Source organism: Diplotaxodon limnothrissa, linkage group LG3 (assembly GCF_057381915.1).
Source record: "Diplotaxodon limnothrissa isolate DT_005_m linkage group LG3, D_limnothrissa_male_GT1.1, whole genome shotgun sequence".
NCBI lineage: Eukaryota > Metazoa > Chordata > Actinopteri > Cichliformes > Cichlidae > Diplotaxodon > Diplotaxodon limnothrissa.
Window position 1 is genome coordinate 47686946 of NC_140598.1, and position 129255 is coordinate 47816200.

At 40.9% G+C, this 129255-nt stretch overlaps 6 protein-coding genes and 1 pseudogene across 6 annotated transcripts; 1 reads left to right on the forward strand and 6 right to left on the reverse strand.

Annotated features, from left to right (window-relative positions):
- Positions 1-12310: 12310 nt before the first annotated feature.
- LOC146636231 (Fc receptor-like protein 5) lies at positions 12311-108179 on the reverse strand. The gene is made up of 28 exons (XM_085350308.1): positions 107998-108179; positions 107517-107765; positions 107234-107341; positions 105884-105946; positions 105720-105779; positions 105305-105367; positions 105004-105086; positions 104814-104912; positions 95368-95437; positions 94986-95021; positions 94510-94776; positions 93446-93709; positions 93045-93323; positions 91568-91816; positions 67981-67996; positions 63681-63692; positions 16959-17213; positions 15397-15665; positions 14996-15274; positions 14823-14825; positions 13952-14212; positions 13399-13503; positions 13283-13298; positions 13101-13192; positions 12923-12973; positions 12782-12835; positions 12605-12667; positions 12311-12318 (listed from the first exon to the last, which is right to left on the reverse strand). The coding sequence occupies exons 1-28, from the start codon at positions 108104-108106 to the stop codon at positions 12311-12313; spliced, it is 3483 nt and encodes a 1160-aa protein (XP_085206434.1). The 5' UTR covers positions 108107-108179.
- On the reverse strand, positions 24150-28421 carry LOC146636232 (uncharacterized). Its single transcript, XM_085349483.1, has 9 exons — positions 28313-28421; positions 27826-28073; positions 25826-25946; positions 25674-25689; positions 25503-25594; positions 25061-25123; positions 24905-24964; positions 24489-24551; positions 24150-24274 (listed from the first exon to the last, which is right to left on the reverse strand). Exons 1-9 carry the CDS (start codon positions 28419-28421, stop codon positions 24150-24152), a joined length of 897 nt encoding a protein of 298 aa, XP_085205609.1.
- Positions 30248-54791, forward strand: LOC146636233 (uncharacterized). Its single transcript, XM_085349870.1, has 14 exons — positions 30248-30281; positions 33753-33782; positions 45842-46072; positions 46157-46267; positions 46497-46787; positions 48535-48825; positions 52046-52303; positions 52537-52785; positions 52960-53064; positions 53767-53829; positions 53926-53985; positions 54338-54400; positions 54592-54654; positions 54766-54791. Exons 1-14 carry the CDS (start codon positions 30248-30250, stop codon positions 54771-54773), a joined length of 1857 nt encoding a protein of 618 aa, XP_085205996.1. The 3' UTR covers positions 54774-54791.
- LOC146636234 (histone H1-like) lies at positions 62492-63285 on the reverse strand (annotated as a pseudogene).
- LOC146636235 (SLAM family member 5-like) lies at positions 77503-85346 on the reverse strand. The gene is made up of 5 exons (XM_085349871.1): positions 85310-85346; positions 81416-81646; positions 81221-81331; positions 80700-80990; positions 77503-77531 (listed from the first exon to the last, which is right to left on the reverse strand). Exons 1-5 carry the CDS (start codon positions 85344-85346, stop codon positions 77503-77505), a joined length of 699 nt encoding a protein of 232 aa, XP_085205997.1.
- A 225-nt stretch (positions 108180-108404) lies between the features above and the next one.
- On the reverse strand, positions 108405-114772 carry LOC146636236 (Fc receptor-like protein 5). The gene is made up of 7 exons (XM_085350309.1): positions 114472-114772; positions 114097-114357; positions 113042-113314; positions 109996-110343; positions 109315-109593; positions 108924-109205; positions 108405-108628 (listed from the first exon to the last, which is right to left on the reverse strand). Exons 1-7 carry the CDS (start codon positions 114770-114772, stop codon positions 108405-108407), a joined length of 1968 nt encoding a protein of 655 aa, XP_085206435.1.
- A 5125-nt stretch (positions 114773-119897) lies between these two features.
- On the reverse strand, positions 119898-123167 carry LOC146636237 (putative high affinity immunoglobulin gamma Fc receptor IC). The gene is made up of 5 exons (XM_085350310.1): positions 123131-123167; positions 122713-122745; positions 120758-121030; positions 120380-120640; positions 119898-120181 (listed from the first exon to the last, which is right to left on the reverse strand). Exons 1-5 carry the CDS (start codon positions 123165-123167, stop codon positions 119898-119900), a joined length of 888 nt encoding a protein of 295 aa, XP_085206436.1.
- Positions 123168-129255: the final 6088 nt, after the last annotated feature.

Here is a 129255-nt window from a genome sequence, read left to right on the forward strand (position 1 = left end):
ATGCAGCTGCATGCCTGCTGCTGCTAACCGAGGAGCAGAGGGGAGATTATAATGCTCTGGTTGGAGCACTTCAGAGGCGCTTCGGGCAGTATAACCAACCAGTGCTGCTGAGGTCGGAGTTCCACAACAGACGCAGATTGCCAGGTGAGCCCCTCCGCATTTTGGCCCATGAAGTCGAGTGCCTTTGCCGGAGGGCGTATGACAGCATGCCACCATCAGTGCAGGCGGAGTTAGCTCGGGACCAGTTCCTGCAGGCCCTGAGCCCTAAAGAGCTCCGTATGCAAACTCAGCTTGCTCGGCCGGCCACACTCAGTGCAGCCCTGGAGCTAGCGTTGGAGAGGGAGATGCTTGCAGGATCCTCTGGGGGCGCTGATGACGCACACGTGGTGAGGGCTGTGTCAGCACCTGTGGAACAGATGGAGATGCAAGCGGGCCTGTGCAGTTTGGTGCAGGCGGCTTCGCTGCAGTCGCCTTCCCCTCGGGCTGGCCCACACCGCCGACCGCAGAGCTGCTGGGGATGTGGACAAGTCGGACACCTCATCAGGCAGTGCCCCAAGCTTGCAGCGGTTCAGGGAAACGCCCACGGGCCCGTGTAGGCAGGAGTACACGGGCCTGGGAGAATGACATCCCCACTCCACCGCCACCTCCACCCGGTGCGGCCATCACTGTGGGCTGGACCCAGGTTGGCGGCTTTTGCCATGTTCCAGTGACGATTGCGGGGGTGTCCTGTACGGCCCTGCTGGACACGGGGTCCAATGCAACGCTGGTCCGACCCGATGTTGTCCCACCCGGAGATGCTGTGCAACCGACTAATGTGCAACTTAAGACTGTGACCGGTGATCTGGCCCCAATGAGAGGGAGGGGAGTGTTCCAGTTCAAGGTGGGGGACCTCGGTGTGTCTTATGCTGCCTGGGTGGCTGACGTGCAGGACGCCTGCATCCTTGGGCTGGATTTTTTACGAGCCATTGGTGGTGTACTGGACTTAGGCAAAGGCTTCCTTGCACTCCCTGATGGGAAGAAGGTGCCGCTTATTCCTCCCCCGGTCTGCACAGCATCTGCCGCGGCGTCCACCTCCACCGCAGAGACCCCTGTAGACCCGCCAGCAGAACAGCGAGCGGAGGAGGAGGAGGAGGAGGAGGAGAGGCTCTCAGCAGTGAGGAGTATCTGGTCAAAGAACTGTAAGGGGCTGACTCCACAGCAGCAAGAGAGTCTATGGCAGGTACTAAAAGAGTTTAGTGACATTTTTGCCCTGAAAGAAAGTGATGTTGGCTTGACACACTTGGTAGAGCACGTCATTGAGACCGGGGATGCCCAGCCTATTAAAGTGTGCCCCCGCCGCCTGCCCCTGGCTCATCAGGAGGCTGCAGACAGAGAGTTGTGTGAAATGATGAAGGCGGGCATCATAGAGCCATCTGATAGCCCGTGGGCCTCCGCGGTGGTGATGGTGCCTAAGAAAAAAAGTCCTAGGATGCGTTTCTGTGTGGACTACAGACCACTCAACAAAGTGACGAAGAAGGACTCTTACCCCCTTCCCAGGATTGATGAGTCTCTCGACTTAGTAGCCGGGTCCTCCTGGTTCTCCACCCTGGACCTGCGGAGTGGCTACTGGCAGGTGCCACTGTCCCCGGAATCCAGACCGAAGACAGCCTTCTGCACTAACAGGGGACTATGGCAGTTCAAAGTCCTGAGCTTTGGTCTTTGCAACGCTCCTGCGACCTTCGAGAGGCTTATGGACAGTGTGCTGGCTGGCGTCCCACGGCAACGGTGTCTGGTTTACCTGGATGATCTTCTAGTGCACGGGAGCTCCTTTGATGCTGCCCTGGATGCCCTGAGACAAGTGTTGGAGAGGGTGGCGGCTGCAGGCCTGAAGCTGCATCCCGACAAGTGCCACTTCATGAGGAGGGAGGTGGAGTTTCTGGGCCACAAGCTGGGTCGTGAGGGCATCAGCACTTTGGAGGAAAAAATTCACACCATTACCGAGTGGCCCACACCAGCAGACCAGAAACAGCTCAAAAGCTTCCTAGGACTGGCGTCTTATTACAGGAGGTTTGTGAAGGGCTTTTCCTCCATAGCCGCACCACTCTTCCACCTGCTGCAGAAGGACCGTGACTTCATCTGGACCCAGGACTGTCAGCAGGTGTTGTTATCAGAACTGATCATGCTGCCCTTCAGTGGCTGATGTCTTTCAGGGAGCCAGAGGGACAGGTGGCTCGCTGGCTGGAGGAGCTCCAAGCCTTCAATTTCACTGTGGAGCACAGAGCAGGGACGCACCATTCTAACGCAGACGCCCTCTCTCGCCGCCCATGTCCTGCAGCTGGCTGCCGTTACTGTGAGAAGTGAGAGGAAATAGAGCGGGAACTCACGACAATAGACGGAGCAGCACAGCTCGCCTGCAGGGCTCTTCTGGTGGTGGATGCAGCGGAGTGGAGGGCACGGCAGGAACAAGACACGGACCTGCTGCCGGTCCTGCAGTGGCTGGAGAATGGAGAGCAACCCCTTTGGGATGAGGTCACTGGGTTTTCCATCTGTACCAGGGGGCTATGGGCCAAGTTTGCAGCTCTCAGGCTGAAGGAGGGGGTGTTGGAGCGTGCCTGGAAGGATCCTGCCACGGGGGAGGAGAGGTGGCAGGTTGTGGTGCCAAGGTCGCTGAGGTCAGCTGTGCTGGAAGCCTGCCATGGGAGCACTGGCTCCGGCCACTTTGGGGTCTCTAAGACTCTCCGCCGCCTCCGCCAGGGCTATTACTGGGGTCAACAGCGGAGGGATGTGGAGGACTTTTGCCGCAGCTGTGATGCATGTTCCTCACACAAAGGGCCACAGGACCAGTCCCGGGCTCAGCTTCAGCAGCAACCAGCAGGAGCCCCAATGGAGCGAGTAGCTGTGGACGTCATGGGCCCATTTCCTCGCACAGACAGAGGAAACCGCTATGTTCTTGTGGCCATGGACTATTTTACCAAGTGGCCGGAAGCATACGCCATCCCAGATCAGGAGGCTGAGACTGTCGCTGATGTATTAGTGGAGGGGATGTTCAGCCGCTTTGGGACAGCAGAGACCCTCCACAGTGACCAGGGGCGTAACTTTGAGTCCAAGGTATTTGCTGCCATGTGTGAACGCCTTGGGATTAAGAAGACCCGCACCACCCCACTTCACCCCCAAAGCGATGGGCTGGTGGAAAGGTTTAACAGGACGCTGGCCCAGCAGCTAGCCATCCTTACCTCAGAACACCAATGGGACTGGGATTACCATCTTCCCCTTACCCTCATGGCCTACAGGTCGGCAGTGCAGGACTCCACCCAATGTACGCCTGCCCTGCTCATGTTAGGGAGAGAGCTGAGAACTCCTGCAGAGTTGGCTTTTGGGAAGCCCCCGGACGCGCCAGAGGCACCACCGGGCCGGGACTACGCAAGGAAGCTGCAGGACCGGCTGGATTCTGCACATTCCTACGCCCGAGAGCAGCTGGCGAAGGCAGGCCTGCGCCAAAAGAGGAATTACGACATCACCACTAAGGGGAGGCACTTCCATGCTGGGGAGCTGGTGTGGGTCTACAGCCCAAAGAGGAAGAAGGGACGGTGTCCTAAACTGGATAGCAGCTGGGTGGGGCCTTGCAGCGTCCTAGAGCGAGTGGGGGAGGTTGTTTACAGGGTGCAGTTGCCTCCTAGGGGGAGGATAGTAGCGCTGCACAGAGACCGGATGGCCCCCTACAGAGGACAGTCCCTCCCCTCCTTTCCAGAGGGACGTGTACAGAGCGTCCATGACCCTGCTCAGAGGGGCCCCCGACCGGGGCTGCGTTCCCCTCCCTCGGACTCTTCACCCCAAAGCCCCGAAGCTCCGCGTCCACCTCAGGGGCTCAGGAGGTCAAGGAGGGAACGTAGGCTACCACCCCGCCTCAGAGACTGTGTCGTTCCCTCGGGGACGAGGAACTTATTGCTGGGGGGCAGTGTAACGATGGTTAAGTGTTATTGTACAGTGACATGTTGGTTATCTCTGCACACTGTTGTTGTTCCTTTAAGATTCATGTTTGGTTGTGCTGCAGGAAGTAGGGAGGGTGGTGTACAGGAAGGGGAGGGGGGACCTGGTTGTTCTGTGTGTGTGTGCCAGGCTGAAGAGAGGTGTAGTACGAGGGCGCTCTCCCCTGAGTTAGCAACCCGCTTGCTTATGTGCCGAATAAACGGACAAACTGAGACCCAACCGTCTGGTTCTTGTGAATGTTACATTACTTTCTACACCAGGATCTTTTTCTACGTAGCTGACGCTGGTAACTGTGCAGGGGCGGATCTAGCAAAGTTTAGCCAGGGGGGCCGATAGGGCATTAACAGGGAAAAGGGGGCACAAAGACATACTTTTCTTTTTTTTTTTTTTTTTTCTTTCTTTTTTTTTTCTTTTTTTTTTTGTGTCCCGTTTGGATCTTTAGCCATCAGAATTGTTGTCTTAAGGCCAAGAAAGATGCCAAGCGGATTTATTTTACCAAGTGGATCATCATGGCCTTGCCATATTGGTCCATTTGATTGACCTTTATTATAATTATGAATTTATTTTATTTTCGGTTGCTACAAACGGGACAGACATGACTGGGGGATAGGACAGGGAGAAAGAATGAAAGAAAGAGAGGGAGAGAACGAAAACCAAAGGGGAGAAGAGAGAGTGAGAAGGGGGGGAAGGAAAAAAACCAAAAAAAAAAAAACAAACAAAACACCTGAGTCACCTGTATGGAGAAGAAAAACAAAAGAGAAAGCAAACAGCAAAGAGCAACATAATAAAAAAAACAGCACCATCACAATAAACTAGCTGGAAGTAGATATCAGTAGATACTAAATAATAAACGATATTTTGCAGCACGCAAGATAGACAGCGCACAATGTGCTTTGAGGCAGCAGCCAAGAAAGCTGTAGTCCGCGTCTGTGAATACCCGTGTGTACACCTGTGTGCATACCTGTGTGGATCAGCATGCTTGTATTCCAAAGGTTCCTTTATGTCATAGGTGTCAAACTCTGGCTCGCGGGCCAAATTTGGCCCGCAGCCTACTTACATTTGGCCCGCAAAGCCATACCAAATTACTATCAGAGCTGGCCTACTGGTATTATACAGCTAATATATATATTGTTTAGTATTAAGCTTTGCTTGTTCCATATTCAGTTTCTCAGCAAAACTTGTTTGAGTCCATAAGAAAAGATTCATTCTTATATCTGGAGGAATAAATATATTTCAATAAATATTAACGTTAGCCCGCGACTTTGTTCCAGTTTTGAATTTTGGCCCACTGTGTATTTGAGTTTGACACCCCTGCTTTATGTAATGATTTGCTAGAGGGTGTGGGGGGGCCATAGCCCCGTCCTCCAGGGTATGAAGCAGGTATGGAGGAGATCAAAACTCCAGACATCCAGAGGCCCCCAGAACACAAGAGACCAACGAAGACCAACAGAGGGGCAGCCGCGCCACTGTCCCAGAAAGAGCTGAGGAGAGTCCCAGATGAGGGGTCACTCAGCAGCCGCGGAGCAGAATCCAGGGGGAGTTGCAGTGACGCACCCGTGAGCTCCGCCGGCAGCCAGCTGTGCCTGAGTGACCGAGCCCCAGGCCGAGAGGCAGGGGGCACCCCACCTCCGAAGTGGCCCGAGCGAGCCCCAGGCTCCAGGCCCCGACAAGCGGCCGCCAAGGAGTGAGCCGGTGGGTACCCGGACGCCCACCCCCAGACACAAAGAACCACCAACACACCGATACCTGAGGGAGTCCGCCACTGGCAGGGGAAGTGGTGGTGGGTGGAGATAGGCCTCCAAACCTTGGAGGGCCTGAGATGTCCCCAGAGAGGTGGCGTCTGATACCCAACCTGACATATAGACACAGACATACAGGCACACACAGACACAAACATCCATTCCCACCCTCATGCTCTCATATGCACTTACTCCACACTCAACCAACGTGGAGACAGACATAAAGAGACGCTGTACACACGATCACACTCCCCAAGCGTACTCTACGAACCGGGTCTAGGTACCCCTGCCCCTGGAGGGGGGAACCGCACCCAGACCCAGGTGGTGTTACCCTTTTCCCTGCGGTGGGGAGAGGCAGACCGCCCCGACTCTGTAGCAGCAGGGAGGCCCCACACTCCAGACCGCAATCGGACGGCCAACTCCTCCTCCTAGCCTCCCTGCTCCAGCAGGTCGCAGAGAACGGGGGTGAGAGAAGACTCCAAACCTCCCTCCACCCGCTCATTGTAGTGTTGATGCATGTGTGTTCTAAGGTGCATTTAAAACCCAGGAGGGCATGGAGCTACCTGCCAGAGAGCAGCAGGTAAGCGCATAGTCCCTCCTGATAGCCCTCAATGTCTAAGTGTATTTAAAATTGAGAGGTGGGCAACGACGCCAGGGGTGAGGTGTACACCCTGATGGTAATTTGGACTCCGTGTATCGTGCCCACCCCCAAGATCCTATATGTATGTGTAATGAGAGTGTGAGTAATGTGAATGTCTAAGTTGTGGGATAAAATTGAGGCAGAGGCAGCCAGAAGGGGACAGGGGGGGGGGGGGGGGGGGGTAGCCTCCTCTGCACCCTGGTGACATACCCCTACTCCAAGGCCCTGCATGTGTGGGTGGTTGTGGTGGAGCGGGAAGAGGGAGGCAGCTGGAGATGGGGAGGGAAGGAAGGGAGGGGCAGGTGACCCCTCCCTGTGGCCAGCTCCCCCGCTCCATCCAGAGGTGGTCCACCAGATCTGGAGTCGCTTCAGAGGGGCAGAAGTTTTTTTCCCCCAGAGAATCGACACATTGCCATCTGTTCTTCTCCCTGCAGACAACTTGGTGCACTCCTCACCACAGGTTCTTCTCTGTGCCTTCCCTCCATACCCCTCCTCCAGTTATTCCTTCACCAGGTCCAGACCGAGGAGTTGATCCTGGTGACCCCTCTTTGGCCCTACATGCTAGTTTTCAGCTATCCTGCCACTCATGGCCAGGACACCCCCGGAGCTCCCTGTTCTGAGGGACCTCCTGTTCCAGGTGAGGGGTCACTGTTCCATCTTTTCCCAGTAGGGCTCAGGGTGACAGCCTGTACCCTGAGAGGGAGAGGCTCCATGCCTGGCCTGATCTAAAAGTGAGAATGCTGCAGGAGGTTTGTGCGCTATCCACCAGGACTGCCTACTGCTTCCTTCGGGGGCTGTTTGCCTCCTGGTGTGAGGCCCACCAGCTGGACCCCCACCAGACCACAGTTAACATGATTCTTTGTGAGCTGCACACTCTGTCGGTCCAAAGGCAATGATGAAGGTGACACAGGGGTTATCCTCCGGCCTAACCCTGGGTTGCTGCTGACGACCCCATCTGAATTTCACCTGTCCAAGTCAGTGGAGTTATGAATATTCCTCACAGGGGACCTGCACAAGGAGGCAGCTGGGAGCCAGGTTGCCCTGTGCCATCTCTGTGCTTTGGCACAGAACTTCTTGCTTATCCGGCCGTTCAGGAAGTCAGACCAGCCGTTTGTGAGCTTCCACTATGGAATTCTGGTCAGACCCTTGTCTAAGTCTCGATTGTCCCACAGGGTTGTGGAGGCCATTCAGCAGGTGTATGCCTCTTCGGATGTTCCCCTCCCTTCCAGAGTGCGGACCCACTGTGTCACAATATTAAAAATTTTAATCACTTTCAGCCAATAATCAATATACATATATTTTTAAATTAAATTTTTAACCTATCACAGAGAGAGCTATGTGTGCATGCAGCTAAATTTGTCCACCACTACAAACAGTCACGTGTTAGAGAGCACAGCTCATGCAGTGAAAACCTTGTGTGCTGTCCATGGTGCTGAAATTATATCAGTTTAATGAATTTAATATCACTACTTATTAGTCGTGTGCAATACTGCAAGATTTGGTATCAATCTAATACCAAGTAAATACCAGGCCTATATCGCTGATACTGATACCAGTACCAATACTTTTTAATAATTACCATCATCAGTGTTGCTAATTCTGAATGAATTTTCATGACCTTTAAGACAGCCAGGTTGCTTCTTAGATGGAACTGCAGCAGTGCGTACAGGAAAGAAACAGAAAGTAAAGTATCGAGTTCATTACACTCGTAAGGAAAAAGAACGTGTTGGTTGACCAGGAGGACTGGGAGACCATGACAGATACAATAAATTATAAATGGATTATGTCTCCCTCTATTGGCCACCAGCTGTAAACACAGTCCAGTGATTGTACTTGGAAGCTGTGTTCAGAGTCTGACATGAGAAATATGGGAGAGGAACTATATCGGTATGTCCACACTGACACTTACTCTTATTTACCATGGGCCCACCAGCGGAGAATGCGGTTTAGAAAAGAAGAGAAGCTGAGATTTACAGGGATATTTGGTGTATTACGGTACAATCACAATAGTGTAAGCATAGTTTGATTTCCAAAAATGATAACACTTCGCCCAGTCATGAAGAATTTTCTTAATACTGTTTGTTTAAAGAAAATTTTAACATATTTAACAATTAATGAATGGTGAAATAAAAAATGTGATATAGGCTTTTAGGCAAGAAGTGCAAAACAAAAAATAACTTAAAAACCTCTGGAATTAAAAAATGGTACAGAAAGAAGGCCTTATCTGTATAAGAAAAATTACCTGTACCGCGATGGTACGAGGGAAATTTCTTTTGCAGTTCGTCTGAAAAGCTGCACTTGCGCTTTGGCATCTTTTAAAGATCATCTGTTCCATCTGTGAGGCAGAACAACCACTCACAAAGCAGCAGCTCGGCGTGTGACATCACACATATGACCCATATGTGTGATGTCACACCTGTAGGCCTATAGAAAAACCCGGACATTTTCATCAGTCTCGAAAATCCCCTCGGACAGAACGTGAAAAGAGGACATGTCCGGGGAAAAGAGGACGGTTGGTTACCCTAGATCACACGCTATCGCTGTCTTAACACAGAAAAGTCAACTCCGGCTGGTTTTACCAGGGTGACTCGCACTACTGTATCTCTCGACCAGTTGGGCTAGAGAGAAACGGTTACTGAAAGATGAGAAGAAAAACATTACGAAACTTTACGGTGCATCATTAGAATGCACGGTCCAATCACAGGTAAGTAATGATGACACGTGGAGCACTTGGCTCTCCACAATAGAGAGAGATTTGCAATATAAAAAGAAGGATATACAAAAAATTGAGTGGGCTAGGCTCAAATACTTTTTTGTACTAGTGTAGCCCGTCTGGCCTTAAACTCTTATTGCCGTCAGTTCTCTGCGTTGTGTTGTGCGAATGACCAGAGGAGTCAGCTCTCACTTTGCCAGCTGGGTGGATTTATTCTCCCAGAACTGTTTAAAATAAAACAAAACAGTACAGCAACTTCACTTTACTGGACTTCTGCATGAACACCTCTCCTCAGCGGGGCCTCTACGCGACTCAGGTGCAACATTACAACAAATCAAATTACCAAATAATACTGCTAAAATGTATTTATATTCATATATAACAAACAAAAATGCACTGCATCGTGAACATATAGTGACAATTACCTCATCAACAAAATTATACTTTAGGGAGACTTCATTTACCAGTGGCAATTTTACATATTTACAGTAAGTTGAAACAGTGAACATGAATCACAAACAAACAGAAGATATAACCAGTTCACATGACACAAAAATAAAAGAGGGAGCTCACATACCTGTTTAAAATAAAACAAAACAGTACAGCAACTTCACTTTACTGGACTTCTGCATGAACACCTTCAAGGGAGAGAGAAGGATAGCGGACCACATGAGAAGCCACGTGCATGCTCCTATGCTCTCATCTGAGATTGGCTAACTAGCATGTTACAATAAAGTGCTGTACTTGGCAGAGAAACAATAATTCACACTAGAATATCTAACAGAACTGTGAGACAAAATGCACAAAGGGAATGAGCAGTGTTTGAATTACTTTTTAGTTACTTTAACTGTGTTTATTCGCTCTGTAACTGAGAACACTAGCTTACGCTCACCTCTCCTCAGCGGGGCCTCTGAGGAAAATAGCGCGCAGCTACAGGAAGTGACTTCGTGGGAAGTCAAAGGTCACACAAACAAAATAAAAGATCCCAAAATATAAATACAGAAAATAAACATATATAAATAAACACATATACATAACCAATACTGACAAAGCAAGATAACACTGCAGGATGGATCTTTGGTGAAATATAAATTATTTTTTAATACACCCGTTACACTAGTATAGTTCATATTTAAAGTTGATGTTGTATTACATTTCATTTATGTTAAATCTGTTTCCACTTCACTATAAATCTGAAAAAACAGAGTCTGTTTTTTCCCCACTGTTGTTCCACTGTCATACGAATACAATAAAGTATAACGACTGCCAGGTATTGAAAGCTGAGGATTTTCTAGGGGAAAAAGGCCAAAAGCTGTCACTTACAGTATGATTTCTGACACTTTTACAGCCAAGATTATGATACCTGGTAAAGGGTCTTTTAAAGGACCTACCTTTGAACAATGATATCTGCTGTTTTCTGTCTGTACCGTTCGGCACTGTATTTTTGTCTGATATTTTTCTAAATGAGAGTTTTCATCAGTTGTCACAGTGTGGTATTTTTCCTAGTACAGGTAGATCATATAAAATGTGCAGTCCACACAGAGAACAAGCGCAGGGGCACACCTGACACTTTTGTATCCCTTCAACTAAGGAAATACTTTATATTTATATCTGACAATATCAGCATGTAGCTGTCAAGAGAACAACACTGTGCTGTTATTGTCTGCATTTCTTGTTGCCTGTTTGCTAAAACAAGTCATTTACTTTTTCTCTTCAACCACAGGCTGCTTTTCCTCTTTTCTGGGGGCTCAGGCGGAAATCATGAGTCATTTTCAGCAGATTAATAAATAGGATATAACAGACAGTTAGAAAAGACATTTTTATCCACATATAAGCATCACGGGTCACTCAGAAGAACAAAGTCGTTTTGTCGTGATATTATTTGATTATTTTTAAAAGCACCACAATTATTTTACACACATCAAACTGTACACAGCATAAAAGACACAAACATCACCTACAGAAAACAATTTGATCACACACAAAATGTTCTCTGTCATGGCCTCAGTGATGACATGAATAACATTGTAAAATCTGAACATTGACAATAAGTTTTTGTGCATCACAATTTGGAAACATGTATATTAACATAATTCTTATTATTTATTGTTACTTATATGAAAAATATGCAATAAACATCTCCATACAGCAAGCTTTTGTTAAATTCCCCAATTCTTTGATCTTTGCGCTGAAGGAAGAACAACACTCGGTGTATAAATGCTCAATCAACAATCTCTTTAATCGATACAATTCTCTTTATTCCATACAACACTTTGAGCATTACAAACGGCCAGACGGGAGATGTGGACAGGAGGGTGTCTGGCAAAATCTCGAAGTGTCTGACCGTTTCTCACACTCTTGTAGCTTCAGCCTCCCTCTAAACTAAGCATTTACATTTTTTCTCTCTCTCAGTAAGTGTAAGTTATGACCTTGGCTTCCTGTGCAGTATGTTTTGTTCTTTCTAATCAGACAAATAAGGCTATGATTCTCTGCAAACAGCATTTCTTATAAATCAGCACTATAATGCATCATAAGACAGTGTAATATTTCATTCCTGTTTTTTCTCAGAACAAATGATCAACTAATTTTATTACATGTACATGGGGATTTTCACAGTTCAGCATCAATCATCAAAATCTGCTGGGGCAGTCCCAACAGCACACAGAGGTCAACAACCTTTGTCTTCTCAAAACTAGGCGCCTGCTAATGTCTCTCTATCTGCTGTCTCCCTTTCTCGTGTCCTTGCTGCCCATTTCTTCGCACACTGTGTTCTCCTTTCTGTCGCCTCTGCTTCTCACATACACCTCTGACTTATTCTCCCAATTCTGTGTGTCTGCTCTATGTGTGAGTGTTTAGCAGCTTGACCTATGGCCTACTTAAATGAATAACGGATATAATGCTTTACTATGGTTAATACAACTAAATCCCTAATACTAAAATAATCTATTCTTACACTTTAAAGATAACATGTAAAATTCAGCAGGAAGTGAGTGAACATCTTATAGAAATAAAACAAAGAGACTGAAACAAACTCACAGAACCAAATCATGAAATTGTGTCTTGATGGAAACAATGTCCCACACCATCCACCCTCCACTTATTACAACAGAAATAAACACAATAGGATTTTAATACAAAGATGAACCATATAATCAGTCTTCCAGTGTTGATATTAAACCAAGAGCATGTCATTGCTTACACTGACGTTGCTCATGTTGTTCGTGAGTCTTGAGTTTTGTTGAAATAATCTTTTTATGGACCTGAAACAAAATCAGAACAAATACGAGTTTGAAAGTGAAAAACAAAGAAATAATGTTGCCAAAGATGTGATGATGCTTTCTGACACGTTCATGCTTTAATCACACAGAACTGATCTCATCTATTTTATTCAGACATCACAACAGCAGCAGAACACAACTAAAGCCAATCGTATAAAAAGTGATTCAGCTCATCAGCTCCACAAACTTTAGCAATGATGTCACACATTTAACTGCACATGTAATCTGATTACTAATGATTCAGTGTGTGTAGAGTTCACATTTGTACCTGAGGCTGATTCAGGATTCACATTATTGTAGTCAGAGCTCTCCTCTGTGCCATCATGTCTGCCTGTAGTGATGATGGATTATTGTGTTTAATAACATGGAGATTGTCTTCCTCTAAAATGACACAAGTTACAAAAACATTCGACCAATTATTACATTTCATGTTTCTTGTACTCACTCCTTTTATCAAGACCTTCAAGCTGAAATCCAGATGTGACGTTGTTGTATTCATCTGCTGAAATAATGAAGTTTGATCAGTCAGAATAAATATTTACATTTCTTACAGCTCTGCTATTATCAAAGTTTATACTGTTTGTACCACTTCCAGTGTTTCCAGAGCCTCTGATTGATTCATAGACTGAAAGATCACCTGCAAGTCATTGAAAATAAGAAAGAAGGAAGAAAAATATTATTTCTTTTTGTTTTTGTCACTGTTTGCTGGAAAACTGAGTGTTGAAAACTGTATTAAAGAGAAAAGTAATAATTTCTGGTCTCACCATGAAGAAGAGAGGAGTAAACCTGAGTTTCATTCTGGTTGGATGCTTGTTGTGAAGCAGAGCTTTGATTGGTGCTCTGAGACTGAGTGAGACTGAAACAAAAAAATGTAAGTTTAATGAGGAATAATTCAAAGTTAGCTTCATTTAAAGTTATATAAATGAAACTAAACTGCTGCACCAACCTGTTACAACAGGGTTCTGTAAAAAGCACAAAGATTATTACATCAGTTTGTTTAAAAGTGTCACAGCATTAAAAAAAATATTTTTCTTGTAAATTTTCAAACAGAAAGTCTCTCACCCTTTATCTGTTTATAGCAACACATCAGCAGCAGCACGACAATAATTCCACTAACAAGTCCGATGATGAACGGAACGATAAATGAACTTCTTTCACATCCAAAACCTGAAACTAGAAAATGTCAGATTTTGGATCTGAAATCTTAATATAAAGAAACAAAAACTGATGTTTACATTGAGATTTTCTGTTTCCTGTCAGAAACTGTCAGCATGACTCTGCTCTGTGGTTTCATGTTGTGACTCCTGTTCTGCACTACTTGCAGTGTTACTTGTAGAGTTGTTACAGAACTAATTGTGAATTTATGTTGATTTGGAGATTTGCTGAAAATGATTGTTTCACATTCACAATCCCACCTAGTCTCCCCTCCTTGGATCACATTCCTGACACTGATTCTCTAGACTCCACATTTTACATGACTATTCATATTCAACCATTTCCAGTAAGAACATTTTTACAATGCCAAAGAGGTTACCATGAGATATAATGCTGTTTGACCTTCATAGTAATCCTCAATCATCAATCTATTCAATATTGTTGCTGAATCCAAACTCACCAGTTGTGTTAATCTGAACTTCTTGGCTGTCCTCTGTGTAGTAAACTGGGTTTCCTCTTCCTCCTCTGCACCTGTAGAGTCCTTCCTGTGAGACACTGATTTGTCCATTTGATGTGGGGACAACATCCACTGTGGTATCATCTCTGTACCAGTAGTATTTCCATCCAGATGATGATGATGGGTTCACAGAGCAGGTCAGGGTCACACTGCCCCCTACTGGAACAGCTGTGTTATCAGCTCTCAGTTTGGCCTTTGGTTTATCTGCAGTTCAGTTTAGAAAAAGAACAAAAGTCAATGACTGAATCGTGTACATACGGATGTTCACTGTTCATAGACACAAACTACATCTTTCTTGGCTGCTACCTCAAAGCAGATTGTGCGCTGTCAGTCCTGTGTGCTGCATGTGACTGAATCAAAACCGTTTAAATAACTAGATGTAAATGGTGAACATCAACAAATCTTGGTGATCTTGAAGAGATACAAATTGTACAATCGTTTTGATCAAAGCTGTGAAAGTTTTATATTTTCTTTGCTGTATTTAAAAAGTACTTGAAGATTGATTAATAAGCTGGTCCGTCTTTAGGACCTGGGAGTTTAAAGGGATCAATCTCAATCAGCCTCCTGCTAAAGGTGAGTGGCAGTGACTCAGAGTTATGAGACTGTTAATCATAGAAACAGTACCACTATTTTAGGTGGTATGTCTGTGTGTGTTTATTTATTTGATCAGATGATAGTTCAGAATTACTTTTATTCTTTTTATAGAAATTGTAGATCAATTGTTATTTGTTTGAATATATTATTTATTTATCCTGTTTATATCATTCTTGTCCTCAGGTGATGGAGCAGCAGGTCAGCATTGGCGTCTCTATACCAGCTGAAAGTTCGTGACACAAAGTGGTGACAAACTGTCTACAATGAGGCTACTATCAGCTGCAGCTCTTTGTCTGACTAACAATGTAACATGCTTTGTAGACCATTGAATCCATCCTGTGCTGACCATGATGACATTTGTCAAATGGAGATCACACAACAAACATGACTTACTTGATGCTGACAATGTGAAGGCTTCACTCCACTCTGTTGAAGAATATGAGTCATCTCTGCGTCGACTCTTACACATGTAGTCTCCACTGCTGGACTCAGACACTCTGAATGTCACATCATTATTGTGTGTCCACTGTGTGGGTGTCCTGGGTCGTCTCCATTCATACTCCCACTCAGTGGTTTCACCTCCTTCCTGCACCTCACATGTCAGAGTGATCGTCTCACCTCTGAATATCTGAGGCCAGTTGGGTTGTTGTTTTACAACAACTTTATTGGAAACTGTTCACACATATTAACAGTTGAGATACAAACAGAAACATGAAATCAACACAGAAAACTTCACATTGTATGTTTGATAATCATGAGTGAATGTATATTTCAAACTAAATTACTGAACTCACTGGTTTTCTCAATGGTGACATCATCACTTATATCAGTGTAGTAAACTGGGTTTCCTCTTGTTCCTCTGCAGCTGTAGATTCCTCCTTGAGATACTCTGATATCTCTGTTTTGTTGATCTCTGATTTTACCTTCAGAGGTTGTTTGGGTTTGTCTGAACCACTCATATTTCCATCCATCAGAGCTCTGCACAGAGCAGGTCAGTGTCACACTGCCCCCTACTGGTATGATTGTTGTTCCTGCTGTCAGTGTGGCCCTGGGTTTATCTGATGTTATGAAAAAGGAGGGAAATTAAATAAATATGCAGATGATTCATTAAAAATGCATAAAAACAATCAATTATACCAAAACAGATCTGAAGATTTTCAGTCAGTGACTCTGGGTAAATGGATTTGCTCTACTTATATTATTGTATTTAGCCACTTAGAGCCTTTTTGTCTGAGGTATCAAACTGTGGCATTGTTTAGACACAACATTGAAGGATGAACCAAACACTGAAGACTGGAGAATGTGATACATTAGACATAAAATATTTGTTTTCCGTCCGCCTGAGTGCTTCCTGAGAGGAAAACTTTGTAATGAGAAAGATTACTGTGGTAATGTGTCTGTAATGAACTGAGGCCATTTTCTGCTCTTTGGTTCGGCTTCTATGACCTGCATCCACATATAAGACGTGCAGAAGACATTTATTTATATTTCACAGAGAATCCATCCTCTGTTATTTGGTTTTGTCATTATTTTTCATACCCAAGTCATACATATGTATCTAGTTATTTATTTATTTATTTATTTATATTTGAAAGCTTTAATTTTCTTTGTGACCTTCCCACACGTGTCACTTCCTGTAGTTTTGAAGGAGGCCCTGCTGGGGAGAGATGAGATTATGCTAATGATCCTGTTACAGAGGTTAAGCACAGTAAAAGTGCTAAAATGGTTCAAATCTTGGTTGCTGTATTCAAAGACACTGTTTCTTTTAAAGCTGTGCATGTAGAAGCCCAATCACATAAAGTTGCTGAACTGAATTGATTTTTATTTAAACAGTGTTGGAGGATAAACTCAGCAGGCAAAGCAACAGCTGACTCATCTCCTCGTTGACACAACACAGTTTGCAGCAACAGTGTGAGGCCAGACCAGCTGCACACAGTGAAATGAAACGGCTTCTTTCTTTGGCCTTGATCCCCCAAATTTCATAAACTGTGTCCTGGTGGTTTTAATGTGACCTCACTGAAAGACAAACAGACTGAAGAACTGCTGGTATCACTGCTGTGATTGTGCTTTCTGCACTCAGTGTGACTCTGACTCTGACTGGCACCAAACACAAGGTTATAATCTCACACAGGCGATCTGTCTTAGCTCAAAACTACACAACAGACGCACCTGATTTATTATTTTTTTCTTAAAAGTTTCCTCTCTTTACATTCCCTTTTAAATAAATCATTGTAGAGTCACAATGCACTCAGTTGTGAGTCTGTTTGCACAGTGAGTTTCTTGGAGGGTCTGAATTGTTTTTTGATGTCAAGTTTAAAAAAGGAAACTTCAGTTTGATTCATAGACCAACTCACATGAAACTGTCAGTCTGAAGGCATCACTCCATCCTGTTAAGAGATAGTCACTGCTACCCCGACATCTGTAGTCTCCACTGTGGGACACTGAAACTCTGCTGATCCTGTATTCACTGGATGTTGGAGGGCTGTTTGTGTTGGGTGCTGTCCATTCATATTTCCACACCTTTCCTTCACCTCCCTGAATCTCACATCTGAGAGTGATTGTCTCACCAGTGAATATCTGAGACCAGCTGTGCTGCAGCTTCACATCGATCCTGTTGGAAACTTTCCACAGCAAAATTCCTCAGTTAGGACACAAAAGGAATTAATTAACATTTTCATAATTTCTGTAGCTGAAACTCGTCCTGCTGGATGATGGAAAAAAAAAATATTTTCTAAGAAAAGGCTGATTAACCAGAGTGAGAAGTTTGCAGTTTGAAATCCTAACAGAATAAAATCAGATGCAGAAATCTGGAACAAATGTTTTATGTTCACTTTTCTGTTCAGATCAATAATTTTAAAACAGCTGAAGTCATTTCAAGAATTTATCCTCTGATTCAAACATATAAAAGAGGATGGAGTGGTTTCAGTGAGCAAACACTGCATCATCAAAAACATCATTCACTGTTATTTCCATCTATTAATGTTGAGCTGTGTGTGCGCGTGTGGTTTGTGGATCAGCTGGGAGAGAGGAGTCTGGAGGACTGAGGATGTCACAAATTGAATGTTTGGGTCAATTATGAACACTTTTTTTTAATGTGTGTGTGTGTGTGTGTGTGTGTGTGTGTGTGTGTGTGTGTGTGTGTGTGTGTGTGTGTGTGTGTGTGTGTGTGTGTGTGTGTGTGTGTGTGTGTGTGGGTGTAAAGTTTCATTTTTTCTTATTCAGTCTGTCTCAGAGTGCATTTAGGTCCTCATTTTTCTTCACATTACAGGATGAAGAAGTTTGATGTTTTCTTTTCTGCACAGTTCAGGTCAATAACTTTAATCAGCTGTATTAGGTTTAATAATTTATCCACTAATTAAATATAAAACATAGCACTAAATTTTCAGAGACAATCAAAGGTCACAAACTCTGCATTAAGAGGTTCCACATATTTAGAAATGGAGAAACTTTGGAGAATACAAGCTGTTTTATTCCAGATTAAAATTTTAAACTCACCAGTTTCCCGAATGACGACTAAGTTACTTTCTTCTGTGACTGAATTTGTCCCTTTTATACGTCCTCTGCAGCTGTAGATGCCGGCGTCAGAGGTCACCAGTTCTCTCTTTGATTCACCAGCTACTGCGATCTTCTGGTTAGAGTTAAAACTGGGTTCTCTGAACCACACATATTCAAAGTCAGCAGAGTTCTTCACATCACAGGTCAGTGTCACACTGCCCCCTGCTGGTATAGTTAATCTGTCTGCTGTCAGAGTGGCCTTCACTCCAAGGTCTGTAATTTAGAAAAAGATCAAAAGAATAAAATTGTTGCTCTGAATGTTTGAAGCAAACTTAAATAATGTGAATCATCTTTTGCAGCCACACAATTCAACACACTGAACATCTACAGAGACTTTGGAGTGACGTGTTAAACAGCTTCTAATCAAAACACCAAATGAGGGATGAAGGTAACAAACTCTATGCTGAGCTCAGAGCAGCATTTGGTTACCATGTTCATGTTGGTTTTTCCTTTAATTTGTCATCTGTGTGGAGCTTTTGATAATTAGCATTTGTACAACTCCAAGAGGTAATCCAAAAAAATCCCACTATATCATCCAGCATACAAACCAACAGCATAACTCAGTGAGATAAACTGCACTACACACACTGTTGATGTTTTCAGATCAGATAAACATGAAAAGAAAATCCACATGTATGAAGCCACAGCTCTTCAGTAAATATACAGTTTGTATCGTGGGTGTGTGTTTGAGTGCTCACACACTTAACATGGTTATATTAACATTTTAACCAATAAATCAATGAAATGTTTGGTTTATGATACAAAATATAACACAGAGGACGTCATTTAGAGCAACACAAGAAGAAAAAAACAGTTTCTCACCTTCAGTGTTTCCATGTCTGACTGTACTGAGCACTAAAATAATGAATGAAGCATCATCAGACATTATACAACTGACAAAATCACAATAAATATATAAACTGAGGCTTTTTAAATCTTCACATGGCACAGTTATCATCAAATTTATGTTTCTATTAGCTGTGAAACCGGCTGGAAACATGAAAAAAATTCTAGTCTGCTGTGTTGAAGCTGTCAGGTAAACAGGTTAAAGCAGTGATACACTGTAATTGTCACCAGTGAGAAACATTTTCCTTCATCACTGCCATTCAAACAGTAAAGGTGTGTATTGTACTCACAGAATAACCCCAGCAAACAGAGCAAAGAGTGCCCCATCCTCACGTCCAGCCCTGCACGCTGATCTGCATCTAATCTCAAAGTGTTCGACTTTGCCTTGATAAAGAGAAGCTGCACTTCATGTAGATAAGACCAGAGTTTATATTCAGCTCCTTCTTCTATCACCTCTCTGTGCTTCCTTCCTTTTACACCAACCTCAAACAGCTCCTGTAGCTTTGACCACAGCAGTCGTGTGACGTGTTCACATTTCCTGTCCACTGCAAACATTTAAGTTTCTTTCCTGTTTAGTGTTCCTACCTTTCTCTGTGATATACAAAGGTGCTCTGTTGCTTAGTTACTGACACACTTTGCAGGTCATAGTTTTGTCTTTGTTGTCGTGTCCTGCCTCCACGCTTCAGTATCACAACTACAGACTCACTGATCTGTCTGACTGAATGTGAACAAATTTATCTTTGTCTCCTCTGACAGAAGAATATCCGACCAATATTCATCAAGTTTCTTTTCATCCTCTTTAACAAAGTTTGTTGCTTGGCCTTTTCTGCTCACGTTAAAGAACCTGATGTCTACAGACACACATGCAGTGCACAGATTAACCAGCGGGGATCAGCAACTCATGCAGAGCCCTCAGCTGAGACATCCAACATGGCTGACATCAGTCAACGAGCCTTCAACGATTCCTCAAAGACATTTTCACCAGTTTTCTAAAAGATTTTTGAACATTTTGAAAGGAAACTCAAAGTTTAATGTGTTAAAAAGAAACTTTAATGTTTCTATTTGAAGATAAACTGAGCAACAAATTGTACAAAAATGCCAGATGCAGCTAAAAAAGATTTTTTCCACCTCATGTGAAAAATATTTATTTTTTAGAAGGTTCAAAAAAACACACCAGCTTTTAAAAAGTTTTCATTTTATTTATGATTCAGGCTTTAGAGGGTTAATATCTGAGCTTCTAATAAACAAATAAACAGAGGTCTGATATCAGGACTGTAATAAAATAATTATTAGATTTCTGCCTTTTTTCATTGATGTTGCCACAGTCTGTCACAGCTCCACAGCTCTTCCTTGTCAGTGGGATGTGTTAGTCATCTTCCTCACCTGCTCCAGTCAGCTCAGGTTGGCACATTTGTTCTCCATCCTCAAATAGCTGCACATAAAAGGACCGACTGTTCATCCACTCACTGAGTTACAGCACACTGAGGAAACTAGCCTGACTGCAGAGAATCACCCTTGTAGTTTATCCACTTAATCCAGTCTTCTTCTGTCTCTGATCTTCTCCAGTGTTCAACCTGCAAACCTTCAGTTGTGCAAACACACACCTGCTGTGGAAAAACACACCTGCCTGTTCACTCTCTACTCATCTGAGCTCTGTGTGATTACATTTAGAGAAAGTTGGCCCTGTTTTAGCATCTTGTTTTAGATTTTAGATTCTTATGGTTTTCTTTTTCAGATAATAATAATAAATATTAACTATTAACAGTAAATTAGCAATCAAGGCAATTTACACACCGAGGTGTTATTTATAGTAAAATGAAGATCAGTAAACATTCTCTCACGTTTTAAGGAGTGTGAAAGACAACAAACCAGAACGTGTAAAACTCTGAGCTCTGTATTCTGCCTGTTTAACGTCTCACAGTCTCCTCATCATCTGTCTGTGCTGTCAGAGCTAAAGCATGTGATCTGGAAGGCAGCTCATATTTAGCTTCAATTGTTCTTCCTCATTTTAGTTCTGCAGGCTGATGGAAATAATGAAGTCACTGTAATGTTTAAGTGCAGAGATGGTGCAGATAAGCCTGCAGCTATGAGGTCACCAACAGTTACAGAAATATTCACACGTTAAAGAAAAAACTTTTCTTAAAGTGCAAAAAATGAACAAAAATATGAAGAAATTTCATTTTGTTTTCAGTTATTAGCTTTGAATAAATTAACTTTGGTGCAAATGATTGTTTGATTTACGGATTTATTACATTGATTAATGAAAAATGATGAAGAAGAGGCACTATTTTATAAAGATAACTGAATATTTGATGATCAGTACTGATATTCCAGTACAGGCACATCATGTAAACATGTGTCATGCACACAGGTCAAAGTGAAATTCATACTGTGCTCTTTGTCTGTGCTCCTTGTTAACTCTTTGCTGTGAGCTAATAACATAAAACTAAACATCAGCTACACTGAAGACTTGAGGCTGAAACCACAGGCTGCATTTCCTCTGTTCATGGTGACCCAACCAGAAACCATGAGGCCTGTCAGTGGATAAAAATAAGCCTGTGGCAGAAAAGATGGTGACCACCAACAGTCTTTCACACACATGTAGGCCAGTCAGAAGAGTAAAGACGTTATTCTTTGCAGTTTGATCTTGTGATACTGTTTGATATTGATTCTTGAATAAAACATAATCAATGCATTTCTTTGCAGATCTGAATTTATTTAAAATTTCTTTCAGTGTTTTAAAAGTTTTACATCCATCAGAAATATACAACATTTTTAATTTGCAAAAACTTCAAGAGATTTATTCAAAAACACAAACACAGGTCAAAAATAACCTGCACTGGTGCTCAACAGCTTTAAATGTTAGCAAATCTTTAACTGAGGTTGTTGAGTTTGACTGTACGCTGTGTATTCAGACACATGATGGCAGTGCTGAGAAGTAAAACAGAAAGACTGTAACAGCAGCACAATAATCACACACTCAGAGTAAATGCATAAAACAACAAGAACAAAAAACACTTTCAGCTGTGATTCAATCATTCAATTTATTTCAAACACATAATAAACTGAATTATTGCTGATCAAATAAACAAAAATACACTAATATAATAATCAAAAACACCGGAGCACTGAGGCCTCGATCCTGTAGGATAATATTTTAACTGGTAATTTAAAGATTAATTTAAATTAATCTATTTTAAAGGCTTAAAGAAAGATAACTTAAAAACATTCAGTCTATACCTTGAATCTCTGCTAAAGGGCAGTATGCTCACTTATATGGTGACACGATCTCCTCAGCACACTCTGTTCACACTCCAAAACTTTGCAGCATCCCAAAAACACCACAGTCCACAGCCTCACATCAGAACAAAGGAGAGAAGAAGAAGAAGAGCACCTGCTGCTACTTCCTTTTTTATACCCTCTGTTTGATCCCCTGGGTCCTAAAGCCGTTACACTACTCACAGTAATAATAATGAGCAATAACACTAATAACATTTCAAACACTTTAACGACCTGAATTATTGCTGATCAGATAAAATAAAAATACAGTAATAACAGTAAGTTATGAAGAGCTGTAAGAAGCTCACTTCTTTTTCATTAGTAGCTGAGAACCAGCATAAAGTTGTATTACTGCCACCTACACAGCTGTGATGGTAACAGCAGACTCCAAACACTGTTCGTCTTTCAGACTCAGAGTCTGTGCAGAATTTCTCTCACACCACCATTTATTAACCCTGCAATAAAACCTCTAAACTTTCTGCTTCTGCATCCTAATTCACAGATTTAATTAAATCAGGGAACACAGGACTGCATGACATTTTATTAGAAACTAAAATGACAAAAAGTCAACAAATTAGTTACAAATGGTAACAGGACAAAATGAAAAGTCACCAGTGTAGTTGTAGTTGCTCTCCCACTTTATAGGACAAAGACATGATTGATAGTGAAGAGGGAAACCCATCTACAGCACAGCTGAGCTATTAGAGTACGGTGACCACTTGTTGACTTGTAAAAGACTATATGACATTTTTTATTTCACCTTTCATTAACTGCACAGAGATGTTATTGTTTAAATATGTTTTCTTCATGTAAACAGTATTATAAAGGTTCTTCATGACTGGCACAAGTGTCCTCTTTCTTGGAAATCAAATTATGGTCACCCTGTATTAGAGGATATGATCAGCACTGTTTATCACCGTCATGCTGATTTTGCAGAAAAATGCAAACCAGGCTCAACCCAGCTGGTTAAGTTTACACCTGACTGACCTGTGCCTCCTCCTCACTGTGACTAAACAATCAGACTCTGCAGGGTCAGACAGATGTTTTGTTGCTGTCTTGTTCTTGGTTGAACCTGTCTGGATTTTTAGCTCTGATGTTTGTGTCGTATTAATGAATTATAATACTGCTACTTCTCTGAGTCGTGCTGACCGTGATTGATGCAGAGCTTTAATTCTCTGTGATGTTCTGTCTCCATGCAATCTGTCATATGAGATTTAGCCCATGTACAAGTTATCTTTTCATTTAACTATCAGCACATAGAGAGATGATCTGATTAGTTTGTGGATAATTTCATACAGGAAACAAAAATCAAAAATAAATATAAAATGTTCAAATGTAAAAAGATTTTATTTCTACCTTCTAACTAAAAGATGCAAAAAAATGATCAGAAACACAAAAATATACATGAAATACATTCAAATGTATTCACTGCCTATGATATAATTCTTATTTATATAATGTAAACAAACACAGTTAAAGTATTTGTTGGTGCCCATATCAGTATTTACACTGCAAACACTGACTGTAAATTGTGCTGTCAGATACTAAACATCACATATTTCTCACTGCTGTTGGAACATGTTAGATACAGTCAAGGTTTATTACAATTTTTTTTATAAAAGTAACCGAAGATAAAGAGCATGAATATTGAATATGAATACACCTCCATTTGGTTTATACTGAATTATTTGATATTATGATGTAATATTGTAACTGCACATAAAGCTGAGCATGTCTGATATTTGGGCAGCAGAGGAGCAAGAGTGGCTTCATAAAAAGCTTCTTCTTGGCTTTGCTGCTACAGCTCTCCTCACTGACCTGTAAGACAAGCACAAAGAGACAAAGTGATTTCCAACATGTAAAGATATTATGAGCTGAAGACATTTAATAATGTGAAGAATAAATCAGCCTGCATGGCAGCAGAATTACTGAGAGAGCTTCCTGATGTGACTTCAGAATAAACTGCTGCATCAGCTGCAGGACTTGATTTTCCTGTGAATGAAGAGAAGATCATTGAAAACAATAATATCATTAACCAGGAGGAAACTGGATGTCTCCACTGATGCAGAGATAAAAGAGAAGATTTTAAATAGCTGACAAAGTGTGAATACATAAATATAAATATTAAAACAAACAGATTTACATTGTAAGAGCAGATAAACATGATGAACAATATTCAGTGGAGATGATGGCAGACTTTGCTCACCTTTGTTTTTCTTGGCTTTTTCTTTTTTGGGCTGTTTGACCTCAGCATACATCAGACTGTCCTCTAAAAGAGACGTCAGAGCTCAGCACACATTTGTTCAGCACAGATATGATGACAAGAACATTACAGAGTAAAAAACATGAGAGAAACTATTTAGTTGGGGGACATATAGATGGACAATACCATACTGTACAATAACAATATCATTCTGTATATGAAGCAGACAAACTTACACTAAACTCTGAACGGCCCTCGATGTGTATAAGATTCAGTCTGCTGATGTGTAGTGGTCGTATGTAGTAGCTAAGCTTGGTCAGTGAATAACTAAACTCCATGTTGACCTATAATTACCTGCAATATAATGATGTGATGACACGTTCAAGTACAAACACTGAATGAGACTGTTGTGACTGTACCTGCAGCTCCCGTCTTCACCTCAGAGTAAACAGCACTCTGCTCTGCTTTATGATGCTTCTCTGTGAAGATGATCAGATTAATGAAAATAATTAAAACATTTTAAACACTTTAAAAACTTCCCAGGCTTTTTTCTACACCGTGTTTTGTGTACTCACTCTTCTTTCTAAGGTTTTGAAGTTTAATAAGAGAGTATGTGACGTCTCGCGGTTCATCTGCACCTGAAATGTAAGAATGTTTGTAAACACATCACATTCAATTTCATTAGTTGTGTTTAAGTCAAATCCAGGACTGTCAGATATTTTCAGAGCATGAACCCATCATGGTGTTACTGTTTGTGTTGCTCTGATATGAAACAATAACATTTGTGGATTCTTTCAGTCCAGTTAAAAATACAATCAGGTTGTAAAATCCTGTTTGTTTCTGATCTTTTGTGCATGTAGTCAGTTGGTTATTTGGATGTTTGTCCAACTGGATTTTGATAAATGTTCTTTGAAAAGCTGCTGAGCACAAACTGAACCTAAGAAATGTTCCTGTTAATGGAGACTGAATGAAAACTCAATATTAACAATGATAATAAAGATCGGTTTAAGTGCTGACCAGGATGAAGAGAGCTGTGTTCATGAGTTTCATTCTGGTTGACTCCATGATTTGTGGAGGAGCACGGACTGTGACTCTCAGACTGGATCGACCTGAAACAGGAAATAAACACAATAAACTCAAAAGTAACTGATGTTTGTTTAAAATAATAATAAAAAGTATTTTACCAACCTGGTGAAGCAGGAACCTGTGAAAGAGACAAATGTTATTACACATCTTTGTGATGTGAATTGTTCGATCAGAATACATGTATATGTGTGAATAATTAAAGTGTATGTAGTAAATAAACTCTGTAATACAGCATGAAAAGAAGAGGCTCTTACACTTGGACTGTCTGCAGCGATACAACAAGAGCAGGAGAATAATAATGAGAGAGACTCCACAAACCAGTCCAACAATCAACCACACAGGAGATGAAGAGCTGTCAGCTCCTGACACAGTTACAAGACACAATAATTATTCATTAACAGGGCTCTAGAGTGCGACCAATTTGGTCGCAAATGCGACCAAATTTTTCAGTGGTGCGACTAAAAATAAATATTTGGTCGCACAGGTGCGACCAACTGTTCCGGTAACGAAAAAAAAAATCTCTGCAACTCTCCGTGTGGTCAACAACAGACACACATTATGCCCCTATCGTGGACTAAACCAATCAGAGATAGTCAGGGGCGGGACTTCTCTGATTGGCCGTGGTCCAGTTGAAAGTGCAGGTGGAAGAGAGAGGTGAGTAGCTTGAATAAAGCGATATCAATTCATTAACGGATTCCACACAAAGACCTAAACACGGAGCGGACCTGACACATCAGAATCAGCTTCGTCTTTCTCGTCTTTCTCACCCGACGGCCCGAACACGGACACGCTGTCGGAGCTTAGCGATTCTTCGGGTCCGCGCTGTGTTTACGTCTTTTTGCGCTGATTCTGAGCTGCAGGTTTTGTCTCTCTCCAACCAAAATTCACCGAGCCAGCAGCAAAAGACGCAGCAAACTGCGCTTCACATTTGATCAATGTCGTCATGAATTCCCTCTGACGTTTGCTGTTTTGCTTCCACCACGATAAAAATCACACTTCCTGCACAGCTCTCTCTCTCTGTGTACTTCAGGAACAGTTTCCCGTCTCAAATCTCTGTTTTCTGCATTATTCATTCGCTTATTACCCACCAGTCTACCGTTGTTTACAGCGCTTTTTCTTTTTTCACTTAAATGACCTCGGACAAGAAAGCCTAATTTCTGCTGTTCAATACTGAAGAAATGTAAATTTCTTAAAATTATGCAAAATTGCAGAATATTGCAGAATATTTTTAAGGTTATCTGCTATAAAAAGCCAGACCAGGAAAATCTCCTTCATGTTTTCCTGTGTTTTATTCTCAGTTACTTTCACACAAAGGCATCTGCTGTGATTTTCACAATTCTGATGAAGTCTCATGTGTATCAGTACTGATAAATGATCAGAATTATAATATTTCTGACTGTCTGAGGCTAAATTGAATCAAATCAGGACTTTGAGAACCAGAATTGAATGGATTATAGAAATCAGTGATGATACTCAGCCCTAGTGAGCAGCCTAGGCCTGAGAGAAGTGGATGTAGCTGTGGGTAATAAGAAAAGATGAAAAGAACTATTGATAACTTTTTTGTTAAGTTAAGGCCTGATCTGTCTGAAATTCATAGCCAGTGCTCTGACACGGTGCCATCAATATTTGAATGCTGAAAAAGCACAGTGTATCCAGAAAACACATTATATGCTGCAATAAATGCACTGCCCAAGTGTCCCCTCTCCCCACGGCCTTTCAGCAGCAGACAGCAGCAAACAGGTCGTCAGAGGAGGCCAAGATGATGATTAAGTTTAACATTTTCTACAATATTGACAAAGCACTTTAAGCACAAGTTTCTTAGTTAATAATTTAGAAATTAATATTGTCTGTATGGACTTCCCCCCCCCCAAAGAAAGTGCACATGTAAAACTGCGGTGTTAAGCGATGCGGTTGAAAAATTTGAGTGCGCCTAACTTTTGTGCCGGTACGCCTAAATTTTTAAAGTTAGGCGTACTGGTGCGCCCATGTCAAAAAGTTAGTCTAGAGCCCTGATTAATGAATTATATGTATTTATATATATATATATATATATATATATATATATATATATATATATATATATATATATATATATATATATATATATATATATATATATATATATATATATATATATATAATTTTTCAAAATTGAGCCAGGCGACTTTGAGACTTAAATCAGACAATCTAATGTTGCCTCTCAGTCATCAAACTCATTTATAAAAATCCATCACATGTTTTGATCCTGCTCACCTTTAACTGACATCCAGCTCTGTGCTGACTCTCTTCCTGAGTACTGACACTTGTAGAAACCTTCATCAGACTTTGACACTGCAGAGATCTTCAGCTCCCCTCGGGGATCATTTTGAAGAAGTTTGTCATTGTGATAGAAAAACACATTGGAAAGTATTTTTTGTGTTCTCAAACTGCAGCTCAGACTAACAGAAGCTCCCTCAGTCACAGGATGAACAGGACTCACCAGGATAGGACCATTACCATCATCTGTGACACAATCACACACAATTGTTTCAGTCACATCAGCTGCTGCACACTTTGAGAAAAAGCTGACAAACAATAAAAAGAACAGATTGTACAAATGTTCATCATGAAGATCTGATCTTGTGTATTTAAAAACTGCTATTTCTCCAGATAAAATGACTTCACATACAGCAAAGCTGGGACAAATGTTCATGTCACGTCTAAATGATTCAAATCCAAGTAGTAAATGTATAATAACATACTCTGTACAGTGATGTTGACTGCACTGCTGAACTCTCCTGATCCAGACTCACACCAGTACACTGCAGTATCTGACTTTGATGTGTTGATGTCACATGTGGATCCAGTCATTCTCCTACAGTCAGAGAGTCGGCCGTCCTCAGAGAACTTCCTCACTCTCCACTCAGGGAAGTTTCCCTCACAGGTCAGTGAGACAGAGTCAGAGGTGAAGTGTTGCACTCTGTCAGGACTCACTGTGAGAGACGCTGCTGAATGAACATCTGCTTGAACATAATGGGAAATTCACAGAGAAACTCGCAGATTCTTCCACCGACCGCTGCGGCACACCTGCACCAGGGAAAACCTCCGCCTACCCCACTCCTGCTATACAGGTGAAAATAGAGCAACAGGACCGCGAGTCTTTGATTTTATTTATTTTCTGCTGTGTTTTACTTGCATCTATTTGGAATGTGCAGAAAACAAGTTTAAATGTTAACCTTCCTGCCTTCTTGGGACCTTTTTGTGCCACTGCTATGTGTGAAATGGCTGCCATTTCCACTGTGTTCAGTGGAATATAACCAAACTTGCCACAGGATAGTTTTTACCTGTCAGTGTTAATATTCCAGTGTGAATTCCTTAAATCAGCCTAAAATGGCTGAGCAGCAGAAATCCCCACACCCATCACCCTGGGGACTATTTTCGGCCCATTGACTTCCATTATAAACGCTATTTTTCAACCCCAAATTATCATTATATGATTTTATTTTTTCTTCTTTTCTTGGATGTCAATGAAGACTCAGGGCCTTGAAGTTTGAATTTTTAAATTGCAAAAAAAATGCAAAAAAATAATGGCAGGTCAAAATGTATGTTGGTGCCAATCTTTGGTCCATCTAAAGGCCTACTTATAATGACAATCACATATTACTTCAACTGGTTATTTGTGGAAATATTTAGTTTCGTTTTTTGTTTTTTGGGGCTAATAACACAGGGCGCTCATGTAATAACACTGGGATTTGAAGGGTTGAAATAACGGAAATATAATTAAAACTTTACATGAATATTTCAGGGAGAAGTAGTTTTACAAGGTTGGCTAATTTAAAGTGGAATAAAATATGGATATATGGTCTTTTTATAGCGTTTTTGGGCGTGGCTGAGAATGGTCCCTATGGTGATGGGTGTGGGTTTTTTAAAGGATGGCAGGAGGGTTAAACAAATTTCTTCCAGTCAGAGAATGTTGCATATAATGTAATTTTTGCTTGATGCATAAAGTTAAAAGATTAAAACTAGTAAAACAAGGTTTAAAAAGAGACTTTTCCATTTGATTACATTTTGTATGATGGATTATGCAGAAAAAGTAGAATTGGGCTGAAAGATCTATCGCTTTATCACCTATTCAGGTTGTAAATCATGTTTTTAAAAAGTAACTAAGTAACTAACTAAGTAATTACTTTTGAAAATAAGTAATCAGTAAAGTAACTGGATTACTTTTGGGGGGAAGTAATCAGTAATTAGTTACTGATTACTTTTTTCCAGTTACTTGACCAACACTGCTCCCAAAGCGTAACATTTTATTCTAGGTGACAAATCGTCAACATTTTACGTTTTCGGGCACCCAACACGTTCCTAAATGACGACATCGGAAAAATGAGGAACTATGAGAACCGTTTGGACTCAATCTGCACACGTTTGCTCTTTTTATTAAAATTGCTTGGGAAAACATTATTTCATGTCATTAAAGTGCTGGTTAACATCATTAAAGTCCTAAGGTCAGGAATAAGGTTATGGTCAGGGCTAGGGATAAGGTTAGGTTTAGGGCTGGAATACAGGCCTGGAACGTCTATTACCGCGGGAGCGTCATTGCACTGGATTCCAGCCATAACCCGCCGTGTACCATAAGAACACCGAAGGTCTCCTTTCGCGTTCCTCAGGAACGCCGCGGGACGTGACAAAACGTCGACATGTTACGCCTCGGAAGTGAGAACGGGCTGACAGGTCCGTTTACCCTCATGATTAATATTCACGATAAAAATATTAGCTGAACATCATGAAGTCTGTATGTGTTTCATAGTGTCGAACAACCTTTGTACAGTTAAAGCCAGCAGTTACTACATGACGGAAACACCAACGTTATCTCTTTTATGCGTTTATACACAGGTCACGCTGATTACTGAACAAAAACCCAAAGATCAGCTGTTAATCGAATTTATTTGCTTTCTCTCCTCCTTAAACATGTTTTTAATGTTAGTTATAATTCAGAACTGGCGACTGAAACACGTAGGACACATAAGAACATCAGGAAATAAAACCCCGATAAATATAACCTCAGTAAAAGAAGTCAGTGTCAGCGGGGTTATTACAGTTGTGTACCGGGGCCTGCGCTTTGTCGGTGGTAATAACAGCTCGATTGCTTGCGAGGCGAGTGGGTCAATCCCACGCTTTAGACTGGGCAGACATCTCCGAAATCATCGAAGCACTTTTGCAAAGAGGCTGTATCTTGACAAACTGGCCAGACATCTGAAGATTAAACCACTACATTCTCGGCTAAAAAAAAATTAAAACGGCATTTAGTGACACACAAACAGGGTTTTTCAAAGTTCAGTTCTGTTAGTTTCAACATGCCGGTTATTGTGTGCTAAAAACAATGGCCACCAGTAGGGCTGGGTATCGTCACTGATTTCTAGAATGATTCAATGCCGATTCACAAGGTCCTGAATCGATTTGATTCAATTCGATTCGATTCAATTCGATTTGAATCTGGGAAATTTTGCCTCAGACAGTCAAAAATATTGTAATTCAGATCAGTACATTTACATATTTTTGTATCTATAAAAAGGAAGCTGACACTTTCCAGACTTTATCAAAGGTGTGAGCATCACAGCAGATGCCTTTGTGTCAAAGTAGCTGAAGATAAAACATAGAAAAACATGGTGGTTTTCCTGGCCTGGGATTTTATAAAAATATTCTGCAGTACTTAAAAAAAAAGGGAAACCATTAATCGACTTATGAACATTACCTCTGAAGTTACAGCGGTTTTATTAGAGACACGGCTAAGCGTTTTGCATAATTTTAAAAAGTTTAAATTTGTTCAGAAGCCTATTGAACGGCAGAAATTAGGTTTTCCTTTCGGAAGTAAGTAAAAGGAAAAAAAAACATCGGCGACAGCACTGTAAATAACGGTAAACTTGTGCGTAATAAGCAGCGAATAATGCAGAAAACAGATTTCGAGGATAGACGTGAAACTGTTCTTGAAGTACACTGAGAAAGAGAGAGAGAGCTGTGCATGAAGTGTGATTTTATTGTGGTGGAAGCAAAACAGTAAAAGTAAGAGGGAGTCCATGACGATGTATATACGAAGCTTAGTTTGGATCTTCTTTTGCTGCTGGTTCGGTTAATATTGTTTGGAGAGAGATAAAACTAACAGCTTTGGACTCAGTGCAAAAAGGGCGTAAACACAAAGTGCGGACCGCCGAAACATCGGAATCAGCGAGCTGTCGGCTTTCAGCCCCGACCGTGTCCGTGCCGTCGGGTGAGAAAGGCGACATCTCACCGATTCTGATCCGCGGTCCGCGCTGTGTGTTTACGTCTTTGTGCAGAAGCCGTGTACCTGCTCTCATTTACTGTTTCAAATGTTTGGTGTCAAAATTTTGTGACGTTTCACCTGAAATTCTGGAATTTTCGGCAAAATACATTTATATAAAAAAATCGATTCAGGATTTTAATAAATTGATATCACGTTATCCAAGCCAGAATAGATTTTAATCGATGAATCGATTGTTAAAACCCACCGCTAGCCACCAGGCCAAAGCAATGGTTTTTACTCGATCAGCGTTAACCCCGCCCCCTGAGTTTGATGGGTGAGGTTGACAGATAAAATTATTTCATGGTGAGACCTGAAGGACTCAAGTGTGCCAAAATGAATTAATTAAATACACCATTAAATAATTATTTAAATGTGGCAATAATTAATTAAAATGTGAAATAAATAAATAATTAGTTAAATGTGTCAATAATTATTTAATTAAATGTGTCAAAAACATTTTTTTAATTAATTATTTCCCATTTTAATTAATTATTTAATGGTGTATTTAATTAATTCATTATGGCAGTCCTGGCGTTCCATAATTCACACCACGGCTGAATGTGGCTGAACTTCACTGCACTTTAAAACGTAGTTAATGGTGGTAAAAACCTGCATGTACAAGCGTCACAGAGCATTGTTGTTTTAAAGGAGGACATAAAAAATCCTGATTAAATCTGGGAGTTCATCCTTTGGACAAATGAGATTCAAACAAGTCTGTTCAACCGTCACAGTGAAACCTGATGCTGACTTCCAGCCATTGAGTCCAAAAACCTGGCAGCAGAGGAATATTCCCGGATGTCGATCCACAGGATACGGGAACAAAAAAATCTGATTTTCTTTAGAAGAAAGGAGTGAAAAGTATAACCTGAAGAAAACTGTTGCCCAACTTAAAGTAAGAGAGTATGTTTTATTATAGAAAAGCGAAGGAGAACAACACGAGAATCGCGGTTCTGTTTTCAGTGGGCCGGGTTTGTAAACACGTCATAGGTGCTGTTGGAGCTGCTGTTGGAGGCTGGAGTGAAAACACAGAGAGGCCAGTTCGAGGAAGAAGCTACAGACTTACATGTATTACAGCGTCTTCTTCGCTTAAAAATTAGCTCTGCATCAGAGAGCAGCAGAGCTGGATGTGAGGATGAAGCGCTCTTCGCGTGGTCGAGTTATTCTGTAAGTACATCACTGACCCATGTTACAAAGTGACTTTAGGGCGGATCCGGTTCGGACTCACTTTGCTATCGGGGACTCTTTCTGTTTGAATGTTATGGACTAAAGGAACCATTTTTAGGACAGCCGTTTCACTCAGAGCTTGAACTTGAATTGGTTTTTACGTTGCACAATCAAAACAATAAATAAATAAATAAATAAATAAATAAATAATAACATTAAAAAAAATGATCGTGTTACCAAAATTTTAGCTAGTTAGCTGACTCCTTGGATCATTTTAAAGGTTGAATATCATGTTGCACACACACTGTCACACTCTTATCTATTTAAAGAACTACACCTCTTTCTTCTGCTAAATTTTTAGTTTGAAGTAAAACAGTTAAAGATTAGCTGCATCAGAGAGCAGCAGAGCTGGATGTGAGGATGAGGCGCTCTTTGCTCTGCATTCTGGAGTTATTCTGTAAGTACATCACTGACTTTCTCTGTTTGTGTGTTGATGATTAAAGAAACTGTTTTTATTTGTGTAAATTTCATGAAGAGGTGAAAAAGTTTGTCTTAGAATTTGATTGTTTCTGACTGTCTCTTTAACATTGTGTGGGATACACTGTAGTTTTACACTTACAGTTTATAGTTTATGAGCTCAGAAACTAATTTGAGGACGAGCTTGAACAGAAAATTAACTTTTTTAAATGAGTTTGATGATGTTTCAATCTCGATTTTAGGGCTAAGTACACTCCATGGAAATGCTGAAGGTAAGATTTTGCCTTTTTTTTTTTTCGTTTATAAAATCTGAACAGTATTGATCTGTATCTGTCATGATCCTGGGTTTGGGACCAGGAGTTTTCAGTTGTGAACTCTCAGTTTCTGTTTGATATTCTCTGTTTTACTTGGTTTGTTGTAGTTTTACAGTTTTGAGTGTATCTAATATTGCACTTTGTCTTAGGTTGTGTTTTCATTCATATTCTGTGGGTATAGTTATCATTTTTTGTTATTATTCAAGGTTGTTTCCCATCCTCCTGTGTTCCCTGAGTCTAGACTGTGTTTCTGTTAGATCCAAGGACGTAGATTTGGTTTCAGCATTGGTGGGGACGGATAATTCAACCACCGAACCCTGCCCTGTTTATTTTTTTCCCCTTTTTGTCTTTGCTTCTTGATAACAAAAGGAGAAATATACTTGCCTACATATGCTATTCTACATGCTTTTAAACCATTTAAAATCACAATTCATAGTTTTATATGTGAATTATATCATGTTAAATTAATATTAAATAAATGACTGACTAAGTATTTTAGGCTTTAGTTTACTTCAGCCATATTCCATATAAATCAGGTATCATACAAAAATAAAAATAGTTTCAAATACAGTCATGACAATAAATTAATATGACCTTAAGGACTTAACAACATTACTTCAGTTATAATACACTAACATCTCTGATACATTAGTACTAAGGGGACACTGAACGACCTGGTGGTTTTTGTCCATCTAAGATTACCACAAAGTAAAAGATCTCTCAGCAAAATTATGCAGCATTTTAGGCACACTATTGCCCCGATCAAATCAGTGAGCTGGGATTTTTTATTCTAAACATGAACTACTGTTACATCAACAGACATGGACTACTGGTGTCCCACACAACAACTTATTGTCCAGTATGTTAAGGAGCCAAACACATGCCTGCTCCTCTCGTTAACTGAGATAAACTGGTGGCATATTGGTTTTACATCATATACTGTCCAGTCTGTCCTGGTGGACATGGCAACACGTTATTCATGGTTACATACAATTTTAGACAGATGTGGGCCAAAGCCTAGCACATACTTGCCATCCTTGAGACCTCAGAATTAGGGAGACATTCAAAAGGGCTGTTTGGGGGAGATATACTAAAAACCCTTGAATTTTACAATGTATCAGATAAAATAAGTTAAATGTCACCGTTATTATTGACAGAAACAGCGGGGGTGTCCAAATTCAGAGACTGCGTCCACCTGAGGACCAGGTGTTGTGACTAAAAGTGATTGTCTGCCAAAAACTGATTACTTGTATTAAAACTGCTATAAATAACTTGTTGGTCTATAATATGTGAAATATATGTCAAATGTGAATGATATCAAGTCATCTTGAGCAACAAACAACATTCCTGTAACAAGGTAGAAGCCGCAATCAGTTTTTGGCAGTGACTTTTATGTATCCTTTATTTATGCAGTTAAAAAAAATATTGTTGACTTTAAAAATGTCTCTTAAGAGAAATCTAGCCAAGAGGACAGCTGAAATTGCAACATGCAAAAATAGTTCTGTAGACATATTTTAAGTGGACAAAAGGAAGCTGATTGATTATAATGCAGGTACAAGAACACAGTTACAAAGATACTTGAGAAACGGGTAATTTTTAAATTTTATATATAACCCCTTTGTAATACCTGTTCACAGAAGTCTATTTAGCATCATATGTAATGATTTTACACATAAAAAACACACGGAAACATTGGAAATCACTTTTTGGCACAACACGGGCTCAGATATTTGAGGTTTACACAGCTACATTCTCGCATGAAAATATGCTTAAAGATTATTTTGCGACCCAGAAAGAGTAATAAGAATAATATTAAAGCTAAGTAGCAGCAGTGGTAGTAGCCGTTGTTGGAAACTGGAATTGGCTGGGCCAAGCTGGGATATGGTTTTGCAATTTTGTTGTCTAGATGGAAAATCAGGATAAATTGGGGAGAATGGTGGCTCCGGGAGATTTTCAGGAGGGAGCCATGAAACTTTAAGTGACTTACAGGTTTCTTTGAAAAATACTTTCTCAAAGCTATTCTTATTTCTGTTAATGAAGAGACAATAATGATTTGGGGCATCAAAAACACTCTGGCAGCCTCTGAGTTAGTTGGTTACCATTCATGTTTCATGTTTCAGTTCTCATATCGTGGCGCTGTCACTTGGTGTTCGCTCGCTCTGTGGTAGAGTATCACTTCCTGTTCCTGCTCAAACACAGTGGTGTTTCTGAGTAGCTTATTTGCTTAGCAATTTAATTAACAACTTTTAAATACATTCTTCTTTCATAGTATAATCTTCACGTGCTTCATCCGAAGCACACTTTCTGTGTACTCACTACCTAATTTATAGCCAAAGTATTCACTCACTGTCTCTGTACTGTCTCGCTAGCTTAGCTTAGCTTAGCTCATAGCCGACTCATTAGCACCATGGCTACTTCACCTGTCCCTCCTGCACTTTCTTGCTCATTGTGTCAGATGTTTAGTTACTCCTCGGCCTCCTTTAGCAGTAATGATATCTGTAACAAATGTAGCATATTTGCAGCGCTGGAGGCCAGGATTACTGAATTGGAGACTCGGCTTCGCACCCTTCATTCACCCGTAGCTAGCCAGACCCCTGTAGCTGGTGCAGCCGAAAATAGCGTAGGCCCCGCTAGCTGTTCCCCGGCAGGTCCCAAGCAGCTGGGGAAACAGGGAGGCTGGGTCACGGTGAGGAGGAAGCATAGTCCTAAACAGAAGCCCCAGGTTCATGTGTCTAACCGTTTTTCCCCACTCGGCGACACACCCGCCGGGGGTCAAACTCTGGTAATTGGCGATTCTGTTCTCAGACATGTGAAGCTAGAGACACCGGCAACCATAGTCAATTGTCTTCCAGGGGCCAGAGCAGGCAACATTGAAGGAAATTTAAAACTGCTGGCTAAGGGTAAACGTAAATTCAGTAAAATCATAATTCACGTCGGCAGTAATGACACCCGGTTACGCCAATCGGAGGTCACTAAAATCAATATTGAATCGGTGTGCAACTTTGCCAAAACAATGTTGGACTCTGTAGTTTTCTCTGGTCCCCTCCCCAATCAGACCAGGAGTGACATGTTTAGCCGCATGTTCTCCTTAAATTGCTGGCTGTCTGAGTGGTGTCCCAGAAACGATGTGGGCTTCATAGATAATTGGCAAACCTTCTGGAGGAAACCTGGTCTTGTTAGGAGAGACGGCATCCATCCCACTTTGGATGGAGCAGCTCTCATTTCTAGAAATATGGACAAATTTATTAAACCCCCCAAAATATGACTATCCAGAGTTGGGACCAGGAAGCAGAGTTGCAGTCTTACACGCCTCTCTGCAGCTTCTCTCCTCCTGCTACCCCCCAAAAACCCATCTCCATAGAGACTGTCAGCTTCCAAAAAGACAAAAAACAAACTAAAAACCAGCAACAAACAACTTAAACATAAACAATTACAAAGAAAGAACAATACAGTATCCACATCTGAACCAAAGAGTAAAACAGTGAAATGTGGATTATTAAATATTAGGTCTCTCTCCTCCAAGTCTCTGTTAGTACATGACTTAATAACTGATCAACAAATCGATTTACTCTGCCTTACAGAAACCTGGTTGCAGCAGGATGATTATGTTAGTTTAAATGAATCAACACCCCCGAGCCATTCTAACTACCAGAAATCTCGAAGCACAGGCCGAGGGGGCGGTGTGGCAGCAATTTTTCACACCAGCCTATTAATTAATGAAAGACCAAGACAGACTTTTAATTCATTCGAAAGCCTGATGCTTAACATTGTCCACCCCAGCTGTGAAACTCAGAAACCAGTCTTACTTGTTATCATCTATTGTCCACCTGGGCCTTACACAGAGTTTCTGTCTGATTTCTCAGACTTTATATCTAATTTAGTTCTGAGCTCAGATAAAATAATTATTGTGGGTGATTTTAACATCCATGTAGATGCTAAAAATGACAGCCTCAACATGGCATTTAATCTGTTATTAGACTCAATTGGTTTCTCTCAAAATGTAAAAGAACCCACCCACCACTTTAATCACACTCTAGATCTTGTTTTAACATATGGCATAGAAACTGAACATTTAACAGTGTTTCCTGAAAACCCTCTCCTGTCTGATCATTTCCTGATAACATTTACTTTTACAATAATTGATTACACAGCGGTGAAGAGTAGACTTTATCAAAGTAGATGTCTTTCTGAAAGCACTGTAACTAAGTTTAAGAATATAATCCACCCACTGTTATCATCTCCAATGCCCTGTACCAACACAGAGCAGAGCAGCTATCTGAACGCTACCCCAACAGAGGTCGATTTTCTTGTTAATAATTTCACCTCCTCACTACGTACGACTCTGGATACTGTAGCTCCTGTGAAAACTAAGGCCTCAAATCAGAAGTACCTGACTCCGTGGTATAATTCTCAAACACGTACCCTAAAGCAGATGACTCGTAATCTGGAGAGGAAATGGCGTGTCACAAATCTAGAGGATCATCATTTAGCCTGGAGAAATAGTTTGCTGCTTTATAAGAAAGCCCTCCGCAAAGCCAGAACATCTTACTATTCATCACTGATTGAAGAAAATAAGAACAACCCCAGGTTTCTCTTCAGCACTGTAGCCAGGCTGACAAAAAGTCAGAGCTCTTTTGAGCCAACCATCCTTTTAACGTTAACTAGTAATGACTTCATGAACTTCTTCACAAATAAAATTTTTATCATTAGAGAAAAAATTACCAATAATCATCCCACAGATGTAATATTATCTACAGTTACTCTTATTACCATCGATGTTAAGTTAGACTCTTTTTCTCCAGTTGATCTTTCTGAGTTAACTTCAATAATTACTTCCTCCAAACCATCAACGTGTCTTTTAGACCCCATTCCTACAAAACTGCTCAAAGAAGTCCTGCCATTAATTAATTCTTCGATCTTAAATATGATCAACCTATCTCTAATAATCGGCTATGTACCACAGGCCTTCAAGCTGGCTGTAGTTAAACCTTTACTCAAAAAGCCATCTCTAGACCCAGCAGTCTTAGCTAATTATAGGCCAATCTCCAACCTTCCTTTCATATCAAAAATCCTTGAAAGAGTAGTTGTCAAACAGCTAACAGATCATCTGCAGAGGAATGGTTTATTTGAAGAGTTTCAGTCAGGTTTCAGAGCTCAGCACAGCACAGAAACAGCTTTAGTGAAGGTTACAAATGATCTTCTTATGGCCTCTGACAGTGGACTCATCTCTGTGCTTGTCCTGCTAGACCTCAGTGCAGCGTTCGATACTGTTGACCATAATATCCTATTAGAGCGATTAGAACATGCTGTAGGTATTACAGGTACTGCGCTGCAGTGGTTTGTATCATATCTATCTAATAGACTCCAAGTTGTGCATGTAAATGGAGAGTCCTCTTCACACACTGAGGTTAATTATGGAGTTCCACAGGGTTCAGTGCTAGGACCAATTCTGTTTACATTATACATGCTTCCCTTAGGCAGTATCATTAGAAGACATAGCATACATTTTCACTGCTATGCAGATGACACCCAGCTCTATCTGTCCATGAAGCCAGATAACACACACCAATTAGTTAAACTGCAGGAATGTCTTAAAGACATAAAGACCTGGATGGCCGCTAACTTTCTGCTTCTTAATTCAGATAAAACTTAGGTTATTGTACTCGGCCCTGAAAATCTTAGAAATATGGTATCTAACCAGATTCTTACTCTGGATGGCATTACCTTGACCTCCAGTAACGCGGTGAGGAACCTTGGAGTCATTTTTGACCAAATATGTAAGACTGCTTTCTTCCATTTGCGCAACATCTCTAAAATTAGAAATATCCTGTCTCAGAGTGACGCTGAAAAACTAGTTCATGCATTTATTACTTCCAGGCTGGACTACTGTAATTCATTATTATCAGGATGTCCAAAAAACTCACTGAAAAGCCTTCAGCTAATCCAAAATGCTGCAGCAAGAGTCCTGACAGGGACTAGAAAGAGAGAGCATATTTCTCCTGTTTTGGCTTCCCTTCATTGGCTTCCTGTTAAATCCAGAATTGAATTCAAAATCCTGCTCCTCACATACAAGGTCTTAAATAATCAGGCCCCATCTTATCTTAATGACCTTTGTCAGGGGTTAAGACATTTGTTCACAAGTAAGAGAAATAAGACACTGCAGACCGACTCAGAGAGTTTAAGAACGTGCACACGGGTGAATGCCTCTGAGAAGACAGACACAACGAGTACAGGCTGCTTGCTTTATTTATAGGCCAAAATGGGTTACATAGTACTTCCTCTTTTAACGGAAAGGGGAGAGCTTAGGCATTGTCTCAGCTATCTAACCTCTCCACACAAACTGAAAAATAACGACACAGCAGTATATCATGCTTATCTGACATCACAGACACTGAAGTAAAGAATGCATTGTGTATCATGTCTTGTCAAACATCTCAAACACTGAAGTAAGGAATGCATTGTGTTTTGTTTAACAATAGGCTTGGTTATGTGAAAATATATGAACACTTGATTATAAGGCACACTTGATTATATTGTATTTAAATAAAAATCCTCTTACAACCTTGTAGTACCATATCACCCTATTAGAGCACTTCGCTCTCGCTCTGCAGGCCTACTTGTTGTTCCTAGAGTATTTAAAAGTAGAATGGGAGAGAGAGCCTTCAGTTTTCAGGCCCCTCTTCTGTGGAACCAGCTTCCAGTTTGGATTCGGGAGACGGACACTATCTCTACTTTTAAGATTAGGCTTAAAACTTTCCTTTTTGCTAAAGCATATAGTTAGGGCTGGACCAGGTGACCCTGGATCCTCCCTTAGTTATGCTGCAATAGATGTAGGCTGCCCGGGGATTCCCATGATGCATTGAGTTTTTCCTTTCCAGTCACCTTTCTCACTCACTATGTATTAAGTACTATGTCCATTTTACCAGACTTCGGTTTTGATTGTTTCTTATTGTTGTAATATTTAATAAGATGAGTCTCATGCAGTTTCACAATAACTCCTGGCTGCTGGCTCGCCAACTGTAACACTAATGTGTCTCTAATACTCTAGGATCAAAAGGTACTTCACCCAAATTTGATGCAAAAGAGCTCAATGATTTGGGCCAGTTGGTTTGGCTACGTACAGGAGAGGCAAACTGAATGAGACTCAGGCAACTGTGAGTTTTGAAAACGCGGGCTCTGTATTTTTCTTACCCAGAAAACAAAAGAAAAAAAAAATATGACAAACATACAAAACATTACAAATAAAAGTATCTCTTTTTGGTACCAGCATTTTCCTCAGTGACAACCCTGTGGCACAATCACAGTAATCACTTTAAAAAAAAAAAACCCTTACCTGGGTGCACCCTTCTAGATGTACAAAGTTCACATTCAAAATGAACCACAATCTCAATTGCTAAGATCCAAATGATAACATTGGTTTGTATCTTTGTAGACTTTGTTAACAAATTGCAACAACTATTAAGCTGGAAAAATAGATCCAACCGCCCACACCCACTTCCCTTCCTGTTTGTGGGATGTATAGAGTCCGTAAAAAGTCCTTAAAATAAACCGTCCGTAAGTCCAGGGGGATGTGTGTGAAGAAGGGGAACAGCAAGTTCAAAGTGGGGTGGTGTGTTTTTGTTTTGCTGCAGCTGGCCTACCACACTCTGCTGTGCAGCACAGAACAAAGTCAATTGGTCCATCAACGGGGTTGGCTCGTCATCGATTACAGGATCCATTGCAATGCATCAAAAGGAAGATGCAAAGGGAAACAAAAACAAAAAAACTGACCGATCTCAGAAAAGAAAGACGGAGCAGCGCGAGATGGCGCAGGAATGATGAAATGGTGTAGTCTCTAACTCCCGATCTCGTTTCAGTAAATCGCCGTGTCTTTTCCTTGCTAGCGTGCTCACGGAGGATTCTCGAGAGAGGAGGAAAAGCCTGTGCTCTCTTAGACGGAGATGGCAGGCGGGGCCCTGCACCACGTTTCAGCAGCTCATTGGCTTAGAGCAACTCACGTCTACTCCGGAGCAGTTAACTCTTTAACTGCTGCACCTATGGCTTATTCACTATAAACAGAGTGTAACTGCTAAGATTAATGGTCCTTTTTTTCATTTTGGCATATTTTATCCAAGCCATCCTTGAATATGGGTTACACCAACGTACAGTGAGGGTGTGCTGGGAACGTTTAGCTGAGGCCCTGGTTCGAGAGATCTTCAAATCACACCTCCGGCAGAGCTTCAACAACATTCCGAGGGAGACTGGGGACATTGAGTTCGAATGTACCATGTTCAGCACCTCCACTGGGAAAGCCGCTGCAGTGAGTTGCGGCCGCATGATAGTTGGTACCTGTCATGGTGGTACTCCCCGAACCAACTGGTGGACACCAGACATGAGGGGAGCCACCAAACTGAAGAAGGAGTCCTTCTTCAGTTTCTTCAGGGCTTGGTTAGCCTGTGGAACTCCGGAGGCAGCTGATAGGTACTGACAGGCGGTGGCGGAAGCAAAAACTCGGGTGTGGGAGGAGTTCCGAGAGGCCATGGAAAAAGACTTTTGGACTGCCTCGAAGAGATTCTGGCAAACCATCAGGTGACTCAGAAGTGGTGTTCTACCTGCACTGTGTATAGTGCAGTGCAATATTCAGTCCACTAGTCTATGTATCACTTTCATCTTACTAGTGACTTGGACAAGATGACAAACAGAATCTCATGCTTAAGATGCTGTCTGGTCTTCATAAGTGTCATTGTATGTGTATATGCATGTAGGGTTAGTATGGTTAATGCATTTTCTGTGTGTTTTAGTGTATGTCTCTCATCACGTTTTCATTATTCTCATCACTGCTTAAACAACACACATCTCTCTCTGTTTTTTTAACTCTCCTTTCTTAAAAAAATAAATAAAGTGGGATTGCAGTTGTTTCAGGCTGAGAAACACCAAACACTCTTCATGTTATCATTCATATTTCATCAACAGAAATTTTATCTCTTTTGTGTCCACGAGGCAGGTGCCCCAGCTGGAGACCGCTTCACTCACATACTTTCACACCTCTCTGTAACTCACACACACACCATGACGTTAGACACAATCACCTGCTTTTCGCCAAAACAAAAACATGATGCTGATGTTACAAAAGTCTCACACACATAAATCAGGATGCAGAAAAGCTGTTGCCCACATGAGGTGTGAGGAAGAAACTGAACTCACGGATAGATGCATGCTCGAGATATCATAGCTCTGTTTGTCTGTGAAGGTTCTCAGTCATCCAGGTCATCGTAGTCAAAGGAGCTTGCAAAGAAAAGCGTCTGGACTTCTTTAAGTTGCTTGAAAGCAACTGCAAAGCAAAGCAGCAGCAAGTTGCTTCAAGCAACTTAAAGAAGTCCAGACGCTTTTCTTTGCAAGCACCTTTGATCATAGCTCTGTTTCCCTCCCCTCTGATGCGTTCTCAAGCAGTTCCTGCTCTGATAATGTGCAACCGCACGGTCACGTAGCCATTCTCTAAGGCCTTCTGTACTCACTGTTTGTGTTGTTTTTGTCCAAGAGAAAGTCTCTGGATCCCATCAATCGCCAACCCGAGGGGAGTTCAGACGCAAACTGTCCGGCCTGGCGACAAAGTTAAGCACCAGGGCTTTCATCAGGCGTCCCAGACGCCTCGCTGCTAGCAGACTTCGGCGGCGTCATCTCACTCTCCTCGGTGGATGCGATGTGTTGGGCTCCGGCTCGGAAGGACCAAATAAATGTGGAGTCTGTGTTTCTACAAGCCCCGCTAGTTTAGACTTATTCCTCATGAAGAAAACAAGACAGTCAGCAATCGATCGATTTTACTTGCACAAGGGAGGCCCCAGTCGGTGTATCAGGAACGCACTTCGAATCCTACCACAAATGACCCCGACTTAGGCCTCCGTTCGTTGCCTTTTTATTGACAAACTGTTACAATACACATCACAGCAAAAGCACCTCCCACCGTAAAACCCCCAAATGGTTCTAAGACAAGGCACTATGTGTGTGTGTGTGTGTGTGTGTGTGTGCAAGCACGTGTGCGAGAATGCGTGTGTGTGTGTGTGTGTGTATGCATGTGCAAGAACGTGTGTGTGTGTCCTCCTGCTCACCCAAAGGATCATAAAAGCAGGAAGCAACATCAAACAGAATCTTCACAAGGGATGTGCTTGTTATAAAACACTACAGCCTCCTCCCAGAACCTCAAGAGGCTGGGGAGGGGGACAAAGGAATGCCTTTTTTCACAGTGTTTGAAACAATGTAGAGATGGTGAGCATAAAAACGACAACATTTAACAGTTCACTTTAACAGACGAGGTCCACCCCGTGTTCCTGAAGGCTCTGGATGTTGTAGGGTTGTCTTGGTTGACACGTCTCTGCAATGTTGCGTGGAGATCAGGGCCAGTACCCCTGGACTGGCAGACCGGAGTGGTGGTCTTTAAGAAAGGGGACCAGAGGGTGTGTTCCAACTACAGGGGAATCACACTCCTCAGCCACGGTCCTGGAGAGAAGAGTCAGTCCATTAGTCGAACCTCGGATACAGGAGGAACAATGTTGTTTCTGTCCTGGTCGTGGAACACTGGACCAGCTCCTTATCCTCTTGAGGATACTCGAGGGCGCATGGGAGTTTGTCCAACTCCTGTCGGGGGTCCTGTCGGGGGTGCTCCGGGAGTATGGGGTGTCTGGCCCGTTGCTATGGGCTATTCGATCCCTATACTACCGTTGTAAGAGCTTGGTCCGCATAGCCGGCAATAAGTCTGACTTGTTCCTGGTGGGTGATGAGCTCCGCCAGGACTGCCCTTTGTCACTGATTCTGTTCATCATTTTTATGGACATAATTTCTAGGTGTAGCAAAGTGGTGGAAGGCTTTCACTTCAGTGGTCTCAGGATCTCATCTCTGCTTTTTGCAGATTATGTGGTCCTGTTGCCTTCATCAGGTGATGGCCTCCAGCTCGCTTTGGAACGATCGCAGCCGAGTGTGAAACAGTGAAATTGAAAATCAGCAGCTCCAAATCTGAGGCCATGGTCCTTAGCCGGAAAAGGGTGGAGTGCCCAGTCCGGTATCAGGGACGCGATCCTGCCCCAAGTGGAGGAGTTTAAGTATATCGGGGTCTTGTTCACGAGTGATGGGAGAAGGGAGCTGGAGATCAACAGATGGATTGGTGCAGTGGCTGCAGGGATGCGGACGCTGTACCGGTCTGTTGTGGTGAAGAGAGAGTTGAGCTCTCAATTTACCGGTCGATCTATGCCCCTACCCTCACCTATGGTCACGAAGCTGTGGGTAGTGACCGAAAGAACAAGATTGCGAATACAAGCGATGGAAATGGGCTTCCTCCAAAGGGTGGCTGGCCCCTCGGGAGGGGCTCAGAGTAGAGCCGCTGCTCCTCCACACCAAAAGGAACCAGTTGAGGTGGTTCGGGCATCTGACAAGGATGCCCCCTGGGCGCCTCCTGGGCGAGGTTTTCTGCCCATGTCCCACAGGGAGCAGGCCCCGGGGCAGACCCAGGACACGCTGGAGAGATTATATCTCTCGGCTCTCCTGGGAATGCCTTGGTGTTCCCCTGGATAAGCTGGACGAGGTGGCTGGGGAGAGGGAGGTCTGGGCTTCTCGGCTTGGGCTGCTGTCCCAGCGACTTGGCCCCGAATAAGCAGAAGAAAATGTATGTATGGATGGATGGATGGATGTTTTATTGTATCGTTGCACATTCTTGTTAACGAGGAGCAGCTGTTGCTATTTCTCAATCATTTGTGATGAAGAAACAGAACATCATGTAATTATGTGACAGATCATTAATTATTTTTTCTTTTTGTAACTTCAGCAATGGAATTAAATTTTTTAATCTTTAGTTTAAGCTTTTTATTCCTCCATCTATTATCTTCCACGTATCCTTATCAAAATTGTGTTCTTTTTATTTAATTTTATTGTTATTATTTTTTTCAAATGGAAAAGATATTTATATTAGTGCTTTTCCTTCCTTTTTTAGTGTTTAAACCTGAGAGACAATGTAGAGTGTTACTAAATGTGTTTATGTATTTATTTAACAGCAGTACAAGGTGTACAATCAGCAGCAGTAGCTAAATCACCTCAGGACGTCTTTGGATACCTCGGAGAAAACATCACATTGCCCTCAGGAGTCGACCCATCATGGAGTCTCCTCAGAATTGAGTGGTCAATATTTACCAACAACACTTGGATTGCCACTTATCGCAATGGGAAACCAAACACTGAACATTTCCTACAGTACACTGGGAGACTCACCCTTAACACAACATCAGGTAACATTTATGAGGTTTTTTATTGCAAAGGAATTGCAGTTTTTTTTCCTTCTTGATTTGGTTTCAATGTATTTTATTCTATAGGTGACCTAACAATTCAAAACCTGAAGGAAAGGGATGCCATTGAATACACTGTAGATCTCCTCAACAGTGAGGGTGAAGACAAACTAAATAAGATTAAACTCACAGCAAAACGTAAGTCAAGTATAGCAAAAAAAAAAAACTGTTCATAATTAAAACACACAAAAACACATATCAACCATTATCAAAATGCAGACATTTTCTTTATTTTGAATCCATATATTCTGCATAAACATCAAATTTAGCCATCTACAATCAAATATAGTGCTTGATTTTAAATTAAGCTACACAGGCTTGTCTTTACTTTTTGTGAATTTCTCATTTTTACTCTCCATCCTTGCAGAAAAGCTCCAGCAGCCATCCATCCAGATAGTCATGAGCACATCTGTAGAAAGTGGCTGTTTAATGGTGGTGAACTGCTCTTCACTGGATAAGGGTGTTAACCTCTCCTGGAGTGTTGAACCAGTCAGTGTGCTTTCTACCAACAAGAGTCATCCCAGTGACAGCTCTGCACAGCTTTTTGCATTTGTCAACACCAAAGAGAACTTTGCCAGTTTTACCTGCATCTCCAGCAGAGATACAGAGAGTGTTTCATCCAAACCTGTCACACCAAAGTGTGACAGTAAGATCTGTGGTAAGTTGTTGAATGGGACACTTTCTGTGACATACAAGCACAGCATCAGGTGAGATGAAGCTTAAACAAAAGATGTGTGATCCAGTATTTGATGCAGTATTTGATCAGTGCACCCTTGAAGGACTTTATAACTTGAAACTAAATAGGACAAACCATCTGACACACAGTGAGATTCTGGAGCATGTCACAATTATGAGCTTTAATATTAGCAGTGGCTGATAATGAAAGTAGTCATTAATTTTACTTGAATTCTTGGATCTCTCCCTTCCTCATTATTTTCTAACATGCTAATTTCACCTTCCTGTTTGTTCACTCTGTTGTTCTTGCCCCTCCACTTCTCCTCTTCTGGTTTAACAGCAGCAGCCTCCAGTGACTGTGAGGGCTGGTTACTGGTTGTTGCTAGTACTATCTGACGGTGCAGCAGCCCCGACAGCTAATGTGTTGTTAATTTTACACATTTTACTACATTTATTTTTGTTTTCTGTCTCAGCTCTTCAGCTCCATATTTTCAGTACTTCTTTGACACTAAACTCTGTTCCACAGTGAAGGAAGGGGAGGGCGCTGAGATGAGAGATTTCATTGGACAATACAATATAAGTAATAAAAATGAACAAATGGGCTGCTTTACAGCCGGTAATAGTGATGGGAATTCCGGCTCTTTTTAGAGAACCAGCTCTTTCAGCTCGGCTCACTAAAAAGAGCCGGCTCTTTCAGCTCCCAACCGGCTCTACGGGTTGTTTTGTTGCTTTAATTGATTCATTATCAACAACAATATAAAATTATGCACAAAAGGAATTACTAATGTAAAAAAACGTGGTTTTCTTTATATATGTTTATATATAAATATATACGGTGGCCCCTTGAGACAAAGGAGAGAGAGAAAGAGGGCCAGGGACAACAACAACAGACAACATTGTCACATTAGAAAGGTATAGTAATCATCCACAATTATTTTCAGTTGCGGATGATAAAGGATTCAGAAGGTTTATTCATGCAGTGAATGATATTTATGCAATTCCAAGCAGGATAACACATGTGAGTGAAGTTGGCCCCCCCACCTTCTTCAAATCTAACAAAAGTGGTATGAAACGTTTGTGCTGGTTTGTGCTGCAAAAATTGTCGTTTGTGCTGCTTCTGTCTTAAAGATATCAATGAAAATGTAAAGGTCAAAAGGTCAACCAGCCCCCCCCCCCCCCCCCCCCCCCCCCCCACACACACACACACACACACACACACACACCTTCTTCAAAGCTGACAAAAGTGGTATCAAACATTTGTGCTAAGTTTGGGCTGGTTGGTGTTGCAAAATTTTTTGTTTGTGCTGCTATCATTTTAAAGATATTCATAAAGATTTCTAGAGGTCATCAGAGGTCAACCAGCCCCCCCCCCCCCCACACACACACACACACACACATTGATGGAATCAAACAAAATTGATGTCAATCAACTGTGCTATGTTTGTGCTGGTTTGTGCTACTAAAATTGTCGTTTGTGCTGTTTTAAAGATATTAATGATCATGTAAAGGTCAAAAGGTCAACCCCCCCCACACACACACACACATTAATGGAATCAAATAAAATTGATGTCAAATGTTTGTGCTACGTTTGTGCTGCAAAAATTTTTGTTTGTTTGTGCTGCTATCATTTTAAAAGTATTACTAAAATAATGTCCAACAACCAACTAAAAGAGCACTGAGAAACCACTGAAACACAACTTCACAAGAATCCATTTATTACTTTCCAACAGGATCTATCCTCACTGTGTCTCCATCATGGCTGAGTCCTGGAGCCTCAGTAACTCTGAACTGTGAGGTTGAACATCCGTCTGCAGGATGGAGCTTCTACTGGTATAAAGCTGTTCCTGATCTATCAGAGAAATCCTCCAGTTATGAGCTGCTACCTGATGGCAGTGGGACTGCACAGGACTCCTACATCATTCATGGACAGACACACACAGCAGGATATGTGTGCAGAGCTGGAAGAGGAGACCCAGAGTATCACACTGATCACAGTCAACCAAAGTTTGTCTGGTCTGCAGGTCAGTTTGTTTCTGTTTATCATTTCAATGAGCTGATGTTATATCATCATTTTGATTCACCAACATCTCTCTCAATGTGATAAACCCATTTAAAAACTAATTTGAGAAGAAGAATCAATCTTTTCATTTCTGACTATGATCAAGCCAAACTGAATTTACTTTTTCCTTTTTTGTTACCTTTTCTCTTTTTAATTACAGTGATAGCATAAAAGAGAAAGGGAATAGACAGCAATGGGTAAATGTCTTAAGCTATTCCTCATTTTGTATATTTTGCTTCCAAGTAGTCAGACTTCATTGTCATTTTTAACCCTCATGTTGCATTCTGGTCAGATTTAACCGTTTTTAAAATTGGAAATACACAAACATCTTACACTCAAAAAAAATATAAACGCAACACCTTTTTTACTGCTCCCATTCCCCATGGGATGGACGTAGAGACCTAAAATTCAGTCCAGATACACAATATAACCATCCCTCCCAAACAGTGGTCACAAATCAGTCCAAATGTGTGGTAGTGGGCACATCTGCTATATTGAGATAATCCATCCCACCTCACAGGTGTGCCACATCAGGATGCTGATCTGACATCATGAGTAGTGCACAGGTGTACCTCAGACTGCCCACAACAAAAGGCCACCCTGGAATGTGCAGTTTTTTGCGCTATTGGGGGTCTGGGGACCCAGAACCGGTCAGTATCTGGTGTGACCACCATTTGCCTCATGCAGTGCAACACATCGTCGCATGGAGTCTATCAGATTGTCAATTGTGGCCTGTGGAATGTTGGTCCACTCCACTTCAATGGCTGTGCGAGGTTGTTGGATATTCGTGGGAACTGGTACACGCTGTCGTATACGCCGGTCAAGCACATCCCGAACATGCTCAATGGGTGACATGTCCGGTGAGTATGCTGGCCATGCAAGAACTGGGACATTCTCAGCTGCCATCTGCCCTGAACAATGTGAACCATGATTCATCCGTGAAGCGCACACCTCTCCAACGTGCCAGACGCCATCGAATGTGAGCATTTGCCCACACAAGTCTGTTACGGCGACGAGCTGGAGTCAGGTCAAGACCCCGATGAGAACGACGGGCATGCAGTTGAGCGTCCCTGAGACGGTTTCTGACAGTTTGTGCAGAAATTGTTTGGTTGTGCAAACCAATTGTTCCAGCAGCTGTCTGGGTGGCTGGTCTCAGACAATCTTGGAGGTGAACCTGCTGGATGTGGAGGTCCTGGGCTGGTGTGGTTACACGAGGTCTGCGGTTGTGAGGCCGGTTGGATGTGCTGCCATATTCTCTGAAACGCCTGTGGAGACGGCTTATGGTTGAGAAATGAACATTCAATGCACGGGCGACAGATCTGGTTGACATTTCTGCTGTCAGCATGCCAATTGCACGCTCCCTCATTGCTTGTGGCATCTGTGGCATTTTGCTGTGAGACAAAACTGCACATTCCAGGGTGGCCTTTTGTTGTGGGCAGTCTGAGGTACACCTGTGCACTACTCATGATGTCAGATCAAGGTTCAAGGTTCTTTATTTGTCACATGCATAGTTATACAAGTATAACACACAGCGAAATGTAGCCTGACACGCTCCTCGACATGTGCAAAAATTTGGGGGGGGGGGGGGGGGGGGGGGTGTAGAGGAAGAACATTATATATATACATATAGTATATACACTGGGTGAATGTGCAGTAGTAGCAGCAAGCAGGTGAATTCTGTACATTAATATGAATAGACATCTGACTATTTTACAGGATAGACAATATAAACATATTTAAAATTATAGGATTTGGAATGTACATTGTTCCTTGGTTTAGAGTGTCTGGAAGAGAGTCCTGTCTCAGTCAATTATAGATGATGTGAGAGGGCGGGTGTGTGTGTTTAGGGCACGGATGGCTTGGGGATAGAAGCTCCTCTTGAGTCTCTCTGTCCTTGCCCGGAAGATGCGGAACCTTCTACCAGATTGCAGAAGTTGGAACAGTTTGTTGCCAGGATGGGACGGGTCCTTCAGTATCTGCGCTGCTCTAGTCCGGCATCTCCTGGTGTAGGTGTCCTGAAGCGGTGGGAGAGCAATCCTGCAGCAGCGTTCTGCTGTACGGATCACTCTCTGGAGAGCTTTTTGGTCCTTCACACAGCTGTTCCCAAACCACGATGTCATGTTCTGTGTGAGGATGCTCTCCACAGCGCCTGTATAGAAAATCCTGAGGATCTTTGGAGAGACCCTGAACTTCCTCAGTTGTCGTAGGTGATACAGGTGCTGCCTAGCCTTTTTGGTCTGGACCTGAATGTGGGCAGCCCATGTCAGGTCTGAGGAGATGTGGAGATCAGCATCCTGATGTGGCACACCTGTGAGGTGGGATGGATTATCTCAATATAGCAGATGTGCCCACTACCACACATTTGGACTGATTTGTGACCACTGTTTGGGAGGGATGGTTATATTGTGTATCTGGACTGAATTTTAGGTCTCTACGTCCATCCCATGGGGAATGGGAGCAGTAACAAAGGTGTTGCGTTTATATTTTTGTTGAGTGTACTTTCCACTGGAGACTCTCTTCCACAGAAACAACACGTGTTGGCATTCTCACAGACAGCTTCAACATTGCTTCAACAGCATTGAACTTTTCTTATAGCTTTGATGTTTAATGCTTTGTTGAGGCCTTGCTCAAAGGTGACTGTGTGACAACGTCATGGAAGGTCGATATACCCTATGTGAGGCTCTTGATTACATATTTGATCACTGCCAGGAAACTGACAGTGAGGATGGACTAGATAAGGACGTGTCTGAAGCTTAAGATGGAACAAAATGTAATCCAGACCAAGAAATGACTGATGAGGAGGAATCCAGCAATGAAGACGATGGCCATACTGAGTCTGCTGCCACATTCAAGTAAAAGAATCGGAACTTATCCCAACGTGAGAATTAAGATAGATTTCAGTTGAAAATGCCATCAGGGTGACCACAGCAACTATAAAATGTGTCTTGTCTTGATGACATCAAATCCTGCTTTAAACTGTTTCCGACTGAGTCCATCAAAGCACGACTCCTCTATAAGCTGTAAAGTGAGCTTATGTCATCATTTTTATTCACCATTTTTTCAAGAAAATTTAGCTCAAAATAGGGTTTTTTTGGTTATTTTTGCTAATACTAATGTTTTTAAATAGAATTTTGAATCCTAACATCTGTGAGCTTTGTCTCTTCACTGCATGTTGTTTCCAGATGTTCATTCAGCAGCGTCTCTCACAGTGAGTCCTGACAGAGTGCAACACTTCACCTCTGACTCTGTCTCACTGACCTGTGACGGAAACTTCACTGAGTGGAGAGTGAGGAAGTTCTCTGAGGACGGCCGACTCTCTGACTGTAGGAGAATGACTGGATCCACATGTGACATCCACACATCAAAGTCAGATACTGCAGTGTACTGGTGTGAGTCTGGATCAGGAGAGTTCAGCAGTGCAGTCAACATCACTGTACAGAGTATGTTATTATACATTTACTACTTGGATTTTAATGAGTTAGACATCAAATGTGTATTTATCCCATTATTTTTTTTGTGGCATATAGTATTTGTACCGTAGTTTTTAAGTGCACAAGATCAGATGTTGATGATGAACATTTGTACAATCTGTTCTTATTATTGTTTGTCAGCTTTTTCTAAAAGTGTGCACCAGCTGATGTGACTGAAACAATTGTGTGTGATTGTGTCACAGATGATGGTAATGGTCCTATCCTGGTGAGTCCTGTTCATCCTGTGACTGAGGGAGCTTCTGTTAGTCTGAGCTGCAGTTTGAGAACACAAAAAATACTTTCCAATGTGTTTTTCTATCACAATGACAAACTTATTCAAAATGATCCCCGAGGGGAGCTGAAGATCTCTGCAGTGTCAAAGTCTGATGAAGGTTTCTACAAGTGTCAGTACTCAGGAAGAGAGTCAGCACAGAGCTGGATGTCAGTTAAAGGTGAGCAGGATCAAAACATGTGATGGATTTTTATAAATGAGTTTGATGACTGAGAAGCAACATTAGATTTTCTGATTTAAGTCTCAAAGTCGCCTGGCTCAATTTTGTAAAATTATATATATAAATACATATAATTCATTAATGAATAATTATTGTTTCTTGTAACTGTGTCAGGAGCTGACAGCTCTTCATCTCCTGTGTGGTTGATTGTTGGACTGGTTTGTGGAGTCTCTCTCATTATTATTCTCCTGCTCTTGTATCGCTGCAGACAGTCCAAGTGTAAGAGCCTCTTCTTTTCATGCTGTATTACAGAGTTTATTTACTACACACACTTTAATTATTCACACATATACATGTATTCTGATCGAACAATTCACATCACAAAGATGTGTAATAACATTTGTCTCTTTCACAGATTCCTGCTTCACCAGGTTGGTAAAATACTTTTTATTATTATTTTAAACAAACATCAGTTACTTTTGAGTTTATTGTGTTTATTTCCTGTTTCAGGTCGATCCAGTCTGAGAGTCACAGTCCGGGCTCCTCCACAAATCATGGAGTCAACCAGGATGAAACTCATGAATACAACTCTGTTCATCCTGGTCAGCACTTAAACCGATCTTTATTATCATTATTAATATTGACTTTTCATTCAGTCTCCATTAACAGGAAAATTTCTTAGGTTCAGTTTGTGCTCAGCAGCTTCTCAAAGAACATTTATCAAAATCCAGTTGGACAAACATCCAAATAACCAACTGACTACATGCACAAAAGATCAGAAACAAACAGGATTTTATAACCTGATTGTATCTTTAACTCGACTGAAAGAATCCACAAATGTTATTGTTTCATATCAGATCAACACAAACAGTAACACCATGATGGGTTCATGCTCTGAAAATATCTGACAGTCCTGGATTTGACTTAAACACAATTAATGAAATTGAATGTGATGTGTTCACAAACATTTTTACATTTCAGGTACAGATGAACCCGGAGACGTCACATACTCTCTTATTAAACTTCAAAACCTTAGAAAGAAGAGTGAGTACACAAAACACAGTGTAGAAAAAAGCCTGGGAAGTTTTTAAAGTGTTTAAAATGTTTTAATTATTTTCATTAATCTGATCATCTTCACAGAGAAGCATCATAAAGCAGAGCAGAGTGCTGTTTACTCTGAGGTGAAGACGGGAGCTGCAGGTACAGTCACAACAGTCTCATTCAGTGTTTGTACTTGAATGTGTCATCACATCATTATATTGCAGGTAATTATAGGTCAACATGGAGTTTAGTTATTCACTGACCAAGCTTAGCTACTACATACGACCACTACACATCAGCAGACTGAATCTTATACACATCGAGGGCCGTTCAGAGTTTAGTGTAAGTTTGTGTGCTTCATATACAGAATGATATTGTTATTGTACAGTATGGTATTGTCCATCTATATGTCCCCAAACTTAATAGTTTCTCTCCTGTTTTTACTCTGGAAATTTCTTGTCATCATATCTGTCCTGAACAAATGTGTCCTGAGCTCTGACGTCTCTTTTAGAGGACAGTCTGATGTATGCTGAGGTCAAACAGCCCAAAAAAGAAAAAGCCAAGAAAAACAAAGGTGAGCAAAGTCTCCCATCATCTCCACTGAATATTGTTCAACATGTTTATTTTACAGGTTATATTTATGTATTCACAACAAGCAGCTGGTTAATAAAATCTATCAAACTCTATCTTTGCATTAGTGGAGACATCCAGTTTCCTCCTGGTTAATGATATTATTGTTTTCAATGATCTTCTCTTCATTCACAGGAAAATCAAGTCCTGCAGCTGATGCAGCAGTTTATTCTGAAGTCACATCAGGAAGCTCTCTCAGTAATTCTGCTGCCATGCAGGCTGATTTATTCTTCACATTATTAAATGTCTTCAGCTCATAATATCTTTACATGTTGGAAATCACTTTGTCTCTTTGTGCTTGTCTTACAGGTCAGTGAGGAGAGCTGTAGCAGCAAAGCCAAGAAGAAGCTTTTTATGAAGCCACTCTTGCTGCTCTGCTGCCCAAATATCAGACATGCTCAGCTTTATGTACAGTTACAATATTAAATCATAATATCATATACTTACTTATAGCAAAATGTAAATGCAGGTATATTTGAGTTATATGCTTTATAGCAAGGTATTTCTTACATTCATTGTTAAAGCTTTTCTTTTGTTACAGGAAAAATGATTCTATGTTTCTTTACCTTCTTTTAAATGTACAAAGATGCCCTTTGTCTATGGTTAGATTAGTTTAGAATTATCCTTTTAGACTTTCTCAGCAAAGACATATTGTTTTGGGACATATTGTTTTAGATTGTTTTATCTCTCACAGCTTTCTCCCAGCTCTCTGCTGACGAGACTAGCGCCACATATGGAGTTGTTTATTTTATCTGTTTATTATTTTCTTATCCTGTTCTCACTGTCTTTCCTATAAAAAGTGCCAAGCCTCTGTTCACGGTGTGAGTTGTTCTTGCAGCTCACCCGTGTGCACGTTAAAGCAGAAAAAGTAACCTTGTCTCATTGTGTCTTTATTTCTCCTGGGTCTTTTACAGAGTTTTCCCCCAACATCTTTAAAACCTTTTTCAAGAGCAGTGAGAAGAAAGTTTGAAATATGTGATCTTTAGTAGCTGATAGCACAACTCACATTAGGACGTTCTGGTATGAGCAACAACAAATATATTTATTGTATTGGTCTAAATTGACACAAATGATACGATAGGTATTGTACTGAGTTTAAATGCAATAAATATGTTTCATGTATTTTTTCTGGGGGTTTTTTCTATTGTATCATTTTCTACGTGTATAGTTAGAAGGTAGAGAGTAAAATCTTTTTACATTTGAATGTTTTGGGTTGATTTTGGTTCAGTGTATAAGATTATTTCCAAACTAACAACACAACAAGAGGTTAACAGGAGCTTCCACTGCTGGAGACTGTAATGTTAAATTTAGTATATAAAATCTTCTGTTGTTGTTAGCTGTAGCTCAGGAGGAAGAGCAGGTCATCTACTGATCAGTTCAATCCCTGGCTCCAGTCTGTACGCCAAGTATCCTTGGGCAAGATTAGGGATGGGTATTGATAAGATTTTCACGATTCCGATTCCATTTTCAATTCTGTTTAACGATTCGATTCTTTATCGATTCTCTTATCGATTCTTTTTTAAAAAAGGAGAACACTAAGGTCGATTAGCTTAGAACTTTGTTTTATATCTTCTCTTTGAACAAGATAGAAATTTAGGAGTAACATGGCCTTACAAATCCAACAGTGAGATCTTAAGAGATCCAGCCTACGGCTCTTCAATGGGGTGTCACAGGGTCCCCAGGAAAAAAAATTGTAAATGTAAAATAATAAAATAAATATTCTTCTGTAGCCATAACAAAGTATAACATAAATTATTCTGTAGCAATTACACAAGAATATCCAGTAATGTGCCTGCCTACAATTAAACACATTCACTTACCGAAAATCAGGGACATCTGCTGTGGCAAATGGGTTCAAGGCTTTGACCACAAACTTAGACACTGCTCGGTGACATTCGTCTATCCTGGCTGAAAGGAGACGCTACCGGTAGACTGCAGCGAGAACTGCAAGCATCTGAGCCAGCCAGACTCTGTCTCTCTCATCATGGTCACCTAAACGCACAGTAATGGCAGGTTTTGTAATAAGACAGATCACACTAACATAATATGCATTGTTAGTTGATTATTTACCTGCTGCATTAACGGGAGAGGACGTGCAAACGTTACCGCTGCTGCTGGGTTGAGATTCACGAGTCCGGAGTGGAATTAAAAACACGACATTCATTTGTTTTGTGAGCAAATGCTTTTGCATATTCGTAGTGTTTCTTCCCTTAAATGAAATATCTACTTTGCAAGTATTGCACGTTGCCCCGTTGTCATTCGTTCTGTATAATCAAACTTTTGAGCATTTGAGCCGCCATGTTTCCTGCCAGGTAAATGACGCTCCGCAATGTGGTGACGTCATTCGGGGCGACTGGAATCGATAAGGGAATCGTTTGCAAAAATGACAAACAATTCCAAGGAATTGAAACAGTGGGAACCGGTTCTCAACAAGAACCGGTTTTTGATACCCATCCCTTGGCAAGATACTAACTCCAAGTTGCTCTCTGATGCATCTATGCATGCTATGAATGAGTGTGAATGTTAGTTAGTAAGCACTTAAAAGCATAGAAGGAAGTGCTTGTGTAGATGGGTGAATGTGGTATGTTGTATAAAGCACTTCATTTAGCAGTCCATTTACCATAACAGATTGACTTAAAATAGGCGAAGGGCCAGACTGAATATAAATAATATGAATACACACACACACACACACACACAAATAGTCTGTGTCATGTTTATAGATGTATTTGGTAGATGTGACAGACTGACTTAAAATGATCCTGGATCAACAATAACCTCAGTTAACAGCCTGATAACTTCTTCTAAAGCAGAGCTGCACCAGAGCAGACTGTTTTTGTCTTTAGAACTTTAGACTTTGTCTCGAACCAGCTCAAAAATAAACTGCACATTACTGTAATCACAAATAAGAGAGTAGGATGCAGAGAGTTTGTTCCAGATTTCAGAGTCAAGCAGCATGGGAAATGGCCTAAACCCAGTGTGTGTATGTGTGGCTCTAAATAAATCAGAAAAAAAAAGAAAGGTGGTATAATAATTATTCCATGACAAATATAACAAACATTAATGTCAATAGAAAATTGTACTTAGTAGTCAGTATAAACTTTTAATGATATACGTTTACATATGATAGAATACTGCATGATGACCTTTTGATGACTTAGACTGTTGTTCACTGATAGGTTTGTAGCTTGAACCCATCCGCTGGAACGTTGAAGACAATATAATTACACTGCTAAGCAAGACACAAATAGGCAAAGTTCTTCATGTTACTCGTGCACGGGAGAGAACCAGACAGAGCGCCGTTCCTTCGCTTGACCCCAGTAGCTCTCGTCCGTCCTCCCGTAACACTGTCCTTTTATTGAGGTTACATGAATATGCATAGGTTCATTAACATACGACGTCTACATACAAACAAAGAGTACCTTGCCTGTGTGTGTGTGTGTGTGTGTGTGTGTGTGTGTGTGTGTGTGTGTGTGTGTGTGTGTGGACTGCTGATCAAAGGGTCAAACATCCTTGGTCAGGAAGAGGGTAGCCTCCCCCTCACCCTAGATGGTTCATCCTAGATAACACGGTGAGGAAGTCCTGCAGTTCATCTAAACAAAGAGCACTTAGACTAGAACAGATGTAGCTACGTTAATCCTACCATAAAATAATAAGACACGGTATGACCTCTCATGCTCCCAAAGTGCTGTCTAATACACACAAAGTTTGCAGACTATCAAGGATCAAAACCTCTACCAATCTACAACTAATTACAAAACTCTAAGCATATATAAGTAAATATTTCTAAGCATAAATGACAATCAACAATACAAATCTAACATTTCCCCCCTTTTTGACCTTTATGCCTGAAAAGTTCCCAGGTATGAATACCTCATGTCTGACAGTTTCAATGCAAACCTTTTTATACTCAGCATATGTCAAATCACCCTAAATTACTGAAAAGGTACACAGTTTAATAAATGTATTAGCAGTTACCCCATTCATTGAGCTCATCTCATGGCAAACTGCATCTTACGAGCAACCAAAGAAATTGTTAATGTAATAGTGAAACTAAAAAAGTAACATTTTCAAAAACATCTCAGCTTGGTGGTGCTTCCTCCGGGTGTGCACATCACATGTCTCTCTGCAGAGTGGTTTAAGCTCTGCAGGGCGTCATGAATGTCTCTTCCAGTTGTTTCCATCACTGTCCATAAGACCAGAGTCCAAATGTATGTAGAATAGACATTCAAACATACCAGTTGGTTTTGTTGTTCGTCAACATGGGTCTCAGCTATTTCCAAGCTGCAGACCTCTCAGCACTCTAGTTTTATGGCCTCTTACCAGCCCCCATCACCTGACTTCAGACCTTCGTCTTGTGAGGGGGATATTTATGACTCCTTAATTGTCCACGCTCTGCAGAAAAAGCTCTCTGTGGAAAGGGTGCTGGGTTCCGTCATCTTACTGCTGTTATGATCCCAGCAGCCTTCAGAGTGTCATCGTATGCACAGTATAGTGGCACAGCATTAGGTGATGTTCATAGGAAACTGCTGTCATCACCACCATAGCTTCTGGTTCCTGTGCTTTCACAGAATCATGATGTCATCCTCGAACTCCTTCTGCGCTGTCGATGGAGCTTGGCACGCTCCCCTCATCCCACGAGTTTTCATGTTCCAACGCTGCTGAAGGTTTAAGGCAGAGCACGTCGTACACCTTAGTTGTCTTCCTCAGCGTCAATATTGAATCTTTCATTTTATTTAAAATCTCCTGGAAGCTCAGTAGCACAGCTCTCTGTGTGATGTCTGCTGTGCTGAAGATGATCTCTGATCCTCCTGAAGCCTCTCTCCTGGCCTCAGCTCCCATCTTGTGGACGATCCTCTCCTCTATTTTGCAGGCAGTTTCATGGTCCTTGCTGTGGCTCCAAGGTCTGATCTCATGATGGGCCCCAACCAGCTTGACCTTTGACCTCAACCACTGCCTGGCTGTCAGCTATGCCTGGAATGGTTCACGCTTCTCACTGGGCCTCTGAAGATTTCTCAGGAGATTACTGCTGCACCTGTATTTCCTTGCTAAGAAGAAAAACTTCTATTTGGAGAGCATGTCAACAATCATCAAACCACATTCTTTAGTTCAGTGAACTTCACTTATAGGCCATCAAAGCCTCATCTGAACATGGATGCACCACTTGCATAGGTTTAATATTTGTAAATAAAACGGCTAATCACACAAATCACTGCAACAATAATAGTAAACATTGTTTAATGTTAATCCTTGCACTCCACCTCTTGACGCATGGACATTCCCATGCGTCAACTCACCAAACCTGGATCCCTGTCTTAAAGAAAAAGATTAGCTAGATCATGTCCCAGGCAACATCAGGGCATCTCCTCTGGAGTAGCTCCGTAACCCTGCAATAAAAGATGTTAGCGTGTGTTGCATATTAAGTTTGCTTAACACCTGGCTCTCCCAGGAGCCTGCATACACACCATCACGGCCTGGAAAGCAAAATCTGGAAGTGAAATCAAACTTCATACCTGTAAACAATTGTATCATAAGAGTAATAAGCATTCAACATCAGCAAGACAAGTGTCATGTGCAGGTTTTCTCAAATCAGTAAACTACAATTATTTTCATAAGTCGCCTCAGACATGGATCATCCCATGTACTCAGGCAACATTAATGTAATCGGTGACTGCTCTTAAGCAAAGTCACTCCACTTATATATTACTATGGGCTCAAAAGTGGCCAGCTAATGAGCCCATATCAAACTATCCCAGAAACACTGTATCTCTTATTTGTTCTTCTCATGTCACTTGTCCGCTTCTGCCGAATCCTCTACACGCAGTCATAGAAAAACAAACATTAGCAATACACAATGACTGTGGTCAGACGGAGGTCAGACACAGGTCAACAGATTCTAGAGGTGCCATAAAACACCATAAAGTTAACACTCGCTGTGGAAACAGTAACACTGGTCTCATCACAGTATGTCTCAAACTATATTAATTTCTCCATCAACATATGCCTGTAACTACAGTTTTCTTCACACATAAACCCAGAAATCTTGTAGTAGAGAAACATTAGCCAGTATTCCTATAAATCACATGATCAAACACATGAAGAACCGTAATGCTGTAAAAACGAAAATGCAAATGTTAGCGCTTGCGCAGGCGTATGCATACTTTGTCACAGATATCTCTGTGAGCACACAAGCTAGTGAATGACACACACATAGTAAATTCACAGACACAGAAAATGGCATTTAAAATGTTAAATCATCACGCAACCTCGAGTGTTGCTGTCATCTTTCTGCTTCTGTAAAGGGAAGCACACACAGACTCATCTGCACCCCTGCCAGGCGGGGGTCAACTTCACACAGTCGTGTTACATCAGTAAAGTCTTGTCAGCTTTTGTCAGCTTTTACCAGTCAGTCAGTTTGTTTTCCTTTCACTCACTCATTCATGCATTCATTCTTTCTTTCTTTGCTGATAGTGGAACCTATCGTCGCATTTAGTTTCCACTCTCAGCAAAATGACGTCATTTCAAAAAGAAAAAGAAGAACTTTAGTTTGGATTACATCGCTGAATCCTTTTGGACTGGGACTGTCATTTAATAATTGTCCCAAATAAGTGGCTTTCTCCAGAGTCCATTTAAATGTGGAGAACTCACTTGGCACAATTTTCTCGACGACGTGTAGCATTTTTAATTCCCGACGTGCAGATCTGCTTAAAGAAAAGAAAATAGACAAACAAAATCAGTGCCTGTTCAAAAGATAAAAATGAAAAATAACAGAGATTATCAAACCAAACTTTCAGTGCACTGTGAAAGTATCAAAATAAAAAGGCCTTGTTAAGTCATGACACAAACTCCTCATCTCAGGTAAATCATACCATTAGCATGGTTCATCATACCATCATACTAATCGGCAGGCTCGACTTCACAACAAAAGAAAAATCATCAGCTAGATTCACTCCAAATCAACCATCAGCTGCACAACACACAACATAATCTTAATGTCTTATTAGCTATGAGTTTAATTACCAGGTCTGTGCTCTTCACTCATTTAGGCCACAGATCTATTTTATTCAATTTTCCTTTTCCCTTCATCATAAAACATGTGACATGCTGTCATGCACTTCACAAAACAGTCTGTTCTGACGTATTCAGAGTTGTGTATCTAAATACAGGATTCACTCGCACATCAAAGCAGGAAACTCAGTGTTTTAGAGTCTCCACTCAACACACAACAACTCCAACACATCTCATTCACTCGTACTAGAATTCAGTCACCTTTCATTAATCTAAAACCGATCAACTAATTTGCATATCAACTATTAACCCACTAAGTTGACAGGACGACAGAAAAGCATGTTCAAAATAGTATCACAAAAGACAATTTCCCTCATACAGTAAATTACATGTGCTGCCTCAATCAAGCAGGAAGCTTCTCCCAATTTACCATTTTAACAACTAAATTTATTGTCTGATCACTGGTTGGTCAAACCAGGATCTTTTTTCTCACAAAAGTTAAACTGTTGTCCTGCAACCTGGAGAGTCAATTTTTTTTTTGCATTGGATAAATTCAGTATTTAATAACAAGTGTCTGCTAAATTGACACTATTTTAACACTGATGAAAGATAACAAGCTAATTTTCATTACATGTGTTTGTGTTATTAGGCAGGTCTAATGCATGTCTGTGGAGCTGCATCTCCAGCAGAGCATGTTCTTAAAGCTGCCTTTCCTACACACTTCTCTGCTATTATTTAATCATTTCTTAACTAATGTGCTATGAGTCTTCATGAGTCATTTTGTGTTTGGAATTGTTAGTAGGGTTAATGCATGTTCTGCTTGTGTGTGTGTGATTTTGTATATGTTTCTATTTTCGCAATGTTTCAGACTCCGTCTCAATTTTCCAACTTAAGCAGTCAGTTTTGTTTTTCCCAGGTTTGCTAACCCAAATTTTGATTTCCCACATTAAATAATTCCTATGTGTTCTCACCTAGTCTTCTCACTCTGTTGTCCTCTCCCACTTCAACAGTCCAATAGCCGGCAGTTCTCCTTCAGCTTTGTCCTGTGTCCCACTGTCTCTTCTTGCCATTTTACTCCACAGGTGGCAAATGTCAAACTCCAACTGTTCAGTTCTCCTCAAACGTTTTCTTCACATGCACAGTGAAGTCACAGCCACTCTCACTATTGTCCTCTGATGCGGTTGACTTCGTGCTAGTGGCTGAAGTGCTGCTGCTGCTGCCTTCCTGGGCGACTTCTTAGCAGCTGCTGCCGGTTTCTTGGCTTTGGCCGCGGCGGGCGTCTTAGCTTTGGTCTCAGTAACCCTGTTCATCTTGAAGGATCCGGAGGCCCCGGTGCCCTTGGTCTGCACCAGAGTGCCCTTCGCCACCAGACTCTTGATGGCGGTCTTGACACGGGCCTTGTTCTTGTCCACATCGTAGCCTCCGGCAGCCAGAGCCTTCTTGAGGGCGGCCACGGACAGGCCGTTGCGCTCCTTGGAAGCGGCCACGGCTTTCACAATCAGCTCGCCCACGCTGAGGCCGACCTTCTTGGGCTTGGAAGTCATCGTCTTCTTCTTCTTGGCCTGAACCTCGGCGCAGGGCGCAGGGCGTGTTTATGATGGAGCCTTTCCCACCACAGCGCTGGCACGTTGAACGCATCATGAAGGGTCCATTTCTTTCATGTCGCTAGCCAGCATGCTAGCTGCATGTGGCTTGCCCGAGTCACTCAGTCCTTTTTGAGCATTTCAACATGCTGCCACCGCCATCTTGCTCGCCCCTCCGTGGAATTCATCCAATCAGACAGGAAGATGGGTTTGCTTTCTTCTGCTGCTGCTGTTTGTCCACATTGCTGCTGCTTTGCTGGGACTTTTTGTGCTCAGGACTTGCTGCTGTCTCTTTATCATGTTATTGCTTTGGAGCTGCATTCCTTATCTTCAGGGAGGAGTGAGCTCGCTTGTGAGGTTGAGAAACACATGGCACTGTAAATAAGTCAGCCAGAAACTTGGCCTGCATGTTTCCAATGATGTTAAACTATAACTTTCTTCCGACCGCTGCATGTGGAAAATTGATTCAGGTCTGCTTTTCACCTGAAAGTGACAAACTAAGACATTTCATTATTATCATCACTGCTTAATCAACACACATCTCTCTCTCTCTCTCTCTGTCTGTGTTTGTGTGAACAATCCTTTCTTAAAAGCAGAAAATGACATTGTAGTTGTTTTTCGGCTGATCAACACAAAACCTTTTTCCTATGATTATTTCTCTTCGTCTACAATGTAATTTGTCTCTTTTTCACTCTTTTTTTTTTTTTCTTCACAATAGCTGGTGGTCTGCAAAATCACCGCTCTCACTCACAATCAGAGGCAATCACTTTTGCACAGTGCACAAAAACACTGTGATGTCAGACACATTCACACTCACTTTTTCATCTGCATAAATAAACCATATGGCTGGAGATATGTGCCATGGTGATCCATAGGCATGATCACCAGTTTATTTAATTATTTTTAATCCAACAAAACAAATAAACAAAAACATGATGCTGATGCTATGAACACTCCACACACAAGAGTCAAGATTCAGGAAAACTGCTCATGGAAACGCTGCACACTCCAGTTATCACAGTTAACATAGTGCTGTTTCCCTCTCTTAGAGTAGTTCTCAGACAGCTCTCGATCTGATAATGTGTAGCCTGCTCATCAGCTCAGAAGAAAAAAAAAAAAAAACTGCAACGCAACATCACACAGTAGTTGCTCTGCCCACAGTGGCAAAGTCTTACACTTTCATATTCAACTCAGCTTCTCCATCATGTACTTTTAGATGTTTCATACAGGGTTCAGCATATTAGTTGTTTTCACAGGTGTGCTCTACATCTCAACAATGGTTCATAATAAGACGACAGTCTTCCACACAGGTCAAGTGCCTCTATGCACTTCATTAGTTTAAATATTTATCTATATCACTTCACCTCACATGTCATCGTACTGAATTTAAGCAACCACAAGCGTAATGTAGATTACTTTTAACAACTATCCACCTCAATTACGTCTATGGTCTGGCACACAGGCTGAAGAGTTAACGTTTTGTGTCAGCAAGGGGTGGGGGGACAGCCACCCACCAGAGCATAGCTGCTGATGTGGGCTGGCCTTCTCCACACGCTCTTCAAGGCTGGTGTGTTTTCTGAAAACTTCTAACATTTTAATCTCTTCCATTTTTAAGCCTGCGATTAACCGCACGGCTCAGGTCCGCGTGAAACCCGCGTGACCGCGCTCGCGTGAACCCGCGCAGCTGTGGAGCCGTCGCTCCCTCTCTTTTTTACATAAATACTTTGTGCTGCCAGGAGCAAAGTCCAGCACAAACGTCTGTCTCCCTCCGACTCACTCTTGGTTGCTTAGAAACCCATGATAACAACAACAGTCGGTGTCACAGACCACATGTTCTGCTCCGCACACACCCACACAACAACAACAACGACGACGACGACAACAAAAACAACACAAAATAGGCCTATCGTCCAGCACAGTCTGGACCCCGCGGAACTTCTCAACGCCCCACAAAGTGGCGGAGAACTCACCTCTAGCCACACAAAGTAGCGAGGAACCTCTTGCTCCACAAAGTAGCAAGGAACCCGGGTATCGCTCCACAAAGTAGCGAACTTCTCAACGCCTCACACAGTGGCGGAGACTGCACAACCACACGGTTATAGAGTCGGGCTCTTCTCAACGCCTCACACAGTGGCGGAGACTGCACAACCACACGGTTATAGAGTCGGGCTCTTCTCAACGCCTCACACAGTGGCGGAGACTGCACAACCACACGGTTATAGAGTCGGGCTCTTCTCAACGCCTCACACAGTGGCGGAGACTGCACAACGACACGGTTATAGAGTCGGCCTCTTTAAACTTACTTGGCGTTGCTTAGAGTGTAATATCAGCCCGAATCCCGCCGACCGTCATTCATCGAGGAGAAAAGACAGACCGCGAATCCACAGGAACTTCCTGGCTGACGTCAGTCTTTCAGCGTGCCTCTCCTCCCCTCGGTGAATGCGATTCCAGGGCTCCGGCATCGAAGGACCAATTAATGATAGGTTTGTAGCTTGAACCCATCCGCTGGAACGTTGAAGACAATATAATTACACTGCTAAGCAAGACACAAATAGGCAAAGTTCTTCATGTTACTCGTGCACGGGAGAGAACCAGACAGAGCGCCGTTCCTTCGCTTGACCCCAGTAGCTCTCGTCCGTCCTCCCGTAACACTGTCCTTTTATTGAGGTTACATGAATATGCATAGGTTCATTAACATACGACGTCTACATACAAACAAAGAGTACCTTGCCTGTGTGTGTGTGTGTGTGTGTGTGTGTGTGTGTGTGTGTGTGTGTGTGTGTGTGTGTGTGTGTGTGTGTGGACTGCTGATCAAAGGGTCAAACATCCTTGGTCAGGAAGAGGGTAGCCTCCCCCTCACCCTAGATGGTTCATCCTAGATAACACGGTGAGGAAGTCCTGCAGTTCATCTAAACAAAGAGCACTTAGACTAGAACAGATGTAGCTACGTTAATCCTACCATAAAATAATAAGACACGGTATGACCTCTCATGCTCCCAAAGTGCTGTCTAATACACACAAAGTTTGCAGACTATCAAGGATCAAAACCTCTACCAATCTACAACTAATTACAAAACTCTAAGCATATATAAGTAAATATTTCTAAGCATAAATGACAATCAACAATACAAATCTAACATTCACTACAAGACTTGTTCTGTTCTCTTTGTAAGTTTCTTTCCACAGCGATAATAAGAGCTAAGCAAGCAGTTTCACTCCCTACCAGGAAGAGGAGAGCTGAAGACTCTTATCTTCACTCCCTAACAAGAAGAGGGGCCGTGTCCTTCAGAATCACACACACACACATACACACCTACATACTCACATACATACGCACCAACATTCCTCTCTCTATGAACAGAGGTATTCACTATTGTATTACCCTTGTATATAAATAAAGACCAGGGCAGTGGCAGAGTGCGACTCCCTGAGCCCTCACTCTCGTGCGAGTGCTCTGTGACTGCCCTTGCTGCAAGTAAAACTGTGTGTTTCTCCTCTCTGATTCTCAGCTGAAGAAATGTTTTAGATAACATCTCTTGACAATTAATCTTCAACCCAATCAGCTACATCTTCATTAAACAATCAAATGAATATTCTGGCTAAATTAAACCCAACACCAAAGTAAAAAGTTTAGAATTTTAGCATCACCGTGTCAGCCTTTGTGGACTTGCACTCTGGGTATGACTGACAGGTCAGGAACGGAGGTATGGTTATAAGTTCTGGAAAATTAAGTTTCAAAAATGACAACATTAAAAGTTTTGCGAGATCTCGCAAAACTAACTCAGGATCTTGCAAAAGTTCATCTTAATCTTTTTTTTCTCCCATGTCCCTTGCGGGGCTCAATAATGACTCAATCAGAGGCTCTGGAAACACTGGAAGTGGTACAGTAGAAACTTTGATAATAACAGAGCTGTAAGAAATGTAAGTATTTATTCTGACTGATTTCAGCAGATGAATACAACTCCTCTTGATAGGAGGCATTAGTACAACAAACATGAAATGTAATTATTGGTTTAAAGAAGATAAACATTAGACTTCAGGCTGAAACCACAGGCTGCATTTCCTCTTTTTTTGGAGGCCCAGACAGAAATTTTGTGGTATCAGATTTTCAGCAGATAAAAATAAATCAGCAACAGTCTTTTACACATATGTAGGCATCGCAGGCTGCTCAGAGAAACAAAGAACAAAGACGGGGGTACAGGGAGGGGGTGATGTGCACCACTCATGTACTATCATCAGTGTTGGGAAGGTTACTTTTAAAATGTATTCCATTACAGAATACAGAATACATGCCCCAAAATGTATTCTGTAACGTATTTCGTTACGTTACTCAATGACAGTAACGTATTCTGAATACTTTGGATTACTTAATATATTATCATGCTTTTTACAACAACGTGAAGGTAGTATTGCTGTGTGATTTATTACTATTACTGAAGGTCCGCGACTCCGAACTGTAGTAAAGGGACCTCTGACTATAACGGCGGGGTCCCTGTCGGCTCGTAGCCGAAAAATAGCTTTACTTTGTTGTGTGGGTCAACTTTTCTTGCGAGAGACAGAGAGAGGCGTTGAAAGACTGCTCCAACGGAACTTATTGTTTTCGGAGGAAAACACGAACACGGTGTACAGTCGAGTCTTAATAGCTTACTTACAACTGGGCTCGTCAGGCACTCTTCTTGGCTGCAGTGGTTATTATTATATTTACATGCTTCCAGCTCCCGTTTTTCCTCGATGACAGCTCGTACCTTTCCACTCTCCTTTTTCTCCCTCCTCACGCTCACAGACCCATGACGTGTATGGCAGTCCATTCTCCCTGCAACACGGACTACACTGCCCATGATGCTACATTCTTTAGAGCTATGCTTGTAGCATTCTGCCTGTTAGCTTAGCACAACAACAACAAAAAGGCGCTCTCTCAACACAAACCCCCAACTTTATTTTAAATGAAACTCATACTTTAATAGCTTTAATTCAGTAGGGTGAACAAAGATTGCATAAGAATCAGAATTAGAAATACTTTATTAATCCTGAAGGAAATTAATATTTAATTAATGTGAGAAACTAAAGCAAGTTTTAACACAGTCCCAACAGTGGTGGTCTCACAGGGGCTCCATCGAGCAGTCCATCGGTGGAGGGTACCGTATTTTCACAACCATAAGGCGCACTTAAAAGTCTTAGATTTTCTTCAAAAAGTACGGCGCGCCCTATAGAGCAGTGCGCCCTTTGTGTTGTAAGGAGGACGTAGTAGAGAACACCATGAGAACGCTAAAGGGTGAAGTGTGTGCGTTGACTTTATCGCACATACCTGTATAAAAGAACAGGTATGTGCTTTATGCAGGACATCGTTGTTTTAACAACCCTGAAAATGGCAAAGAGACACGCTTACGAAGCACAGTTTAAACTGAAGCCCATCAGCTACGCGGAGGAACATGGAAATCGAGCAGCGGCGAGAGAATTTAAGATTAATGAATCGATGGTTCGCAAGTGGAGGAAGCTGGAAAACAAGCTCCGGCAGGTCAAGAAAACGCAGCTGAGTTTCCGGGGACATAAGGCGATCATCGAGCAAAGAACGAGCAGGAGAAGCGTTTCGACGGTCACCATTCGGCTAAAAGCAGTTTCACTTTCACTTTTTATGAAACGGTGCCATTTTTCCATCCGGACCAGGACTACGGTAGCGCAGCAACTTCCAGTGGATTATAAGGAAAAGCTGGCCATCTTCCGCTCCTACTCCAGCAAACACATCGGCGACAAACACATCCAGCGATGGATGACCGATGGAGACCACAGTTTCACCAAGAGTGGAAGGCAGCGCCGGGCGAGTTACGCCACAATTTGCCAATGGATTGTAGATGCTTGGGCTAACATGTCTGCTGGCACTGTTGTTCGAGCTTTCGCAAAAGCCGGCATCATTTCTGAGGAGCCGCACGGCACGGAAAGTGACTCTGACAGTGAAGAAAGTGAACCTGGCATGTTTGATGGAGATTTAGCGCAGCTGTTCAATTCAGACACAGAGGATGAGGACTTCGATGGGTTTGATTGATGATAAAAATGTGAGTACCAAACTTTGTTTTGCTCCTGCTTTATTTTTAAATACGCACACTTGTATGCTTGTGTGTTGTTGATGATGACGATTACTGGTAATAAAAATGTGAGTAAGGTACCGAACTCAGGTTTGCTCCAGCTTTATTTTTAAATACGCATACGGTACTTGTATGCGCCCTATGATCCAGTGCGCCTTATGTGTGTGTTAAATACAGTAATAGCACACATAACTGAGACTGCGCCTTTTAGCACAGTGCGTCTTATGGTCGTGAAAATACGGTACTTGACCATTCAAGGGATGAGTCCCGTGACCTACCGCCAGTTAGTCCTCACAGATTACTCACCAACAGGTTGGTTTACAATCCAGGAAGGCTCTGGGCTCAACAGTAGCTAGCTCAGTCATTGGGTGTCTCAGACATAAACGTGCTGGAGCTGCAAGCTGTCATCCAGGCACGCAAGCAAATTCTGTCATGTCTGCAGGGGCACCACACAGTGTTGGGAAGGTTACTTTTAAAATGTATTCCACTACAGATTACAGAATACATGCCCCAAAATGTATTTTGTAAGGTATTCCGTTACATTACTCAATGAGAGTAACGTATTCTGAATATTTTGGATTACTTAATATATTATTATGCTGTTTACAACTACATGCATGTAATTTATTACTGTTACTGAAGGTCCGCAGCTCCTAACCCTAGTAAAGGGACTTCTGGCTAATTAGTGATGGGTCGTTCGCGAACGAAATGGCTCTTAGAGCCGGCTCTTTGACGTGAACGACGCGAGCCGTCACGTGGGTTTTTTTCTTTTTTTCTTTCTCTCACCCTCTCTCTCTGGCACTTTTTTTCCGCTTCACTTCGCACCTGAGCCTTGTGCTTTATGCTGGGCAGAGGGGGGAGGGGCGGTAGTCACACTCAGTAGCACAGGAACAGAGCCAGGGGGAGAGAGAGAGAAAGAGAGCCAGGGACTAGTGATGGGATTTCCGGCTCTTTTTAGAGATCCGGCTCTTTCGGCTCGGCTCACTAAAAAGAGCCGGCTCTTTTGGCTCCGAACCAGCTCTTCAGGTTGTTTTGTTGCTTTAATTAATTTATTATTCACAATAATATAAAATTATGCACAAAAGGAATTACTAACGTAAAAAAGTGGTTTTATTTATATATGTTTATATATAAATATATGCGGTGGCCCCTAGAGACAAAACACGTACAAACTCCAAAACACATTTCTAGCATGAACTGAACTTCCAAAGCAGAACTACTAGATCACTTAAATTACACAATTGAAAGCATGTGTGTGTTGTTTGTGTATTTATACACAGGCACTCAAATATATTCAAATAATTAAAAAAAAAACTCATCTACCTGTTACTATCACACACCAAATCCGGTCGTTGGTACTTGCTGGCTTGTGTAGCCACAAGATAACAAAAGCTCAACACTGCGCCCAGCATCCTGGAGCACTTCTGTTGTCTTTTGTAAGTGTTTTGAGTTTTTATGTGCTTCTGAGTTTTTACGTGCTTCGGAGTTTGTACGTGCTTCGGAGTTTGTACGTGCTTCAGAGTTCGTACGTGATTTGAAGTTTGTATGTGCTTTGTCTCTAGGGACCACTGTAAATATATTTTTATTTATTCACGCCACATAAAATGTAATAAATAAATCATATAATACAAAAATCAACTATTCACGTTTCAACTTTAAACTATTTAAATTTTCAGCTGTTTCCTTTTACAAATTTAAAGTGAAAACAACACAAAACACTGCAAAACACAACACAATTAAATATAAATTATAATATGAAAACAAAAAGAACATGCATATTCTCTGTCATATGGGCCTGCATGAATAAACTTTCTGAATCCTTTATCATCTGCAACCGAAAATAGTTGTGGATGATTACTATATCTTTCTAATGTGACGTTGTTGTCCCTGGCTCTCTTTCTCTCTCTGGCTCTGTTCCTGTGCTACTGAGTGTAACTACCGCCCCTCCCCCCTCTGCCCAGCGTAAAGCACAAGGCTCGCGTGCAGAGTGAAGCGGAAAAAAAGTGCGAGAGAGAGAGAGGGTGAGAGAAAGAAAAAAAAAAAACACGTGACGGCTCGTGATAAGGAGCCGGCTCTCGTCGTTCACGTCAAAGAGCCGGCTCTAAGAGCCATTTCGTTCGCGAACGACCCATCACTACCAGGGACAACAACGTCACATTAGAAAGGTATAGTAATCATCCACAACTATTTTCGGTTGCAGATGATAAAGGATTCAGAAAGTTTATTCATGCAGGCCCATATGACAGAGAACACTGGGCGCAGTGTTGAGCTTTTGTTACCTAGTGGCTACACAAGCCAGCAAGTACCAACGACCGGATTTGGTGTGTGTGGTAGTAACAGGTAAATGAACTTTTTTTTTTAAATTATTTGAATATATATGAGTGCCTGTGTATAAATACATAAACAATACACACATGCTTTCAATTGTGTAATTTAAGTGATCTAGTAGTTCTGCTTTGGAAGTTCAGTTCATGCTAGAAATGTGTTTTGGAGTTTGTACGTGTTTTGTCTCTAGGGGCCACCGCATATATTTATATATAAACATATACAAATAAAACCACTTTTTTACGTTAGTAATTCCTTTTGTGCATAATTTTATATTATTGTTAATAATAAATTAATTAAAGCAACAAAACAACCTGAAGAGCTGGTTCGGAGCCGAAAGAGCCGGCTCTTTTTAGTGAGCCGAGCCGAAAGAGCCGGAAATCCCATCACTATGGCTAATACGTCGGGTTCCGTGTCGGACTTGTAGCCGAAAAATAGCTTTACTTTGTTGTCTGGGTCAGGGGCGATTTTAGCCCATTTATTGAATGAATCAAAGCACCCCCAAAGATTTCTTACTTTTTTGACAATATTTGCTGTTTGTGTGACACACTGCTAACAATATAAAAAGCATACAGTACTTGGTTGAGACATAACATTTTAACAACAAAAGTATAGATACCCCCCCCCTTCCCAAAATGGTTTGTTCCAGCTCGCCTCTCCCCTACTCTGGCTCTAGCGCTTGTGCTGCTTGTGCTGGCTGAGACGCAGCGGAGCGGAGGTGTAAGTGCCTGGCTTAAAACAGGACATATTAGCTGCATTTAACCTTCAGTTGCTCTTTATATAGTTAGGTAGGAGTCACACCATGTTTTTTTTTAGCTGAAAATCATTACACCAGGTAATCTGGGTGTAAAAGAACTTTTTTTCCGGCGATGTTTGCTACTCTACAATCCGTCCTACTCTGTAGTAAAATCAGCGACATTTGACCGTCCTGTTGCTCCCATTGAAATTTATACAGCCTATTTAAAACCTAAAACTTAAAATTGTCGATAGCCTACTGTTGTTACCACTGTCCTGTTTTAAATCGATACTAACTAGCTAACTGACCGAATGCCCATTAACCTTATAACTCCTGTTGTGTGTGTGTGTGTGTGTGTGTTTTGGGGCCACCCTGGGGCGCACACATGTCAGTGTACCCCAGGGTGGCTGTGGCTACAATGTAGCTTGCCAGCACCAGTGTGTGAATGTGTGTGTGAATGGGTGGATGACTGGATGTGTAAAGCGCTTGGGGATCCTTAGGGACTAATAAAGCGCTATATAAATACAGGCCATTTACCGTTTTTTTTGTACAGAGAGACAGCCAGGAAGTTGTTTTTTTTTTTTAAAGGAGCCACATTCAGGTAAAAGTGTAAAATCAAATGATCCGTCAATCAAGAATAATGTTGGATCAGTGTTTCAATATTTATATCTTTTATTAGATGTTCATGTGGTTTGGTTATTTGCCTTTTGGTTGAAAGTACACTGAGAGAGGACTTTTTGTTAGTGATCTTAATAGTATTTTTTCATATTAATGTAATTTATCATCTAATTGAATACAATCTATCTGTGTATGATTGTGAGTCCAAAGAGGGAGCGAGGAAAGAGGGGAACGTGAGGAGAAAGTACAAGGTCAGGAAGAACCAGGTAAGAAAACAGACAGGGAACAGTGACAGGCACAACAGAAACTGTTAAACTGACAAAGAAAAAAAATCTTGATTTTACTCACACAATCTGGAAGTTGATTGATTGATTGATTGATTGATTGATTGATTGATTGGTAATTTATTTCAACATGTGAACAATATACAAGTACATTTAGAAAAGAAATGAGAGAAAAAAAAATACTATACAAATTACATACAAAAAAACATTCTGATTAATTTACATGTTGAAAGGGAGTGGGAAGAAGTATACACTTATTTAATCCCACCCCTGTCCCATAAATTATCAGTGAATATTTAGTCAGCTTCCTTACTGATATAATTTGTAATAAAAATAGTGAACAGATTTCTGATATACTATATACTATAATATCACATCATGAATTTTTTGTTTGTTTGTTTTTAAATAGAGACATTCACTTAATTTAAATATTTTCCTTTTCTTTATAGATCGAGAAGATCATATTTTTATAACTCTTTTTGAACAGTTTTATGTTTGGACATTGCTTTAATTCCATATTCAGTTTGTTCCATAGTTTCACTCCTTGAACAGAAACACAAAAGCCTTTTCTTGTAGTACGTACCTTCATTGTTTTGAAGTTACAAAAACCCCTTAAATTATAACTTCCTTCTTTCAAAAAAAACATACTCTGAATATTACCTGGCAGTTCTTTATTTTTTGCTTTGAATAGAATTTGTGCTGTTTGGAATTTCACTATATCGTCAATTTTCAATATTTCAGACTGCAAAAATAGTGAGTTTGTATGTTCCCTATAACCTGCATTGTGGATGATTCGAATTGCTTTCTTTTGAAGAGTAAAAAGTGAATGTAATGTGGTTTTATAGTTATTGCCCCAGACCTCTGCACAATAGCTTAAGTATGGTGAAACCAGTGAACAGTAGAGAATATGAAGTGATGTTCTGTCGAATACCTGTTTTGCCTTGTTTAGTACTGCAATGCTTCGTGATACTTTGGAATGAATATATCTTACGTGAGCTCTCCAGTTAAGTTTTTCATCTATTATTACCCCCAGAAATTTATTTTCACTGACTCTTTCAATATCAACACCATTTATTTGAATCTTTGCATTTGTATTTAAACTACTATTTCCAAATAACATAAGTTTAGATTTATTCAAATTTAATGATAATTTGTTTTTATCAAGCCAGAACTTCACTTTACTTATTTCATTAGTCATATCCTCCAATAAATTCTGCAGATCATCACCAGAGCAAAAAATGTTTGTATCGTCAGCAAAGAGAACCATTTTTAATACTTTGGACACTTTACAGATGTCGTTAATGTACAAGTTGAAGAATTTTGGACCCAAAACTGACCCTTGGGGTACACCACAAGCAATGTCCATACATAAGGAGCAACCACCATTTATTTTCACAAACTGCTTTCTGTCACTTAAATAACTCCGGACCCAATCTAAAACTACCCCTCTGACACCATAACGTTCCAGTTTTCTTATTAATATATCATGATCTATAGTGTCAAATGCCTTTGTCAAGTCTATGAATAACCCAGCCACATATTGCTTTTTGTCTATGGAATTTGTGATGTATTCTATTGAATCTAATAGTGCCGATGATGTTGATCTGCTTGATCTGAATCCGTACTGACTCTCAGTGAGTAGTTTATGTTTATCTATAAATTTTTCCAGTCTGTTTTTAAACAGTTTTTCAAGAACTTTTGAGAATTGAGGTAGTAAAGAGACAGGCCTGTAGTTTGTGAAATGGTGTTTGTTTCCAGATTTGTATAGAGGTATAACTTTTGCTATTTTCATTCTGTCTGGAAATCGACCAGTTTGAAATGATAAATTACAGATGTATGTAAATGGTTTTATAATAGCCTCAATGACTCTTTTAACCACTATCATATCAATATCATTACAATCCAAAGATTTGTGATTTTTACATTTTTTGACAATTTCAAGAACTTCATTTTTATCAACGGCTGTGAGAAACATAGAATATGGATTTCTGTCAATCAGTGTATCGGGTTTTTCCTGTGCTTTCCCAGGATGAGTGATTGTTCTTGCTAAATTTGGTCCAGCAGTTACAAAGAATTCATTGAGACTATTTGCCACAACATCCATATTGTATTCTTCATGGTCATTACAAATGAAATACTTGGGATAGTTCTTTTGTCCAGTCCCACATTTTATAACACTGTTCAGGATTTCCCATAATCTTTTATTATTATTTCTATTTATATCTAATTGCTTCTTATAGTATTCCTTTTTACTAAATCTAAGTATATTAGTTAACCTATTTTTATATCTTTTGTATCTGATTTCAGCATCTTTAGTTCTCGTTCTTAAGAACTCTCTGTATAGAGCATTTTTCTTTATACATGCATTTTGCAGACCTTTTGTTATCCATGGACAGTCCATATAGTTGTGTTCTCCCTATATTAAAGCTGCTGTACAGAATCTGCAAAACAAACTGGGTTGAAACATTTTTGACCCTCTTTAACAACATTCCAACATAACATTATCATTGATTGGGGAGATTAAAATTAATGATATATTTTTATGTGGTTCAGCCACAACTCTACTAAAACCTCAGCCAGTAATATGTAGGCCAACTTTTGGACCGTCCAGTTGTCTGTATGACTGCCGCAGTACGTAGATCACATTTGCACACTATCAGAAAGTGCCAAACGGTGCCCTGGTGGAGTGAGGAGCTGTAAAGAGAAGCAGAGTGCTCTGTTTCTAAAAATGTTTTAAGATAGCTTGTTTAAAAGATTCTGTACTGCAGCTTTAAATATTTTCCAAAAGCACACATACACTTATCAGTGTTTCTTAAACTTTTTACAGTGTGTACCACCTGATAAAAATGTCAAGCTCTCCCAAGGACCACTATGAAAGCATGAAACCCCTTAATCTTACAATACACAATTAGTATTATTAAATTAGTAAAATTAGTGTCTGCAGTAAAGATTTTTATTTGTAATAACTTATTGTGTTTTGGGAGTGTTTTTTTTATGTATCTGTATTATATTATACATACACATTAAAAGTGGGCAGCTCTCTGGGTGCTCAGCACCCCCAAAGCTCTAATCCTAGAATCACCCCTGGTCTGGGTCAAGTTTGCTAGCGAGAGACAGAGAGAGGAGTTGAAAGGCTGCTCCAACAGAACTTATTTTTTCGGGGGAAAACACGAACACAGTGTACAGTCGAGTCTTAATAGCGTACTTACAACTGGGCTCGTCAGGCAATCTTTTTGGCTCCAGTGGTTATTATTATATTTACATGCTTCCAGTTCCCGTTTTTGCTCGATGACAGCTCGTAATTTTCCTTTTTATCCCTCCTCGCGCTCACAGACACATAACGGGTATGGCAGTCCATTCTCCCTGCAGCACGGACTACACTGCCCATGAGGTTACATTCTTTAGGGCTATGCCTGTAGCATTCTGCCTATTAGCTTAGCACAACAACAACAACAAAAAGGTGCTCTCTCACCCAGGAAACACAGTCGTAGAGAGAGCATGTCACCCTGTAACCATGGCAACCGTAACGTGCCGCCTGGAACAACAGAACATAGCTGTCAAACAAAACCCAAACAGTCCTGACCTGCGACAATATGAAACAGGAAAATACCGCCATTTAATCCATTTATTTCAACAAAGTAACTGTATTCTAAATACCACCTTTTTAAATGGTAACTGTAACGGAATACAATTACTCATATTTTGTATTTTAAATGTGTAACGACGGTACATGTATTCTGTTACTCTCCAACACTGGCACCATGTCATTGTCAGAACAGACAGGGCAGAAATCAACCTTTTTCTTTTTTTTTCCAGGAAGTCAACATAATTTCCATCGGTTCGTCTACCTGCAGAACGAGGTCCCTGCGTGTGTCAACCTGGCAAACCCTTTTGCCTTCCCTCCATACTCCCTCCTCCAGTCATTTCTTTACTAGGTCCAGATCGAGGAGGTGAGGTTGATCCTGGTCGCCCCACTTTGGCCTCACATGCCCTGGTTTCAGCTGTCCCACTACTCCTGGCCAGGACTCCCTTTTCTGAAGGTCCTCTTGTCCCAGGTGAGAGGGTCACTTTTCCACCTTTTCCCAGCAGGGCTTAGGGTGATAGCCTGTTGTTAGGTGTAGCTACGGGTGGACTCAAGGAGAGAAAACACCGAAGCTTGGGGGTTAAAGTGAAGGAAGTTAATTTACAGTGAAGGGCTATAAACAGGGAAGAAGTGTATTTACTTAAGCACATCTTGGTTGCTTGTAGGACTAGCCTTACTCAGGGCAGATACACATGGAGACACAACCAGGTCCTCAGGTGTCTAGCCGAGAAAGTTGAGCGCAAAAGAAAATCCATCAACGCTCAAACTTTCACGAACCAAGAGGAGCAGCTTTCATCAACAGTTGTTCAAGAAGGAGACAAGTCAAGGACTAGCCCTCCAACTCCAGACCTGGGCCCGCTGAAGGTTCCACTCATGAGCATCAAAGGTCACTCGAAGGAACAAAAAAGCGTGATGTAACCTTATTTTATTTTATTTTGAAGAAAATGTTACTTTTTTAAAAGGACCACAATTATTTTACACACATTAAACTGTACACAGTATAAAAAACCCACAAACATCACCTACAGAAAACAATCACTTTGATTGTACACAAAATTTTCTCTCCCATGATCTCTGACTTGAATCTGTAAAATCTGTATCATGATTTGGCATGAAGTGTTGTATCTGAACATTTTTAACAGTTTTTTTTTTTTTACTGAAATGAAAAATAAGCATGTCCAGTAAGCTGTAGAGATAACATATAAAAATTTTGAAAAAAAGTGAAGGTACATGTTAAAGAAATAAAAAAAGAGGCTGAATCAAACTTGTCTAATAAAATATCGAAATTATGTCTCGATGAAACAATGTCCCACACCATACAACCTCCACTTACTACAAACAAATGCACACAATAAGATTTTAATACAAAGATGAACCATATTATCAATCTTCCAGTGCTGACATTAAACCAAGAGCATGTCATTGTTTAATAGAATTGCTGTTGATCTGGATGCTGGCAGGTCTCTAAACGTTGTCAAAATGTTGATGAGTTAGATTTTGTTGTTGATGTTGTTCGTGAGTCTTGAGTTTTGTTGAACTAATCTTTTTATGGACCTGAAACAAAATTAGAACAAATACGACTTCAAAGGTGAAAAACAAAGAAATAATGGTGCCAAAGATGTGATGATGCTTTGTTACCTTTTACACTTTCATTCTTTAATCACAGTTTAAGAACTGATCTTATCAGGGAAACTTACAGATTCTCACATTTTAGCTGCATGTGTTTGAAATTTAAGAGGCTCATTATTTTATTTAGACACCACAACAGCAACAGAACATAACTAAAGCCCAATCGTATAAAAAGTGATTCAGCTCATCAGTTTCAAAAAACTGAAACTTTAAGGACAGTATCACACATTTTACTCCACATTTAATCTGATTACTACTAATAATAATAATGGATTGAATTTATATAGCACTTTTCGAGACCCTCAAAGCGCTTTAGAATTCCACTATTCATTCTCTCTCACATTCACATACTGGTGGAGACAAGCTACAGTTGTAGCCACAGCTGCCCTGGGGAAGACTGACAGGAGTGAGGCTGCCATATCACGCTATCGGCCCCTCTGGCCAACACCAGTAGGCAACGGGTGAAGTGTCTTGCCCACGGACACAATGACCGAGACTGTCTGAGCCAGGGCTCGAACTGCCAACTCTTGAGCCACGATCGCCCCTTGTCTGCCCCTCTGCAGCCAATATGTCCAGTGTCTGCAGAGTTCACATTTGTACCTGAGGCTGATTCAGAATTCACATTATTGCATTCAGAGCTGAATTACTACTTGCAGTGTTACTTAAAGAATTGCTACAAAACTATTGTGAATTTATTGTTGATTTGGAGATTTGCTGAAAGTGGTTGTTTCACATTTATAATCCCACCTTCTCTCCCCTCCTTGGTTCACATTCTCTGATTCTCTAGACTCCACATTTTACATGACTATTCATGTTAAACCATTTCCAATAAGATCATTTGGGCTCATGGGTCAATTGAAGAGCTCCTGCGTACCAGCCTTAAAGCAGCCCGTTTGTTCATTTTCATCCTGAGATTGTATTGTCCAATGAAATCTCTCAACACAATCCTCCCCTACCTATGCTGTGGAACAGACTTTAATGTAGAAGAACTAAGCTGCGCACATGTGCAGTCGTGCATAGGTGACATGGTCTCCATGCACAGAAAATCTGTGCTGTGCACAAAAAAAAAAAATCCAACCTGAATTGAAATGAAAATAAATACATAACAATTCATTCTGTGCTGTTTTGCAGTGTGAGTGACCTGTGCCTGACTGCTCCAGCCAATGATGCGATTCACATTCGTATTTAAGCAGGTAATCAATGTTGACAGGCCATAACAGCGTCCCTATGTGCCACTACCAGTGTTTTAGCTAGCTTAGCAGTGTGGCCGATGTGGAGTGAAGACAGGCTAACAACAACGTGTGCAACCATTGGAGATCTGAACAGGACAGACAGAAAAATTAAGGTGACTGCTGAATGTCACAGTTGCTGCCAAAAAGCCACCAAATGCAGATTACAGTGTAAACGCTGTCTATAGGTGGTTATATACCTCCTTCTGTCAGGCCTGCAGGTATCAGGCTTGTTATGTGCTCCTTTATCTTATAGTGGACAGAAATTATTCTTTGGATTGGCACAAATAATTTGTGTGGCATTTTATTTGATGCAGAACACCTGATTGTTCTGTAAATAGTTTGTTACACCCCCTGATTGTGACAAAGAGTTACAGGACTTCCTCACAATCAGGGGGTTAGCGCACAGCAGGAGCTTCACACACAGTCATACTCATAATACAAGTCAAAATTGGTGCTCAAGTTATTTTTACTTCCAATAGTGTTAACATACTACACAGGTCATGAACAAGACTTTTTTAAAATTTCATTGTAAGTGGGCTAAAGCACTTAATTAAAAGTATTCTAACAGAAATGTAAATCCTGTCATTTGATTATTTTAATTAATGATATAACTTGAATGAATTCGATGCTGGCATGACTGATGTTGTTCACATTGGTCCAAGGGACCGCTCAGAGACATGAAAATTAGAGGCAACACTGCCCAATTACTATTAAAGTTCATCTTAAATTGTGACCTGCTGCAGAAACTCACTGCAGACTAATAAAGTGTTTCAAAGATGCACTGATTACAGGTTGCCGGTTCGAGCCCCGGCTCGGACAGTCTCGGTCGTTGTGTCCTTGGGCAAGACACTTCACCCGTTGCCTACTGGTGGTGGTCAGAGGGCCCGGTGGTGCCAGTGTCCGGCAGCCTCGCCTCTGTCAGTGCGCCCCAGGGTGGCTGTGGCTACAATGTAGCTTGCCATCACCTGTGTGTGAATGTGTGTGTGAATGGGTGGATGACTGGATGTGTAAAGCGCTTTGGGGTCCTTAGGGACCAAGTAAAGCGCTATACAAATACAGGCCATTTACCATTTACAGCATCAAATACTGGATCACACATCTTTTGTTTAATCTTCATCTCAGCTATGCTTGTATGTCACAGAAAGTGTCCCATTCAACAACTTACCACAGATCTTACTCTCACACTTTGGTGTGACAGGTTTGGATGAAACACTCTCTGTATCTCTGCTGGAGATGCAGGTAAAACTGGCAAAGTTCTCTTTGGTGTTGACAAATGCAAAAAGCTGTGCAGAGCTGTCACTGGGATGACTCTTGTTGATAGTGAGCACACTTGCTGGTTCAACACTCCAGGAGAGGTTAACACCCTTATCCAGAGAAGAGCAGGTCACCACCATTAAACAGCCACTTTCTACAGATGTGCTCATGACTATCTGGATGGATGGCTGCTGGAGCTTTTCTGCAAGGATGGAGAGTAAAAATGAGAAATTCACAAAAAGTAAAGACAAGCCTGTGTAGCTTAATTTAAAATCAAGCACTATATTTGATTGTAGATGGCTAAATTTGATATTTATGCAGAATATATGGATTCAAAATAAAGAAAATGTCTGCATTTTGATAATGGTTGATATGTGTTTTTGTGTGTTTTAATTATGAACAGTTTTTTTTTTTTTGCTATACTTGACTTACGTTTTGCTGTGAGTTTAATCTTATTTAGTTTGTCTTCACCCTCACTGTTGAGGAGCTCTACATTGTATTCAATGGCATCCCTTTCCTTCAGGTTTTGAATTGTTAGGTCACCTATAGAATAAAATACATTGAAACCAAATCAAGAAGGAAAAAAAACTGCAATTCCTTTGCAATAAAAAACCTCATAAATGTCACCTGATGTTGTGTTAAGAGTGAGTCTCCCTGTGTACTGAGGGACACGTTCAGTGTTTATTTTCCCGTTGCGATAAGTGGCAATCAAAGTGATGTTGGTGAATATTGACCACTCAATTCTGATGAGACTCCACGATGAGTCGACTGCTGAGGGCAATGTGATGTTTTCTCCGAGGTATCCAAAGACGTCCTGAGGTGATTTATCTACTGCTTCTGTCTGTACAACTTGTAATGCTGTCAAATAAATACAAAAACACATTTAGCAACACTGTACATATTCTCTCAGATTTAAACACTCAAAGAAGGAAGGAAAAGAACTTCTATAAATACTCGTGAATTTAAGCTTCAAAAACTCCGCTACTCTGATATCTTTAGACATTTTTACAGGTTATTTTGTTGGAATTTTTAAATACAGAAATTGTAAAATTTTGTTTGCTTTTCAAGCCTAAATATGACAGTTTCATAAAATGGCTAACGACAGCTATCTGTCACATAATTACACGATGATCAATCATTCAGGTAAGGAAATCCCAAAAGGTTGATTCAGTTCATCTAACGTTTTCTCCCACTGAAAACAATCAAATTCTTGGAATATTCTGGTGGTTTTTTGAGCAGCATTTGCAGTACTTTCAACAATAAGCAGGCAATATCGAACACCTACTGTCAAGATATTTTTCTTTTTGGTTCAAACGGATAATCCCAATGACTCTATCAGTCTAGACAGAGAATTCCTTCTGACATTTTATATTAATTAATTATTTTTTAAAGTGTAAGCTAAGGTAGATATCAATACAGATTGAAAATATATAATCTTTCAGGATAAAGATCAAAGCATTTCCAAAATCGCACCAAAATGGTCAAGCTAATAGATTGTACAATAGGAATGTATGTTAATGAACACTAAACACATGGATATATGGTCTCATTTTGAGAAGAGTTAACAACAAGTTCTATGAGAAACGGAAATGAAGCCATGTGACAGCAGCCAAGTCTATACACCAGCTAACCACCCGCCTTTTTTCTAATACTACAACAGTAAATCATTTCACTACATACACTTTTTTACATCATTTATGTCTAGCATGTGAGGCGATTAATTCAAAAGTTAAGTTTTGCACTACTACCTAAGAAACCAGGAAGTTACTCATTTTTAAAGCAAAATGTAAAAATATTTCAAAACGTATTTACAGTTTTTTACAGCCGCTAGGACACATTTCACAATACTTAGGTCACTTTTGCAAAACTCTTCACACAATTCTCCTAACTGACCTTCAGCTTGGCAAAGCAGTTCATTTCACATTCAAAATGCACTACAACTACCAAAACACTTTATTCAGGGGTCCGTTCTTCGTACCTCGCTAAGTAAGTTAGCTGGATTTGATTGTTGACGATTTCGCGTGATCTTGGATCGTTCGGTTCTCCGAAGCTCATCCGGGACTTGCTGTCATAGCAACAGATCTGTAAGCGTAAACCTGCTCGGGAGCAGGCTTACTTTATGTAAACAGGATTAGATCGTGGCCACTCAAGTATGTCCGCTTCATGTATACGAAAGCAACAGCGATATTTTACCACTGTTTTACCATAAATAAATAACATCAATGTAACTAAAGATAATGCAGTACTTTATCCTTTTATTGATTCCATACAGATACATACAGGTCATTTCCTAAAAAAAGGGAAATGTACTATTAACATTCTATTTCATGTATTTGATTATTTCAGATGTAATTCATATTTTAGAGTAGTAATGGTATTACTTCATGTAATCAAGATGAGAGACCACGGCTATAAAAGCGAAGGTGGATTTGGGAAGCCTGTCGCAGCCATGTCCGTTTACGCGAGCCACCCATTGCGGAAGGTGAGAGATTGATAAGGAGAGTCCTCAGAATCCAGCGTATATTGCGGGATAGACAGGATCCTTTAGCTCAGCGCGACAGTGTGCTCATAGAGAGATATCGATATTCCCGTGAGGGTATTATTTACTTAACCAACTTGTTGACGAGGGGGTGCAGGACCACCACCTGTCTTTTTTTGCTCTGCCCTTTTCTTGGTTGCTGTTATAAACAAACAAACAGATTATTTCAGGGTCTCTTTCCAAGAGACGAAAAGCAATATAAGTGATAAATATTACCATTCTGTAGAATATTCTTATATTTCACTTTTACTTGTTCCCATGTTCTAGTGGGTCCTGTCGTGGCTCTAATGTGAAAGAGGATATAATATAATATAATATATTTACCCTACCGCCTACTGGTGTTGGCCAGAGGGGCCGATGGCGCGATATGGCAGCCTCGCTTCTGTCAGTCTGCCCCAGGGCAGCTGTGGCTACAACCGTAGCTGCCTCCACTGTGAGAGTGAATGAATAGTTGTATTGTAAAGCACTTTGGGTGCCTTGAAAAGCAGAACCGGAATAGCGAGCTCAAAGTTAGCGCGATGATTTAATCTTGGATGTAGTAGGCGAGGTACGAAGAACGGACCCCAGGTCTCAAATAAACTCATTATTCAAGAACACTAGCAAAGGTTGACAGCCGACAAACATATTTTGTCACCCACAAAACAATGACCTAAAAAACACTAACAACAGTGTTTTCTTGTGTAAAACAAGGACACATCTCTGTTTATAATTTCAATGTATGTTACTGGAATGAATCAGACATCATGCAGAATTCGTTAATATTTGTTTATGTAGTTTTATTTTTTTGCACTAAGTAATCCCAAAATACAAGAATTTGTATACACACCATCCACTGATACACATACAATAGTAATGCTAATCTACTCGGTCTTCTCCATTTGGCCACAGGTTCTCATCCACATCTCATCTTATGTCATCTAGGGCGATACACCTAGGAAAGAATCTTCTGGCTGCCAGAATTGAAGGAGTTGAAAAATTGAAGGAGTAACACCTGTGTAGATGTTCATCTACAATGAGAATCAGCTGTGGCTGGTTAAACTGCATTTTTAGATTTAAGATATGTTTCAATAAAATATTGCTGTTGGATTTTGCTGTCTTTTTAAGTTTTGCATTGTGTTATTGTTTTGGCCATAAGTTTAACAGTTTTGAAAACAGTATGTAAGCACATGCAAAATGTCCTGTCCGTACAAAGGTTTTTGGCAGTTCTTGTGTCTGAGTGAGAAGATGATTCATGAAATTTGAGAGATGTAGTCATTGAATGCATTTTGTGCCAAAACAATGATAACTGGTCCTCAGTTTAGCCCACATAGACTTCTGTTGTGCTCACCATGTGAGGAGTTTTGCAAAAGTGACCTAAGTATTGAGAAATGTGTCCTAGCGTCTGTAAAAAACTGTAATCTCCAGGTCTGGCACATCTGTGTCTGATAAATTGTCACGGCTGGCGGAGTGAGCCGTGTGGAGTGGAGGAAAAGGAGGACCCAAAATGCAGCAAACTGATGTTTATTTACAAGGTGGTAGTGGCAAAAACAGGCAGTGAGGTACGACAAAACAACTGAAGAAACCTAAACTGGGAGAACTAACTGACAAACCTGAGACCATACAAAAGGGGTGCGGGGCACAGAGGCAGGAACAGGAACACCATAGAACACAGAGATACACGGATGAATGCAGATGAACACAGGCGAGCCGACAATGAACACAGACCGACACCAACTAAATATACACACACAAGGTAATCAGGTAATCACACACAGGAGGGAAGAACAGCTGAACCTAATACACATGAGGACCGGAGGAGACAAGCTGAACACAATGACAACAGACACAGACTTTCAGAACAAAACGGGAAATCTAGAACCCGAACCGGACACAAGGGGGGAGGACACAGAATAACTAGAACAGAGGAAAATAAACACAAAACGCTGGGTCGACGACCCAGGACCATTACATAAATAGCTTCAGATAGTGTACACAGGACATACCTTTAAAGAAAAGAATAAATAGGGTCGGTAGTCTCATGGTAGTTGACGTGAAACACAGTCAAAGTGCTATGACTTCCTAATTTTTTTGTATTTGCTACATAATTTCTTCCTCTTTTCTGCATCTGCATCTGTGCATCTCATATGTGTGTGTGTGTGTGTGTGTGTGTGTGTGTTGTTATTATCAATACACTTTTATTTATACAACTTACGTTTTGCTGTGACTTGATGTATTTTGTCTTCACCCTCACTGTTGAAGACTTCTACAGTGGCATCGCTTTGCTTCAGGTTGTGAATTGTTAGGTCACCTATAGAATAAAATACACTGAAACCAAATCAAGAAATAAATAAAACTGCATTTCCTTTGCAATAAAAAAGCTGATAAATGACACCTGATTTTGTGTTAAGAGTGAGTCTCCCTGTGAACTGAGGGACACGTTCAGTGTTTATTTTCCCATTGCGATAAGTGGCAATAAAAGCGACGTTGGTGAAAATTGACCACTCAATTCTGATGAGACTCCACGATGAGTCGACTGCTGAGGGCAATGTGATGTTTTCCCCAAGGTACCCAGAGGCTTTCTGAGGTGATTTAGCTACTGCTGCTTTTTGTACACCTGGGGGGCACATTTAGTAACACTATACATTGTATATCAGGTTTGAACACTAAAAAAGTGTAAAAAAAACTAAAAAAAAAAACCCATTTCTATAAATGCCTTTGACATTTGATTTAAAGAAATAATAATAAAATTAAATAAAAAGAACACACAACTGTTACGGTTGTGAGTCATTTTGACCCAGCTTTTTCTGTTTCTGTTTTGTTTTTCTAAATTATGATTTGTTTGGGGTTTTGAGTTGTGCTGGTTAGATTTTGTATTAAGGATTATTCTTGGTTTTGTTCTCTTTACGTTATTTGTTGTTCTGGCCTCTAGTTTAAGTTACTGTCTTCTGTTTCATGTGTTATATTGCTTCTGTGTTCCCCTGTGTATATAAGCCCTGTGTTTTCCTGTGCTCTCTGTTCCATTATAGCCTAACCATGCTTTGTGTGTCTCATGCTCCTGTTTAGCTTTTCTTGTTTCAGTGCTTAGTTCCTCTCTCCTGAGTTTTGTTTTATTGGTCAGTTTAATTTTTCAAGAGGTTTTTCACAGCAATGAAACTGCGCTTTGAATTTTACATCTGTGTTTGAGAGTCCTGCATTTTGGGTCCTTTTCCTGCTTGCCTGCCACACAGCCCACCATGACAACAACCTTGATTAGTAGTGATGGCCAAATGAAGCTTTCTGAAGCATTGAAGCCTGTGTTGAAAAACCGTTCATTACTCGAAGCTTTTACCCTAACTTTCACCCTAATTTACGAATAAATTCTTTACAAATCCTACCATGTCAATTCATGGATTTTTTTTTCACATTCTGTCTCTCACAGTTGAAGTGTACCTTTGGTGCAAATTACTGACCTCTGTCATCATTTTAAGTGGGGGAACTTGCACAATCGGTGGCTGACTAAATACTTTTTTGCCCCACTGTATGGCATAGAAACTGAACATTTAACAGTGTTTCCTGAAAACCCTCTCCTGTCTGATCATTTCCTGATAACATTTACATTTACAATAATTGATTACACAGCGGTGAAGAGTAGACTTTATCAAAGTAGATGTCTTTCTGAAAGCGCTGTAACTAAGTTTAAGAATATAATCCACCCACTGTTATCATCTTCAATGCCCTGTACCAACACAGAGCAGAGCAGCTATCTGAACGCTACCCCAACAGAGGTCGATTATCTTGTTAATAACTTTACCTCCTCACTACGTACGACTCTGGATACTGTAGCTCCTGTGAAAACTAAGGTCTCAGATCAGAAGTACCTGACTCCGTGGTATAATTCTCAAACACGTACCCTAAAGCAGATGACTCGTAATCTGGAGAGGAAATGGCGTGTCACAAATTTAGAGGATCATCATTTAGCCTGGAGAAATAGTTTGCTGCTTTATAAGAAAGCCCTCCGCAAAGCCAGAACATCTTACTATTCATCACTGATTGAAGAAAATAAGAACAACCCCAGGTTTCTCTTCAGCACTGTAGCCAGGCTGACAAAAAGTCAGAGCTCTTTTGAGCCAACCATCCCTTTAACGTTAACTAGTAATGACTTCATGAACTTCTTCACAAATATTTTTATCATTAGAGAAAAAATTACCAATAATCATCCCACAGATGTAATATTATCTACAGCTACTCTTAGTACCATTGATGTTAAGTTAGACTCTTTTTCTCTAATTGATCTCCTTGAGTTAACTTCAATAATTACTTCCTCCAAGCCATCAATGTGTCTTTTAGACCCCATTCCTACAAAACTGCTCAAAGGAGTCCTGCCATTAATTAATTCTTCGATCTTAAATATGATCAACCTATCTCTAATGATCGGCTATGTACCACAGGCCTTCAAGCTGGCTGTAGTTAAACCTTTACTCAAAAAGCCATCTCTAGACCCAGCAGTCTTAGCTAATTATAGGCCAATCTCCAACCTTCCTTTCATATCAAAAATCCTTGAAAGAGTAGTTGTCAAACAGCTAACAGATCATCTGCAGAGGAATGGTTTATTTGAAGAGTTTCAGTCAGGTTTCAGAGCTCAGCACAGCAAAGAAACAGCTTTAGTGAAGGTTACAAATGATCTTCTTATGGCCTCTGACAGTGAACTCATCTCTGTGCTTGTCCTGCTAGACCTTAGTGCAGTGTTCGATACTGTCGACCATAATATCCTATTAGAGCGATTAGAACATGCTGTAGGTATTACAGGTACTGCACTGCAGTGGTTTGTATCATATCTATCTAATAGACTCCAGTTTGTGCATGTACATGGAGAGTCCTCTTCACACACTGAGGTTAATTATGGAGTTCCACAGGGTTCAGTGCTAGGACCAATTCTGTTTACATTATACATTGTGGCGGAGGCGGGGCCCCGGGCGCGGCTGCAGGGGAGGAGTGGTGCAGTGGGCTCAACGGGGAAAAACGACACACGTCAGCTGGGAACGAGCTGTCAGTCTATGTGAAAAGCATAAACCTGTGAAACGTGTGAATAAATGTGGAACTTGGCAATAACAACCTGCGTGTGCGTGTACCTGTGCTTCGTATATTCCACATACATGCTTCCCTTAGGCAGCATCATTAGAAGACATAGCATACATTTTCACTGCTATGCAGATGACACCCAGCTCTATCTGTCCATGAAGCCAGATAACACACACCAATTAGTTAAACTGCAGGAATGTCTTAAAGACATAAAGACCTGGATGGCCGCTAACTTTCTGCTTCTTAATTCAGATAAAACTGAGGTTATTGTACTCGGCCCTGAAAAGCTTAGAAATATGGTATCTAGCCAGATTCTTACCCTGGATGGCATTACCTTGGCCTCCAGTAATGCTGTGAGGAACCTTGGAGTCATTTTTGACCAGGACATGTCCTTCTATGCACATATTAAACAAATATGTAAGACTGCGTTCTTCCATTTGCGCAACATCTCTAAAATTAGAAATATCCTGTCTCAGAGTGACCCTGAAAAACTAGTTCATGCATTTATTACTTCCAGGCTGGACGACTGTAATTCATTATTATCAGGATGTCCAAAAAACTCACTGAAAAGCCTTCAGCTAATCCAAAATGCTGCAGCAAGAGTCCTGACAGGGACTAGAAAGAGAGAGCATATTTCTCCTGTTTTGGCTTCCCTTCATTGGCTTCCTGTTAAATCCAAAATTGAATTCAAAATCCTGCTCCTCACATACAAGGTCTTAAATAATCAGGCCCCATCTTATCTTAATGACCTTGTAGTACCATATCACCCTATTAGAGCACTTCGCTCTCGCTCTGCAGGCCTACCTGTTGTTCCTAGAGTATTTAAAAGTAGAATGGGAGGGAGAGCCTTCAGTTTTCAGGCCCCTCTTCTGTGGAACCAGCTTCCAGTTTGGATTCGGGAGACAGACACTATCTCTACTTTCAAGATTAGGCTTAAAACTTTCCTTTTTGCTAAAGCATATAGTTAGGGCTGGACCAGGTGACCCTGAATCCTCCCTTAGTTATGCTGCAATAGATGTAGGCTGCCGGGGGATTCCCATGATGCATTGAGTTTTTCCTTTCCAGTCACCTTTCTCACTCACTATGTGTTAATAGACCTCTCTGCATTGAATCATATCTGTTATTAACCTCTGTCTCTCTTCCACAGCATGTCTTTATCCTGCCTTCCTTCTCTCACCCCAACCGGTCGCAGCAGATGGCTGCCCCTCCCTGAGCCTGGTTCTGCCGGAGGTTTCTTCCTGTTAAAAGGGAGTTTTTCCTTCCCACTGTTGCCAAAGTGCTTGCTCATAGGGGGTCATATGATTGTTGGGTTTTTCTCTGTATCTATGAAACGCCTTGAGGCGACTTATGCTGTGATTTGGCGCTATATAAATAAAATTGAATTGAATTGAATTATAGATACAACCTAAATTATCAGGGTGTATATAAGTTCAATACTGTTAGTATTAAATATAGAGGAACAAAAGAAGAAGAAAAAAACACATATTACCTGCAGCATTTCCATAGAAGAATGTACGGAGCACTAAAATCAAGACTGAAACATCATCACAGTGAAAGAAAATCATTTCATTACAAAATAAAACATTTACAAAAAGGTGAATTCTAAGATCACACAGTTCATGCTCATTCTCAAATTTCTGTTCTTATAAACTTTAAACTGATAGTGTAAAACAACTGAACACAAGTAAAAGCAATTAAATTCTTAGACAAACTTGTTTGCCCACTCAGAAACTCTAATTTACACAATGAAAAACTATTTCTTTATTCAATACCAAGTCAGTAATGTACTTACAGAATAACTTCAGCATGCAGAGCAAAGAGTGCTTCATCCTCACATCCAGCTCTGCTGCACTCTGATCCACTGCTACGCTGTTAAAAATAATTAAGCAGAACAGAAAGATGATGTACTTAATATAGATAAGACCATAACTTCTTCTTCTCAGTGGCCTCCATGCTTCCTTCCCTTTTACACTGAGCTGAAACATCTGCTGTAACTTCAACCGCAGCAGTGTTTGTTTCCTGTCCGATCAGAACATACAAGCATGTTTCTTGTATTGTTCCCTTTCTGTTTTCTATTCTTGTTTTAAATGCTTGGTTACAGTTTTTCAAGTAAGGCAACATTTTTGTTTAGGTTATATATATATAAAAAACACCCAGCACGCCCCTGCGGGTGAGTGAACACTGGACATAATTCACTGAGGTTGTATCTGTGGGGTGATGTTTATTTCATTGATTTATTTAATGCTGATTAAATCAGTTTGACTCAGATTAAAGTTTCATAACTGCACAGTGTTACTGAAGTTTAATGTCTGACTGGAGCGCTTGTTGAACTGAAACATTCACTTGCTTTTTCTATGATGTTCACATGTGTTTCATGTTTTTAACCATTAATTTTGAAATAAAACTAACATTAAAAATATTTTTATACAAGAAGAAAAGAAATAATTTCTACCCTGAGAAGAAACGTCTGAAACAGCATGTTGATGCTGTTCATGGACACTGAAGACTGCAGCCTGTCCACAAATGGTTAAATGATCAGTTTTGTAATATAAACACAAACTGTCTGTTATCATGTTTGAAAGTTAATAGAATAAAAAATAAATAAATTAACATCTGATTTGTGATTTTATTTAATAGGCAGATGACTCATTTTCCCAGTTAAGGGTTAGATTAACACAATAAGTAATTTGAAATAATCTGGATAAAGATCTTACATGATACAGTCAGTGTGATGATATCACTCCACTCTGAGAAGAAATAGTCCCTCCTGCCCCGGCAGCTGTATCCTCCACTGTCAGACTCAGTAGCTCTGATGATTCTGTATTCATTGGATGTTGGAGGTGTGTTTAACTTGGCTGCTCTCCATTCATACGTCCACTGAGCTCCTTCACCTCCCTGAATCTCACATCTGACAGTGACTGTCTCACCGCTGTATATCTGAGTCCAGGATGGCTGCAGGGTCACAGTGGGCTTACTGGGAACTGTTCACAGAAAAATATCCAGTTAGACACAAATAGAAACATGAAGATAAAAAAAATAAGATGGAATAAATTCTTCTATTTGTCAGGAGTTGTCTCTCATTTCAGGGTTATTAAACTCACAGTTGTTGAATGAAATTGTTAGCACAGAACACAACATAACATCTCTCAGTTTGGCAGAAATAAAATAATTGAACCCACGAGTTTCTCTAACTGTGACGTCACTGCTGTCCTCTGTGTAGTAAACTGGATCTCCTCTCCCTCCTCTGCAGTGGTACAGACCTCCTTGTGAGACAATAATAACTGTTTTTCCTTCATTTCCTCTCATGAGCTGAGCTTTAGAAGAGACTGAATCACGTCTGAACCAGTCAAACTTCCAGCCAGCAGAGCCCTCCACAGAGCAGCTCAGTGTCACACTGCCCCCTGCTGGTATGACTGAACTTTGTGCTGTCAGTGTGGCTCTGGGTTTACTTGCTGTATAAGATACAGAAAAAGTTAATCTTTAAATTGTTGGTTGTCTAAGGAAGAAATTTCTTACAGCACTGATTATGTGTTAAACATTGACCAATTTAGAAAACAATGTGTAATTTCTCTGCATGTGAGACTTCGACTGCCTAGAAAAAAAAAAAATTTTTCAAATCAAAAATAGTTTGAATGCCTCATCTCTGTTTTCTGTTCATTACTGCTTTAATAGTTACAGTGCCGTGAACAACTTCTTTACTTTCTGTCGGAGTGGGAGGAGAGTGTTTGAAAGAGAAGTATGTGTGTGTTTTTAAAGTCGTCTTACTACAAATATTATTAAAAAGCTATTTGAAAAAATCAAGTTCACACACAAAAGCTGACTGGAAGTTATTTTCTATCATTTAACATTTCATTTTAAATGTTGTACACAGCTACTACAACAGCAAAATAAAATGTTAAGCTGATGTTCATCACTTTCATGTATTTGTACAATTTTTTAAATTTATAACACATTATTTGTTTTAATTCTTTTAATTATGCAGAGATGGGTGAACTGTTAACTGTTAGTGATCTGAGCCCAGCAGTAAAACTGGGACATCTGAGCTTCTGTTGTTTACCTGTGTTTGTTTGTTTTGTTTTGTTTTTAAATAAAGTGAGTGTAAAACAGCTGAATCACAGACAGAAACTTATTTTTTAAGAATGAACATAAACACACTTTTCTCCACAAAGTCGTTATCTGTACATATGAGACTTTTTCAGGAAGAAGTTGGAATGAGTTTGATTTGCTTTCATAAAATCACTTTGAGGCTAACATGCAAATCAATGAGTTCAATAGAAATAAAATCAAAAACCTTTCTATCAAACCCACTCGTGTGTGTGTGCTTCAGATTAATTTTAATCTACGCCAGTATTTGATGAGATGATTGAATGACTTTTATTCTTTTTTTAAAGAAGTTTCATATTTGTTTTCATTTGTTGAGGGAGTTTGAAGAACTATATTTTATCCTGTTTATATCATTATGGTCCTCAGGTGATGGAGCAGCAGGTCAGCATTGGCGTCTCTATACCAGCTGAAGGTTCATGACACAAAGTGGTGACAAACTGTCTACAATGAGGCTACTATCAGCTGCAGCTCTTTGTCTGACTAACAATGTAACATGCTTTGTAGACCATTGAATTCATCCTGTGCTGACCATTATGACATTTGTCAAATGGAGATCACACAACAAACATGACTTACTTGATGCTGACAATGTGAAGGCTTCACTCCACTCTGTTGAAGAATATGAGTCATCTCTGCGTCGACTCTTACACATGTAGTCTCCACTGCTGGACTCAGAAACTCTGAATGTCACATCATTATTGTGTGTCCACTGTGTGGGTGTCCTGGGTCCTCTCCATTCATACTCCCACTCAGTGGTTTCACCTCCTTCCTGCACCTCACATGTCAGAGTGATCGTCTCACCTCTGAATATCTGAGGCCAGTTGGGTTGTTGTTTTACAACAACTTTATTGGAAACTGTTTACACATATTAACAGTTGAGATACAAACAGAAACATGAAATCAACACAGAAAACTTCACATTGTATGTTTGATAATCATGAGTGAATGTATATTTCAAACTAAATGACTGAACTCACAGGTTTTCTCAATGGTGACATTATCACTTCTATAAGTGTAGTAAACTGGGTTTCCTCTTGTTCCTCTGCAGCTGTAGATTCCTCCTTCAGATACTCTGATATCTCTGTTTTGTTGATCTCTGATTTTACCTTCAGAGGTTGTTTGGGTTCGTCTGAACCACTCATATTTCCATCCATCAGAGCTCTGCACAGAGCTGGTCAGTGTCACACTGCCCCCTACTGGTATGATTGTTGTTCCTGCTGTCAGTGTGGCCCTGGGTTTATCTGTTGTTATGAAAAAGAAGGAAAGAAAATATTTACCTGGTCCAATATACAGGGAAAACACTGCTTATGTTTTCATAATATGTTTTCATTTCAAATTCCCACAAAATAAAATCAACAAATTTCTCTTCACTTTCATAAACTTCAGATGTTTGCATTTTTTCTGTCTCAGATCTGCAGTAATTCAGGTTGTAGATCTCTAAATAAGTATAAAGTATAAACAGTATAAATGTTTGTCCAATCTCAGGCCTGAATAAGTCACTGTAAACGACCACGGCAGACCCAGTGGCATTTTGATCATTTTTATTGTTCTGTGCACATCAACACCCCAACCACAGGACCCAGTACAATATTTAAGTCGTCGGGGTGTGATTGTGGATGCCGTGTGGTGCGTTCGCCTTCCCTGCACAGAACCGCAGGTCCCGCACAGTCACACTGAATGTAAACTAATGCAGTTCACTGTTGAAGGAAACACAATGATGGGTTCAGAGGGATCTGCCTAGTTTCAGGTTTAGACAACAGAAACATCATCACCTTAGATTTTATGAAGCTTTTGATGTTTCTTCTTTTCCCTTCTTAAAATCAATTGAATCCAATTTTTTTTTGTTATACATTAAATAAACACATGTCGTAATAATAAATTACAGGCTGTGAGCATAGTAGTACTTGTGAGCAAGTAACCAGTAATGTACAGTAGTTCTTGTTAAAGTTTCAAATTTCAAGGACAACAATTATTAAATGTATTCAGAATTTTATAATTTTTTCAACAGGAATCATCACATTATTGGTCACTGAGGGCTTACCTAACACAGTTATAGAGACAGTGTTACTGTTCTTTGTAACACGTGGGTGCTTCCTGAGACCAGAGCACTGGTATTCACCACTTTGACTTGTTGTTGTAATTTGTGATCTGTGGTCTGTGTGTTCACTGTAGAGGATAAATGCTTGACCATCCATGTTTACTGTGTAATACCAGTCAGTGTCTTCTCCTTCATTCATGTCACATTTGAAGGTAACAAACTCTCCGATGAAAAAACTGGACCACCTGGGTTCAATAGTTAGCAGAGCAGCTAGAATCCAACACAAACACAAAGTTAACAATCTGAAACACTTTTGCACGACACAATCTGTGACAGTATGTTCATACACTGTTCATACATTGATTAGTTAATAAATATAAAACATAAGTCAACTGTGATTAAGATTTATTCAGTATTTTGTGATTAATCTTTACCAAATAAATTAAAAGACAGAAAAAAAGTGAAAACTGTTCAGTCACCTTGAGCGTGTCCAGTGCAGACGAGTGTACAGAGCACTACAATAAAGACAGAAACTTCAGACATGATCAAACTAAAGACACTCAAATATAAAATAAATCAAACACTTGCAGTTGTACCAGTGGCTGCTATGATTTGTATGCATCAAATTATCACTGATGGAGAAACAAACCTTTCTTAGATAAACTAAACCAGCTCCACTCTGATCTGAGTCAGTGCACTAAAATCTAATCCAGTCTACAAACAACCACGTTGGTAACAAACATGAGAGTCCTCTGATCACATGACCTGAAATGGTACAAATGACTGATGCTCTGTTCTTCTTACTAAAACATGTTTATGGATCAGTATGAATCAAACAATAGGAGTCAGTGATGTACTCACAGAATAGGCCCAGCTCACAGAGCAAAGTGGCTCCCATCCTCACATCCAGCAGTGACACGTCTGAAAACTTCTACAACTTTCTGTAAAGAGAGAGAGTGAAGCAGCAGCACAGCAGATACCAAAGAGCTGTGAAGGAAACAAAGAGGTTTTAAAACTTCTCTCTGCTTCCTTCCTTTTACACAGAAATAATAACTTAACAAGGTCTGACCATGTCTGCCAGATTTTTATGAAAAGGCCTTTAACACACAGACTAAACTGACCAATAGCAGACAGACAGTAAGTTTCATTACACATATGTGAGCTGACTGAGGGTTAAAGAGGAAATGAGGAGAACACAAGTCCAAGACTTGTTTTAAGTGTGAAAAACATTTTTTTTATTTAAATATTGTTAACATAAAATAATAATACTAATAATTCTCAGAAAATATTTTCAGTGAGAACAGCTGCAGTAAAAACAGATGATAATAACTCATTTGGAAGGTTAAATATTTGGATATAGCACAGCCACAAACACAGCAGTTATATGAATGTTGTAAGTGGTGAAACAGGAAGAATGTAGTTTTAACATTTGTGCTTTAAACCATGTTTAGTTTAGTTTAGTTTAGTTTAGTTTAGTTTAGTTTAGTTTCCTGATCTATGTCTGTTTTTAGATTTAACACTGCAGCAAAGTTTTACAGAGAATAGTCACAAGAGAAAATAACCAGTGAGCAGCAGTTCACTGGGTGAAAATAACTCAATGTTAGAGGAGAATGGCCAGACCACTCATTGCAACCGAGATATGCAGAACAGTGTCTTTGAATGCACAACATGAAGTAAATGTCATATAGCAGCAGATGACCACACCAGCTGCCATGCCTGTCAGCTAAGAACAGGAAACTGAGGCTATAATTCAAAACCAAAATCTGACAACATGAGTTTGTAAAAACATTGTCTGATCTGATGAGTCTCAGTTTTTGCTGCAACATTCAGATGGTAGGGTCAGAATTTGGCATAACATCATGAAAGCATGGATCCATTGTATCAGAAATTAGGCTGACTGATACTAAGTGTCTTTTACAGAGAACAGATGCAAGAGTGTCTGATCATGTAAATCAAATTTATTTCACTTTCATCTGCAAATAAAGTTATGTCCATGTTTCCTTTTTTAGGCTGTGGGACTGTAACCTTTAAAGTTTAAATTGATCCAGTTTAAAGTTTCAGAGCCTCAGAAATCAACAGCTGCACTGAGAGCGCACTCAACAATAAAACATTTAATGGGAATAAAAATGTTTCATTCATCGCTCTGTGCTCTACATCTTCAGGTTAATGAGTTTCTACTGCATTCATATCTTATGTTTGATATCATTTATTTATTTTAACCACTATTTAACAATATCTCTGCAGCAGGTGGCACTATGTGTCCCTCCAAACTATCAAAGCTCAGCTGATTCACAGAAGCAGGATTCAGCTTCGAGAGCAGAGTCCTGCAAATGTGTCGACTGTGTAGACTTTTCATTGGGACAGAGAGGGGGAGGGACTTTCACCCACCCAACACATGCTTCGTGCATCCTCTAAGGTCCTGACTGCATGTTGTTTGAAGTTGATGATGTCAGCGTCTGCTGAATGTTTGATTTGTTGGCAAGTGAAGCAAAATATAGCAGAGAGTGAGAGCAGAGTTCAGAAGGGAAGGGAGAAGCGCAAAAAACACTTCAAAGGTCTAAAATGCACACATGCGAGAGCGCAAATCTGGTGTGCGATGGCTTCTTTATGTGTGCTTGTATGAACTTGAGTTCTACGCACAAAGGTTGTTGAATTTGCACACGAGGAATTTCTGATAACTGTTACATAATTCAATATTAGTGAAACAGGAGCTTTGCTGACCTCTGACCTTTCCTACTAAAGTGTTGAACATTATGATCATTCAGCTGTTAGTGAGGGGAGGAGCTGCGTGCCTGTCTGTCTGCAGCAGTGCTGTCAAATTATACCTCGGCTGGAGGAAGCCAAGACAAGACTACTGATATCAACATTGATATGTTGATATCAATGTTGAATGAGCAGAATGAGCAGAATGAGCATCTTCATTCTGTTTTAGTAATGATTACTAAGGAAGTGTCAATTTTGGACAACCCTACTCTACACACGTACAATGATAAAACTACTCTGATATGTTCTGTCTCTGAAGTTTCACTGCAGATATTTGCGTTTCTAAAATGCAAACATCTGCAGTGATCTTTACTCTTCTTAACATTAAAAAGTAAAAATAAAAAGTCTAATTATTTATTGAGTAAAGAGAAAAATAACAATGTCTCACCATCAGCATTAACGTAGAAAAGATTGCTGAGTAATGAAGTAAAGATTAAACAGCATCAGGATCAAACTGAGAGAAAATCAAACAAAACAAACAAACTTAGAGCATTGTTTTAAAAGATTCTTATTCATATAACAGTTGCTGCTCAGCAAAATATTTCTGTGAAAACAGAATTTTATTTGGTAACAATTTTATTTGAAACATGAAAAAACTGTTTTAAAATGATAGTTATAAAAATAACTATTGTTTACAAAAAATATTTATAAAAGTCATTGCAAAAAATGTACTTACACAATAACCCCGTCATGCAGAGCAAAGAGTGCCCCATCCTCACATCCAGCCCTGCTGCACTCTGATCCTCAGCTGATCTCAAACACTTTGACTTTACATCAATAATAAAAAGAGAAGCTGCATTTAATACAGATAAGACCAGAGTGTTTCTTCTGACTGTGGCCTCTCTGTGCTTCCTTTCCTTTTATAGAAACCTCAAACAGCTCCTGTAGCTTTGACCACAGCAGTTGTGTGACGTGTTCACATTTCCTGTCCACTGCAAACATGCAGGCTTGCTTCTTGTGTTTTCTTCTTATCTTCTGTTGTTTCAGGTCAGGTGACATATTTTACCAGCTCATAATTATATTTTATTCTCAGAGACTTTTATATGATTTGTGCAGTGTCGTGTCGTGACTAGAGATGGGTATCGTTTAGGTTTTATCCGATACCGGTGCCAAACCGGTACTTTTGAAACGGTGCTGGTGCTTAAACGGTGCTCGAACCGGCGCTTAAACAATGGAAAACACAAACTTTGTCCAAAAACCTCTCATGTTTAGCTGTTTCCCTCTTTTTCTTTGGTCATTTTAGCCTTTTTGGCCAGGGTGAAGGGAGTATCTGCCATCAAACAAGAAGACAGCAGCATGTAACTACGACGGCGTTTGCTAGTTCACCTTACATGCATTAATGTAATAACGTGGTTAGCCTACTCAACGTAAATTACACATGAACAACATTAAGCTACTCACGCAGAGAAGAACGGCGGCTGCTGCCATCATCATCCGTCATCATTTCTGCTACACTGGCAGGGCTAGGGGCCAGGACTCTCCTCTTCGGGTTCTTGCGGGATGTTACTAACTCCGGTCCGATGACAGGCATCACACCCATAGTAGGTACGGTGCATTTCTCTGCTTTAAAAAAACGCTATGCGTCGCCAGGTGTTTCATCGGATTTGAGGTGTTACCTCCTTTGCACAGTATCACCTTAAAGCACTTGTTGCTGCTGAGTTTGCATCTTTTGCTGTGAAGTACAGCCAGACTTTTGACCGCTTCGCCTTGGGCATTTTTAATCTGTAGCTCTGCTCTAAAAGAACGTACGTACCTGGGCCCGCCTACTATCCTTGGAAAGGTAAAATGATTGGCTAGAATCTAAAGTGTATCACATCTCAGGGGAAATAAAGCACCGAAATGTGCGCTGCTTTTCGGTCTGTTTATGTCAGAACCGATGCCATGATAGCACCGGATACCGGTACCTATCCCTAGTTGTGACATATGTACTACATGCAGTGAGGTGTTGGACCTTTACACTGAAGAAACCAAACAGCCGCCCCAATAACACATTGAACAACATAGACGAGCCACCTCGACTGGAAAAGCTCTGTAACTGCACCTAAAATATAACGGTTGTTCTTTATTTTGAAAAGATTAGACCGATGGTTTGAAAGAGGAGTGAAAGAAGCCATCTGTGTCCAGACCCAGCAGTTTGAGTTTTTTGTGTTTTTGTGATTTCTTTGTGTTGTGATCTTTTAGTTTTCTATTAGTTAGTATTGAGGTTAGACCTGGTTTTGCATCCAAGTTTAGTCATATTTCTGATCGATGTTTTCTTGTCGCTGTGTCATTCCCTGTTTCCTGTCTGAGTCATGTCCTCTGTGTTTGTTCCTTAGTCATGTCCGTGTCTCGTCTCCTTGTTCCCTTGCCACGTTCCCCTCGTACTTCCATGTCGCCTCTGTCAGTCTTGTATGTCCACGTGTGTTGTGTCCAGTCATGTCACTGTTTTCGCCTCCCATTTTTGCTTCTATGTCCCCATGTCTGTTTCTTCCCTGGTTCAGGTGTCTTTTTCCATTATTTCTGTTTTATTTTGACAGTATCACGTCCTGTGTGTGGTTTGTCTTGCTCGTGCGTCATTATGTTTATTGCAGTTGTGTTTCCCGTGTGTTCCACTTCCTTCGTCAGCCTCTTGTGTATTTTTGGTGTGAGTTTTCATTTGTTCGTTGGCAGGTCATCTTTTCACCATGTGCCATGTTTCTGTTCAGTCAAGTCTCAGGTATTCATGTCCATGTTAGCCACATTCAGGTTTCATGTTCACTGTGTCTAGTGTTAGTTTTCCCCAGTTTAGTTTACTGTTAACATCGTCCTAGTTTCTGTTTCGTTTTGTTTATATTGTTGATCCAGCCTAAAGTAAACGGCTTGTTTTTTGTTAAGTTCATTCCTGTCTCAACCGTCTGCTTTTGGGCTCGCGCCACTCTCCAGTCATCTGGCCATGACAAAGTCTGTACTGCCACTGTGGTGTATTTTTTGACTCACTAAAAAAGCCATGATTAGGTTTGAGCACCAATTAGTCAAAAAAACAAGTATTATGCTGCACTGCTATTCATACCTGCGTGGCTCTAATTTACCAAGAACCAAAACAAATCCTGTTTCCTAGCTTTTTCTGCAACATGCTAACTCGAGAGTGACGTCACTCCCAATTTCCAACATCCGAGTTCAGAGGTGTCTGAACTCCGATACAGCCTCTATCCTTAATCCTGTCAAACACTTTCTTACAAAGGTTATAATTAAGGTTTGGTGCAGTATCATCTACACATACAAACATGTTGACATCCAGGTGTTTTAGATTGTTTAACAGCAGGCGTGTTTCTTCTTCCCATCACTTTTCTGTTTGAAAGGTAAAATACATTAACATATAATTTCATTTTTTAGCTTATTTGCAGCTTATACATTTTTGTGTTATACTGTGAGGAACTGGCCTGTTTGGAAGTTGCAGTAAGAAGAAAAACATGTCTGTATATGATGTTGTGGACAGAGAGAGTGATGGATGATTTTATTTATTTCAGAGATAAATGAACGTTTACAGCACGTCCATGCAGAGACTCTTAAAGACATGAGCGTGAGAAACAAGCTTTTCACCGTTTCTCTTGATGCCCACATGCGTTATTTATTCTTTAGTCCAGCATGTGTCATCACCACAAGAAAGCTACTTTTAACCTGTTTTCACACATTGTCATACCTGCACATTTCCACTGTGCTGTGTTGACTGGAGGCTTCATTTCCTCTTATGAGGTATCTGACTTGCAGCAGATAAAAATAAACCTGTTGGAGAAAAGACATAACCAACAACTATCTCTTACACATGTAGGCATCAAAGTCTGTTCAGAGGAAGAAAGACGTTATTCTGTATTGTCTTATTTGATCTTGTAGTTTTACTGCTTATTGCTTCTTAAATAAAACAGATCACTATATTAATTTTCAGGTATGCTGAAAAGATTTGCATTTATCAAAATAATCTACAGTTTTCTCCACTCTGTACGAGTGCAATGTATGGTGTCCAAACAACCAAGTTAACCAGCAGAGTATGAGGAGGAAGCAGAGGGGCGGGGATCAGGAAGGTCAGGTGGTTATCAGGAGGATAGGAAAGAGCAAAAGGGTTGGGTATAGTTTCTGGATTTCCATCATTAAAAAAAAAAAAAAAAAAGTGCACGAGAAAAAGTCTCAACATGATGTAAGACAATGTCACACCAACAGGGGGCAGTATAATCTGAACTTTAAAGCCATGTCTGCTGATTAAGAGCTTGAAAACAACGTTTAAATAAAGGAGATGAAAGAAAATAAAATTAGTAAAATACACAAAAGGTAAGATTGTGTTAAAGCTGCATGTTCTCTTTATGGACCTGAAACAAAGAACAGAACAAATACAACTGAAAAACTGACAAAGACTAAAAGGCGCTGAAGATGTGGGGCTGCTGTCTGATGACATGTGTGTTGCAATAACCTGTCAAAACACAGATCAGTACAAATGATTAAACTTGTGATGGTGCTTTGTACAGTTTATTTAACATGTTGTGTCGCAACGTTAGAAATTATGAATCACTTTCAGCCAATAATCAATAAGAAACGTTTCACCCTTTCTGTAGCCACACAACAACAGAAGGAGGATAATTAGCATGAATCCATGTTGTTCATGTTGTTTCTGACTCAGTCGATGTCACAGCTGCTCACTGATTCTGTTCTGTTGCTGCTGCTCTCCCTGCTTCAGGTTTTACATGTTTGCATGTCATCAGCTGATCTCAGAACAGCAACATGACACTAAATATTAATGGTGTGTGAGTGCAATCCCATGTGTTTCATTTATAAATTTCCTCCAAATTAACTGTGGGAACAATAAATTATAAATGGATTAATGTCTCCCTCTATTGGCCACTGGTTGTAATTACAATCCAGTGATTGTACTTGGAAGCTGTGACAAGCTGGGATAAGGAGCTATATCTGTATATCCACACTGACACTTAAAGCCTGTCACAGGACCTACCTTGAACACTGATTCAATTCAATTCAATTCAATTCAATTTTATTTATATAGCGCCAAATCACAACATAAGTCGCCTCAAGGCGCTTCATAGATACAGAGAAAAACCCAACAATCATATGACCCCCTACGAGCAAGCACTTTGGCGACAGTGGGAAGGAAAAACTCCCTTTTAACAGGAAGAAACCTCCGGCAGAACCAGGCTCAGGGAGGGGCGGCCATCTGCTGCGACCGGTTGGGGTGAGTGAAGGAAGACAGGATAAAAGACATGCTGTGGAAGAGAGACAGAGGTTAATAACAGATATGATTCAATGCAGAGAAGTCTATTAACACATAGTGAGTGAGAAAGGTGACTGGAAAGGAAAAACTCAATGCATCATGGGAATCCCCTGGCAGCCTACGTCTATTGCAGCATAACTAAGGGAGGATTCAGGGTCACCTGGTCCAGCCCTAACTATATGCTTTAGCAAAAAGGAAAGTTTTAAGCCTAATCTTGAAAGTAGAGATAGTGTCTGTCTCCTGAATCCAAACTGGAAGCTGGTTCCACAGAAGAGGGGCCTGAAAACTGAAGGCTCTGCCTCCCATTCTACTTTTAAATACTCTAGGAACAACAAGTAGGCCTGCAGAGTGAGAGCGAAGTGCTCTAATAGGGTGATATGGTACTACAAGGTAATTAAGATAAGATGGGGCCTGATTATTTAAGACCTTGTATGTGAGGAGCAGGATTTTGAATTCAATTCTGGATTTAACAGGAAGCCAATGAAGGGAAGCCAAAACAGGAGAAATATGCTCTGATGTCGCTCTGATGTGGAGAATAGATTACTTCAAATGTTCTGTTAGCAAGATAAGATAAGATAAGATAAGATAACCTTTATTAGTCCCACATGTGGGAAATTTGTTTTGTCACAGCAGAGAGTGGACAGTGCAAAGTTAATTAGCAAAAATTAGAGAATACTGGAAAACAATAAGAATAATATACTGTACACAACTGTACAGAATAGAATAGAATGAAATAATGTAAAATATACAATAGGATAAAAATAGAATACAAATGCTATATACAACTGAGTAAAAATATAACTTTGTCAGAAAACAGTATTGCACTTAGTCTTATTGCACATGTGTGTGTTTGATCAGCTGCAAAAGTCTTTGTTGTGGAGTCTGACAGCAGTGGGGAGGAAAGACCTGCGAAATCTCTCCGTCCCACTCAGTGGGTGCTGCAGCCTGCCACTGAAGGAGCTGCTCAGTGCTGTCAGAGTCTCCTGCATGGGGAGGTAGCAATGAATTGAAAATAGAATAACTAGGCTTTCTGATGTGGAGAATAGAATAGATAAATAATGCAGAGCATATTCAGGTAATGCCACCAGGCGGCACCCTGGTAACTGTTATTGATGCATTTACATACACATGTATAATAACTTGCATCTTGACAGTTACAGGATAGAAATACAGATACTCAGAGTTGCACTGATGACCTCTTTGTTTTCTCTTTCAGACAAAAAGAAAATAGAAGAAAGAAAAACAGTCACCAGTGTAGTTATAGTTGTTCACCTACTTTATAGGACAAGGTCATGATTGCTAGTGAAGAGAGAAAACCATCTACAGCACATACTGAGGTGTTAGAGCATATGACCAGCAGTGTTTATCACCATCATGCTGACTTCAGGGGAAAACACTGAGCTAGCTCAACCCAGCTGGTTTAGTTTCCCTGACTGAGCAGGAGCCTGACCTGTACCTCCACCTTACTGTGACTAAATGTTTGTGTTTGTGTCATATTTTTAAATTCTTGTGCGATCAGTTAATGATCAAAAGGGAGCATAATGGAAAGGTTTAATCCTTCTACTTCTTTCAGTCATGCTGACCATGGTTGATGCAGAGCTTTAGTTCTCTGTGATGTTCTGTCTCCATCTTTCATATGAGATTCATCACATGTACAAGTTATCTTTTCCTTTAACTGCATCCTGTGACAGCAGCACACAGAGAGCTTCTCTCTGTAAATGTTCTACTTCAGTCCTCTGTGTCAGATACATGCAGACTGCTGTCATGCTCTGAACTGTTAGTGACCGCTTTGCAAATAATGCATCTGTTTATTTCAGGTTTCCATGGCAACACCATTACAAACTGTTTAAGTGGTTGTTTTGTTACTTTGTGAATAATCTCATACGGGAAACAAAAATCAAAGATAAAATGTTCAAATGTGAAAAGATTTTATTTCTCCTTCAAACTACAAAAGCACAGAATGATCAGAAACAAAAATATACATATATGCACGTTTAATAAGAAATAATTCTTATTTATATAATGTACGAGATCTTTAGACAAACACAGTTAAAGTATTTGTTGGTGCCCATATCAGTATTTACCTGTGAAACACTGCAAACACTGACTTTAAGTTGTGCTGTCAGATACTGAAGATCACATATTTCACACTTTGTTCTCACTGCTGTTGGAACATGTTAGATACATTCAAGGTTTATTACAAAATCTTTATACAAATAACTGAATATAAAGAGCACGAATACACCTGCATTTGTTTTATGCTATAAGAGAGCAATATGTCTGATATTATGATGTAATATTGTAACTGTACATAAAGCTGAGCATGTCTGATATTTGGGCAGCAGAGGAGCAAGAGTGGGTTCATAAAAAGCTTCTTCTTGGCTTTGCTGCTACAGCTCTCCTCACTGACCTGTAAGACAAGCACAAAAAGACAAAGTGATTTCCAACATGTAAAGATATTATGAGCTGAAGACATTTAATAATGTGAAGAATAAATCAGCCTGCATGGCAGCAGAATTACTGAGAGAGCTTCCTGATGTGACTTCAGAATAAACTCCTGCATCAGCTGCAGGACTTGATGTTCCTGTGAATGAAGAGAAGATCATTGAAAACAATAATGTCATTAACCAGGAGGAAACTGGATGTGTCCACTAATGCAAAGATAGAACTAGATTTTATTAACCAAGTAATTAGTACACATGAAGACCTAAATAAAAATATTAATATAAACAGATTTACATTTTAAGAGCAGATAAACATGTTGAACAATATTCAGTGGAGATGATGGCAGACTTTGCTCACCTTTGTTTTTCTTGGCTTTTTCTTTTTTGGGCTGTTTGACCTCAGCATACATCAGACTGTCCTCTAAAAGAGACGTCAGAGCTCAGCACACATTTGTTCAGCACAGATATGATGACAAGAACATTACAGAGTAAAAACATGAGAGAAACTATTTAGTTTGGGGACATATAGATGGACAATACCATACTGTACAATAACAATATCATTCTGTATATGAAGCAGACAAACTTACACTAAACTCTGAACGGCCCTCGATGTGTATAAGATTCGGTCTGCTGATGTGTAGTGGTCGTATGTAGTAGCTAAGCTTGGTCAGTGAATAACTAAACTCCATGTTGACCTATAATTACCTGCAATATAATGATGTGATGACACATTCAAGTACAAACACTGAATGAGACTGTTGTGACTGTACCTGCAGCTCCTGTCTTCACATTAGCATAAACAGCACTCTGCTCTGGTTTGTGATGCTTCCCTGTTAAGATGATTGAATCCACAAAGAAATTTAATTAATACATTTTTAAACATTTCAAAAACTTTCCAGGCTTTTTTTCTACATTGTATGTTTTGTGTACTCACACTTATTTCCAAAGTTTTCCAGTTCAATATTAGAGTAAATGACATCTGGAGGTTTATCTGCACCTGAAATGTTCATATTTTAGTTACACAATTGTAAACCAATGACATGGTGCCAGTTTCCTTAAATGAAAAGACTGTTTCATCTCTAGCTCCTCTGTGCTTTTCACATGATGTACTGCACCAGTGTTTCAGTGGCTCACACATGAAAACCAACATGACACATTTTTCAAAGATAAATGAAAAAACAGAAAAACCTTTTACAGAGTTTCATTAGTTGTGTTTAAATCAACAACAGGACTATCAGATATTTTCAGAGCATGAACCCACCATGGTGTTACTGTTTGTGTTGTTCTGATATGAAACAACAACATTTGTGGATTCTTTCAGTCGAGTTAAAGATACAATCAAGTTGTAAAATCCTGTTTGTTTCTGATCTTTTGTGCATGTAGTCAGTTGGTTATTTGGATGAAACTGAACCTAAGAAATGTTCCTGTCAATGGAGATGAATGAAGAGTCAATATTAATAATGATAATAAAGATCGGTTTAAGTGCTGACCACTTACTCGAGGTCTCAGTGTCAGTCATTTCCTGTTTTATTCTCCCCTGTATCTTGTGTCATTCTGTTAACATGTTTTCCATTAGTAACTAAAACACAGTTTTCAGGGTTTTCCATCAGATCCAGTAGTACCATTTTAGTATTTACTTAGCCGGAGTTCCAAGTGATCCGAGGCGATCCCAAAATGTGACGTCAATAGCGTACATGCCACCGATTGACTGGTCAGTGGCATCACTCGATGAGTTACGAGAGCGTCTTGTTGATAAAAAACAAAGAAGCCATTTTTGAAACCCGGCAACCCAGAAATGGCTACACAAGCAACACCGTGGCCCCCGAGTCTATAGAAAGCCACAGACCGAGCAGCAGGTATATCATCGCCGTGATGTTCACCTTTGTTGAATCATTTGTGACAAATACTAATTAAGTCATGGGGTGCTCGACCACGTCACTATGACGATGACCACACACGTTAGGTGGTACTTGAGCGTGATGGAAAACCAGTCGATCTGAGTAATTACTAATGGAAAAGAGGCTTTAGTTAGTTAGTTAACACCTGTTACTCATCATCTCATTATCATGTGTTTTATAAACTGCCTCAGTTTTCCTTTGCTTTGTCACATCTTTCCTCATAGTTTGTTTTCCTAAGAATTGTAGAAATGTGGTTTCCAACTTTTATTTAAATTTGGATTTGTACTGAGTTTAATTTCTACAATAAAGTCGTCATTTAGTTTAGTAACCCTGAAAGGTTCCTAATGTAATATGAATAATAATAAAAACAGAAAAGAGGCTCTTACACTTGGACTGTCTGCAGCGATGCAACAAGAGCAGGAGAATAATAATGAGAGAGACTCCACAAACCAGTCCAACAATCAACCACACAGGAGACGAAGAGCTGTCAGCTCCTGACACAGTTACTGTAACACAAAACAGAAATTAATTATTAATAAATTATAATCTTATAAATAAATGCATTTATAAAATAGAGCCAAGTGACTTTGAGACTTAAATCAGACAATCTAACGTTCCTTCTCAGTCATTGGTTTATAAAAATCCATCACATGTTTTGATCCTGCTCACCTTTAACTGACATCCAGCTCTGTGCTGACTCTCTTCCTGAGTACTGACACTTGTAGAAACCTTCATCAGACTTTGACACTGCAGAGATCTTCAGCTCCCCTCGGGGATCATTTTGAATAAGTTTGTCATTGTGATAGAAAAACACATTGGAAAGTATTTTTTGTGTTCTCAAACTGCAGCTCAGACTAACAGAAGCTCCCTCAGTCACAGGATGAACAGGACTCACCAGGATAGGACCATTACCATCATCTGTGACACAATCACACATATTGTTCCAGTCACATCAGCTGGTGCACACTTTGAGAAAAAGCTGACGAACAATAATAAGAACAGATTGTACAAATGTTCATCATGAAGATCTGATCTTGTACACTTAAAGACTACGGTAAAAATACTGTATGCCACAAAGAAAATAATGGGAGAAATACACATTTGATGTCTAACTCATTAAAATCCAAGAAGTAAATGTATAATAACATACTCTGTACAGTGATGTTGACTGCACTGCTGAACTCTCCTGATCCAGACTCACACCAGTACACTGCAGTATCTGACTTTGATGTGTTGATGTCACATGTGGATCCAGTCATTCTCCTACAGTCAGAGAGTCGGCCGTCCTCAGAGAACTTCCTCACTCTCCACTCAGTGAAGTTTCCCTCACAGGTCAGTGAGACAGAGTCAGAGGTGAAGTGTTGCACTCTGTCAGGACTCACTGTGAGAGACGCTGCTGAATGAACATCTGGAAACGACATGCAGTTAAGAGACAAAGCTCACAGATGTTAGGATTCAAAATATCACTGTGAACATCTACGTTTGACTTCTCTGTGGTTCACAGGAGTCCTGATAGTCATGCAGCCAGATTTACAGACTTTCAAATTATCAACAAGATTAAAATTCCTCAAACTGACCTGCAGACCAGACAAACTTTGGTTGACTGTGATCAGTGTGATACTCTGGGTCTCTTCCAGCTCTGCACACATATCCTGCTGTGTGTGTCTGTCCATGAATGATGTAGGAGTCCTGTGCAGTCCCACTGCCATCAGGTAGCAGCTCATAACTGGAGGATTTCTCTGATAGATCAGGAACAGCTTTATACCAGTAGAAGCTCCATCCTGCAGACGGATGTTCAACCTCACAGTTCAGAGTTACTGAGGCTCCAGGACTCAGCCATGATGGAGACACAGTGAGGACAGGACGGGGTTCATCTGTTCAACAAAGATTTTCTCTCAATGTTTCGTCTCTTAACTCTGAATTCAATGTCACTAAAATGTTGACTCACAAATATTTATGATGAACTTTAAGAGTGAGACTATCTAAACATGTCAAATATCTCAACATGTACTAATAAAAACACGTTTTTACAAACTGTTTCTATTTCCAGGTTAAATGAACTATGACTCTACTTACTGTCAGAAACTGTCAGTGTGACTGAATCACTCCACTCTGTTGTTTCATGCTGTGAACTTTTCATTCTGCCCTTACAGCGATAGTTTCCACTGTTGGATGATGAAGCAGATCTAATCATGTATTCATTTTGATTTGGAGCTTTTATCATGCTGTTTGTTTCCCACTCATAATCCCACTCAGTGTCTCCTCCATGGATCTCACATCTGACAGTGATCGTCTCTCCTCTGTATATCTCAGACCAGTTTGGATACAGAGTCACAACAGGCCTGTTTGAGGCTGTTACTGTTCAAGAAAGTACAATAAAAACACATGAATGTCAAAAATGTTAATGCCTTTTGTTCTTCATCTTCCTCCTTAATCAGGAATTTATCTGACTTCATGTTAAACTCACCAGTTTTCCCAATCCTGACTGACTGGCTGTCCTCTGTGTAGTAAACTGGGTTTCCTCTTCCTCCTCTGCACCTGTAGAGTCCTTCCTGTGAGACACTGATTTGTCCATTTGAGTGGAAAACTGCATCTTGTGTGGTCAGGGCTTCAGAGGATTTCTCATCTCTGTACCAGTAGTATTTCCATCCAGATGATGATGATGGGCTCACAGAGCAGGTCAGGGTCACACTGCCCCCTACTGGAACAGCTGTGTTATCAGCTCTCAGTTTGGCCTTTGGTTTATCTGCAGTTCAGTTTAGACAAAGAACAAAAGTCAATGACTGAATCAAACCAGTTGAAATAACTTGGTGGAAATATGGAAATAATAAATATCACATAACTTTAATGGTGAAGCTACAACAAACTGTACAACTATCACACAAACACAACACTAATCTTTCATATTTAATTTGCTGCATTTCTAAGTTAAAAACACACATGAGGAACAATCAGTGGATTTAATGTTTCTTAGTGGATGTGGTGGAGCAGCTGAGACAGATTCAGCATTTGTTCTGCATTTCATCTTTCATGTATTAGAGCTGCACAGCAGAGAAGTTACTCTCATATGTTTTGTTCTCTTCACTGTGAATAAAAAGCTGCTGTTCAGGTTTTTGTTGTTGGAATAAAAACTAAACATTTTACTGACCAACATGAAAGACAGTTATAAAGCTGTAAGAAAGAAGAAGTGCTTTTTCCTTATTTAGATACTCTGGATGAAAGATCTTACATGATACAGTCAGTGTGATGATATCACTCCACTCTGAGAAGAAATAGTCCCTTCTGCCCCGGCAGCTGTATCCTCCACTGTCAGACTCAGTAGCTCTGATGATTCTGTATTCATTGGATGTTGGAGGTGTGTTTAACTTGGCTGCTCTCCATTCATACGTCCACTGAGCTCCTTCACCTCCCTGAATCTCACATCTGACAGTGACTGTCTCACCGCTGTATATCTGAGTCCAGGATGGCTGCAGGGTCACAGTGGGCTTACTGGGAACTGTTCACAGGAAAATATCCAGTTAGACACAAATAGAAACATAAAAATTCTGCTGTTTAAAACATGAGAGTAACGTGAGTGAAAAAAAATCAACCTCAAATAGGCTACAGGTTTAAACCACACCTCGGGCCAGTCTGACCACTGATAACTGTTTTCATCACGGCCACATCCCACTTTGTAAAATTGCTACAATCAGCACAAAGACAGTCAAAACCAGGCCAGAGGCAGGACTGTTTCATCAGGATGCACTGAGATATTCTCAAACACCCTGACCTGTAGCTGGTTTTTGATAGCATACTGTGCTACATGAAGAACTGTATAGCACAGCTGCACAGTAGCACAGAGGAAATAGCTCCACAGGGTTATACAGGTCACCCAGAGGATAGTCGGCCATCCTTTGCCCTCACTTGAAGAACTGCACAGCTCCCGCAGTCTCAGGAACACGAAGAAAATCCTTCAGGATCCATCTCACCCAGGTCATGCACTGTGTGAACGTCTACCTTCAGGCAGACATTTCAGAGCCATAAAGACAAGAACTAACAAACTAAGGAACAGCTTTGATCCCTCAGCCATCACCATGCTGAACACTGAACAATCAGATCCAACACAACTCTCATATACAGTGTTTACTAGGGGTGCAACGATATTCGTATCGATATTGAACCGTTCGATACAGTGCTTTCAGTTCAGTACGCATATGTATCGAACAATACAAAATTTGTAATTTATTTTATCAACTTTCCTTCTGACGATGCTGTCTGTGTTGAGCGCTCAGTGAATCTGCGTTCGACTACTCCGCCTAGGCTGCACTGTCGAGCGCAGATCCACTGAGCACTCAACACAGACAGCATCGTCAGAAGGAAGAGCGTAGGGCAAGCTAGCGAGACAGAAGTTAAGCTCTCCTTGCAACATGGCAAATTAAACCTCCCCGACCCTCATTCAGATCTGGCGTTTGGAACTATTTTGGTTTTCATGTGACGTATGACCCTGAAGGTAAGCGCATCATGGACTAAAGTAAAACAGTATGTTGGATGTGCCACGCAATGCTTAATTACATGGGTGGGAACTAGTGTGTTAGCGCAGTTAGCTCGTTAACGTGTTGGCCGTCTAGCCCCATGCACGGGGCGATCAGGGGTAGCTCGTTAACGGAGATTTGCCGTGTTGTGGCGTTAAGGTCATTTCAACGAGATTAACCTGAAAGCACTAGTGGGAACACAACGAATATGACTGCACATTTACGCCGACATCATCCTAGTGCAAAGACAAAAACAACAAGCATGCATGCTACAAACTTTACCCGAGTCATTTAGACAGCCGTTAGCACATGATTTTCCTTATGGGGACCTGATATGTTTAATATGCTGCTGAGAATATAGCCCAGAAGAAGCGTATAGTATAGCTTTTATTTTGGAAAGAGCCATTTCTCTGTAATAAACTCTCTTTTCCAAAGATGAATGATTCCTCAATCAGATACAGGGCTCGGGCTATTGTAGGAAGGAAAAATATATGTCAATGCTTTTGCATTCTTTCAGAAATGTAGCTGGCTAATTATGTCATTGGCATCGGTGAGCCACTGTCAATATGTGACATATTGAAATCGCGTTTGAATTTGCGCTTGTTTTTTTGCTTTCACTTTGCAATCGCGCGAACTGTGTATAGAGAGCGACAGTACTGATTGGTGAGTGATGATAATTTGTGCACCAATTCCTCTGACATCGTCTTATCAATCGTTAGCTTACTATGCAAACATGACGCAGCAAGCTTAAACATGTGAGAGGTTGATCGCGCAGAGAATCGCTGACCGGTGTGGGTGTGTGTGTGTGTATAAGCAGCAGGATATATATTTCAGTTCTGCTGAGCCAAATAAGACAGGTCAGGGTGAAGAAGTGACAGCCAAAGAAAAGCTTACCACAAAACGGAGAAGTTATGACAAATCAGACTATAAGGCAAAAACAAAGTGCAGCTTTATGGTTTCATGGACAAAAGAATTTCTGTGGCTGCAACATGACGAGCTAAATAACCAGGGCTGCACATAAGTGGTCCGCAGGTGCGCATTTGCTGTCAAAATAAAAAACACGCACAAGGGTTAGGGTTAAATTTAAAAACTCTACTTTTGAGTTAAAATATATATTTATAATTTTAATAAATGACAAATTAAAAAGGCATGAACATTTTTTTTTGTATCGAAAAAATATCGAACCGTGACACCAAAGTATCGAACCGAACCGAACCGTGAATTTTGTGTATCGTTGCACCCCTAGTGTTTACATTGTTACAGCCCAGTCTCATGTTTACACCTGCAGGTACGGCTGGTATTTACATCAACACTGTAACAAAGAAACAATTGTTTTGTTGTTTGTTATTAAAACAAAATCTGAAACTTTTCACTGCAAGATCTCATTTTTCTTTGGAATTTGAACTTTTGTAGCTAAAACACATTTTTTAAAGGTCTGAATTGTTTTGTTGATGTTTTTTGGAGAGCACATTCTCTGTGAGGGTGAGTCCTTAGTCTCACAATTGTGGACTTAAATCAAAAACAAAGTTGAATAAATGTTTCTATTTTCCCACCTCTCCAAGTAATCTTAGTGAGCAGAAAACTTATCTGAGGGTTAATAAACTCACAGCTATTAGATAAAGTTGTTAGCACACATTACATAATGACCTCTTAGTCTGGTAGAAATAAAATAATTAAACTCACGAGTTTCTCTAACTGTGACATCACTGCTGTCCTCTGTGTAGTAAACTGGATCTCCTCTCCCTCCTCTGCAGTGGTACAGACCTCCTTGTGAGACACTAATAACTCTGTTTGCTTCATTTCCTCTCATGAGCTGAGCTTTAGAAGAGACTGAATCACGTCTGAACCAGTCAAACTTCCAGCCAGCAGAGCCCTCCACAGAGCAGCTCAGTGTCACACTGCCCCCTGCTGGTATGACTGAACTTTGTGCTGTCAGTGTGGCTCTGGGTTTACTTGCTGTTGAAGAAACAAAATAAGTAAAACATTAAATCACCCTCAAGAATAAACTTGTTACAGCACTGATCAAACTTTAAACATTCACTGATTAATTTATCTACAAACAGAAACAAAGTAGTTTTTGTTGGAGCTCTTTAAAGCACCTGCAAGGACAGCATGCTAATGCTAAGCTAGCCAATAACCAAGAGTGATGAACTTCATCCTAACAAACTGATGAGCAGTCAGGCTGCAGCTCCATTTCTACCTGTTCATGTTTCTACTGTAGAATCACCATGACAACTGATTTAAGGTCTCTTTGTGCTGGTTTTGTGTAAGAACTTTTTTGCTTTACATTTTTGAGAAATGATCCCAACACTGATCCCAACAAAGAGGGGAAATACCTCCAACATGCACAAACATTTGACCTCACAGCCTCTAATCTGCATGAATGTCTTTGATATTCTGCTTAGAGATGGTGGCGACTCTCAAAGTGGAGCCAATGAGAATCAATAAATTCTCATCCATTCCCATCCCTACCTGCATGTGACACATTAGACTGTTTAACAAACTAAAGATTTCACTGATTTATCATTCTCTTATCAAACTGTCATCTCTGTACATTCCTCTTTAAATTGCTGATATTTTAAGAGCCTCCATGGTGTCTCTCCTTTCTGTTTGCACAGTGAGAAAAACTGTTGTCCTGAGCTGCCTGCAGACAGCTGGATCATTGTTGGAGTTTTCCTGTTAAGACAGATGTAAACATGAAAACATTAAATGTCAGCATGAATCATGGTCCAACTCACATGAAACTGTCAGTCTGAAGGCATCACTCCATCCTGTTAAGAGATAGTCACTGCTACCCCGACATCTGTAGTCTCCACTGTGGGACACTGAAACTCTGCTGATCCTGTATTCACTGGATGTTGGAGGGCTGTTTGTGTTGGGTGCTGTCCATTCATATTTCCACACCTTTCCTTCACCTCCCTGAATCTCACATCTGAGAGTGATTGTCTCACCAGTGAATATCTGAGACCAGCTGTGCTGCAGATTCACAACAGCCATAACTGTTCAACAAACAAATAAAAACAAATATTAAACTGAAAAAATTATATTTATAAATGGTTACTTTAATGTAGTCATTGTTTTTTTTTTATTTCACAACAAAATTTCACCCTCACCTTGTTTCTGAATTGTAACTGCAGCACTGTCCTCTGTGGAGAAAACTGGATCTCCTCTCCCTCCTCTGCAGTAATAGATGCCTCCTTCTGAAATACTGATCGTGTGCTCTGATGTTCCAGCTCCTATTTTCTGAGCTCCAGAAAACTCTGAATCACGTCTGAACCAGTCAAACTTCCAGCCAGCAGAGCCCTCCACAGAGCAGCTCAGTGTCACACTGCCCCCTGCTGGTATGACTGAACTTTGTGCTGTCAGTGTGACTCTGGGTTTACTTGCTGTTGTAGTTACAGGAAAGACAAACATCAGACTGTCAGTTGTTTCAGGAAAAACTTTGTTACAATAAATAAAGATTTTAAAGAGAAAGTAAAAAATTCAAGAATCATTTTAGAAATATGCAATTTGTTGTTTTTTTCAGTAAGTGCTTAATAGTAATGATCAAACTTCACACATTCAGAATCAGAATCAGAATCAGAATCAGAATGGGGTTTATTGCCAAATGTTGAGCAGGTTTACAACATTAGGAAATTGCTGCGGTGCTTCAGTGCAAACATAGTGTCATAAATAGCACTTAAATAGACATGGAAAAATAAAAGTAAGAATAAGAATTAAAAGTGCTACGTAGAAAGATATGTGCATGAGATATACATGAGATATATACATGAGAATAAGAATTAAGAGTGCTACATAGAAAGATATATACATGATATATACATGAGTGCAGGTGGTGATCAGTGCCAAACATGGAATGATGCAGTGAACACAGCGTAGGGTCATGTGTTAGTGGTAGGAACAGTCATACGGTTATTGTTCATGTGTCCAACAGCAGAGGGGAAGAAACTGTTCCTATGGCGAGAGGTTCTGGTGCGAATGGACCGGAGCCTCCTGCCTGAGGGGAGCAGGTCGAACAGACTGTGTCCAGGGTGAGAAGGGTCAGCTGAGATCCGAGCTGCACGCCGCAATGTCCTGGAGGTGTACAGGTCCTGCAGAGATGGGAGTCTGCAGCCAATCACCTTCTCGGCAGAGCGCACAACACGCTGCAGTCTCTGTTTGTCCCTGATAGTGGCTCCAGCGTACCACACGGTGATGGAGGAGGTGAGGATGGACTCGATGATTGCAGTGTAGAACTGCATCATCGTCCGTGTTGGCAGGTTGAATTTCTTCAGCTGCCTCAGGAAGTACATCCTCTGCTGGGCTTTCTTGATGACGGAGGTGATGGTGGGCTCCCACTTCAGGTCCTGGGTGATGGTGGTACCCAGGAAGCGGAATGAGTCCACAGAGGTGATGGGGGTGTCAGTCAGGATGATGGGGGGGAGTGGGGCTGTGTGCTTCCTGAAGTCCACAATAATCTCCACTGTCTTCTGGGCATTCAGCACCAGGTTGTTGTGGCTGCACCAGGACACCAGACGTTCAACCTCCCTCCTGTAGGCAGACTCATCCCCGTCCGAGATGAGCCCAATAACGAGCCCAATTCACTCAGTCATTTAGCTTCTAGCACCAAACAGAAAACATTTACCTGCATGTGACACATTAGACTGTCTTCATGCACAACTACACAACAGATTCCCTCTGATTTATTCTTCATCTATTCAAAGACAAATGTTACAAATACAAAGTACTTTATCCATGTTTAATCCATGGTCAGTTTGTTTGTGTCCCCTCTACTTTTCCCTTTAATAATAGTCTAAAGTCACACTACACTGAATGGTGTCTGTTATTGTTCGAGCACCGTGACCATCGCTGACATGGTTCCAACATCAAGTTCAGGTAGTTTTCTATGATCTTAAATTTAATTTTGAATAATGTAAACACCTTATTTACAGAGGAAAACTCAACAATCAGAGAGGCTGACAGACTCCAATGAAGTCTCCAATAAAATAAAACCACACAGGAGTCCTTTGAGTTTAATTCAGCTAAAGATGGAGTTTGTGTTCCTCGTGAGACCAAACTTGCCAAAATGTGATCAACCTGTGGAGGGTCTTGTTTAACGCTGCCACTGCAGCTCGTCTAACATCTGATTGGTTACCATGTAGAGTAAGTCAGCACAGATCAATACTAGAAAATCGACTGCGATGAACTGGTGGTACTGTGGACGTGAGGCAGCCAGGTATCCCAGAATGCATTTCAATTCACAAGCAGTAATTATAGTGCTATCGAGTATAAGTAAAGTTTTAAAATACCCTTGTTTTTATGGCAAGAAATTTACCTTGAAAGTGGTGCAACTGTGTATAATATGATTCACAAGCGTAAAGTAAGATTTACAGATGTGTGCAGTGATTTGTGTGCAACTTTTCAGGTCTCCAGTTCACACAAACTATTGTACAAATGTGTCGACACAAACCTGAGTAACTGCTGATCATTGAGGGACAAATTTTAACGTCCAGATTGTTTTTCAGATTTCTTTCTTTAAAATTCATCGTCCATAATTCAGAGATTATAATAAATATACTTAATACAATACAAGATGTCTTAAAACACTGGGATTGCCAGGCTTCTACCGTTCTACCTTTAAAAGCCGGAGAGCAGTCAAATGCTGGAAGTGGAAGCTAAATTGGCTAGTCATTCATATGTATATTAGGTTGTTACCTAGGAATTCTGGAGGGAGGGGAGTGGGGGTGTGTGATTGAGGGGGTGGGGGAGTGGAGTGTTTCAGTTTGCCATCTTAGGGAGAAATCAACACACATGGGTGTATGTCCTTTGTTGCTGACATTTATTGATAAAAACAGTACAAAAAACCAACCATTTGTACACATATGTACAAATAATAATAAAAAGTGAGTGAGTACATTTCAACATTTTCAGCAATCACTCACAATCCTGGCACTGCCATGGTATCTGTCGTCTGCATTTACCACATGTGTATCTGTAGCAGTGAACACATCGCACAGTGGCCTGATTTTTCTTGCATTTGTGTTTGACCTGACCTTGGCCTTAGCCGTTGGCTCTCCATCTGCAGCGTACGCTTCTATTGGGGTGAAAGGGAGACAGGTCCCCACATGTTCTTCACGCCACACTGTGCCATCTTTCGCTGTCTCAGTCCCCAAACAAGCTCTCTTTTTCGGTGGAGAAGCAGTCTCCTCATCTGCAGTGTGAACAAATTCAAATTGTGAGCAATGGGAAGGTCAAACAAAATCACAAATGCATGCATAGATACTAATTATAATTCCAGTATCTCCTCCTCTGTATCCTCTGCATTTTCTTTCCTTGGAGAGGAGGTCCGTACACCACAGAATTCTTCAGGGCAATGAAGGATTAGGCTAAGTGCAGTGAGATTGTATCACATATATATACCCTTGATCACAATTGATCAGACATTATTCTGATACAGAGGAGGAGATACTGGAATTATAATTAGTATCTATGCATGCATTTGTGATTTTGTTTGACCTTCCCATTGCTCACAATTTGAATTTGTTGGAAATAACAATTTATCTTATTTCTTAGGTGTTTTCAACCTCTGCTGCCACGCTGACGGCGTATGCGGCCATATGCTGAAAATGTTGAAATGTATTCACTCACTCACTCACTCACTCAACGGCGCTGACCAGTTGCCGTGTTTTATAACATGATTGACATGGCAGCACTGAATGCACATGTGCTGTATCAAGCATGCACCGGGACGAAGGAAAGACGGGTGGACTTCCTGGTGGCGCTTGCAACAGAGTTGGCTCGCTCTCATGTAGCTCCGAAGAAGGCAAGAAAAGAACAGTTGCTTCGGACACAACCCTCCACACCTGGCCCTGGAAAAAGAGCCACGTGTCAGGTCAAACACAAATGCAAGAAAAATCAGGCCACTGTGCGATGTGTTCACTGCTACAGATACACATGTGGTAAATGCAGACGACAGATACCATGGCAGTGCCAGGATTGTGAGTGATTGCTGAAAATGTTGAAATGTACTCACTCACTTTTTATTATTATTTGTACATATGTGTACAAATGGTTGGTTTTTTGTACTGTTTTTATCAATAAATGTCAGCAACAAAGGACCTACACCCATGTGTGTTGATTTCTCCCTAAGATGGCAAACTGAAACACTCCACTCCCCCACCCCCTCAATCACACACCCCCACTCCCCTCCCTCCAGAATTCCTAGGTAACAACCTAATATACATATGAATGACTAGCCAATTTAGCTTCCACTTCCAGCATTTGACTGCTCTCCGGCTTTTAAAGGTAGAAACGCAAAATGATGACTCCGCGGGGGTCTAAGGTAGAAACCCAAAATGGCTGCTCTCCGGGGGTCTAAGTAGCTGTGGTCAAATAATTGTAAAATAAGAAGAATAATCATGAAAACTCTTTGTATATAATTATGTCTTCAGTCCATTTCAATGAGCGATCATCTTCTGTTGTTTTCATGCAGCCACGGGCAGCCCTGAGTATAAAATACATCAGCTCAGGGTCGAAAACATAAAGATATTTATTGCACAATAACAGCAGATCTGGTGATAATACACAGCTCACAACAGCTTAAATACATATGGACGAGTCACCTGACACGCACAGATCACGTCTCGTGCCCACGTGGGGTTTTGAGTCTAACTTAACTGCCAGCTTCACACAGATCCACAAATGTGAGCTGCTTTCAAGTCACAAATCATTGCTTGTTGATCATATCGTGCACATTTGTAACACTTTCAACACAAATTTGTCTCCTTATGGAAAGCAGACTTTGTCATGTTGACATGAGTGTCAGAACGGCAGGTTTCTCTCCAGATCCACGGCTCTGACCCACGGAGACCTCTGGCTGATGCTCAGTGTTCTGAGTTTGGCTCGTAGCTGCTAACTAGCTTTCTGCTCTGGGTCAACTTATGGCAAAGTGCAGAGATGGAGAGAGGCGTGGGAAGGTCACAGCAGCACACTTTCTTCCTCTGGAGGCGGTGAACACAGTGAACAGCTGGATACTAACATGTGGCTCACAGCTGGGCCTGTCAGACTCTCTCTGGCTGCAGTAGCTGCTGCTATAAACACACTTTTCTTTTTCTCACTCTGCAAACTTCCTCCTGTAGATGTTGGGGATGTTGTGTGGGACTTTTATTTTTAATTTTTTCACCCAAAGTTTGCGGGAGCCACAGCTGAGGGGCGGAAGAGCCGCGGGTTACCGACCCTGATCTGACCTGATGTTAGCTGAGCTGTTGATGACCTCGGATGACAACATTTTCAGGATTAACCTTTATTTTTTTTGTTTGTTTGTTTGTTTTTATGGCTCTATGGCTTAATACACAGTCTTTCATGTCCACTTAAAGTCAGTTTAGGATAAAGAAGCATTTAGAAAGAGAGGCCAAAAATATTTAATACAAATATTAAACACAATTTGAAGACTAACAGCAGCTAATGAGCAATAAATATGCAGGTTTTTTTTGGAGTTGATGCCACAATGTTTATTTCTACATTTGTATGAAACACATGACAAACTTAAATAACAGAAAGTTTAAAACTCACAAGTCTCCACAACTGTGACGTCACTGCTGTCCTCTGTGTAGTAAACTGGATCTCCTCTCCCTCCTCTGCAGTAATAGATGCCTCCTTCTGAAATACTGATCGTGTGCTCTGATGTTCCAGCTCCTATTTTCTGAGATCCAGAAAACTCTGAATCACGTCTGAACCAGTCAAACTTCCAGCCAGCAGAGCCCTCCACAGAGCAGCTCAGTGTCACACTGCCCCCTGCTGGTATGACTGAACTTTGTGCTGTCAGTGTGGCTCTGGGTTTACTTGCTGTTGAAGATACAGGAAAACATACATCATGTTATCATTTACTTTGGGGAAAATAACAATAACAAAATTAATTAATTAATGACAAAATAAATATTCAAACTTCAAATACCAGTTCAGTTTCGAATGAACACTAAAGAGTAGTAGACAGATGTAAACATGAAAACATGAAATGTCAGCATGAATCATGGTCCAACTCACATGAAACTGTCAGTCTGAAGGCATCACTCCATCCTGTTAAGAGATAGTCACTGCTACCCCGACATCTGTAGTCTCCACTGTGGGACACTGAAACTCTGCTGATCCTGTATTCACTGGATGTTGGAGGGCTGTTTGTGTTGGGTGCTGTCCATTCATATTTCCACACCTTTCCTTCACCTCCCTGAATCTCACATCTGAGAGTGATTGTCTCACCAGTGAATATCTGAGACCAGCTGTGCTGCAGTTTCACAGCAGCCCAAACTGTTCAACAAATAAATAAAAACAAATATTAAACTGAAAAAATTATATTTATAAATGGTTACTTTAATGTAGTCATTGTTTGTTTTTTTTTATTTCACAACACAATTTCACCCTCACCTTGTTTCTGAATTGTAACTGCAGCACTGTCCTCTGTGGAGAAAACTGGATCTCCTCTCCCTCCTCTGCAGTAATAGATGCCTCCTTCTGAAATACTGATCGTGTGCTCTGATGTTCCAGCTCCTATTTTCTGAGCTCCAGAAAACTGTGAATCACGTCTGAACCAGTCAAACTTCCAGCCAGCAGAGCCCTCCACAGAGCAGCTCAGTGTCACACTGCCCCCTGCTGGTATGATTGAACTTTGTGCTGTCAGTGTGGCTCTGGGTTTACTTGCTGTTGATGTTACAGGAAAGACAAACATCAGACTGTCAGTTACTTCAGGAAAAACTTTGTTATATAACAAATAAAGATTTCAACATAAAAACTCAATAGTAATTTAAAAAAATCCAATTTATTTTTATTAATTCATAATAATTATTTTTTTTATTTCAGTAAGTGCTTAATAGGTCACGACCCTGGATGATGGGTTAAGAAGATGGATGGAGTTCAATAATAGATCTTAGGTTTCTCAGGTAGGTCGGTCCCTGATCTCAGTGTGATCATCACACTTGATGCAAACAGGCACCAACAGCACAAGAACAACAAGTTTCTTCAAAACAAATTTGATGAGAATCAACAACTGGCAGCAGCACACATGAGGACAGCACAGGTATCTCAGCTAACTGTTAGCCAGCTAGAGAGCCAGGAGCTAACGCTGGATGTATATAACATGATGAAAACTTTATCCGAGTGAATCAAGAATCAGGTGAGACTGTTTTTATGCTCTGCCACCAAACTGTACTCCTAAATGCAGAGACAGGTGAACTATACACTGTTAGCTGATCTGAGGCCAGTTGATTGTGGTCGCTCTTATTATCAGATTTTTTGTTAATCTGTTTTTTATTTAAATGTTTGTTTTAAGGATCATGATCACATAAATATATATGCATAAAGATGCATAACCAGTGCACAGTCAGCAGCATTTATCAGTCATAATTCACACAGATGTTTTTCATACTGTATGCTATCCCCGACCCCAACCAGGGCTGTGATGTGATAACAGAACTCTTCTCTGTTGATGATCAGCCTTTTCTTTTTTCAGCATCTGTATTTCCATCGTCAGACAGCAGCTCTGCTTATTCTGTATTTATTGATCATGTTTGATCCACAACTTCAAATAAATTATAAAAACAAAATAATTGTGTATAATTCTGAGCTGCAGTGGTGGAAACTACACATGTGCAGGTACTGAAGAAACTGAGATCATCACATCTGTGTTTAATGTTTGTTACGATTTTCTCTGATTTTGTTACTAAACTAAAACAAAGAACAATATGACTCAATGAAATGTGTCCAACTTACATGATACAGTCAGTGTGATGATGTCACTGCAGACTGAAAGACTCATGGTGCAGCAGCTGTATCCTCCACTGTCAGCCTCAGTAGCTCTGCTGATTATGTATTCAGATGCTGATGGTCTGATTAATGTGCCATCTCTCCATACAAACAGCGACTGAGTTCCTCCACATCTGACAGTGACTGTCTCACTGCTGTATATCTGAGGCCAGGATGGTTCGAGGATCACGGTGGGCTTATTGGGAACTGTTCACATAAACACATCAAGTTAGAGATTGATGGAAGCATCAAGTCATTTTGAAGCTGAACTGATTTTTCTTGCTGCTGTTAAGAGTCAAAAGATTTACTGCATCCTGGTGACATTTGGACTTGAAAATAATAAGATGTGTTTTTGTGAAACAAATTAAAGCAGTTAATTAATATTCTGAGTAAAACCACAGAGTGACTGCACAGACCTGCAGGATTTAACTCACTCACTGTTTATAAACCCATTTAGTATCTTAAATAAAACGATGCACAAACAGAGAAACAGAATGTGATTCAAAATGGTGCATGAAATATCAGAGCAAAATTATTCATATTTGATAAATATGAAGAAAGGAAAATGAACCATTTCTCACCTTCAGCATTAACGTAGAAGAGAGAACCGAGCACTAAAGTAAAGATTAAACATCATCAGGGTCAAACTGACAGAAAATCAAAATCAAAATGAACAAAAGTCTTTTTTAAAGATAAGTTTTCACATGACACAGTTACTGCTCATCAAAATATTTCTGTGCATAAAACACTATTAATATATGAACTTGTACACAGCAATGAGTCAAGTGCAACAAGCAGCGATGTATCCAACACGATACTCAGACTAAACTGAACCAAGGAACCAGCCAACATTTGTCTGTAACTTTCATAAACATCACAAACATGCTTTGTTCAAACTCTCACATAAACACTTCAAACCAGTGATACACTCTAATTCTCACACATGAGAAACACTTTCATTAATCAGTGCCATTCAAACAATGTCACAAATGTACTTACACAATAACCCCGTCATGCAGAGCAAAGAGTGCCCCATCCTCACATCCAGCCCTGCTGCACTCTGATCCTCAGCTGATCTCAAACACTTTGACTTTACATCAATAATAAAAAGAGAAGCTGCATTTAATACAGATAAGACCAGAGTGTTTCTTCTGACTGTGGCCTCTCTGTGCTTCCTTTCCTTTTATACAAACCTCAAACAGCTCCTGTAGCTTTGACCACAGCAGTTGTGTGACGTGTTCACATTTCCTGTCCACTGCAAACATGCAGGCTTGCTTCTTGTGTTTGCTTCTTACCTCCTGTTGTTTCAGGTCAGGTGACATATTTACCAGCTCATAATTATGTTTTATTCTCAGAGACTTTTATGTGATGTGTACAGTGTGCTGTGGATCATCATAATGTTGGAATATTTTATCTTGAGTCATCTTATCAGTCAATGTTTGTGTAGATCCACAGACATTTATTGTGCGATACATGAATGCTGTCTTCCCAAAATGTGTTGTTCTCAGTTTCAGGCCACCTCACTCACTCACTCTCCAGGATTATGCACAGACAATGATCTCCAAATATTTATTTGGTTTCATCTGTTCCCAATATCATATCAAATATCACTCATAGGTGCCAGTGTTCACATTTTGAACAGACAAGTATGATGGTTTGAAAGAGGAGTGAAAGAGGCCGTCTCTACTGTGAATGACCATCATTAACCAGAGGTGGTGCCTTATGGTGTCAGCTGTCAGCCAACTACAATCCTGTTTTGAGATCTCTTCCCAGGCACATCAACCCCCACTAGTATCTTTCTTCAGGTGACCTCAATACATCACATGATGGGGTGAGGCAACCTCTCACAGCATTCTCACCCAAAATCTCCGGTGATAATTTCTGAATAAGCCAGAAGTTGGAAATTCTGAGTTACCAGTTGAAAAGTTTTTTGTTTTTTGTTTTTTGTGGAACTAAACTCACATTTACCGCTTGGAAAGTCTGAGCAGACACACATACTGTGACTTAAAACAATGGTAAAACTGTAAACTTTCATCTGTACTGCCACTCTTTTGTATTTTTGACTCACTAAATAAGTCATACACAGAGCACTGATTAGCTTTGATTCATGAATGTGTTTTTTAAGTACAAAAAGCTCCATAACGGCCTTTTGCCTGTCCCATTTAGATCTTTAGCCATCAGAATTGTTGTCTTAAGGCCAAGAAAGATTTACTTTACCAAGTGGATCATCATGGCCTTGCCATATTGGTCCATTTGATTGACCTTTATTCTAATTATGTATTTATTTTATTTTATTTTCGGTTGTTACAGACGGGACAGACATGATTAGGGGATAGGACAGGGAGAAAGAATGAAAGAAAGAGAGGGAGGGAGAGAAAGAAAAATAGAGGGGAGAAGAGACGTGAGAAAGGGGGGAGAAAGAAAGAAAAACAAACAAAACACCTGGATCAACTATATGGAGAAAAAAAAACAGAAGAGAAAAACAATAAAGAGCAACATAATAAATACAACACCATCACAATGAACTAGCTAGCAGTAGATAACAGTAGATACTAAATATTAAATGTTATTGTGCAGCACGCAAGATCGACAGCGCACAATGTGCTTTGAGGTAGCAGCCAAGAAAGATGTAGTTTGTGTCTGTGAACAGCCGTGTGTACACCTGTGTGGATCAGCACACTTGTATTCAAAGGGTTTCTCCATGTAACGATCTGCTAGGGCAGCGGTCCCAAACCCCCGGGCCTCGGACCGGTACCGGTCCGTGGGTCATTTGGTACCGGGCCGTGAGAGTTGAGGCTCAGGTGTGAAATGCATGGTTTTGAAGGTCTTTATCGGTTTTCAGCGTTATTTTGTTATTGTTTTTATCGTTAACTCGGTTTTCCTGGGTCTTTTCACGTGTGTTATGAATCAATCTTCTTTTTTTCGGTACCAGTACTAGTTTTATTTTGTTGTATTTATCCGCAACACCTTAAAGGCCGGTCTGCGAAAATATTGTCGAGCATAAACCGGTCCGTGGCGCAAAAAAGGTTGGGGACCACTGTGCTAGGGAGTGTGGGGAGCCATAGCCCCGTCCCCCAGGGCATGAAGCAGGTATGGAGGAGATCCAGGCCCCAGACATCCAGAGGCCCCAGAGTACGAGGACCCAAGGAGGACCACCAAAGGGGGGCAACCTTCCCACCCTCCGGGGAAGAGCTGAGTAGAGTAGAGCCCCAAACAAGAGGTCACCCAGCAGTTACGGAGCAGAGGCCAGAGGGGGTGTCAGTGGCGTGCCCGTGGGCTCTGCCGGCAGCCAGCTGTGCCAGAGAGGACCGAGCCTCAGGCCCAGAGGCCAGAGGCCTGAGGGCACCCCACCCCCCGGAAGGGGCTCAGCCGGGCCACAGGCGCCAGGCCCCGCCAATCGGCCACCAGGAGTGAGCCGGTACATACATGAGCGCCCAGCCCCAGTCGACAAGAACCACCAACACACCAACGTCTGAGCTACCGGCAGGGAGTGTGGTGAGGGGAGATAGGCCTCCATACTTTGGAGGCCATGAGATGAGAGGGAGGCAGCTGAGGATGGGGAGGGAGGAAAGGGAGGGGAAAGCGGCCCCTCCCTGGGGTCAGCTCCCCCGCTAACCCCAGTAGGCACCCCCACACTCTGGAACCCACCAGGGCAAGGGGACCCAGGCCCATCCGGACTGGGGCCCACAGCAGCAGCACCGCCCAGCCCCACAGAGTCCGGGGCAGCCCACCCGACCCCACCGCAGAGAAAACTGCACCCACCCCATCATCCAATCATCTCCCAAACGACACAAGACAATAGACACCCAGGTTGAGTTCATTCTCTACCTCTCCTATATCTCTCCCCCACCTGCAGAGTGAGCTCCTGTAGAGAGGAGACCTCCTGCAAAGATATAACAGCCTCCTCACCAGTTAGAGAGCCCTCCAGTTGGGCCGATGCACCAGAGGTCCCCTGCACCGGGGCTGAGCCCCCATGCACCCACCCGCCCACAGCTCCGGCGACACAACAACCAGGACCTAAGCCCCCAAGGCCCAGCCAGCACCCCAGACCAGGGCGGAGCACCCCCAGACCCCCAAGCCTCCACACCCGTCCCAGACCCACCCAAGGGTAGCCAGGCTACCAGGCCAGTAACCAACGTCCGCCAGCACAGACCCTCCCCAGACGCTCGCACCTTTTTTCACAGCTTGGCTCATGTGATGACTCACGTCATTAATTGTGGGTCTATGACCCACTTAAAGTAAAACCCTCACTGAGGTTCAAATACCTGAGACTCTCTACTGTTTGCTTTTAGAAATGAAAAAGCCTCTTAGATGAGAGGTGACACGTCTTCAAGAAAGTTAAAGAAGTTTAGTCACTTTCCTTCCAAACTTCTTAGACCACCATGAGCTGAATGACTGTGGTTCATACTGTTGCCTCACAGGAAGAAAGTTGTTGGTTTGAATCCACCAGCTGGGCTGTTTGTGTGAAGTTTGCATGTTCTCCCTCTACCTATCTGACTTCTCCCCAGAGTCCAAAGTCATATATTATTATGTTAACTGGTGATTCCAATGATTGCCTGCAGGTGTGAATGTGAACACGAATGGTTGTCTGTCTCTCCATAACCTGTCTAGGTGATCTTTTACACAATGAAAGCTACTATAGGCTCCGCCCACATTAGAGTCCAAAAGGACAGCAGAGCAGTGAAAGCTTTGTGTGGTAACTTTGTGATTGGCTAATCCCCTCCATATAAGAATGCGATGTACCTCAGTTTCTCACTTCTCATTCTCAATATACAGTCTATAATATTAGTAATAGTTAAAGCATGTAAACACACCATCTATCCTTATTCTGTCAAACACTTTCTTACAAAGGTTACAGTTAAGGTTTGTTGCAGTATCATCTACACACACTCACAAACATGTTGATATCGAAGTGTTTTAGATTGTTGAACAGCAGGTGTGTTTCTCCTTCCCTCCACTTTTCTGTGGGAAAGGTAAAATACATTAAGATGTTACTTCATGTTTTTATGTTATTTGCAGTTTATATGTTAACATAAGTGCAAAAATTTCAGTACATATCAATATTTCAAGAGTTTATAATGCTTCAAGACATGAAGTCTGAAAAGGCCTAAAAACTTGTGGACTCTGTGATACTGCAGAGTCCAGCAGACAGTTTGGAGTCAAACACTGACGTCATCATCACAGGTGTAGGAACCATTTCTGTAACAGCAGACAAACAGACACATTAGTATCAGTAGGTTTAGATGATTTACTGGCTCCTCTGCTGGTTACAAAGCAGTGATTATACTTTGGAGTTTTGTGTTATACTGTGAGGAACTGGCCTGTTTGGAAGTTGCAGTAAGAAGAAAAACATGTCTGTATATGATGTTGTGGACAGAGAGAGTGATGGATGATTTTATTTATCTCAGAGATAAATGAACATTTACAGCACGTCCATGCAGAGACTCTTAAAGACATGAGCGTGAGAAACAAGCTTTTCATCGTTTCTCTTGATGCCCACATGCTTTATTTATCCTTTAGTCCAGCATGTGTCATCACCACAATAAAGCTACTTTTAACCTGTTTTCACACATTGTCATACCTGCACATTTCCACTGTGCTGTGTTGACTTTAAATAAAACAAACGTTAGACTTCAGGCTGAAACCACAGGCTGCATTTCCTCTTTTCTTGGAGGCCCAGACAGAAATTTTGTGGTATCTGATTTTCAGCAGATAAAAATAAACCAAACCTACAACAGTCTTTTCCACACATGCAGTCATCACAGTCTGCTCAGAGAAACAAAGAACAAGAAGGGAGGGGGTGACATGCACCACTAGACTCATATTACTATCATCTACAGGTTGAGGAATCTGCAGTACTCTGAAACTTCCTTAATCCCACCCCAAACCCCTGAATTTTTTTTTTTTTAATGAAACTGATAACTCTGTAGGGTGAACAAGGATTGCATAAAAATGTGAGAAACTGAAGCATGTTTTAACACAGTCCCAACAGTGGTGGTCTCACAGGGGCTACATCGAGCTCTCCATCGGTGGAGGGTACTCAACCAGCCTGGAGGAGGGCCAAGGGATGGGTCCTGTGACTTACCACTAGTTGGTCCTCACAGATGACTCCCCAACAGGTTGGTGCACAGTCCATGAAGGCTCTCGGCTCAGCAGCTGTTAGATCAGTCATTGGTTGTCTCAGACATTTACAGTGAGGTCAATAAGTATTTGATCATCCTGTGATTTTGCAACTTCTCTTACTTAGAAGTGATGGAGGGGTCTACAATTTTCAGCATAGGTGCATTTCCACTGTGAGAGACAGAATCTAAAAAGAAAAATCCGGTAATCACATTGTATGATTTTCGAACAATTTATTTGTGAATTACTGTGTCAAATAAGTATTTGATCACTTGCTTATCAACCAGATTTCTGACCCTCAAAGACCTGTTATTTTGCTTTCAAATAGTCCAGCTACACTCTGCTCATGATTCTAAATAAGTAGCACCTGTTTGAGGTCGTTAGCTGTCATAAAGACACCTGTGCACCCCACAACCAGCCAAGTCTCTCACTGTGTAAATGCACCTATGCTGAAAATTGTAGACCCCTTCATGATTTCTAAGTAAGAGAAAAAAAAAATCACAGGGTGATCAAATACTTACTGACCTCACTGTAAATGCTGGAGCTGCAAGCTGTCGTCCTGGCACTCAAGTAAGTTCTTTTGTGTCTGCAGGGGCACCATGTCATTGTCATAACAGAGAGGGCAGAAGACAACCTTTTTCTTTTTTTCCAAGGAGTCAACATTTTACCATCTGTTTGTCTCCCTGCAGAACGATGTCCCTCCCCTTGTGTGTGACAACCTGGCAAACCCTTTTGCCTTCCCTCCATACTCCCTCCTCCAGTCATTCCTTTGCCAGGTCCAGACCAAAGAGGTGGGGTTGATCCTGGTGGCCCCACTTTGGCCCCACATGGCCTGGTTTCCAACTGTCCCACCACTCAGAAAGGGACACCCTTTTCTGAAGGTCCTCCTGTCCCAGGTGAAGGGGGTCACTGTTCCACCTTTTCCCAGTAGGGCTCAGGCTGGCAGCCTGTTGTTAGGTGTAGCTATGGGTGGACTCAAGAGCAGAAAACACGGAAGTTCGGGG

Coding starts and splice junctions, on each gene's coding strand:
- LOC146636232 (XM_085349483.1), bottom strand. CDS start 28,421: ATGACTGGATCCACATGTGACATCAACACATCAAAGTCAGATACTGCA. Junction 28,074..28,312: donor AGTCAACATCACTGTACAGA/GTATGTTATTAT, acceptor ATTGTGTCACAG/ATGATGGTAATGGTCCTATC. Junction 24,552..24,904: donor GGTGAAGACGGGAGCTGCAG/GTACAGTCACAA, acceptor CGTCTCTTTTAG/AGGACAGTCTGATGTATGCT.
- LOC146636233 (XM_085349870.1), top strand. CDS start 30,248: ATGTTACGCCTCGGAAGTGAGAACGGGCTGACAG. Junction 30,282..33,752: donor AAGTGAGAACGGGCTGACAG/GTCCGTTTACCC, acceptor TCTCGATTTTAG/GGCTAAGTACACTCCATGGA. Junction 46,073..46,156: donor CACCCTTAACACAACATCAG/GTAACATTTATG, acceptor TTTATTCTATAG/GTGACCTAACAATTCAAAAC.
- LOC146636235 (XM_085349871.1), bottom strand. CDS start 85,346: ATGAGACTACCGACCCTATTTATTCTTTTCTTTAAAG. Junction 80,991..81,220: donor GATTAAACTCACAGCAAAAC/GTAAGTCAAGTA, acceptor CCATCCTTGCAG/AAAAGCTCCAGCAGCCATCC. Junction 77,532..80,699: donor GTGTGAGAGTAAGATCTGTG/GTAAGTTGTTGA, acceptor TGGAACCTTCAG/CGGGCCCAGGTCTGGAGTTG.
- LOC146636231 (XM_085350308.1), bottom strand. CDS start 108,106: ATGACTGGATCCACATGTGACATCAACACATCAAAGTCAGATACTGCA. Junction 93,710..94,509: donor TGTCTCTATAACTGTGTTAG/GTAAGCCCTCAG, acceptor TCATAACAACAG/ATAAACCCAGGGCCACACTG. Junction 12,836..12,922: donor CTCTGGAAACACTGGAAGTG/GTACAAACAGTA, acceptor TTATTTCAGCAG/ATGAATACAACAACGTCACA.
- LOC146636236 (XM_085350309.1), bottom strand. CDS start 114,772: ATGTTTGTCTTTCCTGTAACTACAACAGCAAGTAAACCCAGAGTCACA. Junction 114,358..114,471: donor AGTTACAATTCAGAAACAAG/GTGAGGGTGAAA, acceptor TTTGTTGAACAG/TTATGGCTGTTGTGAATCTG. Junction 109,206..109,314: donor AGTCAGGATTGGGAAAACTG/GTGAGTTTAACA, acceptor TTTCTTGAACAG/TAACAGCCTCAAACAGGCCT.
- LOC146636237 (XM_085350310.1), bottom strand. CDS start 123,167: ATGGGGCACTCTTTGCTCTGCATGACGGGGTTATTGT. Junction 121,031..122,712: donor CTTCTACGTTAATGCTGAAG/GTGAGAAATGGT, acceptor TAACATCAACAG/CAAGTAAACCCAGAGCCACA. Junction 120,641..120,757: donor AGTTACAATTCAGAAACAAG/GTGAGGGTGAAA, acceptor TTTGTTGAACAG/TTTGGGCTGCTGTGAAACTG.